Source organism: Oryctolagus cuniculus, chromosome 14 (genome assembly GCF_964237555.1).
Source record: "Oryctolagus cuniculus chromosome 14, mOryCun1.1, whole genome shotgun sequence".
Classification (NCBI taxonomy): domain Eukaryota; kingdom Metazoa; phylum Chordata; class Mammalia; order Lagomorpha; family Leporidae; genus Oryctolagus; species Oryctolagus cuniculus.
The window spans coordinates 87173368-87317546 of record NC_091445.1 but is presented as its reverse complement, the minus strand read 5'-3'; positions in this window follow the sequence as shown (position 1 = coordinate 87317546).

The window sequence follows — 144179 nt, the reverse complement described above, 5'->3', positions numbered from 1 at the left end:
GAATGTTTAGGAATTCTAGTAGCACAGCCACACATAAAGCCATATTTCTAGAACTGATCCTTCAATGTGCAGACAATGGTGTGCGCCAACAAGCATCAGGAACGTCCAGGGAAACACGACCTCACCTAAGGAGCAAAGAGCGAGCCAGGAACCAACCACCTAGGAACTGAAATTCCCAAATGCTTGGACGAAGACTTCCTGTTTTAAGGATACTCAAAAATGTCAAGAGAACACAGAGAAGTGATTTAATATTCCAACAGAGAGATGGAAGGGATTAAGCTAAATCAAGCAGAAATCCTTCCAATGAAAAGTACACTAGGGGCCGGCGCTGTGGTGCAGTGGGTTAATGCCCTGGCCTGAAGCACCGGCATCCCATATGGGCGCCGGTTGGAGACCTGGCTGCTCCACTTCCTGTCTAGCTCTCTGCTATGGCTTGGGAAAGCAGTAGAAGATGGCCCAAGTCCTTGGGCCCCTGCACCCACATGGAAGACCGAGAAGAAGCTCCTGGCTCCTGGCTTTGGATTGGCACAGCTCCAGCCGTTGCGGCCATCTGGGGAGTGAACCAGTGGATGGAAGACCTCTCTCTCTGTCTCTACCTCTCTCTGCCTCTCCTCTCTCTGTGTAACTCTGACTTTCAAATAAATAAATAAATTTTTTTTAAAAAGTACACTAAATGAAATTTAAAATGTGATAAGAGGGCATGGATTACATAACAGATAAAACAGAAGAAAGAATCAATGAACTTGGGGCCACACCATGGCAAAGTAGGTTGAGCCCTGTCTATAATGCCAGAATCCCAGATGGGTTCTGGTTTGAGCCCCTGCCACTCCACTTCTGATCCAGCTCTCTGCTAGTGTGCCTAGGAAAGCATCAGAAGGTGGCCCAAGGGCTTGGGTCACTTGCACCCATATGGGAGACCCGGATGCTGTCCCAGGCTCCTGGCTTTGGCCTGGCCCAGCCCCAGCTACTGTTGCCATTTGGAGAGTAAACAAGCAGATGGAAGCGCTTTCTCTCTCTCTCTCTCTCTCTCTCTCACTCCTCCTTTCAAATAAACAAAGTAGAAAATTTAAAAAGAATCAGTGAGCTTGAAGATTTTTTTAATTAATATACAGCTGGAAGAAAAGAAAAAAATGAAGAATGAAGAAAACTTTATAGGAAATATGGGCAGCATGAAAAGAGTAAATATTTAAGTTATTGAGATTCTAGAGGGACTTGGGGATAGAAGGCATATTCAGAAATAATAACAGAAAACTTCCCAAACCTAGGGAAAGATATAGCTATCCAGGTAGAGGAAGGTCAAAGGTCACCAGTCAGATTCAACCAAAGCAAGTCTGCCCTAAGAGATATTACAGTCAAGCTCTTCAATATTAAAGAGATGTCTCGGCCAGCGCCACGGCTCACTAGGCTAATCCTCCGCCTTGTGGTGCCAGCATACCGGGTTCTAGTCCCGGTCGGGGCGCCGGATTCTGTCCCGGTTGCCCCTCTTCCAGGCCAGCTCTCTGCTGTGGCCAGGGAGTGCAGTGGAGGATGGCCCAGGTGCTTGGGCCCTGCACCCCATAGGAGACCAGGATAAGTACCTGGCTCCTGCCATCGGATCAGCACGGTGCGCCAGCCGCAGTGGCCATTGGAGGGTGAACCAACAGAAAAGGAAGACCTTTCTCTCTCTCTCTCTTTCTCACTGTCCACTCTGCCTGTCAAAAAAAAAAAAAAAAAAAAAAAAAGATGTCTCAAAGTCGCAAGAGGAAGGAAGTAAATAACACAAGAAGGCATCTCAATTTTCCTGACTGCGGACTTCTCAGCAGAAACCGCAAAAGCCAGGCAGGACTGGGACAAGACTTCTACAGGACTGATGGGGAAAAATTGCTATGGAAAAAGATTGTATCGAGCAAAGCTTCCTTCAGATATAAGGGAGGGATAAGGACATTCCCAGACAAACAAAAGCTGAGAGCATTTATCACCACCTATCCTGTCTTCAAGAAATGCTGAAGAGTTCCTCAAACTGAAAAAGATATTAACAAATAAGAAGAAAATGTCAGAAAGTAGAAAACTCGCTAATAAAGTGACTTTACAAACTCAGAATGCTTTGATGTTGTACACATGGTGTGTAAACCATTTATATCTTTATTGTGAAGACTAAAAAAATTAAAACCACTACACATAATATTGACACAGGTCAACTGTAACAACAAAAACTCAAAATATATGAAGGAATGGAGAATACATAGAGTTCTTTATTAGGATTTCTTACCTCTTTGGTTTTTTGTTTCTCTTTCTCCATCTTTATGATCAACATTAAGTTATTATCATTTCAAGATAACATGATATAGGCCAAAGAATCTTAGGTAAGCCTCACGGTAACCACAAAGCAAGAATCTGTAACTGACTTACCCAAAAATAATAAGCACGGAATCATAGTAAACCGCTATAGAGGAAATCACTTACACACAAATGAAGATTATAAGAGAGGGAGAAAGAAAAAAGAAACTACAATAAAAATAACAAGTGTCAAAATGGCAGTAATAAGACTTTACCTGTCAATAATTACCTTAAATGTCAATGCAGTATATTCTCCCATTAAAAAACATAGATTGACCAAATGGATTGAAAAACAGTACCAACTATGTAATATTTACAAGAAACTTACTTTACCTCTCATGGCATACTTAGAATGAAAGGATGAAACAAGATATTCTGTGCAAATGGAGTAAAAAAAGGAAGCAGAAGTAGCTATATTTCCATCAGATAAAATAAATTTTAAATCAAAAGCAGTGCAGAGACCAGGAAGGTCATTCTATAAAAACAAAGGGCTCAATCCATCAAGAGAAAATAAAATATAAATATATATGCACCCAATATTGGAGCACCCAAATAAGTAAAGCAAATATTAATAGACCCACAGGGAGAGATAGACTCCAATACAATAACAGTAGGGGACTTTAACACCCTACTTTCATAAATGGGCAGATCACCTAGACAGAAAATAAACAAGGAAACAGCAGAGGTAAATTACACCCTAGATCAACTGGACCTAACACACATCTACAAAACTTTCCATCCAACAGCTAAGGAATACACATTCTTCTCCATAGCACATGTAACATTTGCCAGGATAGATCATATGGTAGATGAGGAAAGAAGTCAACAAATTTTAAAAAGCAGAAAGCACATTGAGTACTTTCTCTGATCACAATGCCATGAAACTAGTAATCGATACCAAGAACAATTCTGTAAGCTACACAAATACAAGGAAATTAACTTGCTCCTGAAAAATAAATGGACCAAGGAAGAAATCAAGGAGAAAATTTTAAAATTGCTTGAAAGGAATGAAAATAGAAACACAGCATACCACAACCTAGGATACAGCAAAAGAAGTACTAACAGGGCAGTCTAATCAAAGGCTGCATAAAAAAGGAAGGAAGGAAGGAAGGAAGGAAGGAAGGAAGGAAGGAAGGAAGGAAGGAAGGAAGGAAGGAAGGAAGATTTCACTTATCACTCACTTCAAGGAACTAGAAAAACAAAGACAAATGGACACCAGAATTTGTAGAAGGAAAGAAAAAAATAATAGAGCACAAATAAATGACACAAAAACTAAAAAATTATAGAACATTAATGAAAGAACTGGTTCTGTGAAAAGATAATCAGGGGCTGGAGTTGTGTCACAGTGGGTTAAGCTGCCACTTGCAATACCAGCATCCTAAATGAGAGTGCCTGCTCAAGTCTGGGCTGCTCTGATTCTGATCCAGTTTCTTTAATGCATCTGGCAAGGCAGTGGAGGATGACCTCTAGTACTTGGAACCCTGGGACCCATGGGGACACCAGGACAGAGTTCCTGGCTCCTGGCTTCAGCCTGGACCAGATTGAGCTGTTGCAAACATTTGAGAAGTGGACCAGCAGATGGAAGATCTGTGTGTGTGTGTGTGTGTGTGTGTCTTTGACATTTTGCCTTTCAAATAAATATTTTTAATGATAAACAACACTGATAAAATGTTAGCTAGACTAACAGAAAACAAAAAGAGAGGACCCAAATTCACAGAATTGGACAAAAATGGAGACATTATGACTGACACAAAGGACTGTTAGAGACCACGGTGAGTAAGTACATAACAAGAAATTCTATAACCTAGGAGAAATGGGCGAATTCTTAGACACACATAAACCTTATCAAGATTGAATCATGAGGAAATAGAATACTTAAGCACCCCAATAATGAGTAGCAAGAAGGCATCATTCATAAAAATTTCCCATAGAAGAAAAGTCCAGGACAAGATGGCTTCACTGCTGATTTTTTTTTTTTTTTTTTTTTGGACAGGCAGAGTGGACAGTGAGAGAGAGAGACAGAGAGAAAGGTCTTCCTTTTTCATTGGTTCACCCCCAATGGCCTCCGCAGCCGGCGTGCTGCGGCCTGCGCACCACGCTGATCCGAAGGAAGGAGCCAGGTACTTATCCTGGTCTCCCATGGGGTGCAGGGCCCAAGCACTTGGGCCATCCTCCACTGCACTCCCAGACCACAGCAGAGAGCTGGCCTGGAAGAGGGGCAACTGGGACAGAATCCGGTGCCCCGACCAGGAATAGAACCCGGTGTGCCAGCACCATAGGCGGAGGATTAGCCTATTGAGCCGCGGCGTCGGCCTTCACTGCTGAATTTTATTAAATTTTTAAAGAAGAATTAATACCAATCCTTCTTAAATTGCTTCAAAAAATAGGAGGGAATTCTTCTAAGTTCATTCTATAAGGCCAGCACTATCTTGATGCCAAAACCAGGTAAGGACACAACAATAAAATAAAGCTACAGGCCAATATCCTTGATGAAAACAGATGCAAAAATCCTCAACAAAATACTAACAAATTGAACCCAAAGAAGGATAGTTTAGCATATGCAAATCAATAAATAGGATATACATTTCTCACAGAATGAAGAACAACAAACCTATGCTCATCTCAATAGTCACAGAAAAGAGATTTGATAAAATTCAGTATCTTCATGGTTAAAAACACTGACCAAATAATAGGAACATAGCTCCACATAATAAAGGCTATGTATAACAAACCAACAGTTAACATTATATTGAATGGAGAAAGGGCTTTCTCTCTAAGATCTGGAACAGAGAGACAAGGATGCCCACTTTTGACACTTTTATTTAGCATAATACTGGAAATTCTAGCTAGAACAATTAAACAAGAAAAATAAACACAAATTGGAAAGGAGGGAGTCAAATTGTCACTGTTTGCAGATGACAGAATCTTATATACAGAAAATCCCAAGGACTCCACCAAAAAGCTGCTAGAATTAATAAAAAAAAGTAGTAAATTTACAGGATACAAAGTGAATATACAAAAATTAATAGTGTTATTATACACAAGAGGGAATCATCGGAAAAAGGAATCAAGAAAGCAATTCCATTTCCATAACTACCAAAAACAAAGCTGGAATAAATTTAACCAAAAAGGTAAAAGACCTCTATAGTGAAAACTAAATCATTGATGGTATAAATTGAAGTGGACAAAAAGAAATGAAAAGACATTCCATGTTCATGGATTGGAAGAATCAATATCTTTCATATGTACATACTACCTAAAGGGATTTATAGAGTCAGTGCAATCCCTATCAAAATCCGAATGAAATTTTTCATAGAACTATAAAAAAACTATTAAAATTTATATGGATCCACAAAAAACCATGAATAGCCAAAGTCATCTTGAGCAAAAAGAAGGCGTTATACTACATGACTTCAAACTATGTTACAAAGCTATAATAATTAAAACAGCATGGTATTCATAAAAACAAATCCATAAACCAGTGGAACAGAATAGAGACTCTAGAAGTAGAGCCACATTTCTGTAGCCAACTGATGTTTGACATAGGTGCTAAGAACATGCATTGGAGAAAGGATATTCTTTCTATTTATTTTTTAAAGATTTATTTATTTATTTGAAAGAGTTACACAGGGAGAGAGGAGAGGCAAAGAGAGAGAGAGAGAGAGAGGTCTTCCACCCGATGGTTCACTCCCCAATTGGTTGCAACAGCTGGAACTGCGTTGATCTGAAGTCAGGAGCCAGGAGCTTCTTCCAGGTCTCCCACATGGGTACAGGGGCCCAAGGACTTGGGCCATCTTCTACTGCTTTCCCAGGCCATAGCAGAGAGCTGGATCAGAAGAGGAGCAGCCAGGACTAGAACTGGCGTCAATATGGGATGCCGGTGCTTCAGGCCAGGGCGTTAACCCGCTGCACCACAGCGCTGGCCCCAAAGGATATTCTTTTTAATAAATAGTCCCAGGAAAATTGGATATCTACATGCAGAAGAATGAAACTAGACCCCTATCTCTTACCATGTAAAAATTCAAGTCAAGGCCGGCGCCGCAGCTCACTAGGCTAATCCTCTGCCTTGCGGCGCCGGCACACAGGGTTCTAGTCCCGGTCGGGGAGCCGGATTCTGTCCCGGTTGCCCCTCTTCCAGGCCAGCTCTCTGCTGTGGCCCGGGAGTGCAGTGGAGGAAGGCCCAAGTGCTTGGGCCCTGCACCCCATGGGAGACCAGGAGAAGCACCTGGCTCCTGCCTTCCGATCAGCATGGTGCGCCGGTCGCAGCGCACCGGCCGTGGCGGCCATTGGAGGGTGAACCAACGGCAAAGGAAGACCTTTCTCTCTGTCTCTCTCTCTCACTGTCTACTCTGCCTGTCAAAAAAAAAATTTTTTTTTCAAGTCAAAATGGATTAAAGGCCTAAATGTGAGACCTAGAAATTTGAAACTATTAAAAGAAAACATAGAGAAAACAGCTCAAGACATTGGAATGTGAAAAGACTTTCTAGATCAGATCCCAAAAGCACAGAAAATAAAAGCAGAACTAGACAAATAGGATTTCATCAAACTGAAGTTTTTTCACAGCATAGGAAACCACAGAGTAAAAATACAAGCTATAGGAGCCAATACTTTGGTGTAGGGGGAAAAGCCACCGCCTGCAGTGCCAGCATCCCATATGGGCGCCAGTTCAAGTCCCAGCTGCTCCAGTTCTCATCCAGCTCTCCGCTATGGCCTGGGAAAGCAGTGGAAGATGGTCCAAGTCCTTCAGCCCTTGCACCCATGTGGGAGACCTGGAGGAAGCTTCTCACTCCTGGCTTCGGATTGGCCTACCTCTGGCCGTTGCAGCCACTTGGAGAGTGACCCATCGGATGGAAGACCTCTCTCTCTCTCTCCCTCTGCCTCTCTGTAACTGTGCCTTTCAAATAAATAAAATAGATCTTTGAAAAAAAGAAAATATTTGCAAAATGCACTATGACAAGGAGTTAATATCCAGAATATATAAGCAACTCAAATAACTCAATAGCAAAACAAACAAACAAAAAATCTAGTATTAAAAAGGGCTTTAATTCCAAACAGACATTTCTCAAAGAAAGACATACAGATAGCCAACAGGTGCACAGAAGAGTGCTCAACATCACTAATCATCAAGGAGATGCAAATCAAAACTGGAATGAGATGTCACTTCACTCCAGTAAGAGTGACTAATTGGCAGGGATGTGGAGAAAGGGGAACTCTGGCATGCTACTGGTAAGAATGCAAATTAGCACAGCCATTCTGGAACACAGCATGGGGTTCTCTCAAAACACTAACAACAGAATGACCATATGATCCAACAATCCCATTCCTGAAGGAAATGAAATCCATCTGTCGGACAGACATCTTTACTTGCCTGGTTATTGCAGCACTGTTCACAATAGCCAACCAATGGAAGCAACCTAAGGGGCCATCCACCAGCAAACAAAGAAAATGTGGTATAAATACCCAACGGAATATTACTCAGCCACAAAAGGATGAAATCTTGTCATTTACAAGAACGTCTGTGGAACTGGAGCTTACGATGTGAAGTGAAATAAACCAAGCACAGAAAAAATGAATATCAGATGATCTTACTCATATGTGGTGTCTAAAAAAAAAATTAGGTGATCTCACAGAAGTTAAAACTATGTTGGTAGCCCGGCGCCGTGGCTCACTAGGCTAATCCTCCGTCTTGCGGCGCCGGCACACCAGGTTCTAGTCCCGGCTGGGGCGCCGGATTCTGTCCCGGTTGCCCCTCTTCCAGGCCAGCTCTCTGCTGTGGCCAGGGAGTACAGTGGAGGATGGCCCAAGTGCTTGGACCCTGCACCCTATGGGAGACCAGGAGGAAGCACCCGGCTCCTGCCATCGGATCAGCGCGGTGCGCCGGCCGCGGCGGCCATTGAAGGGTGAACCAACAGCAAAAAGGAAGACCTTTCTCTCTGTCTCTCTCTCACACTGTCCACTCTGCCTGTCAAAAATAAAAATAAATAAATAAATAAATAAATAAATAAATAAATAAAAATAAATAAAAAATCACTAGAAGATAGGGTTTGGGATGCTTTCACTATTAAAACATATTAAGTGCTTAAAAGGATAAATATATTTACCTGATTCAATATTACACAATATATACATTGAGGCCTGTGTTGTGGCAGTGAGTTAAGCCACCAACTTCAACTTTAGCATCCTGTACGAGTGCTGGTTCGAGTCCCAGCTTCTCTACCTCTGATCCAGCTTCCTGCTAATGTGCCTGGGAAAGTAGCAGAAGATGGCCCAAGTGCTTGGGCCCCTGCACCCATATGGGAGACCTGGATGGAATGCCTGCCTTCTGGCTTTGGCCTGGCCCAGCCCCAACTGTTGTACCATTTGGAAACTGAACCAGCAACTGGACGATCAATCTCTCTCCCTCTCTCTCCATCTCTCCCTCTCTGCCTTTCAAATAAAAATCTTTTTAAAAAATAAATATGTCTTTGTGAGTTAAAAATATATGTAGATATATGTAACAAAACATCACATAGTACCCCCTAAATATGCATGACTTTTATGTCTGTTAAAAATTTTTAAATAAAAATTAAAATCACATCTTTCAATGATTTCTTTGTATTTGATGAGTTAGTAAATGATCATTTCCATAATGCTTTACGTAAGTTAGTGCATGTTAACCTCACAATGATCCCATGGGGTATGCACAATCGTTTTGGCTTTTGCAGATGGCAATGTAAAGCTCAAAGTCAAACAGTCATTACAAGGTGGAGCCAGCTGTCACCAAAACCCACACTGCCATGAAGCAGCCAGCGGTTGAGAAGAGTGTGCCAGACAGAGTCAGGTCCTGGCCTGCCATCCAGGGTGGCCCATCCCGAACTTAGGAACAAACGAATTCTCCCTGGGTCCTTACATGTCTTGCTCCTTGGGGAGGGCACTGGTCAATTTAGGCAGAGCCAAAACCCAACCTGGTGCCGGGGATACTCATGTCCTTAAAAGGGACTTGGTTTCCATAGCATCAGGAGGCATATTTACATATTTGGAGCACGAGGAGGCTTCAAACCTACCAAGAGAGTCAGGGGTCGATTCAGACTTTTAAAGATGTTTCACTGGGAACTGGAAAGGAGAGGGAAATCGGGGTGGGCGTGCTGGCATTCCATTGTGGATTACCTCTCGATTTCTTCGGTCAGATTTGCTGGAGGAAAATAACTTAGAAATCAGTCTTAAATGAGGTGCCAAGGGAAACAAGATGCTGTTGCAGAAATAATAAGGATTGGAAGAAGAAAAAGAGAGGACAAGTGAGAGGGAGGCGGAAGAGAGGGCACGTGGAGATGTAGGTGCAGGATGGGGACGACAAACCGGAGGAGGTGGCCGCAGCCACCAGACGCGGAAGTCTTAGCGGGTGCCTGAGTGCACAGTGACTGATGACCCTGAGGGCGTCTGCAGAACCCGCGAGCCTCCTACCCGGTTCATCACGTTCCCAGAAAAGGAAAGATAATCAGCTCCGCAGGAAGCCAACAATGCAAACCTCTATATCTCCTAGTGCATTTGGATTTGTGCAGCCCTGCCCCGCCTGCTTAGAGATGATTGCCAAATCCACAGCCTTGCCACCAGCAGTGTGAACCCCTAACTCTGCAATGCCTGCGACAGGGGGGACAAATGAAAATCAAATGAGAAGAGGCAGGAGGACTCCATGCTGTACGACAGGAGACAGGGGAAGCCAAACCGTGACCCTGTAATGAAGTGGTAGAAAGATTGTTAAGACATCCCATGTACAAGATAAATCATCGCCTCAACAACATGATTGCCCGATTCCAGGCAGACGAAATTCCGGGTGAACATCTCCTTTTCGGAGTAAAGCAATTGTGCTCTGAGACAAGAACAATTTCCCCTCACGCTGCAGAGGAAGTGAGAAGTGGCACTCTGGATAAGGGATTGAATGCGCCTGTCGCACGCATGTTCTCACAGCCTGCCCTCCCTCGCGGGCTGCGGACACCAGCCAGGACAATTCTTTCTTGCTATTCCAAGTAATCCAGCTCCCAAACTGGCAGTGGGCAAGGGAACCTGCCTGGAACTCAGCAAACAACCGGCTGTTCTCAGGGAAACAAAGCAGTGTGGGTTCGTCTGCCGCCCGTCTGCACGCGTCACGGCCAGGTCCTTCCTGCTTCTGCACACAAACAGGCAAGCACTGTGATGGCTTGTGCTGGCGACGGGCATTCTCTCTCTAGAGTGCAGTGTCTTGGCATCCAAGTGGAGTTTGACGGATGGTGAAATGGAGTGTCAATTCCAAGCAGGCCACTTCCTTGGTCTACTTCAGGGAAACACTGTAACGAAGAGAGGGTTTTAATAGCCAAAGTGAAGGAGAACCGGCCAGTAAGCCCAATGAACTGCCGAATGCCAGAGAAGGCATTCACAGACTTTGGCAATAATTATATTATTATTTGTACATTTCCGTGATAAGAGCTTATTTCCAGGGGAGCTCAAATTTGTTTTTATAAATGCAAGTTCCTTAATCCTAAGAGTGTCCCAAGGCTACAGATTGGGGATTTTGCTTTATTAGCTCTATGTAGAGATAAAGAACGGAAAGATCTAGAAAGGTTAAGCTTCTTCCTTCCGGTCACTGAGCAAATGAAGATGTAAATTAGAGATTGGAACCTCCAATCCAGGGCTGTTGTATTACAGCGGCACACATGAGAGATGTGAAAAAAAAAAAAAGTCTTCTACATTTGTGCAGTTGGAAGTATCAGTTGGAAGTATCAGGCCAGGACTCTGTGGGGGTGGGGGCTGGGAGTGTGACATCCACAGCTTTAAGAATGGCAGCCTGGAGGTTCTTGCTGCTTGCAGCCCACCGGGAAGGCGATGGGTACAGCAGGCTGTGGGTACAAAGAGCTTCTCTGGGCACAAGTGTCACCGTGGCCATCCTGGACCTCCCTTGTCCTGTCTCCTTCCTGAGTCAACAGACAGGAGGAGCAGCCAGGGCAGGCGGGAACCATGGGAAGCAGACTGTGTGGAGACTGGGCCTTGGCCCGATCATTTAACTCCTACCTGTAGGTGGGCAGAAGCTCAGAGCAGCCCAGCGGCACTAGTAGCACCTGGGAGCCTGTTAAAAATGCAGAATCCCAGGCCTCATGTCAGACCTAAGTGCCTGCTACTGACAAGATGTTGGGGTGATTCCGGTGCGTGTTGAAGTCTGAGATTCGTTCTTCACAGTGGGTAGGTGTAGAGACTGGATTAGAGCCCCTAGTTCTCCTCTTAGACCACCTGCGTGACCCTAGGCCCATTTAACCTTGTTCACTCATCTATTAAACTGGGGACATGAAAAGTGTTTCCATATGAAGATCACACAGGACAGTCCATCACGCCAAGGACTTGGCGAGAACGCACATGTATGTTATAAATGATGCCCAGCACAGGGCAGGTGTTCTATTCGTGTAACCATTAGGTCCCGGTCCCTCTCTGTAATTTATTCTAATGAATTTTACATGGTAAAATACTTGGGAAGTAACACACCAATCTTCTCTGGGAACCCCATTTCTTTAAGAGTGCCCCCCTTTTCATGACCCACAAGTGGTCACTGATCTTTTCTCCCAAAGCACCTTTCTCTTCCCCAGAATTCTGTTCGGGGGGGGGCAACTGTTATGTCAAGGGTACCTGTTGGGGGCACGAGACCTCCCAAGACCTTGAGTCGGTTCGGTTCCAGCCACATGGTTTAGCTGCAATCCCCCAGTTCCCACGGGAACGCTGGTGCTGTTTAGGATAATGACTGTCACTGGAAGAGTGGGGCAGCCCTGCCATGTGGAGCCACGCTCCAAGCCTTTTATTATCAGAAAGGTTTGGAGGCTACACTGGTTTGTAATGAAACAAGGAGACAATGAGATGAAACAGGCCACCTACTGCTCCACTGACCTTTATTTAGCACAAGGAGATTTTGTCTGAAGACATGCAGACCACAAGAATGAAATCTGCCCAACAGGTAGAGGCCAACCGATGTGGGTCTATTCATAAAAGATTTCCCTTGCTTTAACTACCAGAGAGAGGTTTATGGAGGGAGGCTGGCTTTCGTCCATAAACCCAGGCTTTACTTTATACAGGCTGTCAACAGGCATCCAAAATGCAATAAGACAAGGACAGTTCCCCACGTGGCCTCAGCCCCCCAGCTGGGAGGAGAGGAGAAAGGCGCAGGAGCCTCCCTCACTGCTTGCCAGTGGCCGGAAGCCACTGCTCAGACCTCCAGCATGGACTTGTCAAAGGAGGGCATGCATCCAGAACGCCAGGATCAGAATCCATAAACACTGAGATGACGATACCTGCACCCCCTTCCTTCCTTGAGACCACAGGGAGAGAAGCAGGGGCTTCAGGGTTTAAGACTGAGATCAGCTGCCTTCCACAGAGAAAGAACTGATGAAGCAGTTAACCTCCTGCTTACCAGAGCACCATCCAGATACTCTACACCATTTTCCAAGTCCAGGAGAGTAACAGCCGGCTCCCCATATCACAAGCCACAGCAGCAGGGGCGCGTCACCACAGGGCTGCGATGCAGTTCCTCCCCTTCTCCCACCCCAGGAGGGCGCCTCCCTTCCTGTGGGTGGGCAGGCGGCTGACTTGCCCTAGCCTCTCTAAACAACCTGGTAAACAGTGAGTGGACGCCATCAAGCCCGCCGGAGCACGGTTCCTTCTGGGTTTATAATTCAGACCTCCCTGGTCCCGGGACTCCTCTCGTGGCTTCCCGGGGCGGGCTCTGCAGATGTTGCCTGCCATGTGCAGGTGCACACAGCTATATCAGGGGTAGGATGTAACAGGAAGAAGCAGATTTCCCGCTGTGCCCCTGACATTTATTCAGCTGGAGTGGGGTACGTGTTTATATCAATGTAAAACAGCTGTCACGTCAGCGCAGCTCACCTAGCGGGGAAGGGAGTGGGAACATGACTAAGATGGAAATATTTACTAGGTGGACAGCAGCACGCACAGAGGCAGAGGAGTTCGTATTTTGGTTATGAGACACAGAATCTGGTGCAGTTCTAGTGATAAAAGATATGAAGCAGATAAATGATTGGGCTTTGGCTTTCTCCAGGAAAACCGGAGTTGGCTAAAGTGCTGCGTTGACAGCTTGGTAGGTAGAAATATGCAAAAGCAGCTGGTCTGGGGGTCTCGGCACAGTCACTACAAGCCCAATCACTGTTTGTGGTTCATCATGGGCGTGCTGACAACTCCATTTCTGTGGATGAAAAATCTGGGCGCCATGTAAACCTGAGCAGGGCCACAGGGAGCCACACACAGAGCATCTGACAGCATTCTCTGCTTAGACTGCTCTGCGTTCCAGGCAGTCCCAGACGAACCCTGCAGATTCTTGATGCAGGGTGCTGGGATCACTGTTGGCATTTGTGAGCACTCCTGTTTGGGGAGGGGGCAGTACTTGAGGGGTCAAGGTTGCATAGCAAACCAGCCTTGAAACCCAAGTCACCCTCCTCGCTCCTGAAGGTCATCGGGCAGAACTCAGATGCTAGCATGCACCCGTGTCTCTAGGAGGGCTTGTTCAGACACAGATGGCCAAGAACTCCCCCGGAGCGTGTGACTCAATGCCTCTGGGGTTGGTGTTGAAAATTTGCATGTCTAACAAGTTCTCAAGTGATGTTGTTGCTGGCCAAGGGGTTGCATTTTAAGAACTGCTATATTAGGTAAACTCGTGGGCTGGGAAGTTCCATGAAAATCCCATCATGGTGTCAGTATTTGCGCCTGCGCTGCCTCTACAGAGCAGGGGGAACTCTACAGAGCTTGGGAGGTTGACCGCAAAGCAACACCATCAGGCCTGGATCTGACAGGAGGAGGCCTATTTCTCAAACGGGAAAGCAGAAACGTCTTGGACGCTGTGCCTGGTCTTGGGATTCTGTCTGGAATATCACCAACCTGCAACAAGTAAGGTGGAGCCAAGTGTCTCCCACGGGCAGCATAAACCTGCAGGGAAGCCCCATGTGGAAGAATAAGATTCGCTTAGGGATTCTTTCTCCTTCCTCCCAGCCAGCGTTGCCCACATTATTTAGAGCAAGAGGCCCAGGGAGACCACAGAATACAGTTGAACGGGTACGGGACTTGAACATCTTCTCAGGCACTGTGGAACATTCTTTGGAAGAAGTCACATCACCACTCAATTTAACACGGCACCCTCACTTACCCAACTTCACATGTCTGACAAGAACCATCACTTTCTTAGTCTTCCCCACCTTCTTGCTCTCTCCCATAAGCACTAACTGCTTTTCATAGGACAAAACTACAAGGCATCCCGAGAATCACTGTGTAGTCCACCAGCACAGACCTTGAAAGTCTGTGTGAGAGGTGGTTATGTGCTTGCTGTTCTGAAACTCACTCCCACTGGCCTTGTAGCACGTGCTTCATCAAACTGACAACATATCATGACGCTCTGGAGTTGAAAAAGCCAAAGTTAAAGTCCTTGCATACCAAGGGCTGACCAGCCTGGGCCGCCTTGCCTTCTGGGTTCTGAGCCAGGCCCTGCATTAGCTGGCCCCGAGCCCTTGCAGGGGTATTTAATCACTCTGGGCCTCATCTCCCTTATCTGTGCTTTGGCAGTTCCCCTGACCTGCTGAAAGATGGCTGTTTTGTGAAGCAGTGGATTCCATTGTTGGCCAGCGCACAAAGTCAAAAGACTCTTCTGTAATTTATGCCCACGTCTGACTCCTCTTATCGTCTACTCTCGCTTTCCCTAATTGTGCCCTCTGGAAAAACACAGATAAGCCTCCCTCTCCTTCACATACTTGGAAACAGCTGTCATGTCTCCTTTAAGCCTTCTCTTCTGGTGATACATCTGAAGTCCCCTCAGCATTTTGTCATGGCGGATCACCCCAAACTGTACCAGCTGAAGCTCTCAGCACATAGATGTTCAACAAATGTAAGTTCAGTCTGTGACCACGGGAATGGATGGATGATGCAGAGGTCAGGCACAAGCACTGACCTTGCCAGCTTAGTCCATTATTCTTGTTCCACGAGATGCCCAGATGCTAGAATGCGTGCAGTTGACTTTTGACAATCACCAAGCTAACATTTACAGTTCCAAGTATTTGTGAGTGACTCTTGAGGCCTATCCAACGCAGTCATTTATGGTTATGGAAAGGCAAAGCAGTATAGAACTGATACCACCAGGATTATGCGACAGTTAAGTCACTGAAATCACTTGGCGAGCTGAGTGAGCCCAACTGACCCTCCAACATTCAAACCTCAACTTGACCTTTATTATGTATGTGTGTTATGGTGCAAATAGTATCTACCATGCTATCAAGAATTCCAGAGTTGGCAAGCTCTTAGAGTATGTTCCTCTAAAAGTATAAAGGAGATTTTCAACAGGAAATAACAAAGAGCCCAGCATCAGAGGGCTTTACGTTCTCCCATGCTTGTAAACACGTGGGACCTGAGCTTCCATCAGCCTTAGTAGTTGGGTTGCATCATCAGGTCATATGGGGATTTTTTCATGCTCTGCCTTTTATTAAGCTTCTTGCATTCTATAAAAAAGGAGAATAAAATGTCCAAGATAGAGATTGGATGATTCCTCCAACAGACCTCAGAGGGAGATAGGATTTAAGTAGATTCTGCTCATCAGTTTTATATATCAAGAAAGTCCGTCACATAGGATTAATCATTTCTGTTCAGGCTCTTGGGTATGACTCACATAAACCAAAGTCCTACACAATTAATGTGTAAACTACTTATGCCATTTTAAACTTTCTAGTGAAGTCTATATTTTTATAGTAGCTACAATACTTGCATCTAATATGAAGGGGCTCTCTTGTAGAAACCTGGGAAAGCTCAATCAGTAATCAGAAGTTTGCTTTATTGAGCACAGAATCTAAACAAAGGGAACTGAATGTTCTTAAGAAATATAAATTACACCTCCTAGTACCACAGTACTCACATCTGCTAAATACTGCCTTTCTCGCTTGGTCTGGAGAAATACCGACAAATCCTGACCATCCAATTTCCCCTTGTTTGAGCTCTAAGCAGACCATCCACCTCCTGCAGACCTGTTCTTTCCCTTGGCAGAGGAAATGCAATGCCGTAGGTCCTAACTTTCTCAAGTTGCAGTCCTCGTCTGAAGGTGAATAGGGGTAGAAGACATTGCAGTTTTATCTCAGCAACACACTGAGAAGTACTTCTTACCTTAGGTGACCTTTCACCTAATTATTATTTGGAATAGGTAACATATGTGCATTGTGAAGGAATTTTTCTTCAAAAGTATCCAAAAAAAGTATCTGTTGAGGAGTTTTCTCGCACTGCTATCAGTCATTTATGTATCCATCCAAAGATAATCTATATATATTATGTTATTTTGCTTTGTTCTTTGTTGATTAAAATACATTATACTTGGGGCTGGCACTGTGGCATAGTGGGTAAAGCCACCACCTGCAGTGCCGGCATCCTATACGGGCACCAGTTCAAGTCCCAGCTGCTCCACTTCCAATGCGGCTCTCTGCTACGCCTGGGAAAGCAGTAGAAGGCAGCCCAAGTCCTTAGGCCCCTGCACCCGTGTGGGAGATCCAGAAGAAACTCCTGTTTCTTGGCTTTGGATTGGCCCAGCTCTGGATGTTGCAGCCATTTGGGGAGCAAACCAGCAGATGGAAGACTCTCTCTCTCTCTCTCTCTCTCTCTCTCTCTGCCTCTGCTTCTCTGGAACTTTGCTTTTCAAATAAATAAATGGCTCTTTACAAAATGCCCATTACACTCTTAAGTGGCTGCATATAATTCCACTGTATGGGTGTACCATACTTGTTTAGTCCTAGTAAAAATAAGTATTTAGATTGTTTTCTCTTTTGACATTACAAACACTGCTGAAATAAAGAGCATTGTTTAACATTTTATATCTGTGCAAGAATACCTTTGGCTATATTTCTATATGAGGAATCATATTTATATTGTAATAGATATTGCCTAATACGTCTTCATCACACTGATCCAATTAATATTCCTACCAGAAATTTATGAGGGTAGGACTAAGCACCCTACAAGGTTTATTAGTTACTACTGCCATTGTCCTTAAGAGTTTAGAGCAACATGTATTATCTCACAGAGTCCATGGACTAAGACTCTAAAAGGAGCTTTCCTGGATGGCTCTGCCTCACTGCATCTCACGAATGAATTTGGTCCATGCTGTAGTCCTCTGAAGGCTTAACTTGGGCAGCAGGACCTCCTTCCAGAATGTTCCACTCGCATAACTATTGGCAGGAAGATTCAGTTCCACGGGGCTGACGGAACAACTGGCCTTCCCCAGGGCAAGTGGTTTAAGAGAGAAAGCAGATGGGAAACAGCAGTGCCTTCCGAGACCTAGTGTCAGAAGTCACCACCCACGGGGTCAGCTGTAATAGGTCACTAGAGTGAGTCAGGAAGGCCAGCCCACATTCAGGGGAAGCAAACTTGAGCTCCACCTCGTGAAGGAGAAAAGCATCAAACAATCTGTGGCTGCACCTTAAAACAACCACAGTGAGTTACTAACAAAAAAAAACCACCTTGACACCTAGTAGGTAGAAAGGGTATCCACCGTGGTGTGTGTGTGTGTGTGTAGGGGAGAGAGAGAGAGATCTGCTGGTTCCTTCCCCGAAATGCCCACAATAGCCAGGATTGTACCAGATTGAAGCCAAGAGCTGGGAGCTCAGATCAGGTCTGTCTTGTGGGTGGCAGGAATCCAACCACTGGCGCCATCACGGCTACCTCTCAGGACCCAACCACTGGCGCCATCACGGCTACCTCTCAGGACCCAACCACTGGCGCCATCACGGCTACCTCTCAGGACCCAACCACTGGCGCCATCACGGCTACCTCTCAGGACCCAACCACTGGCACCATCACAGCTATCTTCCAAGGTGCCCATGAGCAGGAAGCTGAACTTGGGAGCAAAGCCAGAACTCAAACCCAAGCATTCTAACGTGGAATGCAGGCATCTTGAACCACCAGGCCAACTGGACACCCCTCCACCAGGATTTTAATAATTTTCTTATTATGAGGAAGATAGAGTATTTTAACAGCTTTGTTGAAGTATAATTAATATACAAAGAATGTAACACATTTAATGTGATGAGTATCACATCTGTGATACATATCATCACCATAGTCAAGGTAGCAGACACATCTGGCACTTCCCAACATAAACAAAACTGACAAAGCTTTAGCCTGATTAACTAAGAAAATGAGAGAGTGCGGCCGGTGCTTTGGCGTAACTGGTAAAGCCGCTGCCTGTGACACAGGTATCTGATACGGGTGCTGATTCAAGTCCTGACAGCTCCGCTTCTGATCCAGCTCTCTGCTATGACCTGGAACAACAGCAGAAGATGGCCCAAGTGCTTGGGGCCCTGCATCCACTTGAGAGACCTGGAAGAAGCTCCTGGCTCTTGGCTTCAGTTTGGCCTATTTGAGGAGTGAACCACCGGATGGAAGATATTTCTCTCTGTCTTTCCCTCTCTCTCTCCCTCCCTCCCTCTTTCTGTCTCTACCCCTCTCTCTGTAACTCTGTCTTTTAAATAACTAAATAAATCTAAAGAAGCAAGGGGAGGGGGCCCGTGAAGCTGCTGCACGCTGGACTAGAAGCCTCCATCTGTGCTCACTGCTGAGCCACCTTTAGCACGGGCATTGCTGATTTGGGGACATCAGGGCACACACTGAACAGGAACCCAGGAACCTGCATTTCAATGACGCCGCAGAAACCTTCAATACCGTCACGAATGCTGTGCAGCCCAAGTTGCCTGCTGTTGATGCGACTGTTACTGCCAGATGATGTGGCAGGAAAATGGCCCCTTCTTGTCTTTTTTTTTTTTTTTTTTAATTCATTTACTTGAGAGGCAGAACTACAAGAGAGAGAGAGGAAGGGACAGAGAGGTCTTCCATCCACTGGTTCACGCCCCAAATGGCCACAGTGCCCGGAGCTGGGCCCATCTGAAGCCAGGAGCCAAGAGCCTCCTCTGGGTCCCCCACATGGGTGCAGGGGCCTAAGGACTTGGGCCACCTCCTACTGCTTTCCCAGGCCACAGCAGAGAGCTGGATCGGAAGTGGAGCAGCCGGGACGTGAGCCGGTGCTCCTCCCATACGCCGGCACTGCAGCGGGAGGCTCAGCCCTCTACACCGCGGTACAGGCCCCTCCTCGTCTCTTATCCCTCACCCCAAGCCATGAGCACCTGTCAGCTGCAGCGCCCAGCTAAAGGCAGCCCCCCGGGAAGTCTGCGAAGCAGCGCACCCGCCCCCCAGCACCCTTACCGTAGACAGAGAGGGGTGGGAGTGGACTAAGTGCCGGCAAATCAACCTCCCCATCCCTTGATTCCCAAAGCCGTGTTTCTCATACAATAAATTCCTCCATGCCTGGGTCTCTATTTCAAAATTTTCTACTTTTTTCTTTTTTAAAATTAGTCTGTTTAACGTATGGTGTCACATTGTTTTGAGTATTACAATTTTATATCCAGGACAGGCAATCTCCTCATTATTTTCCTCTTCAAAAATTTCCTCATTTTCCTGGATTATTTTTCTACATACATTTTTTTAAACTTTTATTTAATGAATATAAATTTCCAAAGTACAGCTTATGGACTACAATGGCTTCCCCCCCATAACATCCCTCCCACCCGCAACCCTCCCCTTTCCCACTCCCTCTCCCCTTCCATTCACATCAAGATTCATTTTTGTTTCTCTTTATATACAGAATATCAGTTTAGCATACATTAAGTAAATATTTCAACAGTTTGCTCCCACACAGAAACACAAAGTGAAAAATACTGTTTGAGTACTAGTTATAGCATTAAATCTCAATGTACAGCACACTAAGGACAAAGATCCTACATGAGGAGTAAGTGCACAGTGACTCCTGTTGTTGACTTAACAAACTGACACTCTTGTTTATGGCATCAGTAATCAACCTAGGCTCTTGTCATGAGCTGCCAAGGCTATGGAATCCCCCTGAGTTCACTGACTCTGATAATTTTTAGACAAGGCCATGGTCAAAGTGGAAGTTCTCTCCTCCCTTCAGAGAAAGGTACCTCCTTCTTTGATGACCTGTTGTTTTCAGTGGGATCTCACTCGCGGAGATCTTTCATTTAGGTTTTTTTTTTTTTTCCCCCCAGAGTGTCTTGGCTTTCCATGCCTGAAATACTCCCATGGGCTTTTCACCCGGATTCGCATGCCTTAAGGGCTGATTCTGAGGCCAGAGTGCTGTTTAGGACATCTGCCATTCTATGGGTCTGCTGTGTATCTCACTTCCCATGTTGGATCGTTCTCTTCCTTTTTTATTCTATCAGCTAGTATTTGCAGACACTATTCTTGTTTATGTGATCCTTTTGGTTCTTAGCCCTATCATTATGATCAATTGTGAACAGAAATTGATCACCAGGACTAGTGAGATGGCATTGGTACATGCCACCTTGATGGGGTTGAATTGGAATCCCCTGGTATGTTTCCAACTCTACCATTTGAGGTAAGTCAGCTTGAGCGTGTCCCGAATTGCACATCTCTTCACTCTCTTATTCCCACTCTTATATTTAACAGTGATCACTTTTCAGTTAAGTTTCAGCACTTAAGAAGAATTGTGTATTGATTACAGTATTCAACCAAAAGTATTAAGTAGAACAAACAAAAAAAAATACTAAGAGGGATAACATATCAAGTTGCTCATCAACAGTCAGGGTGAGGGCTGATCAAGTCACCATTTCTCATAGTGTTCATATACATTTTAAAATTAACTTGTGTAGTTCCAAAAAGTCTTGTCTTATTTTTTTTTGAAAGTCTATTATTAATTCAGTTTACTTTACACAGAGTTAAAACCCTTGTGATGATGGGGGTATCTATTAACTGAATGTGTAAGTCTCTTATGACCCTCACTAGTACGTCGCGATTTCTTCATATAGAGCTAGCACATGTATTGTGAGGTTTTTTCCTAAGTGTGTCATGTGCTTTGTATTTCTCTTTAGGGTCTCTGCTTCCTGACTGCACTTTGCATATACGAAGGCTACTGATTTCCATCCATGATCTGCGTTAGGCGTCCAGGCTGATTTCCCTGTTAGGATATTTCAGCTGATTACTTCTTCAAATTTTGAGGCAAATAGTCACGTTATCTGCTAACAATCATAATTTTCATGTCTTCTACCCCAGCTTTAAAGCCACTCATATTTCTCTTCTCTAATTGTGCTGACAAACACCACCCAACCATGATAAGTGACACCACTGAAAATGTGCTCTCTCCTCATTCCTGGTTTCAATGGAAATTCTTCCACTCTTTCCCTATTAGGTATGCTGCTTCCCTGTTAGGCATACTGCTGGGTTTTACATAGTAAGGTGATACCTATTGATTCCCATTTTATGACAACTTTTTTTTTAGAAAAAAAAAATCACTAAATTTTCTCAAACTACTCATGGAAATGATCATTTATTTTTTCTATCTGAATTCATTAATGTGAAATATATTAATAAATATACAAATATTGAAACATCCTCAAAGCATGGAAAAGATTCCTTTGGTCATGTAATATTAATTTTTTAATATGCTCTCTGTTTGCGCATGTTTTTTTAGGGTGTTACAGGCACTGTCGTGCGTGAGTTTAGTCTGCAGGTTTGTGTGTATGTGTGGCACGTCCCTGCTCTTGGTACTCAGCCTTTTTAAGCTGTTTTCCATTCTCAAGTTTCCTTACAGTGGATTCCCGTGTGCGGATTGAAATGAAAATCGCCTTTTAAATATAAACATTAAACTCGCTATTGCTGATAATTTCATGTAATGGTTTATTTTGCTACAGCAGTTAACTAGCACTCTTTTGAGTCCTGACTTCTCTCAACAGAGCCTATTCTGTGAGTTGAAGAACAGCCTGTAGCTGGGTTAAAAGCTGGAGGAAGGCTGGCCTCTAGCCTCTCCCTTACCTTGTGAGAAAATACAGAAAAATCCGAGTCAGATAATGACTCCCACCCCATGAAACAGGGTGGGGACATGCAGCCCTCACACCACACAAGGCCCACAAAATGATGTGGTCTGGCCCTGCCGAGCCAACCTCAGGCAGGGCTCAAAAGTCAATAAATCTACAGCAGGTTCATTCTTAAGCAGATAATTCACATGACCAGAGAATGCTGTTTTAAATATCCTAATGGCTCTTGGCAGAAAAAAAAAAAGGTTCCACTCAAGAAATGCTTTCTAGAAGCAAGCCCAGCTCAGACCGCCCCTCCACCAAGCCCTCCTGCAGCCAACAAGGAGGGGCCAGGGTAGCTCAGGGCACCTGGCCATGCTCACTGGCTCACCTAGCGTCCCCATTTTGTCTGAGCTGGTCCATTGAATTTTTTTATTTTAGATGTGTATTTTCCAGTTTTAAAATTTCTATTTTGCCCATTTTTTTTTTCATTTTTCCCTGTATGTGGTTTCTATTTATCTTCTGAAGATGTCTGTTTTTCCATTAATTTCAACTATATCTGATTTCCCTTCATTAGAACATACTCTAAAGTCTGGTCATTCAAACATCTGGCTTACGTGGGTTTCATTTATTCATTGTTTTCCCCCTTGAGAACTGGTCGCATTTCCTGGTTCCTTACATATGGAGTAATTTGGGATTGAATCCTGACAATGTGTTGTTACAGTGTGTGGACTTTGAGACCCGTTAAAATCCTTGGTGGAATGTTGATTTTGTTGTTGCTGCTGCTGCTTTTAGCTTGCAATCAATCTGGTTAGCTTTAGACTCAAAACACCAGCTCACTCTCCGTGGGCGGTAATCTAATCTTAGTTCACTTTCATTTGTTACTTTATGTCTGTGCTACACAAGCACAGTTCAAGGACTAACCTGAGGCACGGGCAGTGGTTTTGATCTTAGTTCAGCATCCAAAGCCCTCTCCAGCCTGCCTTGGGTCTGGGCCACATTTTCGCAGCTCGGGGATGAACCCAGAATCTCTGCACAGAGCTCACACCGCTCTCCTCTCTCCAGGATTCCATTCTCCAGCAGTCAAGGGTTCCTTTTCCCAGCTCCTTTGGCCAGGAAGACGATGATTCTCTGCATTTTACCCGCAGAATGCACTGCTGCCTCGTGGCTCCGTGACCAAGGCTAGCCCCCTCAAGGCAAGCCAGTGAAAAATACAGGAAAAACTGAGAAGCTCCGATCTGTGCCATTTTGACAAGTTTGGCTCCTTTTCATAATATACCTGCTTCTGTTTACTTTCCATAGTCTTGAAGAGGTTGCTTTTTGTATTCATCCAGAATTCTCAGTTGTAATCAATAAGAGAAATAAGCTGTGGTAGGATGACTCTGCTGCGGCCAGAACCAGCATGCATACCCAAATAAAAAGGCCTTATTGAGCCTTTAAAATTAAATTAAATTAAATTAAATTAAAAAAAAAAGAAAATCTGCCAGTTTTCCAGAGTTATTGTGCCATTTTGCATTCCCACATGCAAAGACTGAGTAATTCACTTTCTCCACACCCCTGCCAGCATATGATGTCATGACTATTTTTTAATGTTATCTATTTTGATCATCATGATATCTCATTTTGGTTTTAATTTGCATTTTCTCTAATAGCCAAGGATGCCGAACAACTTTTCAAGTGCTTATTTGTGATCTGTTGTCTCCTGCAGTAAAAATGTTTGTTCATGTCTTTTGCCCATTTTCTTATTGAGTTGTTTTTTACTGTTGACTTCTAAGAGTTCTTTACATATTCTACATACTAGTCCTTTGTTAGATATGTGATTTGCAAATAATCTATTCTGTCCTTATTTTCTTTCTTGACAAGATCTTTCACAGAATAAAATTCTGTGTTCATTTTTTAAATTTTCATCTGCTAGAAAGGCAGAGATCAATCTTCCATCTACTGGTTCATTCCCTAAATGCCCGAAAAAGCCTGAAACTCTGTCCAGGTCTCTCACATGGGTGGCAGGGACCTGGGTTATTGAGCCATAACCTGCCATCTCCCACAATGTATCAGCAAGAAGCTAGACTGAAAGCAGAGCAGAAAGAACTTAAACTGACACCTTGATATGGGATATAGGCATTGCAAATGGCAGCTTAACCCACTGCACCACAATGCCTACCCTGGAACAAACATTTTTTTTAAATGTTCTGAGATCAATTTATCAATTTCTCCTTTGATAAAACTCTTGCTTTGGTGTCAAATGTACAATGTTTTTTTTTCTAGCTTTGAGTTTTAAATGCTATTTCCAGAATCCCTTTTCAGCTTTGTATGTAAGTGTGAGACTTAGGCCGTGGCTCTTTTCCCTGTGAATGCCTAACTGCTTCTGTGGCGTGTGTCACAAAGGCTGTGTATTTCATTCTTTAAATTCCTTGCAAGAACTATCTGATGGCTATATTTACATGAGTCTATTTCTGAATTCTCTATCCTTTCATTGATCATGTGATTTTTGCTCTTTAGCCCGTTACTATGGTTAGTAGATTGCATTGGTTGAGCTTTAAATATTGAACCAGGGCCAGTGCCGTGGCTCACTTGGTTAATCCTCCACCTGTGGCACCAGCATCCCATATGGGCACCGGGTTCTAGTCCCAGCTGCTTCTCTTCCAGGCCAGCTCTCTGCTGTGGCCCGGGAGGGCAGTGGAGGATGGCCCAGGTACTTGGGCCCTGCACCCCATGGGAGACCAGGAGAAGCACTTGGCTCCTGGCTTCGGATCGGTGCAGTACGTTGGCCGTAGCTACCATTTGGGGGGTGAACCAACGGAAAAAGGAAGACTTTTCTCTCTGTCTCTCTCTCTCTCACCATCTAACTCTATCTGTCAAATAAATAAAAAAGAAAGGAGGGGGGAGCAGCCAAGGCCAAGGGAGCTTAAAGATGCGGGTCCCTTGCTCTGTGGCTCCCTTGTAAGAAAACAAACAAACAAAAATATTGAACCAGGCTTGCATTCTTGGAATAAATTCCACTTGGTCATGATATAGAATATCTTATATATTCCTGAATTTTATTGGTTAATACTTTGTTAAAGATTTTTGCTTCTATATTCAGCGGGATGGTGGTCTGTAATGTTCTTTCTGCGCGTCTTTATGATACACACAGTATCAGTGTATACTAAAGTCATTGATTGAATTGAGAATTGTTCCTCCTCTTCTGTTTTCTGGAAGGGATTGAGTAGGATTTAGTACTTTTTCTTTAAATGTTTGGTAGAATTCTCCAGTGGAACCAACGCAGCCTGGGGAACTATTTGGGGGAAGTTTAAAAATTATGAATCACATTTTCTTAACACTTACAGGGAAATTCAAATTTGCATTTTCTCTAATAGCCAAGGATGCCGAACAACTTTTCAAGTGCTAATTTGTGATCTGTTGTCTCCTGCAGTAAAAATGTTTGTTCATGTCTTTTATATTGAATGAGTTGTGGTGGTTTTGTCATGTTTTTTGAAGAATTGATCCATTTCATGTGTTGTCAAATTTATGTGTGTTTTTTTTTTTTTTCTGTGGTACTGTTCCTTCAGTAACTATTTTATATCTTCAGGGTTCCTGTTTTGTTCATAACATTGATGTTTGTGTTGTCTCTATTTCTTTGCCACTCTTGCTAGTTATCCATTAATTTTATTGATCTTTTCAAAGATGTAGCTCTTTGTTTTATTGACTATTTTTGTTATTTTCAGTGTCACTGATTTCTACTTTTACATGAGTATTTGTTACTTCCTTTGTATTGATTTTGGTTTGATTTTGATCTTCTTTGAGGTAGGAGTTAAGGCTTTTTAAATTTTTATTTATTTATTTATTTACAAGACAGAGACACAGAAAGAGAGAGTTCCCACCCTCTAGCTCACTCCTGCAAATGTCAAAAAATGGCAGGGGGCCAAAACTGGGAGCCAGGAACCCAATCCAAGTCTCCCATGTGGTTAGCAGGGGTCCAATGACTTGGGACACTGACTCTCAAGGTCTGCGCTAGCAGGAAGCTGGAGTTAGGAGCTAGAGCTGCATACCAAACCCAGGTACTCAGGCATCCTACCTGTGAGGTTAAATGCCTTCCCCAGGAGTTTAGATCATTGATATGAGACCTTCCCTCTTTTCTAATGTATTCACTCAGGGCTACAAATTTTTCTTTCAACATTATGTTAGCCATGTCCCCCAAATATGATACACTGTATTTTTACTTTTGCTTAGCTAATTTTATTTTTTCCCTTTGGAACTTCTTCTTTAATCCATGGATTATTTAGAAGTCTGTTGCTTATTTTCTAAGTGTCTGGAGATTCTTCTGATGTATTGCTGGTTTCAATTCCACGGTGTCAGAGAGCACACTCTGATGAGTTCACCATTTACGATTTCTGAGGTTTATTCTATGGCCCAGGATGTGATCCAGCTTGGTACGTATTTTGTGGGTAGTTGAAGACACCCTGCTGTTGTTGAGTAGAATATTCTATAGATGTTGATCTGCCCCATTAGTTGATAGTGTTCCTGAGTCTTGCTATATCCTGTTTATCTTTTGTCTGGTTGTTAATTAGCTGTTGTGAGAGGATTTTGAAGTTTTCAACTACAATTGTGGATTTATCTATTCCTCTCTATGTCTACTCTTAGCAGTATTTGCTGCACATATTATGCAGTTTTATTGTTTGGTGCATATTTAAGATCTTGATATTTCCTTGATGGGTTGACACTGCTATATAATTTTTAGTCTCTGGTAATCTGCTCTGAAGTCTACCCTATATACCCTATAGCCATTCCTGTTTTGCACATATTTTTCTGTTCTTCTCATTTCTACCTTATCTTTACTATTCCATATGAAGTGAGATTCTTATATAACATAAACTTGCATCACATTTTTTAATCCCTTCAGTCAACCCCTGTCTTTCAATTGGTATATTGAGACCATTTACATTTAATGGAATTATTGAAACGTTAGGGCATAAGTCTACCATTTTATTTTTGCTTTCTCTATTTTTATTTCTTTGCTTTCTTCTTCCTGGGTTCCTCTGAGTTATTTGGACACTTTTTAGAATTCCATTTTGATACATCTAGCATGCTTTTGAGTATATCTCCTTATATTGCATTTTCAGTAGTATATATATATATACATAACACTTATCACAGATTAATGGTTTCATTTTATCAGTTTGAATAAAGTGTAAAAATATTACTTCCTGGGGCCAGTGTTGTGTGGCACAGCTGGTTAAACTGCCACTTGCAATGCTGGTGTCTCAGACTGGAGTGTGGGTTCAAGTCCCTGCTGTTCCACTTCCAATCAGTCCCCTGCATCAGGGGAAGGCTGAGGTTTGAGCCCCTGCCACCGCGTGACAGACCCAGATGGAGTTCCTGGCTCCTGGTTTCAGCCCAGCCCTGGTCATTGCAGCCATTTGGAGGAGTGAGCCAGCAGATGGAAGGTCTCTCTGTCTCTCTGCTTTCAAATAAGTAAGTCTTCTTTATTAAAAAAAAAAAAAAAGTACTTCCTTTTACATTCTGTTACCATCCTGTCTGTATATAATTGCCCCAAGCATCTTCTCTGTGTGCCTGTAGAACCACATCAGACAATGTCGTAATTTATGCTTTCACCATCAAACATAATTTAGAAAATTCAAAAGGAAAGTCTATTGCATCTACATATACTTGTATTTTTGCTTGACATGTTCTTCCTGATGTTTCAAAATTCCTTCTTTCATCTTTTCTGTTTAGAAAACTTCTTTTGGGACAGGCACTGTGGCATAGTTGGTAAAGCCACTGCCTGCAGTGCTGGCATCCCACACGGGCATTGGTTCAAGTCCCAGCTGCTCCACTTCTGATCCAAATCTCTGCTATGGCCTGGGAAAGCAGTAGAAGATGGTCCAAGTGCTTGGGCCCCTGCACCCATGTGGGAGACCCAGAAGAAGCTCCTGGCTCCTGGCTTCGCATCAGCCCAGTCCCAGCCTTCGTGGCCAATTGGAGAGTGCACCAGCAGATGGAAGACCTCTCTCTCTGTCTCTACCTCTCTCTGTAACTCTTTCAAATAAATAAAATAAATCTTAAAAAAAAAAAAGAAAGAAAACTCCTTATAGCCATTCTTTTAAAATAGGTCTGCTAGAGACAAATTTGTTTGCTTTTCCTTCATCTAAGAATTGCATGAGCTCCCCTTGGTTCTTGAAGAATATTTTCACTAAGAATGGGATTTTGTGTTGACAGCCTTCTTCTTGCAGCACTTGGGAAATCTTGTGCCACCTCTTTCTGGCCACTATTACTTCTAATAAGAAATTACCGTCATCTGAATTGGTTTCCCATATATGTAAAGTATTGTTTCCTCTCACAGCTGTCAAGATTTCTCCCTTCATCTTAACTTTCAGAAGTATTTTTCCATGATATGTCTTGGTAAAGACTCATATCAGCTTATCTTGTTTAGAGTGCACTCAGTTTCTTGAATCTGCAGCTTTAAATCTCTTGCCAACTTGGGGCAGTTTGCAGATACTATCTCTGTAAGGATTGTCCCAGTTCTGCCTCCTCTCTCCCCTCTACGGAGCACAGATGATAGAAACACTAGAATCTTAGTTGCTGGCCCATGAGTATCTGTTCACTTCTTTTCAGTCTATTTTCTCTCTTTTATTCAAGCTCAGTTTTCATATAATTGTATATTCCAATGCACAGATTCTTGACTCCAGTCTCTCTATCCTGCTACTAATCCATCCACTGAGCTTTTAATTTCGGTTATTGAATTTTTCAGTTCTACAGTTTCCACTTGATTCTTCTTTATAGACATTCTGCCTTTACTGAGACTGCATTTCTTTTTTTTTTAAGATTTTATTTATTTATTTGACAGGCAGTGTGGTGACTCTTCCTCGTCACCACTGGAAAATTAGGCAGGCTGCCTGCAGCTTGCCTTGGCTGAGGAGGGGAAGTGCGCCACCCGCCACTCAGACTCCCGAACCCCCACGGAACAATCAGGCGCAGTGGGGAGTCCAGTCAAAGCAGGATCTCACTTTATTGTAAGAGGGAAGTGTTTATATAGCTGCGGTACAGAGCGGGCAAGGGGTGGGGTGATGTGATGCAAAAGGGTTTTAGCCAATCCTATTATACCACCTCAGTAACTGCTAGGATTTCGAAACTTAGAGACAGGTCTTTAAACTTGAGGCAGGCTTCAGGAAGTTACTCTGGGCCTCTCTGGATCCAGCCTCCCCCACAAGGCAGAGTTACAGACAATGAGAGAAAGAGAAAGAGAGAGAGAGAGAGAGAGAGAGAGAGAGAGAAAGGTCTTCCCTCAGTTGGTTCACTCCCCAAGTGGCCAGAGCTGTGCCAATCTGAAACCAGGAGCCAGGTGCTTCCTCCTGGTCTCCCATGCAGGTTCAGGGGCCCAAGCACTTGGGCCATCCTCCACTGCACTCCTGGGCCACCGCAGAGAGCTGGACTGGAAGAGGAGCAACCAGGACTAGAACTGGTGCCCATATGGGATACTGGCGCTGCAGGCAGAGGATTAACCCAGTGTGCCACAGCACTGGCCCCAAGACTACATTTCTTTGATGAGATTTTTTTTTTCATTTGTTTCAAATACATTCATCATTGTTAGCTGAAGTATTTTTATGGTATCTCCTTTAAAATATTTTTAAATTTGTCATGTTGGTGATTCTTTTCGATCTTACTGAGTTTAATTAGTTCTTGTTATAATCCGTTATTTTAACTAAAACATGGACATTTGGGTAATATGCTATGTGACTTGGGTTCTTGTTTAACCCTTGTTTTAGTTGCCTTCTCTGATACCAGTCTGCTCTGTGAGTTGGAATCTTATTTAAGATGGGCTTGCTCTGACATCATTCTGGCAGGGGACTAGAAGGATGACACTTCATTATTTCAAGGTGGAAGTTCAAGTCTTTGTTTCCCACACAGCTTTCACCTGCACTAAGGTGGGGAGGGAGCTCTAACTCCCCTCCAAGCCTCCACCAATACCTCCCCAGGGGAGGGAGAGTGTGTACCTTCTTACTGACCTGTAGGTATGAAAGTTCAGGCTTCCCAGGTCATCCCATTAATACCAGGGAGGGAAAAGTATTTGTTACCACCAAGCAAGGATGGGATTCGTAGAGCAATCCTCAGCGTTCTCTGACACTGCCCCATCTGAGATGGGCTGGGGTGCAGTGCCCTTTACAGCTGAGGCTCTGTGCTCATCCCTTGCTAGCGTGGGTGGGGAAAGAACCATGTTTCTTCCTCTGGTATCTGGATAGAGCAGAACAGGTCTTGTCCTTCTCAGTTGTACCTCCCCTATCCTTTGCCTCTGGATGCAGCTCTTTTGGCCTGTGCCAATGAGTGTTGACAGAACACTGGCTTCTTCATCCTCAGTTCTGGGGTATGTGAAACAAAAACAAAACCCAGGACCTCACCACCACGTTGTTCCATGAGTACTGCACTCCCTTGGTGGTTTTCTCTTCTGCACTCCACAGATCAGAATCTTACGCTTATTTTGTATATCTGAGGTTGCTTCAAAAAGTGTATGGAAATGCAATTATAGTGTGCTTATTTTGTGCAAAAATTGTTTTTAATTCATGCATACAAGGAATCTTTAAAGAGTTCAAGGTAGGTGCATATTATGGAAAATTAAGCAGGGTGGTCATTGGCACACCAAGTCACTGCTTGAAATGCCTGTAATGTATATCAGAGGGCCTTGTTCAAGTCCAGGTTCCTCTGCTTTCAACACAGCTTTCTACTAATGAGCACCCTAGGAGGCAGCTGGTGATGGATCAAGTAGGTGGATCCCCACCGTTTATGTAGGAAACCCAAACTGAGTTCTGGTTTTTGGCTTTGGCCTAGCCTGGCTGGGCTGTTGTGTCCATTCTGGGGAAATGAAACCTTGGATAGAAGATCTCTCTCCATCTGTGTGTGCATGTGTGTGTGTGTGTGTGCACACGTGCACACATGTGCACACGTGCATGTCTGCCTTTGAAATAAAAAACTTAAATTTTTTAAAATCAAACCATGTAAAGCTTTGTTTTAAATTTTAAAGTATCCTTGAATTATTGAGGGATTCTTACTGCACTTACCGGGGCAGGAAAGGAAAACATCTACTCCATCTTTCTGGAAATAGAAGTCCCTGCTTTAGTGTGTGCGGACTGGGTTTGCTTTGGTTTGGTTCCTGATTTGTGCTATGATCTGCGTGTTTTGCCACCGGCATAGGAAGCCCTCCTGGAACTTTCTGGTGATGATTTCTGTAAGCCAGCAGGAGCTTGTCTGGAAATACTAAAGCCAAAAGACAGCCTTTTCCACATTCACTCCATTCATGCATCACACAATGAGATCACATTCACACATTACCCAGATGCTTACTGAATGCTGCCTATATGCCAGCCGCTGTCCTTGGTCAACAATGAATAAGATGTTGCCCATGCCCTTACGAATACTGGTCGCGTAGGCCAGAGAAGCAAAGTGACATTTTAATATATTGTAGTAACTGCTGTGAAAAGGATAAACTCATAGAAGAGGCCTTTAATGCAGTCTGGGGGATGACAGATGACACTGTAGAGGAAAAGCCTACAGAAGCCAGCTCTTTCTAACTTAAATTTAAAGGAATATACCAGGGCAGGCGCTGTGGCTCAATAGGCTAATCCTCCGCCTTGCGGCACCGGCACGCCGGGTTCTAGTCCCGGTCGGGGCGCCGGATTCTGTCCAGGTTGCCCCTCTTCCAGGCCAGCTCTCTGCTGTGGCCAGGGAGTGCAGTGGAGGGTGGCCCAAGTGCTTGGGCCCTGCACCCCATGGGAGACCAGGAAAAGCACCTGGCTCTTGGCTTCAGATCAGCGCGCTGCACCGGCCACAGCTCACTGGCCATGGCAGCCATTGGAGAGTTAACCAACAGTAAAGGAAGACCTTTCTCTCTGTCTCTCTCACTGTCCACCCTGCCTGTCAAAAAAATAAAAATAACAATAAAAATAAAATAAAGGAATATACCAGAATGTTACTGGCTATAAACAGAACAGTTGGAGAAGCTGGCTTACAAAAGAGCAAAAATCAAGCAGCTTGGAAGAGTTGGGAAGTAGGAACCCAAGCAAGGGCTTTCGGTCAGCACCCTCTGGTTGGGGCTGCCACTGTGGCACAGCGGGTTAAGTCACCACCTGCCGTGTCAGCATCCCATATGTGCACCAGTTGGAGTCCTGACTGCTCTGCCTCCAATCCAGCCATGGCCTGGGAAAGCAGTAGAAGATGGCCCAAGTCCTTGGGCCCCTGCACCCATGTGGGAGACCCGGAGGAAGCTCCTGGCTCCTGGCTCCTGGCTTCGAATCTGCGCAGCTCCAGCCACTGCAGCCAGTTGGGGAGTGAACCAGTGGATGGAATACCTCTCTATGTGTAACTATGACTTTCATCTAAATAAATAAATCTTTTAAAAAAGAAGAAAGAAAAAAGAAAAAAAGGCCATTGGGAAGTAAACCAGCAGATGGAAGAGCTCTCTCTCTCTCTGTCACTCTACCTTTCAAATTAATAAAATAAAAATGTAAACAAACAAACAAAAAACACCACTCTGGTCAGAGTCCTACACCTGCAATGGACAAATTTCAACTTCTTTCATCCTTTCATTATGTATGAGATACAAAGTCCCGGAAGGAAGCCTCTGATTGACCAGCTTATGTCAGAGCTCACCTGCCTGCTCTCTTCAGCTTCTAGGATAGGGATCAGACTATTGGATTTATATCTAACCAAGGAGATGCAAAGGAACAAAGGGTTAATCCTACCGAAGGAAATCAAGATGCTGAAGAAAGAGTTAAGAGATGCTAAGTAGCCAAAAAAAAAAAAAAAAAAAAAAAAAAAAAAGACAAAAATCCCTGACAACAGCTAAACTGAGACCAAAGCATGGAGAAGAGCCAGGTAGTTCCAGAGTGAGCAAAGAGCAAGTTCAGGAAGAGACTAGCATGTGCAGTCTGGGAACATAACACGGTGAATTTAGACAATGAAAGTAGTTTGTAACACCTGGGGCATAGAGTTTGGAGGAGGGGTGATCTGAGCAAAAGGGGGCTAAGACTGAGAGGAGATGGCACTGACAGAAACACAGGAACAAGGTGACACTGAGCCTTAGAGACAAGTGAAAAGCTTGGAGCTTATTCCTAAGGATAAGGGAGATGTGAAAATGTTTTATGTGCGATTATGACATTTTTATTTCTGAGTGATGCCTTTGGCTCTTGCCATAATTCAGGTAGAGACAAAGGTAGTCTGAACCAAGATGGTACTGAGTGGATGGAGAGAGTGATTAATTGGAGTGCAGGGGGGAGGAGGTGTGGGGGAAGAGGAAACAGGATGTTCCCAGGGGTCTGGCTTAAAATACTGCATGGATCATAATCCCATAGGTCAGGGAAGGGAATGTGGTGGAGGAAATGAGTTCATCACGGGAATACTGAGTTAAAAGCAGATTGTTGAATTCAAACTTTGAAAGTCAGGAAAGAGATCTGAACTAAAGATTTAGTCAGGCATCCATCATTATAAATAAGCCAAAGGGAGAGAGGAAGCATCAAAGGACAAGTGTGTAGAGTGAGAAGAGGTGAGACCTAGGATGGAATCTTTACAGCACTGACACTTGAGGACTGGGCAACGTGTCCACTGGACTTGTCTGCAAGGAGGTGCCTGAGGTGTAAGAAGAGTCTCAGAGATGTGGTGGAGTGAGCAGGCAGATGGCAGTGGGCTGAGGGGTGCAGAGGTGTAAGGAGATAGAGACAGGAAGTGCAGTGCAGCCCGGCAGTGCTTCGCTCTGCTGCACAGGAGAATCGCCTGCAGAGCCCTGAACACCGTTGATGGCTGGGCTCCTCCTCTCACAATCTGGAGTAAATTGGCATGACATGCCAGTTCCCCATGGCAGACATAGCAAATCAACACAAACTCGGTGCTTAAAGCCACAGGAATTTATTGCCTTCCGATTCCATTGGTCAGAAGTCCAACAGGAGCCCACTGAGCCACATGGAATGTGTCCGCAGGGCTGCAGACCTCTCCAGAAACTCGAGGGAAGAATCCCCCTCTGCCTTATCGTCACGGTGTCTCTCGGCCTGTCTTCCATGGCTGCCTCTCCCTCTGCTTCCCTTTTGCTTCCTTTTTCCACTCTTGAGGACCCTTGTGATGACACGTAGGGCCCGCCTACCGCAGGAGGCTCTCCTCAGCTTAGTCACAAGGAAGGAAGCGATCCTAGAAGTTAGGATGTGGACGCCTTTGGGAGGTCACAGCTCTGCCTCTCGCACATGAGTCAATTTGCAAACACCTCAGTTACTCTTCTGAGCAGCTGGGACTGAGCAACACTAAAAAGGAGGAGGAGTGATAACGGGGTTGATAGATTTGGGTTTTTTTCTGCTTTATACGATGGGCCGGCATTGCATCACAACAGGTTGGGCTGCCACTTGGGACACTGGTATCCCATTCTGGAGGGCCAGTTCCAGACCCAGCTGCTCTACTTTTGATCCAGTCCCCTGCTAATATGCCTGGGAAAGCAACAGAAAGGGTTTGGGCCCTATCCATGGGGCCTGGCTCCTGGTTTCCGCCTGACCCAGCCCTGGCTGCTGTGGCCATCTGGGCAGTGAGCCAGCAGATGGACAGTATCTCTCTCTCTGTCACTCTGCCTTTCAAAGAAAAATAAATGTTAAAAGACTAAAAGATGGTATGTTCAGCTGCAGAAAGAAAGCACACCATCATTCCTGTCCCTAGCTGCTTTTTCACCAGTGGAGTCTTAAGAGTGAAATTACAGTAAAGAAAAAACGATTTTGATTTGACACTTCCTAAAGTCAGCCCAGAGCTAACACTTTCCCATTCTTCCCTTCCTCAAAACATTACATATTATAGAAGCCTCCAGACCCACAGTTATAATTAAAAAGCGAGCAAAAGATATGCAGCCTCATGTTCAAGGTGAGCCCGAAGATACCCAAGCCGAGATTTATAGAAAATGAGCTTCTTGGAGGCTGAGACTGAAGAGGCTAATCCGAAATGAAACTCAATTTTCTCCACCACGGCGGCCCGAGGTTACTTGAGACTGGTCTTTTGTCAGCACAGGGGCCTCTGAAATGAAGGAGAACAGGGATGATCAAATGCCAAGATTGCCATATTGCGCAGCAAAGGCGAGCATGTGTTTTGGTTGGAAGGGGAAAGAGTGTTCAATTAATCCTGAAATGTTTGCAAAAACAAATGATGGGCAGAAAGAAAACTCGACTTGAAAGGGGTGGGATTCTTTATGAAACAACCATCTCCACCAGTCTGGCAGCTACAAAATAAACACATCAGCCAGCCAGAGCGGAGCACGGGTAATGAGGAGTGAGCAGTGGCACTTGGGCCGTGTTCATTAAAGCCGAGGCAGCGCGGCAGATGGGCAGGCCTCGGCGGCTCACCACCGCGGCCTTGGAGGAGGCATGGCCGGGCCTCCCCTGGTCTTCCTGGAAGTGGCCCAGGGCCCAGCCACTTCCCCTTCACATGGGAGCCAGGACAGAAAGGCCACATTGGAACTGTGCAGGTGTCTGAGCATACTGTAGTCTCTGGCCAGCAACAGGAGCGGGCGTGCCTAGGCCCCTGGGGAATCCCACAGGCCTCTCAAAGTGAGGGGCTTCCTCCCTGCTCTTCCGTAGGACTGCAAACTATTCAAGGGTTGCCTTGCCCTGGACCCCTTACACACAGAGGCGAAAGAGCCAACCCAAATAGGAGTGTTCTGTTCAAGCCACGGCCTCACTGTGGCAGATTTGAAATGGGTAGTAACACTATTCAATGAAGGTAGAGAACTGATCCTTGCAGAACCAAGTCTGGGAACTATGAGGGTGCTGCTCCCCTGTCCCTGTGACCCAGTCTGGGCCCTGAAATAACCTTGCCTTGGCAGCTGGACTTGTGCCTGCTTGACAAGAAAGCGCCAGTTCCAGGAAATGATGCAGCCAATTCCCCAGGCGGGCTGGTCTACGGCCGTTCATCAGCTCAATAGAATATTTGATTTGTGTGGCTCTGAGAGGCACTGTCAGCTGCCAGATGGAGGCAAACATTCTGGAACTGACATGGTCAAATATAAGAGCCCAGACCTTCTGGGGCTTCCACACGCACCGCCCTCACCTCCTCCTTCTCCCATGGGAAGAGCACCGATGGGCAACAATGTGGCTCCTCCCCCACCACTCACACCTCCCGTACAGCACTCACTGTTACCCCAACACCACTTGGCACGCTCAGGAGACCTCCTCCGCTGCTGGTGGCTTTGCCAGCACTGTTGTTCTACTCTCTTCCTCCTTGGGCAGAGCTGGGTCAGAGCGGACAGGGAGGCAGGACCCAAATGCCTGGTGATCCCTGCCTGCAGGGAGCCTGTCTCAGCACTGGGCATTCCAGTGAGTCACTCTCTTCCAAGCTGTGAGTTATTCCAGAAGTCTCTGGGCCTTCATGAGAGATACGGTCTAGACTTGGGTTGACCCAAAGCTTTAAGTGAACTCAACTGAAAACTATGGCAGGCCACCAAACCAACGGTAACTGGGCATCTGGTGGGCAGTAGGGTCAGCAATTGATTTAGAACAGTTAAGGCAAGAAAAGGATGTTGGTTTTGCAAAGCAAGAGTTGGAGACGCCTGCGGGACCAGGGGAGATGTGCACGAGTCATCTTGGAACACTCAAGAGAGGTCAATGACAAAACCTGAGATCTGAGAATCATCTGCGTTTGCCTTAAATTCAAGTTGTGACTCTCAGCTCACTTTGGAGTAGGTTATATCTAATACACCATTTTGTACTGCTTGTCAGCTTTTGTTTTAAGGGCAGCTCTTGGGCACAGCATATAACTTGTCTTTGTTCCTAAAATCCAATCCAATAATCTAAACTTTAATAGGTGAATTTGTTCCTTTTGTATTTATTCTGGTCACTGATGTAGCTGGAGTTATTTTTGCTATTTTTTTTTTTTTGCATTTTTGCTTATTATCCTTTACCATGCTTTCAAATCTCCTTTATTGCTTTCTGATGGAGAAATAAAAGGGAGAGAATGATCCTGCGGGGAAAACAGGACACACAGCAGACTCATAGAATGGCAGCACTCCTGCCTCAGAATCAACCCTTGGGACATTCGGATCTGGCTAAAAGGTCCATGAGAGTCTCACAGGCATGGAAAGCCATGACACGGTGGCAAAAAACAATCTAAATGGAAGATCCTAGTGAACAAGACCCCAGCAGAAGGAACAGGCCATCAAGGAGAGAGGCGCCTTTCTCTGAAGGGAGGAAGGAACCTCCACTGTGATACGGCCTTGACTAAACAAGTTCAGAGTCGGTGAAAAGGGGCTTCCATAGCCTAGACAGCTCTTAGCAAGAGTCTCGGGTGATTGCTGACGTCAGAAATAATCAACAACGGGAGTCACTGGGTACATGCTCCCCACGTAGGATCTCTGTCCTTAATGTGTTTTACTATGAAACTTAAAAACAACACTACTAGTCGAACAATACCCTATACCTTGTGTGGTTGTGTGAGTGCAGCCTGTTGAAATCCTTGCTTAGTATATACTAAGTTGATCTTCAGTATATGAAGGTAATTGAAAATGAAACTCGATGAAGGGCAGGATGGGAGAGGGAGTGGGAGAGGGGAGGGCCACGGGAGGGAGGGAGGTTTGGTGGCCACAACAATACACAAGTTGCACTTTGTAAATTCACATTTATTAAATAAAAAAATAACTATATAAGAAACAAAAAAAAAAAAACACTTTTTAAAAATATATTTGTCTCCTGCCTACCTCTGCTGTCTTGCAGTCCATACATTGTGTTTATCTTGTTTCAGTGGTTACCTGTAAATATTTGACATAAACATTTAACCATCCATTTTCTCACAAAGTCTATATTTGTTCATTATTTCCATTCATTGTCTCTCTTAAATGTGCTTTAACTCTCTCTGCTAGACCCAGGTGAACTCCTCAATAGCATATTCATTTTTAACTTTTATTTAATAAATATAAATTTCCAAAGTACAACTTTTGGATTATAGCAGCTTTCCCCCCCCCAAAACCTCCCTCCCACCAGCAACCATCCCATCTCCCATTCCCTCTCCCATCCCATTCTTCATCAAGATTCATTTTCAATTATCTTTATATACAAAAGATCAATTTAGCATATACTAAGTAAAGATTTTAACAGTTTGCACCCACACAGAAACACAAAGTATAAAGTACTGTTTGAGTACTAGTTATACCGTTAATTCACAATGTACAACACATTAAGGACAGAGATCCTACAGGGGAGTAAGTGCACAGTGACTCCTGTTGTTGATTTAACAATTGACACTATTATTTATGGCGTCAGTAATCACCCGAGGCTCTTGTCATGAGCTGCCAAGGCTATGGAAGCCTCTGGAGTTCACCAACTCTGATCTTATTTAGACAAGGCCATAATCAAAGTGGAAGTTCTCTCCTCCCTTCAGAGAAAGGTGCCTCCTTCTTTGGTGGCCCTTTCTATCCGCTGGGATCTCACTCACAGAGATCTCTCATTTAGGTTTTGTTTTTTTTTGTTTTTGTTTTTTTGTTTTTTGTTTTTGTTGTTGTTGTTTGTTTGTTTGTTTGTTTTGGCCAGAGTGTCTTGGCTTTCCATGCCTGAAATACTCTCATGGGCTTTTTAGCCAGATCTGAATGCCTTAAGGGCTCATTCTGAGGCCAGAGTGCTGTTTAGGACATCTGCCATTCTCAATAGCATATTCTAATTCACTAATTCCCTCTTTGATTGTGATCCATCTGATACTTAAAATTTTTAAATTATGAGGCTTTAAAATTTTCAATTATATTTTCATTTCTAAGATTCTAATCTGAACTTCTCATATTTACCTCATTGTTTTGTTTCTCCTTGTTGGTTATGGCTGTTAAGCAATTTCATGCCTTATATTGGATATTTTTCATATGATCCTTTGAATATCCTAAATGTTATTACAAAGACTTTATAAGACTATTTTATAAAACTAACTTTTTGGGGCAGCACTGTGGTGTAGTGGGTAAAGCCACTGCCTGCAGTGCCAGCATCCCATATGGGTGCCAGTTTGAGTCCCAGCTGCTCTACTTCTGATCCAGCTCTCTGCTATGGCCTGGGAGAGCAGTAGGAGATGGCCCAAGTCCTTGGGCCCCTGCACCCACGCAGGAGACCCAGAAGAAGCTCCTGGCTCCTGGCTTCGAATTGGCACAGCTCCAGCTGTTGTGACAACTTGGGAGGTGACCTAGCAGTTGGAAGATCTTCCCCTCTCTCTCTGCCTCTGCCTCTCTGTAACTCTGCCTTTCAAATAAATAAATAAATAAATCTTTTAAAAAGATGAATTTTATTCAAAGTGAATTTTTCTCCAATTGCTCATTGCATTGGCAATCTTTTTAGCATTTGAATTCTTCTTTATGCGTTTTGGGTTTTTGTTTGCATTTATTTGTCCTTTTTAATTGTGTTTTCTCTTTTTCCCATCTATCTCATGATTATCTCCTCCTAAACCCCTGGTCCTCAAGTCCAAAATCAGTCTTCCCGTGTGGTTTTAGCCTCTGTCTCCAGGTGATAGAGCCAATCTAGGGATCAGTAGGCTGTCCCTAGGCCCAGAATTTCCCAAAAAAAGTCATAGCCCCTCAGCAGCTGCCAATAGCAGAGGATTTTTTATGGCTTCCCTTTACGAGAGGAAACCTGTTCCACTCCATGACGTCAAACTGTGAGTCTGATCTGGTGTCTTTTTTTTTTTTTTTTTTTTTTTTTTTTTTTTTTTGACAGGCAGAGTGGACAGTGAGAGAGAGAGACAGAGAGAAAGGTCTTCCTTCGCCTTTGGTTCACCCTCCAATGGCCGTCGTGGCTGGCGCACTGCGGCCGGCACAGCGAGCTGATCTGAAGGCAGGAGCCGGATGCTTATCCTGGTCTCCCATGCGGATGTAGGGCCCAAGCACTTGGGCCATCCTCCACTGCACTCCCAGGCCACAGCAGAGAGCTGGCCTGGAAGAGGGGCAACCGGGACAGAATCCGGCGCCCAAACCAAGACTAGAACCTGGTGTGCCGGCGCTGCAGGCGGAGGATTAGCCTAGTGAGCTGCGGCGCTGGCTGGTGTCCCATTTTGTATCAAGCACATTTACCCCAGGAGAATGAAACATGCGGTCAGCTGAGCCTGACTCTGGTCTCAGTCTGGCTTGTGACAATGCTGGTCCATGTCTCATTTACGGGAATGTTTGTCTTGGTTTGAAGTCTGCCCATGCCTTTTTAATGGTATTGTTTTATATTTTATCTCTGTTCGCAAGTGGCTGAAACAGATTTGGTAGATCAAAAGCTAAATTTACAAAGCCATTATGACTCAGGGAGTAGATGAGAACTGTGGTGCAGGAGGTGGACGTGGGCCCCTCTACCCCAGGAAGCAGAGCTCTGTGAGGTTCAGAGACTTGAAATCGGGCTGAAGTCTGATCTCACCAAACCCTGTAGAAAAGTCTATAAAAGAACCAAGACAGGGGACAGCTCTGTGGCGTAGAGGGTAAGGCTGCCACCTGCAGTGCCGGCATCCCATATGGGCACCTCTTCTAGTCCCAGCTGCTCCACTTCCGATCCAGCTCTCTGCTGTGCCTGGGAAAGCAGAAGATGGCCCAAGTTTTTGGGGCCCTGCACCTGTGTGGGAGATGTGCATGAGTCATCCTGGAACACTCAAGAGAGGTCAATGACAAAACCTGAGATCTGAGAATCATCTGCGTTTGCCTTAGATTCAAGTTGTTGTGAATCTCAGCTCAGGAAGCTGCTGGCTTCTGGCTTTGGATTGCCCAGCTCTGGCCCTTGCAGCCATTTGGGGAGTGAACCAGCGGATGGGAGCTCTCTCTCTCTCTCTCTCTCTCTCTCTCTCTCTGCAACTCTGCCTTTCAAATAAATAAATAAATCTTTAAAAGAAAAAAGAAGAGGATTCTTTGAAAAGTAAAGTGACGTGATATAACATGATGTCATCCAAGAACTCAAGTTGGGAAGAGACTGGCATCCTTCTAGTGGAATAAAGCAAAGATTTCAAGGCTAGCTGGATTTTATCACTCAATGGATGAGGTTTTGATGTTTCTTTAAGAAGCTGTCACACCATCGCTGTGATGTCCTCTTAGCAATTCCCACCGTGATCACAACTAGCCTGCACATCAGGACCCAAAGCGTTTGAATCCCCATCTCAGACAGTTGTCCAAGGCAGAGTGGAGAGTGACAGTCGGTCAGTGCCAGGGGCTATGCCACAAGAAATGGCAGGAAATTTGGGATGAGAGGTAGGGAGAGTTTGGAGGAGAAAATAAAGAGTAAGGACTGTGGCAAGGGGAATGAGTGAATGCATTGGAAAGCGTACACTCTTCCTTCCAAATGGTGACTGGGGACACCTGAGAAACAAGCATGCGCCAGAGACCTCCCGGCTCACAGGCGCAGCCCACAACTCCCTAACCCCTTGGACTTGATATGCAATTTGATTACATCACTTAAACCTACGGAACAGTGTATTAGTTAGCTCAGGCTGACATAACAAAACATCATTGACTGGGCACCTTAAATAGAAAATTCCTTATAGTTCTGGAATCTAGAAGTCCAAGATCATGGTGCTGTCAGGATTGATTGCTGCTCTGAGCTCACTTCCTGGCTTTAGATAGATGATCCCTTCTCTGTGTACACACAGGGTGGGGGTGAGGGGAGCTGTGGGATGTGGAGAGAGATCTTGTGTCTCTTCCTCTTCTTCCAAGGACACCAGCACTATCATATTAAGGCCGCATCCTTTTTCTTTAATTTATTTTTAAGTTTTTAGGTATTTATTTGAAAGACAAAGAGAGCTGCCATCTGCTTGTTCACTAGTGGAATGCTCACAACAGCTGGGGCTGGGCCAGGCCAAAGTGAGGAGTCTCCCACATGAGTAGTAGGAACCCAGCTACTTGAGTCATCAACGCTGTCTCCCCAGGTACACATTAGCAGGAAGCTGGAATCAGAAGACAGAGCCAGGAGTTGAACCCAGGCACTCTAAAGTGGCAAGAGAGTGTCCTAACCAGCATGTTAACTGCTATGCTAAACGCCTACCCAAGGTCCCACCCTTAAGAGGAACTTAATCTTTATTACTTCTTTATAGGTCCTATCTCCAAATAAAGTCACATTGTAGACCAGCACTTCAACAGACAGACAGGTGGGACACAATTCAGTTCACAATAAACAGATTACAGATTAGATTAAGCCTTCTTTGGAAGTATGTGCGTGTGTTGGCTTTGTGAATGGAAGGTCCAGGACAGTTTTCTCTCCACTTTACTGCTGTTATCACCAGCAAGTACCTGGATTTTTCCATTGTACAGGTGGAAAGTGAAGCAGGTCACACATGGGGCCAACTGACTTAGCACAGTCATTTGTGTAACTATCCTCCCTCTCTCTTCCAAAACAATGGGCAAAGTTCCCGGAACTTCAGCTCAGCAGGTGCAGCCTCTAAAGGGCCCAAGAGGCGCTAGAGAGAGAGGCGTCCATGGGGGATGAGCAGAGGCAGAAGCGTGGTCTCTTGCTGGCCCTCTCAGGTTGAGCTGCTCTATGTCCTGCATAGGAAAAGGGGACAGCTGTTGACACGGTGCAGCTTCTTCCCTTGGGAGACAAGCAAGGCTGTTTTAACCTTTAGGCACCATAGGCATAGTGGTGGGATTTTTAAGGACTTCTGAAAATGTCTGATACTTTGGTGGTGAGAGGGAACAACTCCCATTTTTTTGAAAGAGGAAAATCTGACATTATTAATTGACTATTTCTTTAATTGTATATAGAACCTCATATTTAGAATAACTAGTCAACAATTCAATTCAATTCTTCCATAACTGTGTAGTTGCATATGATGATTCCTTTGTAGGGAATGTATTTCTCCTCTTTTCAGCCTGGAAACTTCTAACTCATGCTTAAACATCCAGTGATGCGGACCGGCGCCGCAGCTCACTAGGCTAATCCTCTGCCTAGCGGCACCGACATACCGGGTTCTAGTCCCGGTCGGGGCGCCAGATTCTGTCCCGGTTGCCCCTCTTCCAGGCCAGCTCTCTGCTGTGGCCAGGGAGTGCAGTGGAGGATGGCCCAAGTGCTTGGGCCCTGCACCCCATGGGAGACCAGGAAAAGCACCTGGCTCCTGGCTCCTGCCATCGGATCAGCGCGGTGCGCCGGCCGCACCGCGCTGGCCGCGGCGGCCATTGGAGGGTGAACCAACGGCAAAAGGAAGACCTTTCTCTCTGTCTCTCTCTCTCACTGTCCACTCTGCCTGTCAAAAAAAAAAAAAAAAATCCAGTGATGCATACATTGTCTGACTCCCCACCCCCAAGATAACACAGCTCTCTTCCCTGGGATCTTTCAAGGCAGCCTCACCTGTTTGTATGTGTTATAGTTCCCTTAACTCCCTCTATTCTTTCCCTCAATCCCCAACCCCAAGGATAAGGTGCTTGAGAGTTGAGACTATACATTGTCCTCTTAGAGCCCAATAATATACTATTATTGGAATATTTATTATTTTTAATAGTAGGTTATTGCTGGAGACTTTTTCTGTGCCTTTATTTTTTTAAACTTTTATTTAATAAATATAAATTTCCAAAGTACACTTTATGGATTACAATGGCTTTTTCCCGCCCATAACTTCCCTCCCACCCGCAACCCTCCCATCTCCCGCTCCCTCTCCCATTCCATTCTTCATCAAGATTCATTTTCAATTATCTTTATGTACAGAAGATCAATTTAGTATATATTAAGCAAAGATTTCAACAGTTTGCACTCACACAGAAACACAAAGTGTAAAATACTGTTTGAGTACTAGTTGTAGCATTAATTCACATAGTACAACACATTAAGGACAGAGATCCTACATGAGGAGTAGCGCACAGTGACTCCTGTTGTTGACTTAACAAATTGACACTCTTGTTTATGGTGTCAGTAATCACCCGAGGCTTTTCTCATGAGTTGCCAAGGCTATGGAAGCCTTTTGAGTTAGCCGACTCCAAACTTTTTTAGACAAGGTCATAGTCAAAGCGGAAGTTCTCTCCTCCCTTCAGAGAAAGGTATCTCCTTCTTTGATGGCCCATTCTTTCCACTGGGATCTCACTCACTCACAGAGATCTTTCATTTAGGTTTTTTGTTTGTTTGTTTGTTTGTTTTGCCAGAGTGTCTTGGCTTTCCATGCCTGAAATACTCTCATGGGCTTTTTAGCCAAATCTGAATGCCTTAAGGGCTGATTCTGAGGCCAGAGTGCTGTTTAGGACATCTGCCCTTCTATGAGTCTGCTGTGTGTCCCACTTCCCATGTTGGATCGTTCTCTCCCTTTTTGATTCTATCAGTTAGAATTAGCAGACACTACTCTTGTTTATGTGATCCCTTTGACTCTTAGACCTATCATTATGATCAATTGTGAACTGAAATTGATCACTTGGACTAGTGAGATGGCATTGATACATGCAACCTTGATGGGATTGTATTGGAATCCCCTGGCTCTATGCCTTTGTTTGTCCTAAAAAGACACAGTTGTAGAGGTCATAGCCTGTTGGTCCTTCCCCTACTCCTGTATCTAAGGGCTACTTGGTCAGCTCTGCCAGTGGGGGCACTGACAGATTGGAGGGTAGGAGACAGAAGAGATGTCTTCTCCCTGTGCCTCTGCCATGGCTTCAGAATCCATGTGACAGGTCCACCAGGCTTCCAATCACTGACCATAACCCAGATTCTGAAGGCTCAGCCACACTGTCTTCTCACTCTGCCCCTCCAACAGAAGGATGAGAGCAGCTTCCCTCTGTTGTTAATCTCTTGGGGGGGGGTCTGCTATTTGCTTCTTCACTCTTGCATCTCTGAAACCAATTCTCTGTACTAGAGGCACTCAAGTTTTCTTTATTGTAGTGAAAAAAAACAACCACATAACTTAAAATTTACCATCCTAACCATTTCTAAGAAGATAGTGCAGTAGTATTAAGTGTATTTGCCTTGATACTGATGTGTTCTGTTTTAAATATGAAAGAAGTTTCTATTTTGCTGGTTGATACAGTTCTTGCAGTGGTTTTAAAAAACAAATTCTCAAGATAAAATCTATTTGGGGGAGCCAGTGCTATAGCATAGTAGGCTAAGCCTCCACCCAAGGCGCCAGCATCCCATATGGATACTTATTCAAGTCCCAGCTGCTCCTCTTCTGATTCAGCTCTCTGCTGATGGCCTGGGAAAGCAGTGGAGGATGGCCCAAGTGCTTGGGCCCCTGTACCTGCATGGGAGACCTGGAAGACGCTCCTGGCTCCTGGCTTCAGAACAGCTCAGCTCTAGCAGTTGTGGCATTTGGGGAGTGAACCAGAGGATGGAAGACTTTTCTCTCTGTCTCTCCCTCTCTCTGTAACTCTGCTTCTCAAATAAACAAATACAATCTTTTAAAAAAATCTATTTGGGTTGCTCACCTGTTACTGGTGATAACCTCCTTGCAAGTGGAAGTAACATGTGGCAGGCAGTGGGGATGTATTTTCTTATTATCACCTAAAGGTTGTTTGTGATAATGTGCCAGTTAAGATAAGGCTTATATAACTCATTCACTCGAGAGTATGAGCTGTTCAGTGGCCTCTGCTTCTAAAAGTGCTGAGAGCTCACAGAAAGGAAGCTACCAGTTCACGCACAGGTACAGACCTGTGGGCTGCTTTTGTATCTTCAAAACATTCTCTTACTTCTAGTAGCCACTAGGTATACCTAGCTGAAGATTTGGCCTCAAGTCTAACAGCGCATGTTGCGAAATTACAGTGTGAACTGAACCCAAAACCTAGCCATATCTTCTATGTGGGTATTAGGGTGTTAGTCGGGAAGATGTAAGACACTGAGTCTTGACAGGTAGACATCTGGATAGTTTTCAGTGCTTAGAAGCTTCAATTGGCAAATCCTTTTGAGTTCCCCTTTGTTACGGAGCTGGTCTCCCCGGCCCTGCCTGTGGAAGCTGGGCGCCACCTTGTTTAAAGCTTCTGTAATGTAAAGATCTCACCTTGACAGCTTCTTGCAGTAGGATACTATTCTTCGCAATACCTCTTCCTACAAGTTTTCATTGTTCTAGACCCATAACTGTAAGGGATGAGCTTGCTAATGCATGTGAACAGCAACCTGCAGAACAGCTGTACGAGTAGAGACTAAGGGTGATATCTCAAGAACAGAAAATAATAGGAGATGAGGCTGAATTTACCAGTAAGGGTATACTTACTCAAGATTCCAGACCTAATGTTCTAGCTCATACAGCTGGAAACAGTTCCAACAGTTTCCGTGATTGGTTGACTGCACTTTGGATTCAATTGCCTACATTCAATTGCATCAAGATGCCAAAACTTCCCTGGTATAATGAGCTCTGCATACCTCTGACAGAAGCGCTATTTGTGGCTTTAGGGATTGCCTCATCTATCATGATATCTCACACAACATTCTAAACAAAAAACACAGTTTATAGAGAAGGGAGAGCAGCAGTGACTTCACACGTAGAAATTCATTGGTCTTAACCATATACCTCAACCGCCCAAAGGAAGCTGGCCTCCTAGAATGCCAGTGAGTTTGGGTTCTATACTATAGTTTGCAAGATATGTTTTAAGCTGAAATAAATCGTTACTCCTCTTTCTCCTGTAGCCAGAACAGATGTCTCTGAACTAAAGAATGGGGATCTGCCCCACTCATTATTATACTCAAAGGCTGGTCTCCTGTCCCTGCACTCTTGGAGTTGTCCACAAGAGAGGACTGCTTCCCAGGCACTGGAAAGGGAAACTTCCATCCACCTATTTGGATTTTAGTATGTCACTGATCCAACAGAGAATGGGCTTGATTTCAATTATCAAGGAAATACTGGGTTGCTATGACACAGCAGAGGCAAAGGGCCATCACTGGAGCCCAGGGATAAGCTGAGGTCTCTCTTAGTACTTCAAAGGAAGACTACTCCAACAACCCAGTAAAGATGGCCATTGAAGACTCAGGCCCTCTAGGAATGCAATTTTACTAACTACTCTTGGTTAAGAACCCCAACCTTATAGAGAGCTGACTAAAGGCACAGGGACAGGGAATCCGTGGAAGAAAGAGTTAAGTGATAAACATCAACTGTGACTTCATGATCAATTGCAGGCATGAAGACTGCATAGCTATGAATATTTCTCTTCTATTATTCAATTTTCTTTTTGTTTCCTTTCCCCTTATATTTTATAATCAGTATTAGTGGTGTTTAACCTATCATTAAGCTGATAGACCATCAGACTGTGAGAAGCCACACACATCCAGACCTTTGGGGAGGGGTCCTATCAACTGGAAACTGTGTGTTTCAAGTAGATATGACAACTGATGGGACCCTGGGTCTCCCCTTGTTGGAGAGAACATTTTGTCTTATATGGCACATGGATCAAGCAAATGAGAGTAGATGATAGGTTGCAAAAGGGGTCAACTCTGTAGGCCAACTGCCACTGGCTTTGAGATCCATTATCTGTTTCTTTTTTGTACTCTTCTGGGAACTATGTCGGTTCTCAGACTCTCTTTCCCTCAATGGGAAGTATTGAGGGAAGACTGGAGGATGGGAGAAAGAGAAAAACCAGAAGTATTTTTTCCCCTTTCCCTACTCCCAGTGGTAACTGAAATTCTTCCACAGATTCCACTCTCATTGGAAGACCCTCCACAGTTCCTGCTCACGGTAAATGATTCCAGCCCCTGAGCTCAGATAATAGTTATTGTGGCTCAGCTTCTCTTTACCATATAGGTGTGCTTTTGCCTCCTAATCAATTCCCTGTATTAAATTTCCTCTGATATGAATACTGGGGCGGGGGGGGGGGGGACTGGAGCTGTGGCATAGTAGGCTAATTCTCCATTTGCAGCACCGGCATCCCATACAGGCGCCACTTCATGTCACAGCTGCTCTTCTTCCAATCCAGCTCTCTGCTGTGGCCTTGGAAAGCAGTGGAAGATGGCCCAAGTGCTTGGGCCCCTGCACCGGTATGGGAGACCTGGAAGAGGCTCTTGGCTCCTGGCTTCAGAATGGCTCAGCTTCAGCCACTGTGGCCATTTGGGGAGTGAATCAACAGATGGAAGACCTCTCTCTCTGTCTCTCCCTCTCTCTCTGTCTCTCTCTCTGTAATTCTACCTCTCAAATAAATAAATAAATCTTTATATAAAATTTAAAAAGTATTTAAAGGGCTATTTTTTCAATGAGATATTGACTACTGTTTTATTATGCTAGTTTAAAAAGCTATATATATTGTTCTACAATTTGTTTTTTAACCCTACAGTATATCAAAGATATCATTCTACTTAGACAAACAGATCTAACTCATCTTTTTTTTTTTTTTTTAAAGATTTGCTTATTTATTTTAAAGAGTTACAGAGAGAGAGGGAAAGACACAGACAGAGTTTACTTCCCAAGTGGCTGCAAGAGCCAGGGCTGGGCCTAGCACTTGGACCATTTTCCACTGCTTTTCTCCGGCCATTAGCCAGGAGCTAAATCAGAAGCAGAGCATTCAGGACACGAACCAGTGCCCTAATGGGATACTAGCATTGCAGGCAGTGGCTTTAACCGCTATGCCACAATCCCAGCCCCTAATGCATTCCTTTTTATTGGCATGGAATTCACATACCACAAAATTCACTCTTTGAAGGTGCAAAATCAACAGTTTTAAGCATATTATTCAGAAATTGTGCAACCCTCAACATAATCTATTTCCAGAATATTTTCATCACTGCCAAAAGAAACCTCCTAACAAAGCCACTTCTTCCCAGTTCCTGGAAAACGCCTATCTACCTTTTATCTTTATGGATTTGCCTCTTCTGGCTATTTCACATAATTGAAATTGTACAAAATGTGGCCTTCTGCATCTGACTTATTTTCCTTAGCACAATGTTTTCAAGGTTCATTCACACTGTGGCATATGTCAGTACTTCATTGCCTTTTAGGGTAGAATAATATTCCAGTGTATGGATATACCAACTTTTGCCCATTTACCAACAGTTGATGGATATGGGAATTGTTTCTTCTATTTTACTATTATGAATAGTGGTGCTATAGCCACTTGTCCCTAAGTTTTCATATGATATATATTTTCAACATTTTGGGGTATTTTCTTTTGGGTCATATGGTGACTCTCTGTTAGCTTTCTAAGGAATTGCCAATGTTTTCCAAAGCAGCTATAGCATTTTACATTTCTAACTCAATCTTTTTAATAGCAACATAAAATTCTACAGTAGAGTAATATGGATGTTCTATAATTGATTTAACTCTTCCACTATTTAAATATGTTTAAATTTTCTCCAGTATTTCATGAGTATAATTAATCATACAACTGTATGTACCTCCATAGGAACAGGGATTCTTGAATGGGAAATTGCTATGTCAAAGAAGATTTAAATTTTTGCCTTGAAATACGTCAAAGTGCCCCTGCATGTTGTAACTCATCCACGCTCCTACGACAGCATATAAGAGGGCACATTTTCCTACCCCCTTACTAACACTGGATAGATTTGTGTTTTTGCAAATCGAATGGGGAAAACGTCACGTTCTTGTTTCAGTTGCATTGCTCTCCTCACTAGTGGGATGAATTTTGTTTCAAGAATTCCTCTATGTATTGCTCAAACATAAATAGCTAGATTAGCTGATTTCTAAAATTCTTCCCAGTTATAAAACTTGACTTGTGTGGCTTATGCTCTGGCAGGAAGTGATGATTACGGCACGCTGGCTGAAGCCACAACCGGCTGTATGGAGCATACGGTTCTTTACCTGTGTTCCGTGGGTGCTGACCCAGGCCCTCATGTTCACCAATATCCTCCCACCTCATGCCCCTAACTGGAGCAGCCCCTCATTAAGTTTAGCCCTAAAAAAAAAAGGAAAAAGACCAGTGCTCCTTCCTTGGAGAGACACAAGTTAGCACCACCAGGAGAAGAAGAGCTGATTTTGATTAAAATTAGAGAACTGGACTTTGAGAGAGCAAAGTGTCATGGAAAAGAGAACTAGGAGGGGCTAGCACTGTGGCTCACCTGGCTAATCCTCCACCTGTGGCGCCAGCACCCTGGGTTCTAGGCCCAGTTGGGGCGCTGGATTCTGTCCCGGTTGCTCCTCTTCCAGTCCAGCTCTCTGCTGTGGCCCGAGAGGGCAGTGGAGGATGGCCCAAGTGCTTGGGCCCTGTACCTGCATGGGAGACCAGAAGAACCTGGCTCCTGGCTTTGGATCAGCGCAGCATGCCAGCCGTGGGGGGCATTTAGAGGATGAACCAATGGCAAAGGAAGACCTTTCTCTCTATCTCTCTCTCTCACTAACTCTGTCAAAAATAAAAAATAAAGAGAGAGAACCAGGAAGACTGAAGGACAGCATCAACCTACTTCTCATTTTCACCTCAAGGCAACCATTTCCCAGAACACAGGCCGCATGGCAATGAAATGGACCTGGAATATAGAGTCAGGAGATGTAGGGTCCAGTCCTGATTCAGACACTCATGGGAGATTTTTGAGTCATTTCCAGTCTCACTCTTTTAGTCTATTAATTGATAAAATTCCCTATTACACCAAATATTATAAAGTCCACTTAATAGAACAGGTGTAACCAGGAGGAAAAAATAATGGTGTTCTATCTAAGAGCCAGACCTATGGGTCTTTCTTTCCCCTATCCAATAATTGCAACCACAAACACTGCATAACCTGGCCGTCGTCTGGGTGGAAGTGCCTGACCAATTCCCTCAGCCCTTGGCCAGATTCAGAAGAGCCGCACTCTATCCATGCTGCCCCCACTCCAAATCGCAGCATCCCTGGGCCCCAGTACCTCTGCCATGCCTTTCTTCATCCCCTAAAAGAACTAAGAAAGTAATTTAAGGACCCAAAAGGGCTTTGTTTATATTTCAGTTTTTTCCTTGGGTCAGCTTATTCCGTTGTATTTGTCTCTGCTTTTCCAATTATTTCCCAAACTTCACATTTCCTTATAAATCGAATGAAGAGATGGCTAATTGTGGAAGACAGCCGGTGGACTGGCCCCAGCTGGGTGACCCAGGTGGTTAGCCATCCACCCCGAATGCATGCTCTCCAATCCACAATTAATTACTGTGATGAGGATGTGCAGCTGGCATGGTGGCTCAGATGGTTGTGATGCCAGCATCCCATATAAGCACCAAGTCCCAGCTGCTCCACTTCGGAACCAGCGCCATCCAAGTACCATCTTCCAAGTGGACCTCTGCCTCCTGGGTGGGAGACCCACATGGAGTTCAAGGTTCCTGGCTTCAGCCTGGCCAGGACCTGGATATTGTGGCCATTGGGGAGAACCAGAGGATGAAAGACTCTCTCTCTCTCTCTTTCTCTCTCTCTCTCTCTCTCTCTCTCTCTGTGTGTGTGTGTGTGCATGTGTGTGTGTCCTACCCACCCCCCGTAACTCTCTCAAATGAATTAATCTTTTAAAAAATAAAAAATAACTGTGATGAGAAGCTCCAAGGAATTACCTCCCTGAGCCCTGTGTCTCCACTGGGACATCTATAGGTCACCTGTGACCATGTGACCAGTTTTCACCCATGGATTGCAAGGCGGACTCAAGGGCATCATTTCTTGCCCAGAGCTTTTTAGAAGTGGGGGTACCGATTCGGGGGCGGAGCCAAGATGGCGGAATAGTGAGGGTGCGCACCGATAGTCCGGGAAAATTTAGTTTAATAAAAGGGGAGTTACGGTAGCCTCAGAAAAAAGAACCAGGAAAATATTGCAGAGGAAACTCTTCTGGATCCAGTGGCCGTGAATCGGAGGACCTACTGGGAGAACAAGGTCGCCCACCGCGCGGAAGCCGAGCCGCGGGACCCAGCCGCGGGACCCAGCCGCGGGACCGAGCCGCGGAAGCCAAGCCGCAGGACCGAGCTGCGCAAGCTGCAGGCTCTGCGCGCCAGTGCTCGAAGGGGAGTGCGTGCCACACAGACAACAGCGGGGAGACTTGGGACGTCCAGGGCTCCGAGTCCACACATCGGCACTGGAAGGGGAGCAGACCTGCGTGGAGAGTGTGGGAGCCCACAGTTCGGGACACCAGCAGCAGACTCAACACACCAGCGCTGGAACGCGAGGTGAGCCGAACATCAATAGCCCGAGACACCGGCAGGCAAGCGGAGTGAGGAGACTAGAGGGAACGACCCCCGGGGGGAGAAAGTTCACCAGGCTAACTGGAAGAGAGAGAGAGGAAAAAAAAAGGTGACTGGTACGGACACGGGTTTCTCTCCGCTCACCTCTCAAGGGCGAGCAAGACAAAGAGCAGGCGCCATCTTGGACATACGTCATAAGCAGAGCGACCTCAGGTCTGCACCGGCCTTGAGCCTAGCAGAAAAACCTGACTCTGGGCGGGGCGAATTAACAGGAGATTAGGACCTAGTAAATTTGTGGTGCTACTGAACTGAGACTGTGAAAAAAGAGACGGTGGGGGAGAGAACTCACGGAATTCACGTGAGCACTCTCCAGAGACGCTACAATTCCGTAACTTTGGCAACCCAGTGGGAGACTGAAGGAGAATTTGAGCCCACTCTGAGGGCCGAACAGATTCCCTGTGTGGTCCTTGGGAAAGAGCTTCCGATCTCTGGCTCCTGCGGGTATATCATTTGCCTGCTAACTACCTCTAACTTCGTTCAGCTGTGCAGAATAACTTCCCTTTTGAATCAAAAAAAAAGAGAGAGAGAGAGAGGTTTACCACGCCTAACCTGGGAGTGTCACCTTTGGCACACCAAACAGAGCTCTCAGGCCACACCCATCTCAAGCCCTAAGGCTCCATCAAAAACAGATAGTCCACTTAATCTAGAGTCATAGTATAACAAGAAAAAGCACCACAATGAAGAAACCAAATATCTCCAATATGCCAAATAACAAACGCAAAAACCGAGGTAATAAAAACAAGGAAGTCACCATGAAGCCCTCAAATGAAATGAAAAAGAAGTGGGGGTACCTTCACCACATTTCTCTTTTACCTTCTGACAGTTGCATGCAGATGGCAGCAAGGCCATGACTGAGCCACAGGGTAGATGGAGTCCTGGTCCTTGGATGACCACATTAAAGGTCTACCGTCTGAATGCAAGTGAAAATTAAATTCGGCTATTTAATTTGTCTCATCAGCTACCATTATTTTGCCACCCTACCTGAAAACATTCCACCAACAAGACCATTTTGATAAACTAGGTGATATCAAGCCTCATGACTTTCCAAAGGGCCATCTCCATGAAATCCCAGAAGATTCTTCAAACAGAAAGCTCAATAAACTGCCCTCATGTCATAGGTACTGCTCAGCTCTGCTGTGTTCAGAAATTCTTGGCTGATTCTTGTATAGTTCTGAAGCCTGAGAAACAGCTGTTTGACAACAAAAAGGAACATAAATATGTTGGTTGTGTTTCTGAAAATTAGCAGGAAGAAAGATCGGAGTAAATTAAAGATTAAAAAATTGCATGAGTAAGAAACAATCTTGCTCAGGAACTTACAATTTAAGTGGAAAGGCAAGATGTTAACACAAAAATCTCTACTTCAAGGCTGCGTTGTTGAGTGGTACCAGCAATAGGTGTTGTGAGACTTTTAAAGAAGGTAAGATAGGGGCCAGCGCTGTGGCATAGCAGGTGAAGCTGCTGCCTGAAGTGCCAGCATCCCATATGCACACTGGTTCGAGTCCCGGCTGCTCCACTTCCAATCCAGCTCTCTGCTATGGCCTGGGAGAGCAGTACAAGATGGCCCAAGTCCTTGGGCCCCTGCACTGGTGTGGAAGACCCAGAAGAGACTCCTGGGTCCTGGCTTTGGATTGGTGCAACTCTGGCTGTTGCAGCCATGGGGAGTGAACCAGTGGATAGAAGACCTCTGTCTCTCTCTCTGCCTCTGCATACCCCTGCCTTTCAAATAAATAAATAAATCTTTAAAAAAATAAATAAGATCATTTTTACCTGAGGGTTGTATTATTCAGTTTCCTAGAGAGACAGAACCAATAGTACATAAATAGAGATGGGAAGAGATTTTTTAGGGGCTGTGGCTCATGAAATTATAAAGGTTCCACAAAAGGCCATTTGTAAGCTGGAGGCCCTGGCATGCTAGTAGCATGGCTCAGGCCAAGTCTGAGGGCCTCAGGACCAGCCATGCTGAAAGTCCTAGAGGCCAGAGGTCAGCCAGCCTGGAGCTCTGATCCAAGGCCAGAAGAATGTATCCTGGCTCCAGGAAAGAGAGTGACCAATTTACCTTTCCTCTTTTTTTTAATTTTTTTAAAATTTTTTTGACAGGCAGAGTAGACAGTGAGAGAGAGAGAGAAAGGTCTTCCTTTTCCGTTGGTTCACCCCCAAAATGGCCACTACGGCCGGTGCACCACACTGATCCAAAGCCAGGAGCCAGGTGCTTCTCCTGGTCTCCCATGTGGGTGCAGGGCCCAAGCACTTGGGCCATCCTCCACTGTACTCCCGGGCCACAGCAGAGGGCTGGCCTGGAAGAGGGGCAACCGGGACAGAATCCAGCGCCCCAACCGGGCTAGAACCCGGTGTGCCGGCGCCGCAGGTGGAGGAATAGCCTACTGAGCCTCAGCACCGGCCCCTCTGTCTTTATTCTCTCCTGGCCCCAGCCAGCACTGAAGGTGCATCATGCGCTCCTAATCCACTGAGACTCACATGGCCATCTCCTCTGGAAACAACCCCCAGACACACCCACAACAGTGCTTTGCCAGGGCTCTGGAAATGCCTGCGTCCAGTCGACTTAACCCTCGCCAGAGCAGCACGGCAAGGCTTCACGGAGGAAGCGGGATGTGAGCTGCGCCTTCGACGCGGGTTGGATTCAGCGACAGAATCATGTACGGAGACTGCTAGAGATCAAACCAGCAAGTTGAATGCCTGCTCGAGTCTAACATCCAGAAGACCTTGAACGCCAGGTGAAGCAGGTGAGACACGCTTACGAAGGCAACAAGGAGCTAGTAATTATAGGTCCCCTTTAAGCCATAGATTTTTAGAGGTAAATACGTGACTCACCCACAGTCAAAGCCACAGTAGCTGTCTATTGCTGTCAGAGATATATCCTAAGTCTCCTTTATTTCCCCCGGCCTACTTCCATCACTCTCATGCACATTTTCATTCCATACCTATATATTTCTTGCTTATTTTTATATAATATTGTTCTTTACATCTACTTCTAATTGACCCCCAAGCAAAAAAAAAATCTATGAAATTGCAAAGTAAACATATATCCTGGAATAAAATTTCTTCTAATACATGGTCAAACAAATGCACACCCATTAAAAATGTTACAGTGTTTTCTGTTTGCTACCTATATAGGCCCAGTTCTCACTAGTGGTTTGCAGGTCCCACCTGGAGAAACAGGTCCTACCCTGAACCCTCTCCTGGGTCCCTAACGCCCTTGAACCACATCCACTCTCCCAGCTTGTCTTGTCCACTCTTTAGACTCGGTACCTGAAGAGTAAGCAACATTGCCACAGACAATCCGAAAGCCTGAGTGGTCCATCAAGACTAAAGTGTGTTTCTTGCTTGCGGCACAAATGGAACAGCCCCCATCCCCATCTTGGAGCGAACTGATCCAGAACACAGGGCTCCCCAAGGAAGGAAAGCAAAAGGAACTGGGAATTCTGTGGGATTACTGGAGGAGCAGCCCTGGAAGTAGCCTATGGCATTTTACCCCAACTGAACTGCCAGGAAGGCTGAGAGACACAGACAGCCAGTGGCGAGGACCAATGGTCTCAGCCATTGTGATTGGGCTACTGTTGACTTCCAGGCTGGCTGACCTCTGGCCTCTAGGACTTTCAGCAGTGGCTCCCTGGAGTCTCTGGACTTTGGCTTTGAGTTGAGAGTTGCATCATCATCTTTGCTGGTCCTGAGGCCCTCAGACTTGGCCTGAGCCATGCTACTAGCATGCCAGGGCCTCCAGCTTACAAATGGCTGCTCCACTTCTTATCCAGTTCTCTGCTACAGTGCCTGGGAAAGCAGTGGAAGATGGCCCGAGTCCTGGGGCCCCTGCACCCAATGAGAGACCCAGATGGAGTTCCAGGCTCTTGACCTTGCCCAGTCTCAGATGTTGCAGCCATTTGAGGAGTGAACTAGTGGATGGAAGATCTCTGTGTGTCTGCATGTGGGTGACTCTGTCTCTCAAATAAATAAGTCTTAAAATAAAACTCATAGAAACTAAATCATCTTTCTGTTGCTACTCTAACAAACTGCCACAAATGCAGTGGCTCCAATGACACAAACATGTCATCTTTCAGCTCTGTGTCTGGCAAGTCCAAAGAAGGTCTCCCCAGGCTAAGCTGGGGTGTCGGCAGAACTGCTTTCCCCTGCTCAGGTGCTGGGGAAGGATCTGTTTCCTTGCCCTCTGTAACTTCCAGAGGCCTCCTGTACCCCATGGCTCATGGTCCTCTCCCATCTGCAAAGCCTGCATCCCTCACCCAGTTGATCACTCTGACTCCGCCTCCCTCAGTCACTTTAAAGTACCTCGGTGATGGCATTGGACCCCTCTGTGAAATCCAAGGTGCACTCTCTCGGGCTCAAGGTCAGCCGATCAGCAACTCAGCTCCATCTGTAACCTTGATTCTCCTTTGCCATGGGAACATGACCTGTCCGCAGGTCCTGGAACCAGAACATAAACCTCTTTGGGGGAAACCAGTACTTACTCCAGGAACCCACATGACAAACCCAGTCCGCAAGCATGCTTGTCTAGTCAACCTAGTGCTTTTTTCTTCTTTCCTTTTTCCTTTAATATTTTCAAATTTTTAATTGGATTATGTGTGTGTGTGTGTGTGTGTGTGTGTGTATTTAAATAGCCATATCTAGCTTCTCTTGAAACCTCGGGAACCTGGACCTCTCACCAAAATAACCGGCGGGTGCTGAGCAGTGTCCGCCCCTTTCACTGGGACATTGTGCCCTCCCGGTAGCCATGACCGCCAGCACCTCCTGCTACCAAGTATTCGTGGCGCACTGCGGGTGAAGTGGCCTGCCTGGCCCCTTTACATATTTCTCAGCTCTGTACCGGGGATTCTCTGAGCACATCCCAGACTGTATCACGTTCCTGTCACTGGACTGCTGTCCCTGGCTGATGGCAGCAAGTCTTCCTGCTCAGAATTCTACAGTTGGCACAGCAACGTCCCAAGATCTTCTGATCCAGAAAGCCGCTGTGTCTGTGCGGCTGGGACTGATGACCCCAGGCCTTCCCAGACCCTCTCTGGCCCCCGGGTCATGCATCTCCTCCAGAAGCAGGGGTCTGGGCGCATGCCGGAGCCAGGGGACAACGTTTTAATTTGCTATCGCTGATCAACAGCCACCCCCGCTTTCCCTCCCCCCTCGCTCCCTGCAGGCCTTCCTAGGAGAGCTCCTTTAATGAACGTCTTTACTCTGACGAGCCGCTCGATGCTGGCTCGCGTCCAGGCCGCACCACGCTAGCTTGCATCGTCCTCGTGGGCTCGAGTGAAGGGCAGAGCGCTTTGTTTCACTTGCAGATGCTCACGGAGCTGACGCCGGCGTGAATAACACGCGGGCCCGCCGCTCTGTCTTCATCAGCGGCTGCACGGTCCGCGGGCACCTGGATAATGAGCTGCTCCTGCTGCCGGGAGACGAACCCCTCAGTGCCCGGGCTGGGCAGAGGGGCCTCCTCTCCCGACCTGAAAGCCACAGCAGCCGGGCCAAACGTCTCCTGTCACAATTTAACACTGGCGGTGGGGGGACAGGAGACCTCAGAGGTCTAAGCTACGCTGAAGCTCTTACGCAGGCCCGGGCACAGAGAGCCAGATAAGAGCCCCGTCACTGAATCCGATGGCTCCCCAGCCCCGCACCTGCTGCGGCCTCTCTGACGGCGCCACGCCCCAGCATCCTTGTCATTTGTGTGTCGTACTTTTACTTAAGCCAACTGCATGCTGATTCACTTTCACTTAGCGCTCTCTTCGCCATTAACAGCCCTGAAAGGAGAGCTTAGGCGTGCGAGGTATACTTTTTTCTAATACACATTAAAATTATTACATCGATTGGTTTGAATTAGGATATTTGAGACTAAGATAAGAAACATTGAACTGCTATCCACTACAGTTTTATACTATTCCACATTGTGGACAACAGGTCTAATCTATCTGGTCATCACAGACCACAAGCACACCCAAACTATGCAGATGGCTCTGGTGTCATGCTTTTTTTTTAATTAATTATTTATTTGAGAAAGACAGAGCGAGAGCACATACTACTTCCCATCCTTCGGTTCATTCCCGAAATGCCCATGACAGCCAGGGCCAGGCTAGGGCCAAACTGGGAGCTGAAAATCTATCCAGGTCACCCATGTGGGTGGCAGGAACCAATTACTTGAGCTAACGGCAGTGCCTCCCCAGGTCCACACTAGCAGAGAGCTGGAGTCAGGAGCTGGCCCCAGGAACAAATCCAGGTACTAGGACGTGGGACATGGGCAGCCTAACCGTGCGCTCACCACTAAGCCAAATGCCTACCCGTTCTGTGCCATTCTTGAGACTCTGGGTCCAGTTTCCAGATATTCAACCAGGCATTCTTCCCATTCACTCCAGGCATCTCTTGATGCCTGTGAGTCCCACTAGCATCAAGACATTGTCTCTCACCTCTCACCTAAATCCCTCCCACTGCTCTGCTCCTGCGTCTTTTGATCTATAGTTGATAGCAGCAGACGCAGGAATTGTAGACCTCCCAGGAAATAGTTCTAGAAACATCCCACCTTCTCTAATGCAGTGCTTCCCGGGGTGGCTTGGCAGCAACCAGCCTTGTGCTCAAAGCCCCGAGGTCAAGGGTGGGAAAAGACACCATATCAGAGACTCAAACAAAGAAGCAAGTCAACAGCAAAAGCAAGCACGCATGGGCTTGTTTCCACTCAGGCGGTCCCTGAAGAAGGTCTGGGGGTGGGTGGGCAGAACCCTTCCATCCTGAAGCCACACTTCTGTGCTAACCTGTGTGCCCACGTGGACCCTCTGCAGCTCCTGGCACTCCTGCTCCGTCAGACTTCACTGCCCTTTTCAAGGATGGCCGGCTCCTTGAAAGGTTGGGAAGGGAGGACGGACACACCAGCTGTGCACAACTTCCGGTCAGGGTGACAATGCCCTTCAGAAGTGGCAGGGGCTGGTGGCCCAGAGGAGGGACTTCTGCCATGGGAGGAACACAGGGTATGTGAGGGAGGAGTGGGGAGGCCTCCAGCACCCCTGGACAGAGATGTAGAGGAATGCAGGAGTTTGTAGTTTCTAAGGTCTTGGGTCTGCCTACTGCAGGCTCTGAGGTCACTGCAGAACAGAGGACACCATGAAAACAGAGCCTCTCCCCCTTCCTTTGAAATCAGCCTCATCCCACCCCCAGCCCCCCACTCACGGGCCCAACCACCACGTCAAAACAACGTGGGACCCACTGCACCTGTGGGATCCAAAGAACCAGCTTCAACTTCAACCGCGTGGAGGAGCAGCTATGTAACCTGGAAGGAGCTTTGCAGTCTGGAACTCAGGACCCAAGCACACAGAGGGAGGAGTCGGGCCTCTGTGTCCCTTGTAGTTCTGGCGTGCGGATCCCAGGCCTCCAATGTCAGCTTCCCTGGGTGTTGCTTATCACTTCCACTTCCATGGGTGACTTGTGTGCCAGCATTTACACTTAAGGACATCACTGTCTAAGCAAAATTGGAAAGGAAGGAGATTCAGGAATGGGTCCGTCTGAGTGCATGGCTTCCTCTAAGGTTTCCCAAAACTGTTCCTCTTTGTGAAGACCTTGGCAGAATGGGCAGAGTCCCTGATGTGCAGAGATCGGGTAAGGAAGAAAGGGTCCCATAGTGACTTCGGGATGGAGGAGACCAGGGAGCTGGACAGGAGCATGGTGGGAAAGTCTGTTGGGATTCAGAGAGAGTTTATGGAATTAGACGCTGGACAGTGTGGGATGTAGAGCTCCTTCCTGGGAAGAGATTAGCAGCATTCCAGGTGCTATTACCAAAGGCCCCTCTTCATGCTCATACGAGAATGTTCTCAACAGCCCATCTGTGTCGCTCCCCCTCTTCGTGGAGGAACGACACTAAACCCTGCCTAGGTTTCCTATCCGAGTCACGGCACCATTATGTCGTTCCTCCACGAAGAGGGGGAGCGACACATCTGTCCCTCACTTTTGCAAACATCTCATTACACTCCCAACCGACTCACGTGGAAACATAACAGACAGCCATTTGCCTACCATGAGTCTGGCCCACCGAGTGGTGGCACAGAAGGACGGCAGGAGTGTAGAGAACCACATCCCGCTGGTGAAGCCCCCCAGCCTGCTCGCCCCCTGCCCTTCCGTTCACTATCTCCTGGTGTGGGTGATGGGGCAGGCAAACACAGACCCCATCCCACAAGGGCCAGCATTTTGCTCTTTCCCAGCACTTTTTTGCTTTGTTTTAAACCCAGTGTTCTAGAAACAAGAGGAATTTTTTCCTGAGGAAAGGAGGAACTACTCAGAAACCTAACTTCTAATTAACTTTGCTCCTGGACGCTGCGTAGCTGTGGGTGAGCCACTGTTCTTTGGGGAAGGGGCTAATTGGAAGGGGAAAGATTGATGAAGGGCAAGGTGGCCAGCGATGTGGAATTATGGCTGGAGGCTGGGTCAGCTGAAGTCAGGCCTTTCCGAATGGGACCTCATCCTAGGACTCCAGATTACTTCTCCCCCCCGGTGACCCCCTCTGTTTTATGCTGTTTGTGTAACAGGAGCTCAGAGAGCATAGGAGTTGCATAAGGCAACATGAGAACTGATCTATGGACAGTCGATGAGGACAGTGGTTCAGTGAGGCTGCCAGGAGTTGCCAAGGGTTCCGGAGGGAAACAAGGACATGTGTTCCATCTTCCCAAGTGTGCCCTGGCCTCAGACTCCACCAGGTTACCAAGCATTTCCCAGAGGGGAACAAGAAATCCCCAGAGATCTGGAGCCATGAGCAAGCAGATCATTTCAACTTAGAGAACATTTGAATGAATGAATTTGTTAAAAAAAAAAAAAAAGCCTAAAAGCGTAGTTCAGTTATTTTCAAGTATGTGTCACTTAATGAAGGCGATGCATTCTGAGAAATGCATCAGTAGTTGATTTTGTCACAGCACAAGCATCATGGAGTGAATTTACACAAAGCTGGATGGTTTTGCCTTCCACACACCTGGGCTGTATGCTGGCATGTGGCTCCTAGGTTACAGACCTGTACCAGTGTCTATTATTCATGCTAGTGTCTATTGATTAGTAGCTGACATACAATGACATACAATGTTACTGACCTGGGTCCTGTGGCATCTATAACACACTGGTGAATGTGTGTGTATCGACACATAGATGAGGCACACTGGGCAGTAGGGCTTTTCTAGCTCCTATAGTCGGGGACCACTGTGGCATATGTGGCCTGTCACTGACTGTAATTGTGCTACATGCTGCATGACTGTACAGCACTTAGAGATCCAACCGAGGTGTCAACAGGTCCCTCAAGGGGCCTTAGAGACTGTTATCTCTTAGGCCCATCCCAGGGCCAGAATTTTTCAGATCCAGCAACCAGGGGGAATTTCTAGATTGGGGCATATAAGCAGGGATGCCGAGGCAGCAGCGGAGAGCCAGGGGTTGGCTGGACAAGAGAGTGGCATTATGGGGTACAGCAGCACGCTGAGAATAAGGTTCTCTGAGTGGTCTTAGGGCTAACCGGTCTGCATATCATCTGGTTTCCCATATGAAGAAGCAGGTTAGTGGCAGTCACACAGATCTGGAAGGATTTGTGATGATTTGACTTCTCACATGAGGGCTGTGTGCACGGCGGGAGAAGACTGATGGCAATACCTGGGACTCATTGGCTACAGGGAGCAGAACAGGGCAGCAACGTGAATGGAACTGGAACCAATGCCAGGGATGGGTCAGAGAATGGATGTGGGAACTGTCAGATGAAGGCTTTGGTTTCCCCATTTATGTCAGTATCTAGTTAGTAGCTACAGTATCTAGTTAGTATCTGTTAGTAGCTGACATACAATGAACACATTTATGCATCATCTCATGTAAAGCACACATCAAGCAGGTAAATATCATTACGTTATCACCATTTTATAGATTAGAACATTAAGGAACAAGAGTGGTTAAGAAATTTGGGGCCTGCATAGTGGCACAGGTTAAGCTGCCACTTGCAATGCCAGCATCCCTACCAGAGCAATGGTTTAAATCCCAGCTGCTCCTCTTCCAATCTAGCTCCCTGCTAATGTGCAGAAAGTCAGCAGCACATGGTTCAGGTGCTCGGGTCCCTGCCCCCATGTGGGAGACGCACAGGGAGTTCCTGGCTCCTGGCTTTGGCTGCCTTGACCCTGGCAATTGCAGCCACTATGGACTGAACCAACAGGTAGAAGGTCCCTTTCTCTTTCTCTATTTCTCCCTCCCACTCTGTCACTCTGCCCTTCACATAAATAAATAAATCTTTAAATATATATCTATCTTAAGTTACAGATTGTATAAATGGTCAAGTTAGGATTTAAACTCAGGGAGTGTGACTTCAGAGACCCATACTGTTGCAAGAATGTCATAATAACAATATTTGTTATGCAAAACACCCAGCAACAAAATTTATGTCAGAGAACTGAGCCTGTTGGCATTCACTGAAGAGCACTGTATTTGCATACATTTCTGGAAGCCAACTTTTAGCTAATTATAGAATTTTCAGTTCCACTCAGAGGTGTCCTCCAATAAATGAGTTTGTTTTTCCTGTATTTTTAAATAATTATCTCTGATTTGTGTCTTGCCTACTTTTGCATTTTTCAATGTCACTGTTCAGGAAAAGCGGTTCAGAACAAGCAAAGAACAGTGCACTCCCTTGAAGTGGCAGCCTCTGAGAGCCTGGATCACCGGGGCCTGCGTAGAAACCAGGGGCCCCGTGACCAAATGGAAGCTAAGGGAGCTTTAGACTCATATCTTCACTCGTGGGCTTTGCACACTACATGCGAGGAGCTGTCATTTTCTCCAGGAAATTTTAACTGGATTGCCAGGAGTAAAAAATAGCCTAGGCCATTTTGTGTTCATATTTCACAGCTCATTTTCAGAATTAATATTTCATAAGAAAATTATTTTGATTCAAAACGTGACTTTTAAAAGGTTTATGGTCTTCCTAAGTGTAACTTTTATTTCGCCTTGGGGCAGCAGTTTTTCTGATGGACTGAACCGTAGTCATTGATGTATTGTACCCCTTGTGAGTTTCCCTTCGTGTTCTGAGCCTCCAACATGAGAAGTTATTTTCTGGATATAATTCACTCCCTTCTCCACCTCTACCCCTTTCTCATTTTTCCCAGCTGCTCTTAGTTTTCTTTTACTGAAAAATAAACAACCTCCATTATCAGTGGATGATTTTTTTTAAAAAATAAAATAACAACAGGTTGTGTTCTCACCAAGCTCAAGGTTAATTAAAGAGTGACCAGCTACTCACGGAGGCCAGGGCCACAGTCTCAGTTCTACCCCAGCCTGAGGCCCGGCCCCTCTGAACACCATTTTTCTTCTGCCCTCCCTGGGCTATGTGGAAATGATTGCTCTACTTTCCACGTGATGGGGAGAGAGAGAGAGAGATTTGCAGCCGCAGTAACCGCTTACTGCACTTTTAGAGGGTGTAGAACACTGAAGTCCCCACACTGAAATCAGCCATGTTCCAGGATACAGGACAATTACCTGGTGTTGCACAATACTTTCCAAACGTGGCGGCCTCCATCAGAAATGATGGATTGTCCTCCGCCTTGCGGCGCCGGCACCCCGGGTTCTAGTCCCGGTCGGGGCGCCGGATTCTGTCCCGGTTGCCCCTCTTCCAGGCCAGCTCTCTGCTGTGGCCCGGGAGTGCAGTGGAGGATGGCCCAAGTGCTTGGGCCCTGCACCCCATGGGAAACCAAGAGAAGCACCTGGCTCCTGCCATCGGATCAGTGCAGTGCGCCGGCCGCAGTGCACTGGCCACGGTGGCCATTGGAGGGTGAACCAATGGCAAAAGGAAGACCTTTCTCTCTGTCTCTCTCTCTCACTGTCCACTCTGCCTGTCCAAAAAATAAATAAATAAATAAATAAAAATAATAAAAAAAGAAATGATGGATTGTTTCACAGTCTCTGGACCAGGGAGGGTGCTCCCGTGCACCTGGGGCAGCTGCTGGGCTGCTCTGGGTGGCCTTGTCTGGGACAACTCTGCTGCTGCCCTCCACATGCCTCTCACTCCCCTGTTTCAGTCTGGCTCCCGGGGACCAAGAGACAAAGAGGCGACGCGCCTGCACGTACTCTGACGCGCCGGCACGTACTCTCCCAGCTGCTGCTTGCGCCAGGCCCACCATCCCAGGGCCCACGTCTGAAATTCAAGTGGGCGGGGCCAAGAGCTGCAGGGCCGAGAACCCATGTTGGAATCCCAACGTGAAGGTCCTCCAGCAACCAACCTGGACAAATAGGAGGCATTTGTAAAGCAAAGCACACTTGACCCTCATTATTTTGGAATACCAAGTTTGCTAATCCGCCTGCTTGCTGAAACTGTCGCCTTAAAATCAATGCCCAGGCGCTTTCCCAGTCTTTTGTAGACATGTGCAGCGCATTGGAAAAATTAGAGCTGCTCCACACACGTGTTCCCGGCTGGGGCCGAGCAAGGCGATGCCCTGCCTTCTTGTTTCCGCTCTCACGTGGAAAGCAACTGCTTTTTTGTGGTATGGTTTGTGTCACTTTTTTTTTCTTGCATTTTTTGCATTTCATTGGAATGGTCCCTAGGTGTGGTGCTGAATGTCTGTTTCCCCTGAATTCAGCAGGGGGGAGTGCTTGTGTTAAGTACACGTGTTCGTCAGTTAGTGCTGCTGGCCACGAGCTTGCTGTTAATGAACCACGTACATACTAAATATCGTTAAGTAGACACACACCTGAAACGAGGTCGTATATTGATCCATGGACGCAAATGCTGGGGCCAGAAGCTCGCGGGAAGTGCAGCCTGTGTCTCCCAGGGGATACGTGATGTCCTCTAATTCAGTGTCCGCAGAGACTTTCTAGGGTACGAGTGCGAGGAGTAATGAGAATCAGCTGAACTTCCTTCTATTTTGAGCACCATCTTCTAAAAAAAGATATTAAAATAACAAAAGTTGGGGCCGGCGCTGTGGCACAGTGGGTTAAAGCCCTGGCCTGAAGTGCCGGCATCCCATATGGGCGCTAGTTCCAGTCTCGGCTGCTCCTTTTCCAATCCAGCTCTCTGCTGTGGCCTGGGAAAGCAGTGGAGGATGGCCCAAGTGCTTGGGCCCCTGCACCCACATGGGAGACCCGGAGAAGCTCCTGGCTCCTGGCTTCAGATCAGCGCAGCCCCAGCCATTGCAGCCATCTGGGGAGTGACCCAGCAGATGGAAGACTTCTCTCTCTGTCTCTACCTCTCTCTGTAACTCTTTCAAATAAATAAAATAAATCTTTTAAAAAATAACAAAATTCATATTGTTGTCTCCAAGTATATTTGCACACTTCAAAAAATCAAATAAAAACAACCGTCTCATGTAAATACCTATTCCGTCGTACATAAAACAATCTTTCGTTCTAAACAACACATTGCAGGAACGCAGTAACTACCTGGTGAAGGGATGCAGGTGGTGAGACTCCTGCTGACACCCAACAGAGGGTTCCTGTGGCAGGCATTTGGACTGGAACAGTTCAGCCATCACTGGGACACCCGCATCCAGCGTCAGAACACCCAGCCCCAATGCTTCCGGTTCCAGCTCCCTGCTGGCGCACACCCTGGGAGGCAGCAGACAGTCGCCTTGGGTCCCTGCTACCCACACAGGGGACCCAAACAGTTCCTGGCTCCTGGCTTAGGCCTGGCCCAGTCCTAGCTGTCACAGATGTTTGGGGAGTGAATCAGTGGATGGAAAATCTGGGGGGGGGGGGGGGTTGTGCATGTATCTACCTTTCAAATAAAATGAAAATTAAGGAATAAAAAGCTACAAACACAAAAAGCCAAAACAAACAGGTCCTGAGCTCCTCCTACGAGCAATTCTCACTAAGGCTCCATTTGGTAGTAAATGGACAAAAACACTGAGAGAATAAGACGGGCTCTAGAGAGTAAAGCAGCACACATATGTGTTTATGTGTCTTTGAGTGAAAATATTGAGCAAAAGAGAAAAGCACAATTGTGAAATTATTCATACAATGAAGCCAAGGAAAAACAGGATTCAACACACGTATGCTTTGCACGAATGCATCTGTTACATAAGAAAATTCCAATGCGTTTTGTCCTGTTAGGGTACAAGGTGTCCCCAGAGAGCTTTGAGCCCCACGGAGGTGATCCTCTGTGACGGGAAGAGACCAGACAGCACTGCATTGCTATCAACCAGAGTCCCACTGGGCCTGGCTGCACTTTAGTGGCTGGGTCACATGGCCAAAAAACACCCTTTTGTGGGCCCCAATTTGTTCATTTATACTAAGAGTATTAACGTGACTATAACTGGACATTTTATAAATGTTGACTAGGAGCCGGGCACCCTGCTAGGAGCTTCTTTCTTTTTAAGACTTATTTATTTATTTATTTAAAAGTCAGAGTTACAGAGAGAGGAGGAGAGACAGAGAGAAAGAATGAGTATCTTACATCTACTGGTTCACTCCCCAGCTGGACACAGTGGCCAGGACTGGGCCAGGCTGAAGCCAGGAACCAGGAGCTTCTTCCAGGTCTCCCACATGGGTGCAGGGGACCAAGCACTTGGGTCATCTTCCGTTGCCATTCCCAGGCCATCAGCAGGGAGCCAGATCAGAAGCTTAGCAACAGGGACTCAAACTGGTGCCCATATGGGCCGGGTGTGGGCCCTGCAAGTGGCAGCAGCCCTACCCATTATCCCAAAGCGCTGGCCCCAGGAGCTTCATTCAACAAAGACTTCATTTAAGGTTCAGGACTGTCCTATGTGATGGGTGCTGTCACTACCCCATCCCATCCATGAGAAAACAGAGACAGAGAAGTTGAACTCTTGATAAGAGCTGGGGTTATCAGAGTCAGGATTTGATCCCAGGCGTCTGACTCCATTACCTCATCGTGTTGTTTGTGAAAGTTAAATGAGACAACGCCTACAGAATGCTTAGCACAGTGCCAGGAATATAATCAGCGCGTGTCAGACATTTTCTAAAAGGTTCTTATAATCAACAGGGCCGCACCCATCCCCTGCTGACACTACAACCAACACACCTGCAGCAGCTGTGGGTGGCGACGCTGGGGGTATGTGTGGGGACTTGATGCTGAATTCCACTCCCGTGGAAATAGTGCAGGAAAGTCTCCCCTCACAAGGAAGGGCATTCCAAACTACCCCCTGGAGGAATTTCTCTCAGCCCTTCCTAAATCTGTCTGTTGAACCCCTAGGATACGGTTGACTTGGTCTTTGTCCCAGTCGCAGACGTAACTACATGTTATGCACGGAGTGAAGCCAGCTGTGCGAGCCAAGCTTCTGCGACGCTAAAGCAAAACCCACGCTGGTATCTTCGGGGTTTTCATCCCCTGCTGTGGCCGGGGGGGGGGGGGGGGGGGGGTCTCTAGAGCACCTAGGTACCGACATGAACTTTTCAGGTACTTGATCGTCAAATTATTACAGTCAGGCTGCCCCGGCTCTGGCATCTGGGGGCTGGACAGACAAGCGGCCGAGCAGGGCTTGTGACTGCTGGCTCCGGTCCCTGGCCCTTACTAGGTCTTCAGGGCTCCTGGCAACTTTCGTATCCCATGAGGTGGGGGAGTAGTGGGAAAAAAAAAAAAGGAAAAAAATATTCCCTCCTCATCACTCAGAAACTATGTGCTGGCTGGGAACTTCTGAACGGGAGTGTAAAAGCAGCACTCTGCAGTGACCAGCAGCACGCGTGGCTAAGGGAGGAGGCCCACGCGTGTCTCCACCGGACTGCCATGTGAGTAACAGCGTGGGTGCGTGATCACGTTCCTGCTCATAAAAGCCGTCACCTCGGCGGTTGGGTTTAAGCCTGGGAGTGGACCTGTCCTGCAGCCTACGACGTGTTGTTCTGTTTGAATCTTTCTGACAAAGAATATTGAAGCAGTCAGTTGTGAGTGGGAGGTGGCACTAGGAGCCACCCCCTATCTGGGCACCTGCTCTCCACTAACGGGGAAAGCAGAGGACCAAGGAGGGATGTGCCTTTCCCCCTTTCAGGCAGAGAAAGAGAAATCTGAAAGAGTTTTAAAAAAAAAAAGACATTCCTCCGAGTGCCATTCGGGGCTTCCCCCAGGGACTGTCCTCTCGCAGAGAGACTTGGCCCCTCCACACCTTAGCACGAAGCACGCCTGCTGGAAGCCAGAGAAACAGCGCCTAAAAGGTGAGGACCAAACCTCCCAACAATAAGAGGAATTTTTCAAAAGTAACTCAGAAAAAGAATCATTTCACGAAGAGAAGAAAATTCCAGGTGCTTACCTCTAGTTTCAGAGAAAGACAACTTAAGACTGTTAGGAAAGAGGCACAAGAAAACAACCCAGAGAATCGATGATTGGTGTTTAACACAATGAGAGGAAATAAAATCTGAACTGAAGTAACATGGGAGGAATTTAAGATAACAATAAACACATAAGAACAAAAAACTGCATTAGAGGCAGCAGGGAGACTAGACAACACTAAAACACAGTCAGGCCTTGGAGTACAGCTTCTGAAATTCATACGGGTGAAATAAGGCGAGAACAAAAAATAAACGAGATTACAGAGAAGATAATCCTGTTAGAGGCAGCGGGAAGACAGATAATACTGAAAACACAGCCGGAGCGAGGAGATGCTTCATGTAGATATTTGATTTTCCTCAAGTGGAGGACAGACCAAATATTTAAAGATATGAAAAAGAAAACTTTTGTGCAATGAAGATGTGAAGCCACTGTTAAAAACTGCAGAACACGGAATTTTTGTTCAAGGAAAAAGCCAATCTCAAATAGGAGTCGTGTCTTAGTGGGGTCCCTGAAGTTCAAGAGTAAAGAAAAAAAACCCTACAGGCTCTCAGGAATCAAAACTACATTTCCCAAGAGGAGACAACGGATGCTCTCAACCTCTGCCCAGCAGCACGCGGGCCTGGAAGCGGGTGGGATGCTAGCCACAGCATTCTCAGGAGGAACGCGTGGGACCTAGGAAATAGATGCTCTGTGTAAAGGTAGCAGAAAAGCAGTTTGAATAATGCAGCGATTCTGACAATATAGCTCTTATAAGTCTTTTGAAGAAAGATGCTTGACAACAAAATCCAGCTGACCCAAAGATAATAAAAAGTTTTTAAAGCCATGTTCTGGATGAAAGTACTCCTGGTGAGCACTGAGTGTGTAATTATGTTTCCGGATCTCTGGTCTGTGTAAGGCATAAATCTCGGTAATATCAAAAATAGTAAAAAGTGAGACGAGGGAAGGAGCCAGAGGGAAGTGTGAATATGAATTTTTCTCCTCTCTTATGATGTGATATAAAAACTGTCCAAGATTGATAACACAAAAAAGAGACTTAAACTATATCTAAGTTTTGAATATTATTATTATTAGAAGACAAGGCAAAGGAAAGAAAGTGTATAAGAAAAAATTCTAAGGAAACAGTATAGAAAGACTACACACAGGCACTGTTGCTGTGGTTTGCTAGCTAAAGCCGCCACCTGCAGTGCCAGCATCCCATACAGGCACCGGTTCATGTCCCAGCTGCTCCACTTCCAATCCAGCTTCCTGCTAATGGCCTGGGAAAAAATCAGTGCAAGATGGACCAAGAGTCTGGGCCCCTGCACCCACATGGAAGACCTGGATGAAGTTCCTGGCTCCTGGCTTTGGCTGTTACGGCCATCTGGGAAGTGAGCCAGTGGATGGACGGTCTCTCTCTGTCTCTCCCTCTCTCTCTGTAGCTTCTACTTTCAAACAAATACATAAATCTTTACAAAAAAGACTAAAAATAACTCAGATAAACAGTACAACAAAATTAAGTTGAACAGGGGTGGGCGTCTGGCACAGTGATTAAGGTGGCATTGGGACACCCACATCCCGTATTGGGTACCTGGGTTCCAGTCCCGGCTCCACTTCCAGTCCCAGCTTTTCTGCACCGGGGAAGGCAGCAGGTGACAGCTCAGGAACTTGGGTTCTTGCCACCCATGTAGGAGACTCACATGGAGTTCCCAGTTCTTGGCTTCAGCACGGCCTGTCCCTTGCTATTGTAGGCATTTGGGGAGTAAATCAGTGGATGGAAGATCTGTCTGTCTAGCTAGCTCTTTTTCTTTTTGTCTCTCCGCTTTTCAAATAACCAAACATAAGCTTTTAAAAAAATAAGCTTATAATTAAAATTAATGAGATAATTACTATTAAATTATATTTATAGCTATATGTTACAAAAAATAAGTGCAAACGAGGTAAACCTACCTAATAAAAGAAAAGTATTATCAGTATGGATTAGTGAAACTCATCTTTCATGCTAATAGTAGAACAAGTTGAAAAAAAATAGCTTGGATAAAAAAGATTTATAGTACTTTCAACACAGAATATCTGACAGTCATTAAGAAAGAACTGGACATTAAGAAATAATGTAGAGGCTGGCGCCGCGGCTCGCTAGGCTAATCCTCCGCCTTGCGGTGCCGGCACACCGGGTTCTAGTCCCGGTCGGGGCGCCGGATTCTGTCCCGGTTGCCCCTCTTCCAGGCCAGCTCTCTGCTGTGGCCCGGGAGTGCAGTAGAGGATGGCCCAAGTGCTTGGGCCCTGCACCCCATGGGAGACCAGGAGAAGTACCTGGCTCCTGGCTTCGGTTCAGCGTGATGTGCCGGCTGCAGCGCGCCGGCCGCGGCGGCCATTGGAGGGTGAACCAACGGCAAAAGGAAGACCTTTCTGTCTGTCTCTCTCTCTCTCTCTCACTGTCCACTCTGCCTGTCAAGAAAGAAAGAAAGAAAGAAAGAAAGAAAGAAAGAAAGAAAGAAAGAAAGAAAGAAAGAAAGAAAGAAAGAGAGAGAGAGAGAGAGAAAGAAAAGAAAAGAAAAGAAAAGATGTAGAAAGAAATTCAATATCGACAAGATGCTACAAGAAGAACACGTTTTATTGTTTGTGTTTTACAAAGGTTGCACGTTGTCCACCGTTTTTAGATGTTTGCCTGTTTCCCCATGTGGCTGCCTTTGTGTAAACACCGTACGGCCGTGTGGGAGGAGAGTGGGTGAGAGAGGCCACCCCATGCAGAGGAGTATTTTATCCCCGGTATTATTTAGCATTGCTAGTGCTCAGTGCTAAGGAAAAGCAGAACAACTTTTAGAAGGTTTTATCATTCTTTTATGATTCTTTCCTACCAGTGCACAACCTTATTGCCTGCACATGGGGTGGGCCACTCCAGTTACCTCGCCCTTGGTCTGCCTGCGTGTATAGAGTGTCTAGAATGAGATACACATGTGCGTGAGAGTGTGTGTGTGTGTGTGTACATGTGTCTCATCAGTGGCTCCAACATAACACACAGTTAACAGCGGTCACAGCAAGAAGTAGAACTGAAGAGTATGTCAACAGAGAGCTTGGGCCAGTGCTGTGGCCTGGAAGTTTATGCCTCCACCTGCGATGCCGGCATCCCATGTGGATGCTGGTTTGTGTCCTGGCTTCTCCTCTTTCCATCTGGCTGCCTGCTAATGGCCTGGGAAAAGCAGTGAAAGATGGCCCAAGTCCTTGGGCCCTTGCACCCATTTGGGAGACACAGATGAAGCTCCTGGCTCCTTGCTTCTTCAGCCTGGCCCAACCTCAGCCATTGCAGTCATTTAGAGAGTGAACCTGATGATAGATTCTCTCATTCTCAGCCTCATTCTCTCTCTCTCTCTCTCTCTCTCTCTCTCTCTCCTGCCCTGCCCTGTATTTCTGCTGTTCAAATAAATAATTTTTTAAAAAGGCAAGGGCAAACAGAGAGCTTATGAACTTTTTGATACTGTATGAAAATTTTAAAAGGAGACTATCTCATTACAATTTAGTTTGAGTCAATAATGAAAAAACAACAGTATCAAATAGATGGGCCTAGAAAGAGAGAGATGTATTTGAATACTTAGTTTGGTTTTCCTGCCAGGTACAACAAAATTAAATACAGCCTGGGTTACACAGTTACACAGTACTTATGCAAAACAAGAGAACATATTTGTCCATATTCCAATATCTAGCCCAGTACCTGGCACAAGAAAGACATTCCCCAAAGGCTTACTGGGAGAATTAATAAATTAATATGGTCAAGATGCTTTTTCCTGGCAATGCATTTCAGGAAATGTCACACGAATTGTATAATAAGTGACACTTTCACATAGACACAGAAAAGATGCAACACACTTGCAAAATGACCCTTTGCTAAATCAACCCTGGGGATTTTCAATACCACCATACTCAATCTTAAGTGCTGCTCGGTCTTTCTTTGGGAAACTCAAAGTATTTATGTGCTGCCTCCTGAAAGCCTGAATTAATATACAAACAGTGCTTACAGGATATGGTGAAAGTAATGTGGAACATGTCCCTTAGATGGTCTCTCTCAGATGACAGATGGCCCAAGTGGCCTTTAGCAATCACTAGGTTGCAGACAGCTTCCATTTGGGTCTCTCACGAGTAGATGAAGTGCGACACTTATTGTTGTCTAAAGGGTCATCCATTCCCTTTAGACATCTGGTGAGCTGGTGGCAGAGCAGACACGACATTCATCTGCTTAAGGACTAATTTACTCATTCCTTTGGAAGAAATAAAGTGGGATCTTTTCTTCCACTCTAAGAGCTGGACTCCCTGAGTGACCAAAGGCCAAGATGGCTTTTGTTCCACCTGCTGTTCCCCCAGACCCAGCAGGTAGGGAAGGGAAGCCATGAAGTTGACTCAGGGTTATAATTTCTCACTCTTCTAGGCAGAATCACGCTCATACTAATGGCAGAAAGGGCAGGTGATGTCATTTTGCCATTTTACAGGTTCCCAGCAGGTGGAAGAGCAGAGACAGTGTGGTTGCTCTCAGCTTAGACTTTTCCCAAGAGCCATGAGGCCTCTGCCCCTGCGTGTGGTCCTGATCTTGCCGAATGACTTCTAACACAGGCTTACAAAACATACGTATAGCAGGAAGACAATCCTGCAGTGATATGAGAATCCTGGCTTGACACTGACATGCAAGCTGCTTTATTCTGTTCGCCGTGCATCAACCAGGCTCACAGCTAAGGCTCTGTTCTTTTGGTGACCAAAGACAGAAGGTCTCATCACACAGGGGCATTTTCTTGGAGGGACCCAGGCCATAGGGAAGATTGTTCTGGGGTTCTCTACCGTAATACTTTTCCATTGTAATCATTTACAAATTTCATTTACATTTGGATACAGAATGCAAAGAGGCCAGCCAAAGAGGTAATGCAAGACAGAAAACCAATATTTCTGTCTCCAAAAGGAACATTAAAGCTCCTCCTCCATTTGGAAATATCATCAGACCTCGAGGGTCTGCCTCCAGGCCACTTTCTCCTTGAGGCTTCTCCATTGTCCCTCCTTCCTGCTCCCCTACAGGAATCACTCCGTGCTCCGCTCAGGAGATTCCGGGATGTGTCTAGACGTAGGTTTACTACAGGATGAGGCCAGGTGTGTCCAAAGTGCCCTCATGTGAATGCTTTCTCTGCACGTGGCAGATATAAATGGACACGAGTAGGTCTGGCTCTCTGTCCATCTCTTGCTCACTCTCTGTCCTCAGGGTGGCTGAGGGGTGGTCAGAAGGCTTGGGTTTCAGGAGAAGGAGAAGTTCCTTTAGACTCTGGCCTAAGCCACAGACCCCGAGGGGAGTCGGGCCCAACACTTGGCACTCACTCTAGGTGGAACCTTTTGCTCCTTTGCCATCACCTTCTGCCAACATGAAGGTACTTCAAAATATCTGCAGAAAGTTGAATTAGAAAATAAGTTTTTTTAGTATAAAAATTTTTTTTTGAAAACCACACATAGGGGCCAGTGCTGTGGCACAACGGGTTAAAGCCCTGGCCTGCAGCAGCACTATCCCATATGGGTACCAGTGTGAATCCCGGCTCCTCTGCTTCTGATACAGCTCCCTGCTAATGGCCTAAGACAGCAGCAGCAGATGGCCCAAGTGCTTGGACCCCTGTACCCACATGGGAGACCTGGAAGAACCTCCTGGATCCTGGCTTCAGATGGGCTCAGCTCTGGACATTGCGGCCATCTGGGGAGTGAACAGACAGATAGAAGACCTCTCTACCTCTCTCTGTAACTCTTTCAAATAAATAAAATAAATCTTTAAAAAAAAAAAAAGAAAAGAAAACCACACATGTGAGGGATCTTCAAAAAGTTCACAGAAAATTCATGCTATGAAAAAACTTTACATGGATTTCAAACATTACTTGTGCCAAAATAAATTTTTCTTTTAATTCCATTTTTATAAACCTTTTTAAATGAGTACTTATTTTCCTTTTTATTTATTCACTTCACTTATTGGAAAAGGAGACAGAGGCCGGCAGAGATCTTTCATCTGTTGCTTCACTCCTCAGAGGTCTGCAGTAGCTGGGCTTGGGCCAGGTTCAAGCCAGGAGGCAAGAATTCAGTCCAGGTCTCCTCTGCCGGCACAAGGACCCAACTACTTGAGCCACAACCTGCTGCCTCCCAACATGCACATTAGCAAGAAATTGGAATTGCTAGGGGAGCTGGGATAGCAATATGGGATGAAGGCACCCCAAGCAACATCTTAACAACTACCTCAAATGCTTGCCACTCAATGACCATTTTTAAAGGTTTATTCATTTATTTGAAAGACAGAATGACAAAGAAAGAGGTCTTCCATCTGCTGGTTCCCTGCCTCAAATGCTCACAAGAGCCAAGGCTAAGTCAGCCTTCAGTCAGGAGTCAGGAACTCCATCTGGGTCTCCCACGTTGGGGCCAGAAGCCAAAATACTTGGACTATCATCTACTGCCCTCTGCAAGTAGTAACAGGAAGATGGGTCAGGAGCGTGGAATGGCTGGGACTCAAACCAAGCGTTCCAATAGGGATGCCGGCCTCCCAAGCAGTGGCTTCACCAGCTGCACCACAATCCCCTTCTCCCGCAACAAACTTTGTGAAGTGCCCTTGATAACTTCACAGGAGAAGGAAGCTGATTAAGGATGGGGCCAGGAGCACCCCACCTTTATCACTTTGCAATGCACCATGCGTATAGTAAGCACACAAATATCTGTTGAGATGAGGGAGTCTGAGATTTACAAAGAACTAAAGTTCCTCTAAAAAGTGATCTTGGTGGCCAGCGACGCAGCTCACTAGGCTAATCCTCTGCCTGTGGCGCCGGCACCCCAGGTTCTAGTCCTGTTTGGGGAGCTGGTTCTGTCCCGGTTGCTCCTCTTCCAGTCCAGCTCTCTGCTATGGCCCGGGAAGGCAGTGAAGGATGGTCCAGGTGCTTGGGCCCTGCACCCGCATGGGAGACCAGGAGGAAGCACCTGGCTCCTGGCTTTGGATCGGCATAGTACGCCGGCCATGGCGGCCATTTTGGGGGTGAACCAACGGAAGGAAGACCTTTCTCTCTGTCTCTCTCTCTCTCACTGTCTAACTCTGCCTGTCAAAAAAAAAAAAAAAAAAAGTGATCTTGGTTTCCACAATGATGAAGTATTAGGAACAGCTGCATCACACAGAATCTTCTGGAAGTCCTACCTTGAGGTGAAACAGTTAACTAGAATAGTCCGGGACGTAAAATGCAGTCTAGTCGCAAAAAAACTTCCCAGTGGATGTGTTTTACAAAGCTGTGGTGTGTGTCCTCCTATAGGTATGTAAGAGGATTTGATGTACAAACAGTCAAATATTTTATCATATTATTCTGAATTTAATATGAATTGAGAAAAATGACTTCACAGACACTACTGAGTAGGACAAGGTTAAATATCCATGCTATAACTGTTTGAATTAATGTAAACATAAAATTATATAATAATAATAATATAATAATAATAATAGTCTAGGTGATAAAAAATCAAAATGAGAAATTGAAAGACCTGCCTCCCTGGGAGGTCAATACGGACCCAGCAGTGTCCAGTGCTGTACAGAGCCACCCTGCAGGCTGGACTTAGTGCCCCCTGGACAATCCTCTGCTAGCTCTGCAGAGCTGCAAACGTGAGTGTTATTCGGGGTGGGAGGGACTGTGGCTTTCCCCAGGGGACTAGAAGGCTCTCCAGGAATAGGACAGGAGATCACGGGGCGGACCAGGGCCTCTGTAGAGCCGACCTGGCTTGTTTGTGCATAGGCTACCTCCTGGGCGGGATCCCTGACCTGGGGCTTCCTGTTTTCCCATTTTAAAAGATGAAGATTGCAATGGGCATTTATCATAGTGGTTAAGTTGCTTGGGCTGCCTGCATCCCATGTGGGAGTGCCTGGGTTTGATTCCCAGCTCCTCATTCCAGTTTCCTTCTCATGTACACCTTGGGAGGTTATGGCTCAAGTGCTTGAGTCCCTGACTCCCATGTGGGAGACTCGGGTCAAGTTCTATGCTCCTGGCTTTGACCTCGGCCAATCCCAGCTGCTGCAGGCATCTGGGGAGAGTGAACCAGAAGACGGGAGATCTTGCTCTCTGACTTGCAGTCTCTCTCTCTCTCTCTCTCTCTCTTTCAAATAAATAATACATGTTTTAAAAAGATGAAAATCAGTGACAGGAAGCATAAGAAATTTTTAAAGGAATATCCTCTGAAACTGTCACAAATAGAGAAACGGGGGTAACATGAACTCTGCCGAAGCAAAAGAAGGCGCTGCATGACCAGTAAGCACCCTGAGCACCTGTGCCCTGGAGGCTGAGGCACGGCCTGGAGGCTGTGAGCCTTTGAGACAGCTGTACTCAATCCCCAAGCTCATAGTCCATCCTAAGGCGGACAGTGCTGCTTGAAAAGGCAAAATACTAACGGCAGTGAGCTGTGACAGGTGAGACAGGATGACATCAAGACTCGGATTGCTGGGGCCAGCGTTGTGGCAGGGTGGGTACAGCCGCCACCTGCAGCACTGGCATCCCATGTGGGTGCTGGCTGGAGTCCCAGCTGCTCCACTTCCAATCCAGCTCTCTGCTAATGTGCCTGGGAAAGCAGCAGAAAATGGCCCAAGTGCTTAGGTTTCTGCAACCATATGGGAGACCCAGAAGTAGCTCCTGGCTCTTGGCTTTGGTATAGCATAGCCCCTGCTGTTATTGCTGTTTGGGGAGTGAACCAGTGGGTGGAAGATCTCTCCTAAGATTTCTCTCTTTCTCTCTCTCTCTCTCTCTCTTTCTCCCCTGCCAATTCTGCCTTTCAAATAAAATAATAAAGGACTGGGATTGCATCTGTCTCTCCCTCCCTCTCTCTCTCTGTAACTTTGCCTTTCAAATAAATAAATAAATCTTAAAAAAAAAAAAAAAAAGACTGGGATCACAGGGTAAAGAATCTTGCAGGAATGCAAGCTGGTCCCTGGGAGCCAAGATCAACCAAGACTTAGCCTCACATGTCCGAGACAAGTGCATGGCCAGGATGGAAACTTTTCCAGAAGCTGACAGTTGGTGGACACCTATGCTCCTGCTGTGCCTCAGGCCCCCTTCTGGGCAGAGTGAACGCTGTGTGGCTCCTGGCACATACATCGTCACAGCTTGGTCAAGAAAAGCTGCCATCGGGAAATGCCAGCTAGACTCAGAATTAGGGGGAGAAATATTTTGAGGAGGCACAAACATAAGAGGATGGGAAAGAAGGGGCAGCACTTGAGCCAGGAGCCAGACCTCCATGACAAGGATGCCACGCTGCTCGCTGCAGAACCGGGGTCCAGAGCTCCAGCATTGGCTGACGCCTTGCTTCTCGTGACCTTCACAATGCATCCCCTTCAGGGGTCATGGCTTTGACCCTCCACTCTGGGAGAGCATAATTATTACTCCAGAGGCCAAAGGGAGCAAGGCTGTGGATCAAAGCAGGTAGCTATGGTCCGCTGTCACCCGGGCATACCAGGGTCACCGGGCATCACTGCTGGGGTGAGGAGGTAGATAGAGGAGCCATGACACTGCCCATACCGATGGTGAGCAAGCGGGAGAGTGCAGCAGGGAGTTGGAAGTTACCAAGTAGGAGACTCGCAGGGACAGAACGAAATAAGCAGAAGCTCAGACTCCAGGCATCAGCTGCAAGAAAGACCACCAGCCAGCAGGCGATTCACTGCCGTCGCTCCTCTCGTAAAGCTCATCACAGACATCACGGCCTCTCAGAAAGCCTGCAGGGGCCTCCCTCTGGGTTAGTGACATGACCGTCCCCCTCCCATTCTACTCTTCCCCCTTCCACAGCATGGATCCCACCCACGGTACTGCTACTGTCCTCTCTCCCTGTAAGGACAAATAATACCTGTCACTCCTCTGAGTAATTCTAACACCCAGTACAAAGTGGAGAGCAGAAAGGAATGGGAACAAGGAAAGATCTTAAGTGAACTTGAACTGAACTGGCAAAGGACCAGCACAGCCAACTCACTTGGGGATCCCAAGGAGTATGTGATCACAGGGATTCTACAACGGTTCAAAAATCTGCCTCATGCTCGCTGATGCTACAGGGTAGCTGATGGTGTAAGAGGGTGCCTTTGTCCAATTCGATGTCACCCCTCGCCATCCCAGCAGGACGCTGCTCTCTCTTGCTATGAAGCTCCGCTCTCCCTCTGCTTTACAGCCAATGTCTGCTTGACATGAAAAATGTCCTCTAGATGTTGGAATCACTAACTACATCACCTAAAAAAAAAACACCAGCTCTTGAGTGCGGAATGATTAACCGTAGAAAATCCATTTTTTCAATAATGTTTTTCTAGTCCATTGTCTTCAGCTGAAGTTGGTTTTCTGTCTGGGCAGTGGGTCTCCCTGGCATTCATTCCAGCTTTGACCCATTGCAAGTTCCCAGGAGAACTCCTCTAGCAAGTTGGCGTTCTGTGTTCGGCAAAGTCTTGGCTCCACATCACCTAACTGAACCGCTCTCTTTGGTTTCTCTTCCGCAACTTCTTTCAAAAGCCTTTCACTTTAGATGCACGTGTTTTCTCCTAAACCCTCTGAGCTCTAGATTGACCTCCCACTCTGCCCTCTGGTCTCTGCCTCCTGAATTTCTACCCAGTGAATCGCAGGCTATGCTCATGCGCAGGTGAGTCACTGGCCACGGTCCTGTGCCTCTGGTCCTGTGCCTCTGGTCTTGTGCCGTGCAGGTGGCGCTTTGTGCTGCTAAGGTGGAGAGGAGCATGACAGGAAGAAGTGAGGGTGTAGGAGTGCAGCTCCCCACCCCGTGTTTTCTCTCTCTCCCTCTCCTTCTCTCTCTCCTTCTCTCCCTCTCTCCCTCTCCTTCTCTCGGAGAGCCTTCTCCAGGCTCACTCTCTCTCCATCCCACAGGCAGGTCTGAAGCCCCACTGGGGGCCCCTGGCCTGTGCTAAGGCTGAGCTAAAGGCACAAAACCAGTAAGGTTGGCTATGAGGCCTCTGACTGTCCGCCTGGCTTATGCTCTTCCACCCATGTCCCAGGTCAAATGTCACCTCTTCAGGGAAGGCCCTCTTGACTTGTACCCCTTCCTCTTTGACCTCACAGGTGTCCGTTCCCATTTCTGGCATCGTGCTGACCCGTGATGGGATTTAGAGGGAAAAATAAATCACATCCCTCTCCTGTGATGTTGGAATCAACTGAAAAATAGACGTAAGTCTAAGAGATGGAATCCACAGTGTCAGCTTTGTGACGTAACAGATGAAGCTGACTAGGAGACAGCAACGCATCTACAGCTAAATGAACCTCCCAATGTGCCACCCTACACACACTCACACAGACACACGTGCACACACTCGCACACTCACACCCTCACACACGCTCACACACAACTGGCCTGGCTTATCTTCCTGGCCACAGTGAGCAGCTGGACAACTTCAGGCAGCCCTGAAAGAGCAGAACGCAGCTCACACAGACAATGCACTCGCACACCTGCCTACAGCAGGCTGCTTTAAAAGGGAAAGCTCAGAGGGCGGGTGGGCCTTTGGGGCATGAGGACCTTAAATTAACTCATCATTCTCACCAAAATGAAGTAGTGGGTGTCAGTTTCTCCTCATCCCGAAAACAACAAAATCACTCCGCTCCATGGAGGGGGGAGGGACAGGTGATCTAGGCAGGGGCAGACCCTCACTTCCAACATTCCAGAGAAGGCTAGGGCAGAGGCATGAGAAAAGAACACAGTCCACACACACACACACACACACACCCTGGGGACTACAATTTTCAGCATACCACTGCATCACCCGCACTGGACTGAGCTTCAAGGGCAAGCACTAGCTCATTAATCTTTGTATAGCAAGAAAAAGCAACTCCCTAGCTGCCAAAAAGGCTTTATTCGATAGATGTTGACTGAATAAATAGATGTGCAACCCAAGTGTGGAAGGGCCCTTCTCTTCTGTTCTTATGGGTTATTTGCCCTCCCATGAGAGTGCACCAGTAGGGACCCAGCCTTAATGACGTCTCACGGGAAGAGAAATCATGGCCACATCTGGTCTACTAACCCCACCATTCCTGCTGGCACCCGTGGTGACCAGGATCCCTCCAACTCTGTCTTGATGTGGTCCCATGAGGTAGCTGGGAAGCTGCCACCATCTCCCCAACCCCTAATCCCCCAGGATTTTCCTGACTCTCTGGGGGACCAGACACACAGCCAGCTATGTAGGAATCTTATTACTGTGCCATGCAGGATGAACAGCAGTTATGACCCAGCCCTGCGTCCACTCCCAGACCCTAGACAGCAAGTTCCATCTCACCATCTCCTCAGAATGCCACAACTCCTGGGGCAGGCGTTTGGCCTAGCAGTTGAGGCACCATTTAAGAGACACACATCTCACATCAGAGTGCCTGGACTCAATGCCTGGCCCTGGCTCTGCAGACCAACTTCCTGCTAATGCACACTCTATGAGGCAGCCATCATGACTCAAGTGACTGGCTTCCTGCCACCCCTGTGGGAGACCTCAGCTGAGTTCTTGGCTGCTAGCTTTGTCCTATCCTCAGCCATTGTGGGCATGTGGGGAGTGAACCCGTGGATGGGATTCTCTCTCTCTCTCTCTCTCTCTCTCTCTCCTTCCCTCTCTCCCTTTTAAATTAATTAATTTTTTCAAATATGCACAATCTTCAAATGCCATAGCTCCCTCTTGGAAGCTCCCGGAATTCAGGGCCAACTTTTGTCTCAGGAAACACTGACCTGCCCAGGTGAGAACACCCCAGACCCCCACCCACCCGTCCCTCCCTTCTGATGAGTAGGGAACCCCAGTACCTGAGACTTTGAGGACCCCAAAGTGGCGTCTAGGAGGGAAACACGGCCCCATCTGCTGTCAGCAGGAATGCCCCGCCCCCGGCCTCCGAGGACACACACCTACACAAAGGCAGGCTGCCCCGTAGGGCCTTGAAGTTCACTCCAGGACTTTGTTCTTTGTGAATCCTTTTGTTTCTATCCTTGACCCTCATATCCCTGCATTTAAATAGCTCGCAGGAAACAGCAGAGTGGAAAACTGAAGTGGCCTACAAGTATTTCCGGATTTTGCTTTAAAAGTCTAAGCCTGTAGAGAAAGGGTACTCGGTACGTATAGCCAGGATTTCTGGGAGAAACATGGAGGCTGTGGGATTTTCTCCACTTTAGAAGATAGTTCAAGTTTGGGGTGAGGAGTGGAAATAAGAGAAAGAAGGGAAGATGGAGGCAGGAAGGCAAAAAAGGGGAAAATAAAGGATAGAGATAGACTATCCTGTGGGTTCTAAAAGCATGAGAGAGCGAGAGAGAGAAAGAGAGAGAGAGAGAGGAAGGGAGAGCGCTGAATCCAGGAAGCCACAGTAAAAAGGAGGAAAACGGCAGAGAAAAGTGACTGCCACTGCATGTGGCACAGCGGGCTAGAATGAGTTCCCCCAAAGACGCCCACGTGTCAGTCACAGCACGGAGGCAGCAAAGAATCACCACCCAGAAGAGCCGCAAGAACCAAGATGGTAGAGGTGACGTCAAGCCCAGGCTGCCAAGTGAGCTCCCGCCGGTGCCCAGCCTCCCAGAGTCAAACAGGCCCAACAGTCGAGCGCCAGATAATTCCCTAGATTTGAAGCATATCTTCCAGGGAAGCAAGCCTGGGAAGGACAAGGTTTCAGCTGAAACAATGAGTAGTTTCAGAAACAGAAATTAAGTTCTGTAATAATATTTAAAGTTATTTTTCTTAAGCAGCTCGATGTAAATGTAGAGAGTATATTAGCCAGCTTTTCATTACTACAGCTAAAATACTGAGATTGGCTACTTATCATGGCAGAAGGTCTATTTCTGCTCATGGCTTTGTGGGTTCACAGTCCAGGACTGAGTGGTTGCATTAGTCTGGCACTGGATGAGGGTAGTGGATGCAGAACATGTACATAGGGAGGATCACACAGCTAACCAGGAAGCGGGGAGAAAAAGAGACAGACAGACAGACAGACAGACATAGGGAGCATACTCGTTTATCTATATATGTGGTCTCTTCTTATAAGGCCATGATTTGAATAAAGGGGCTCTGCTCTAACAACCCAATCCAATCACTTTCCTGAAACACCATGATTAGATCAAGCCTCCACCATTAACCCATCAGCCTATGACTCAAAGTTTAAACATTCACATGAGTTGGGAGCCAAATCCTGTTCTAAGCATGGCAGAGAGATTTGTGTCTGCTGACTAAGGACTAATTTTCCACCAGATATGGCCTTGTCTAATTTCCATATGAAGAAAACTTGTCCTTCTACTAGCATCAGCTTGACCTTCTCCTTGTGGAAATACTAACCTTGGTCCTACTGTGCAAAGGAGCTCTGGGCTTCTCTTGGTGTCTCTGTCTTAGCGGCTAATGATGCTATCTAATAATAGTTCCCATAAGGGGTTTTTCTGAACACAAAACTGCTGGCCAGTGCCGCGGCTCACTAGGCTAATCCTCCACCTAGCGGCGCCAGCACACACTGGGTTCTAGTCCCGGTCGGGGCACCGGATTCTCTCTTGGTTGCCCCTCTTCCAGGCCAGCTCTCTGCTGTGGCCAGGGAGTGCAGTGGAGGATGGCCCAAGTGCTTGGGTCCCTGCATTCCATGGGAGACCAGGAGAAGTACCTGACTCCTGCCTTCGAATCAGCGCGGTGCGCCAGCTGTGGCGGCCATTGGAGGGTGAACCAACGGCAAAGGAAGACCTTTCTCTCTGTCTCTCTGTCTCTCTCTCTCACTGTCCACTCTGCCTGTCAAAAAAAAAAAAAAAACTGCTGCCCCCAGTGAGAGACTGGGGGTGGGGGTGGGGTGGGGATGGGTCTTGGGTCATCCTACAGAAGGACTGAATGACAGGCTCAGCCTGAGGTTGAGTTGGATACAACCAGCACTGACCATCACTGCTTGTTCCAGCGGGCCAGCGAACTGTTGAGAGAGACCAGGACCTGTGACTCTGGGGAAGATGGCAGCAGAGGAGCTGATACCCAGAACCCAGGAGGACAACCTCAAACTAAGCCCCAGCACCTTTGAAGGTCTTTGTAACTGAAGTCAGTATTAAAAGGCATGGCTATAAATTTGAAGGATCATGAGTTTTGGAGCAACAGATATGAATTCAAACCTCAATCTTGCGACTTCTTAGCTATGTGGCATTCGGCAAGTCATTTAACCTCTCAAAGGAGCCAGACCGCTTAAGTTAAAATCTGCACTCCATCTTGGTTCTGTGACTCTGGACCAGTGACTTAACCTCTCTGTCTTAGTTATACAATCAGAGAAATGGGTCGATATTCATACCAGTCCCCATGGCTGGCAGGAGATGGAAGTGCTTGGTGATGTGGGTAAAGCACTTGAATAGTCTCAGTGCACAGGACACCAAGTTAGGCTGACTAGGTTAGAGTGTCAATGTCACTGTTATACATTCTCTTTAATTTTTTAAAGATTTATTTTTTATTTATTTGAAAGAGTTACAGAGAGAGGTAGAGAGAGAGAGAGAGGTCTTCCATGCACTGGTTCTCTCCCCAGATGGCTGCAAGGGCTGGAGTTGAGCCAATCCGAAGTCAGGAGCCAGGAGCTTCTTCTGGGTCTCCCACATGGGTGCAGGGGCCCCAGCGCTTGGGCCATTTTCCACTGCTTCCCAGGCCACAGCAGAGAGCTGGATAGGAAGAGGAGCTACCGGGACTAGAACTGGTGCCCATTTGGGATGCCGGCGTTTCAGGCCAAGGCTTTAACCCACTGCGCCACAGCGTGTGCCCTATACATTCTCTTTAAGACTGGAAGAAAAGGAGACGTTGGTGAAAAGACTCCCTAAGTGACTCATATTAGATCTACATCCTTGCGCAGCGAAGCTTCCTTTTACAAGATAACCCACTTCTTTTTCCCGCACTACTTCATCCCCTTCCTAACAGATGCATGACCTCACACTACTCACCAGCAGCTTTTGAAAGTCCTTATTACGAAGGCCAGATGAAATGTGATTAGGGCCAGGCTGACCCAGGTCAGACCATCTGTGTCTGAGTCTCAGCCCTGCACTTTGTGCCTGTGCAAACTGGAGCGAGTGATTTAACTTCCCTTCACTTTAATTTCCCCCACCTATAAAAGAGAAATAAGAAAAGCTACCTGCAAGGGGTGCTGTGGACAGCACCTGGCACATCACGCTGAAAACAATGCCAACGATTCTTGCTATTAGGAGCTCTGTTAATGAACAGAGACTTAATTGGGGTTGTTATTCTTGCCCCTGATTTACGACAAGAAAACCCAGGCAGCAGATTGTTGCGGGAGTCTGAAGTTCAGCCTCTCGTTTTACTGCTTATTCCATTAAACTCCGCTCAGAACGTGAGATTGATTTTTGGTGTGTGGGTACTCTCTGAGTGGGATTTTAGTTTCCCCCAGCGCATTTTGGAAACAAGGAGGTCAGTATTCCTTGCCAGCTCCCCGACCACTTTCAGGCTTGCGAGACTCCTTTCAGTTTCCTCCATAAAAATAACCGTGCACCGCCCAGAACAGAACGGCACATAGGGAAAGTTCCCCAAGCAACTGAGGACGAATTGTGGAAACAGCAGCCGGCCTTCACCTTGGCATCTGCTCTACCTGAGACAGAAAAAGCAGTGGTGTCAGCACTTCCCCAGCCTGCCCTGACTTCTCACACATCCAACTGGTGAAGGAAAGAACAGAGGGGAGGAGAGGGGAGGGGAGGAGAGGAGAGGGGAAGGGAGGGGAGGGGAGGGGAGGAGAGGGGAGGGGAGGGGAGGGGAGGGGAGGGGAGGAGAGAGGAGGGTAGGAGAGGGAGGGGGGGGAGGAGGGGAGGGGAGGGGAGGAGAGGGGAGGGGAGTTGAGGAGAGGGGAGGGGAGGGGAGGGGAGGGGAGGAGAGGAGAGGAGAGGAGAGGAGAGGAGAGGGGAGGGGAGGAGAGGGAGGGAAAGGGAGGGGAGGGGGTGAAGAGGGGAGGTGAGGAGATGAGAGGAGGGGAGAGGAGAGGAGGGGAGAGGGGTGAAGAGGGAGGTGAGGAGATGAGAGGAGGGAGAGGAGAGGAGGGGAGAAGAGGGAGGGGAGGAGAGGAGAGGAGAGGAGAGAGGAGGGGAGGGGAGAGGGGAGAAGAGGGAAGGGGAGGAGAGGGGAGGAGAGGGGAGAGGAGGAGAGGGGAAGAGGGGAGGAGGGGAGGGGAGGGGAGGGGAAGGGAGAAGAGGGGAGGGGAGGGGAGGAGAGGAGAGAGGAGGGTAGGAGAGGGGAGGAGGGGAGGAGGGGAGGGGAGGGGAGGAGAGGGGAGGGGAGTGAGGAGAGGGGAGGGGAGGAGGGGAGGGAGGGAGGGGAGGAGAGGAGAGGAGAGGAGAGGAGAGGGGAGGGGAGGGGAGGAGAGGGGAGGGGAGGGAGGAGAGGAGAGGAGAGGGAGGAGAGGGGGAGGAGAGGGGAGGGGAGGGGAGGGGAGGGGCAGAGGAGGAGAGAAGGAAGGGAAGGGAGGGAGAGGAGGAGAGGAGAGGAGAGGAGAAGGGAGGGAGAGGGGAGAGGAGGAGAGGAGAGGGGAGGGGAGGGGAGGGGAGGGGAGGAGAGGAGAGGAGAGGAGAGGAGAGGAGAGGAGAGGAGAGGAGAGGAGAGGAGAGGAGAGAAGGGAGGGAGCTTCAGAGCTCACAGTAATCATTTTATCCGCAAGCTCTGGGGGCTTCCCAGAAGCTAAAGAACGCACCAGAATAATAAAAGCTGCCTTGTACAGCTCACTTACTTAAGCAGCAGGAGGCATGCTAAGCGCATTGTATACATTATCTAATTCACACCCAATCTCAGCCTGTAAAGTAATTTCCCAGCTATGTCGAGAACAGCAAGACTTGCAGGGCTGAAACCACTTGTCCTGAGAGGCACAGCTAGCAAGCGGCAGGGCTGGCACTGGATGAGGGTCTGCTCTGCCCCAGAGCCTGTGACGGATCCACTACATTGCAACTCCTGAGACACGGCACCCACGTTCTCTCACAGACATAGCTGCGGAGTCACGCATCCCATAGATCTTTTCCTGTGCCTCTATAGGGTGGCAGCCACTGTGTGAGGACGGGGGATGGAGAGGAGACCAGCAAACTCTGCCTAGGCAGACCGAGAAATGAGAATCAATAAACAATGCGGTCTGAGAAAACAGACACCTGAGACCTCAACTATGTTTTGGAAAATCCGGAATAAAAAAGGCTGGCACTGACCAGCTGGCTGGAGCCTCCAGGTCACTATCAAACCCAGAGATAGCCCCACAGAGGGCCCCTCGCTAATCCCATGGTGAACATGATGATAAGACACAGTTGTGCATTGCAGTGTGGTCTCCAGACCTGAGCCAGGCTGCTCCAGTAAATGCCATGGAGGGCGAGGGGCGGGGCTTCTCCACTGTAGAGCATGGCTGCCAGCCCCAGATGACCATGAACTCAGGTGCCTCCCCAGGCCTTCCCAATGGGCAGAACAGTCTTGCCCTGCCAAAGCAGGGTAGGAAGGGAGAGAACTTAAACCCAGGAAGACCGAGAAATGACCAACTTCGATGGCATTGACCTGGACACGACAAGATTGAGTTCCCAGCGTGTGGTGACTGGAGATAAAAACCCCATCAAGCTAAGGAAAACCATTACAGCATCATGCCTGCACACAAGAAGCAGGAAGCCAACTCACAGGCCACGGCAGCTGTTTGAGTGAGTGCTGGGGGCAGGCTGCTTAGTGCAGCCAAGGAGCTGGAGAGAAGGCAGTGGCTTTAGGTCTTATGTCAGGCGCGGTATTTATGGGACACCCTCACGATGAGTGCTACAGGTCAGGTCATGCCTCTCCCGCCAGGTTCAGACGCTATGCTCTAACCCAAGTTCCTGAGAACGTGACTTCCCTTGCTACAGGGTCGTGGCAATGAACTAGGCTGGACGGAGGGCACCTGAGCAGAATGGGTCCCTATGACAATACGTGCAGTGTCCTCACAAGGAGGCTTCATAAAGCCCAAGACAAAGGGAGAGTGCATGGTACAGGCGGGTGGAAGTCAGGGTGATATGTCAACAAGCCAACAAGCCTGTGGGTAGACCATGCTTGTCCTGACCTTCTTTGCCTAGTGTTTAGTCCAAGACCTCAGCGCATACATTTTCTTCTCTCTCTTTTCTTTTAATATTTATTTATTTATTTATTTGAAAGTCAGAGTTACAAAGAGAGAGGAAGAAATGGAGAGAATGAGAGATTTTCCATCCATTGGCTTACTCCCTAGATGGACACAGTGGCCAGGGTTGGGCCAAGTCGAAGCCAGGAGCCAGGAGCTTCATCTGGGTCTCCCATGTGGTTAGAAGGGGCCCAAACACTTGGACCATCTTCTGCTTTCTCAGATCATTAGCAGAGAGCTAGACAGGAAGTAGAGCTGCCAGGACATGAACCAGAGCCCATGTGGGATGCCAGTGCTGCAGATGGTGGCTTTACCTGCTACGCCACACCTTGGCTCCACTCATACATTTTCAAAACAGCTTTTTCTCTCAAGATATTATTATTGTCTTGATAGTCCAGATTTCATTTTGATACTCCCGAGAAGAACAAAGGAGTATCTTTCTCTTCACACTCCTGGTATAACACCCTGACCTTCCCTGATCCGATGGAAGCTTCCAGGGACCATTTCCATGAAAAGAACATAGCCACAAAAAGAATACACTCACTACTGTCAGCCCCAACTCCCTGTTGCCATAAAATAAGATGGGGATGCAGGGAGCAGGGAGGTTGACTGGGGGAGGGCGTGAGAAGATATTCAAAGCCATACTGGGGTGGGGGAGGCAGAAGGTGACCATTTGCGATTATTAGCTCACATTCATTCTTCACAGCCATCCCTGACCTTTCTTCCCCTCCTGTGCCCAAACAGTCAGGAGCAACCAGCCAGTGCTCTGACTGCTACGTATTTGCACTTAACTCAGTGGAGTCAGAAGACAGACTTCAACTGAGTTTCTATATAGATTGGTTTTTATTAATTCATGGCAGAATCTCAATAGCCAAAGAATTTTTGATTTGCAAGGAGCTAGCAAGAACAAGAAATACTAATTAAACAGGAAGTGTTCATCTCAGAGAGGCCAGCTGGTACAGAGGCTGATGATGCCATGGAACTGAACCCAGGTCCCTAGGGCACCAAGGACATAGAAATAAGCCACAGTTAGAAGTCAGACCAGCCCAGGGAAAAGAGAAGGCGAGGAGAATGAGGTGAGGCAGGGGGATCCTAAAATGATCAAGAAAACCCGAGAGTGGGTGTGTTTGTCTTGAACTGTCTAGAAACTAGGCAGCCTAGACTCTGAGGAAGTCTCCACCACCCAGAGGAATGGATAAGCTAAATCATTCCAGAACAGATTTCATTCTATTCCTGCACCATATTCACTTTGTGCCTTCCTCCCATTACACCTACTCGTAGTCACCCACCTCCAATTCCTGGGTTGCCACCTATTCATTATTCACAGCATGCAAGGGGTCTTCAAAAAGCTACAGAAATGTGTATTATGAAAGAACTATGCACAGATTTCAAAATTTGTTTTTGCAACAAAATAAGCTTATCTTTTAATTCTATTTTTCCATGAACATTTTGAAGAATTCTCATATTCCTGACACAGGGTCCCTCTACCACCCTTCAATGATCTCTTATCAGGCTCAAAAACATCAATTCCTTAGCACGAGTTCATTAGGTGAGCCAAGGTGTGGTCTCTTAGCTTCCTGCGTGGATGGTTTCTACCTTCCTCTCCAGTTGCCTGCCACCACCCAGCCACACCAGCCCTCCTCCAGATCTCCAGCTTGCCAAGCCCCCATCTTGTGCTTACCTGCACTCTGTCCTGTGGCCCACATGGGTCTTTCCCATAAGGCTTCTTAACCTGCAGACAGGGCTGAAGTGTGACTTCTTCAGAGACGCTGTGCCCGAGGGTCCATGCCCACTCGCGCCCCACAGTTCCCTAGCTCGCCGAAGAGTGCTTGCTTTGTGGGCTCAGTCTCTCTGTAATTGCTTCGTTCATCGTGTGTTGCTGTCATCTCTCATTCCAGTTAGTGTGCAATGGCCATGCAGGCAAAGGCCCTATCACTCTTGTTTAATCTTTCATTCCCAGGGACTAACCCAGTGCCTGGCTCTCAATGCATTTTTGCTCAATGAAGGAACAAATGAACCCGGGTTTACTGCCAGTGTAGCGTCTTTGATGGAGCAAGGAGGAGGAGGAAGTTTTCTCTATGGATGTGGGTAATGCCTCCACAACATCTGTTTATAGGACCACAGGGAGCGTTTTGCTTTAACAAGCCCAAGAATTTACATTTCCAAGAAACACATGTGGTTGCTAATGACATTAAACCAGTGGTGAGCAACCTTTCCTGGTGGAGAGCCAACTCAGAGAAACACAAATGTTTATGATCAGCATTTTAAAATTTAATGTGAAAGCAGCTTTGCTGAATTCTACGAGGTGGGAGGATGGGTATGCATTTTCACCATTAAGACAATATACTTTATTATCAAATCTCACTGAGTAAATGGGCATTACTTTTTGTCACTAAAATGCTAGCACGAGTAGCAATCCATGGACACCTAGGAAATCATAAGAAACGTATATTGGGTTATTGTCTCCAGTTTCTGACTCAGAGCTCCTAAAACAGTTTCCAGAGCAAGGGCAGGAGGGTGATAGGAGACTCTTTCAATATTGCTAACAAACTCCTTTCAACCGTGCTGATCAGTGAGTCCTTTCTCAGCTTCAGAAAGGGGCTGGTGGCCAGAGAAGCCAACCACGAGATCAGAGGGTCAAAACTTTCAGCCTGCCCTGCAAGCCCTGGGGAAGGGAAGAGGTTAGAGACTGAGTTCAGTCACCCATGGTCAGTGATTTTACTAATCACTCTCCACAATGAAAACCTCCAAACAAAGTGGTTCAAGAGCTTCTGAGCTGGTGAACAAGGGAAGTGCTGGAGGGTGACTGGGAAGTGGCGTGGGGAGTCCATACCTCTGCTCCAAACTTTGCTCTATGCATCTCTTCTGCTTGGCTGCTCCCAAATTGTATCCTGTATGATAAAGCTGGCATACCAAGAACAGTGCTGTCCCATGTTCTGTGAGTCCTTCTAGCCAAGTATTACCCCTGAGGAGAGTGCTGTGGGAACCCCTTCAGGCAGAGTACCTGTGACAATGCTAGGACTTGCCACTGGCACTGAAGTGGGGCAGCCCTGTGCGACTGAGCCCTGAATTTGTGGAATTTGATGCTAACTCTCTGCAGATAATGTCAGAATCCAATTGAATTGTAGGACACCCAGCTGGTGCCTGGGAGCTGCAGAGTCATTGGAAAACATAGCACGCATTTAGAAGCAGAAGTGCTCCATGTAAAAACAGCCCAGCCTTTATCTCTTTCCCCTTCTGTGTGTGTCAGGTTGAACAGTCATGATCTCCAAAGTAAGATAAACACAACCCAGGGGGACACAAAGTTATTCATTGGGTTACAGGACAAATAGTGCATTAGAACTTGTATTTATTTTTGCCGCCCCTTTTAAAATGTGTAAATATTTGATAGAACACATGATGGGACATGTGTGTCCTTTTAAAATAAATATATGTGCATTTGGAAACACATTTAAAACTCCTACTGATAGGAGGATATGCAGAAAAAATATTGGAGGTTATTGATGTCACATCCCAAGGGCGCTGAATCATTTCATCCTTGAAACAACACTAAGAGAATCACGGTGAGGCAGGTGTAACAGACGGGGGTTGAGGGTTAGCAGTGAGTTGATTAGTCCAATGTCACACAAGGTGTTAGGGACACAGCCTGTGTTAGAACGTGCTCACGCCATTTCACCAACACCTGCTAATGACCGGTTTAGGTCAGGTTCTATTGTAGGTGTTAGAGATAAGAACACCAATAAGATATGCACCCCCCCCCCCACTTGACACACAACCCTCTCCTCACTTGGGCCACCCACTCTCACTGGAATGGAATCTCCAATCAGGCCAGTGTGTAGGACTTCAGTAAGACCATGGCCACCACCAGTTTCCTGGGACTTTCCTCTCTGCTACCCTCCTGCCTCCCTGGGCCCTCTCTCTACAGCCCATGCCCCGCCCCCATGCCCCGTCCCCCATGCCCCGCCCCCCAGTCCATCCCAGAAAACAGGAATCTGGGGCTCTGTGGTTCTGAGGACATGCTGCGTGGTGGCTGGGTCCTCTGGCTCAGCGGTGTGTGATGACAGGCACTTGCCTCTGGGGCAGCCAGACCAAGTCCACAGCCTCAGAGATACCCAACTCTGGAAGGTCCCTGAAGGAGGGAGGAACAAGGAGGTGGCTGTGGCAGGGAGGCTGGGCCCAGGCCACCGGGAGAAGTCCACGGGCTGCAGGCTGGAGGCAGAGCTGCAGCAGGAGCGAGGGGTGAGGGGGGCAAGGAGGCAGTCGGGAGGACCAGGGCGCATCAGAGGGCTCCTGTCCCCTGGGAGCTGGCGCAGAAACTGAGCAGGGATCTCTGTGCTGGCTCTGAGCAAGAGGCAGAAGCATGTTAACAAGAACTCAGCTACGAGGGCTGAAACATGTGCCCACCACGTGCCCGCCAGCAATGCTGGCTTCTTAAATCAGCAGCCGCCCCTTCCGGGGGGCTCCCAATCCCCTCACCCCAGAACAGCACTCTTTGGAGGGGATGGCTGAGGCAGAAACTAGAGATAGAGACCTGTGACTGCATCCTCTGTAGTCATTGATTTCATTCAACAAATGTTTACCGAGGGCCTGCGTATGTTCATGCAGGCCGGCCCTACCCCGCAGAGCGCTCTGTGGTGAGAGGCACAGGAACAAGTCAGAGCCATGACAAGATACGAGGATATTGTGAGGGGAGGGGGAAGCGACCGAAGGGCTTGGCTGCCTCTTTGTTCAAGGTGAACCAGCAAGGACGGAAGCTTGCACAGCAATGGAAAGGAGCCTGGAAGAGGCCAAGGTAGAACACCCAGGGGAGAAAGGGGTACCTAATGGATGGAGGACCTCAGAGATCCAGGAAGGAGCAAGATCTAGAACCTTCTTTCTGTGATACCTGTGTGCCAGTAGGAATTACAGATGTCTTAAGAATGATAGGGTTTGGCCGACGCCGCGGCTCATTAGGCTAATCCTCCACCCGCGGTGCCGGCACACCAGGTTCTAGTCCCTATCGGGGCACTGGATTCTGTCCCGGTTGCCCCTCTTCCAGGCCAGCTCTCTGCTGTGGCCAGGGAGTGCAGTGGAGGATGGCCCAAGTGCTTGGGCCCTGCACCCGCATGGGAGACCAGGAGAAGTACCTGGCTCCTGGCTTCAGATCGGCACAGCGTGCCAGCCTTAGCGGCCATTTTGGGGGTGAACCAATGGAAAAAGGAAGACTTTCTCTCTCTCTCACTGTCTAACTCTGCCTGTCAGAAAAAAAAGAAAAAAAAAAAAAAAAGAATGATAGGCTCAGGGTCAGCGTTGTGGCACAGAGAGCTAAGCTCCCACCTGTGATGCCGGCACCCCATGTCACAGTACCAAGTCCAGTCCCAGCTGCTCTGCTTCCAATCCAGCTCCCTGCTAACACACCTGGGAAAGCTGTGGCTGATGTTCCAAGTGCTTGGACCCTGACGCCCACATGGGAGACCCAGATGGCATTCCAGGCTCCTGGCTTTAGCCTGGTCCAGTTCCAGCAATTTGTGGCCATTTGCAGAGTGAGTCAGTGGATGGAAGACCTCCCGTCCCTTCCCCTCCCCACCCCTCCCCTCCCCTCCCCTCCCCTCCCCTCCTCTCCTCTCCTCTCTCTCTCTTTCTCTCTCTCTCATCATTCTGCCTTTCACCTAAATATATAAACTTTTAAATAAAAAAATGACAGGTTCTAGAAAGGTTGTGGGTTGCCTGGGCTGCACTGTCAGATGGAAAATCATGGCTCAGAGTTGGATGAACTGGTTTTGAGGCTATCAGGCTCTCCCACCTGCCCAGCCAGTGAGCTTGGGCAGACCACTGCACTTTCTAATCTTGGGTTGGTCAGTGTTCCACACTGGAACCTCAGATGGGCAGGATTCGGTTCATGGAGATCCTTGGCTCCCAGCGCACCCTCCATCAGCGTGGCACAGATCCAGCCAAACCACTGCCTGTAAGTATCTTTCTAAGCTGCTGTGTAATTCTCATTATGTGGGCACACAGATGGATCACTCACATGTAAGTCAGAGTTGGCAAGGCAGAGTGGGGAGAGGAGCGATTGTTCATTAGACAGAGCTGAAAACGAAATCACTGTCCATGTGGAAGAAGATAAAAGGGAATCCCCTAAATGATCCCGTCTGTAAAAATCAACTCCAGAGGAATCAAAGTCTTACACTTCAAGACAGAAATTAAAACTTCCAGAGGAAAATTTAGGTGAAAAAAAAGTAGGGAAAGACTGCTTAAAGAAGACACGTGCAGCATTAATTATAAGCAAAATGATGAATACATTTGAATGTACTAAAGAATTTTTCTTTCAAGGATATCCTCAATTTCCTCATTTTTACAAAAATGTAAAAGAAGTCTAGTAAGATGAGTATCTACAGAAGATACTCAGCACAGGTACTAGTACCTGGAAAACAATAAATGGTAACTACTAATATTATTTTTCTTCAATGATGCTCTTATTTATCAAATAATACTGAATAATATCTCAAGACATATGAGAGCACCTTGAAAAATTCATAGCAAATTAAATAAACATTTTTCCTGTAGAAAAAAAATTTGAAATGTATGCATATGTGGAGTCTGCAAAAAGTTCTTGAAAAGTGTATTATGAAAAAATGTGTAGGGATTTCAATTTCTTGCCCCAAAATAAACATCTTTTAACTCCATTTTTCCATGAGCTTTTTGAAGTAGCCTCGTATTTAAACCAGGCAAGGCATATGTATTGATGGTTTCAAGAGAAAGATGATAATGCATTCTACAAGTATCAAGGGCCAACAGTCTGACAGTTGATAAAAATTCACTGAGAATCCATGCTGGGCATCATGCTAGCGATGGGGTGATCTCCATCAACCTCCAGGTCCTTTTCACCACTATCTAACGTACATACAACCTTCATGCACTCATCTGTGACCCGAGCAGAGAAAGGACTTCTGCAGACAGTCATCCACGGTGTGCATGGAGGGACTGCTTCAGACACCCCTCAGACACCAAAATACGCAGACGCCTGAGTCTCTTCTATGCAAGGGCTCAGTATGTGTGTATAATCCACACAGCTCTAGCTTGCAGCACTTCTGCAAGGTTCTCTCCCCTCCTTGGCCTGCTGCCCCTGGGCATAGAAGTCCACAGCTGCTCTGTGGCACATAGAGTCTTGCAGAAGGCGAGGAGGCAGGAGACGCTGGAAGGTGGCTCAGCATCTGCCCCGCCTCTCCGCTTTCTAGGATTACGTCACTTCACAGGTCACCTCTTCCTCTTGGGGTCTCCTCTGACCATCTGACGTCAACATACACTTCGAACAATCATGAATTGTGTCAAAACAGACTTTATCATAGAACTCGACTCATTATGTGCGTTCAGTAAACATTGACTGAACTCTGTATGTCAACAATTACTCAGCTCTCAGAAGTAAACCGGCTTAGAAATCCACTCCCAGATAGGACAATGAGCTTCACAAAACACGAATTCACGTCTAACGAGGCTGGACAACCTCAGCTTCCTCTGGAGTACAGCTCTCCGGAAAATCACCTCAACATGATTTACTGAGGCTGAAAGACTTGGCCACTGGGCTTCAGGAGATGGAGGATCTCTCTCTCTCTCTCTCTCCCTCTCCCTCTCCCTCTCCCTCTCCCTCCCTCCCTCTCTCTGCAGCTCTGCCTAGCAAATAATTCAATAAATCTTTTTCTAAAAATAAAAAAATAGAAAACACAAGCCAAAAGTAAAGGTTGGAGGTGCCTGCTGGTTGCCATGTGACATCTCACATGGAAAGAAGGATGGAGGCGCGAAAGAGAAAAAGTCGCCACCCCAGGAGACTATCTGAGCACTGAGGCCCTGAAAATGCCAGACTCTCTCTGACCTCTGTTCTACACCGAGCTAGGAAGATCAGCCAGGCCGAGCTGAGAACAGACTAACAAAGGTCAACAGGTTTAGAAGAGTTTCCAACATGAGTCCTCTCCCCAGCCTCTCTCCACCCAGGTTCGTATTCCTCCTCCTGGGAGACCATCTTCCCCAGTGCACCTCGTGGTTGGTAAACTTGGGAAGAATCAGGGGGCTTGATCCGGCTCAGCTCCTCCCCTTCCTCCTCCTGGGAGTCAGTTCTGCAAGGGAGCAGTCAAGCAACTGGGGAGAAGGGGCAGAGATGTGACTAAGGAGAGAAAATGGAAAACGGAGCAAGACGGCGGCGAGGAGAGCCAATGAAAACGAAGATGTTCCAACAACAAGATGTCTTGCAATCAGTTTCTACTGACTGTTGTGAGGGTCCTTGCTTATGCGACACAGCAATGTAACTAGCACTAGTGCCCATGGTCCTTCAGTAAAGTCAGCCACAAATCATGGCTGTGTGTGTGTGGTCGCTCGTGAGGACCAGGAGGTATATAAAAAGGCTATGTGTCCAGAAAGAAAACCAAGAAGAAGAGATTAGAAGGAACTCACCAGAAGCAGCAACTTGGAACTACAGAACACAGGGCTGTCCACAGTTCTTGGCTAACTGGGGAAACACTGGGGCTCCCAAGGGAGTTGGACGTTCAAATCATTCTACTGCACTACCAACAGAAAGGTGCCCCCCAAAAAGCGGAGAAGTTGGAGGTACTCAGGTAGCTGCCATCTGGGTTACAAGCGTGTTATCCCAGCGCTAGCCTAAGTGCAGGGAGGAGACTGAAGAAGGCAGAAGAGAATAGTAAGGAGGCAAAGAGAGAGAAGAGATCTTTTATTATCTTCTACATCAGGCGTCAGATGTGAAGCCGAGAGCTGGCTATTTCCACCCCCTGCAAAGCAAGACCGTGCAGCCCCTCTCCCATTCATAAGCCAACTGTCAAACCATTTTTCCTTGAGATTAAGGCAGAGGAGGAAGGAACTTCCCAGACATTTGGGTTTTCAAACACATCACCTTGGCCTAGGTTAGACGATGACTGCCCCACTTTGAGGTCGCACCCGTGGATTCATGGACAGCACAATTCCCCAAATCCAAGCTCCTTCACTAATGGGAGTCAGGGAACGCGAGACGTTTACAGCATTTTTTAAATTTTGCATTACAAATATCTCAGTGGCTTGAGATGATTAAACAGAAACTGAGCTGGCATTGCTTTCCGCAGTCCCGTGATGCCTGCTTTTTAGCATGGATGTGCCTGGGGCACCCTACCAGGTGCAGGAGTGAAAAGTGATCGTGGCAGCTCTGCCCGGAGGGGTTCGCAGTCCAGCGGAGGGGATCACGAGGGGAGTCAGGCGCTGCCTGGTGCAGCCCAGACGCACAGAGGACTCCGAGGAGGGAGGGGAAACGCTGCTCCAGGCCCACGTCTCAGACAAGCCCTTCCCCTTCGACCAGTTATGGAGACTGCACCCCTACCCCCTCCGCCTGGGAAGGCAGCTGGTTAGGATCTGCCGAGTTGGAAGCACCTGCAAGCCACTATCCCCCGCCCCACGTGTAAAAGATGTCTAGTAAGACCCACTGGAAATTTATGGGAGTATCATAAAACTCCCAGGTGGCTTTCTACCTGCAGAGGGAGCCCCTCCGACTTCATCAAAGAGGCCGACAACTGGGGGGCGCTCTCTCTTCCACCAGAAACCACAAATGCTCTGCTTCCCCTCCCCCATCCTTTCCTTCCTTTGGGCCCACTGCCCACTCCAGTGTGTGTGTGTGTGTGTGTGTGTGTGTGAGTATGTGTGTGTGTTTGCTTTCTCATCTCTTGAATAAAATTCACTTTATATATGTCAGCACCAAGACTTTTTATCTTTGTGTATGACTAGGACCTGGAATAAAAATTGATATCCCACTCTCTCACACACCCCACGTCCCCCAAGCCTCAGTGTAGACAGGCTAGGGAACACACACTTCTCCTCTCACCTAGGTTACCCAAGATGATTTTTTTTTAGCCCGTCTCCTCTTCGCCTGGTTTTGTTCAATTTTCTGCAAGCTTTGCCGTCTGGCTCACGTATCTCCTGTTTATCCCACAGAACCATCTCCAGTAATTCCACTGACTGGCAGGGACATTTTTCGATCAGAGAGCAGGGCTGGGCTGCAGCCCCTCCCCTCAACAGCCCCTCTGACCACACTAAACCCACTGCCTGGCTTTTCAGGTCACTGGGGACATGCCAGAAGGTATCTCTTTTTCTCTTCGTTTTTTAATTTCTCGCTCCTGGGCTTGCTTTTCTTAATTACGTTTGGAGCTGAGTTTCACACAACAAAAGCCAACCCAGTTTTTCAGGTGAGTTAGGATTCTAGAGGGGAATTCCATCATTTCCATTCCCTCACAAAAGCGAGCTGAGTTTAACCCGCAGTAAACAGGAGAATGAAAAGGAAAGCTGAGAGTGGTGGTGGGCAGGAGCGGAGCTAGACCTCAGGGGTCCCAGGTCCTGGCCCCACAACTTGCTCTGCTGTGGGCCTGAGGCAAGTCGCCTAACCTCTCTGTCTCCAGATTATGCTCAGATGTGGTTGGCAGGATCACACATGCATCGCTAAAAACATGCTCTCTGAACTGCAAAGCACTGCTCAGTTGACTAAAAGCCCACGTCAACCTTAGGGCCACTCGGGGGCTGTGTGCACTACAAACACACAAGCTCCATGAGGGTGAGGACTGGGTCAGCTCCTGCCATCTGCCCCAGTGCTTGGCACATTAAGTGAATGGAGAGAAGGAGAGAAGGGAAGGAAAGGAAGAGAATTATGTACCCAGGTGCTTCCACATACTTAGGAAGCCCATCACCTGCTGGTCTTTCCAAAATTTGCATCTGTGAATCGCATCTCATTTGTATAAGAAAAAGCTAAATTAGCCGAGGCATATTGCTGCTTAGAGGCCAACAGCCGTCCTGGGTGGCCTCACCTGTGTGTGCTCACCTGGGCAAGTCAATGTCACAGTAGGAGCATCTTTTTACTTTTATAGTGCTTTTCAGTTTATCGAGCACTTTTGAGTACTTGACCTGGCACGTCAGGCAGATGATTCCCATTTTCTAGATGAGGCAATTCATACAGCCTTTCATTAATACTACAGCTCAGGGGAGTACAGTGAGGGCTTGATTATGGTTTGCTTAGGGTTTGGTGAATATGTCCCCCAAAGGTCCATGTGCTTGGTTCTCAGTGTGGCCATACTGAGATGGCAGAATCTTCAAGAGGTGAGGCTAGGGCAGACGTTTGGTGCAATGGTTAAGATGATGCTTGGGAGGCCGGCGCTGTGGAGTAGCGGGTAAAGCTGCTGCCTGCAGTGCCAGCATCCCATATGGGCACCGGTTCGAGTCCCGGCTGCTCCACTTCGATCCAGCTCTCTGCTATGGCCTGGAAAAGCAGCAGAGGATGGCCCAAGTCTTTGGGCCCCTGTACCCATGTGGGAGACCTGGAGGAAGCTCCTGGCTCCTGGCTTTGGATCAGTGCATCTCCAACAGTTGCAGCCAGCTGGGGAGTGAACCAGCGAATGGAAGACCTCTCTGTCTCTCTCTTTCTCTCTCTTTGTAACTCTGATATTCAAGTAAATAAATAAATCTTTTAAAAAAATGATGCTTGGGACACCCACATCCCATATTGGAACGCCTGGTTCCAGTCTCAGCTTCGCTTCTGATGCCAGCTTCCTTCTAATCATACCCTGGGAGGTAGCAGGCAATGGCTCAAGGGCATGAATCTCTGCCACTCATATGGGAAACAGTCTGAGTTCTAGGCTGCAGGCCAGGGCATGACCCTGCCCAGCCCTGACCACTGAGGGTGTGAGAGGCCAGAGCCATGCCATGAGAAGCCTGTCATGGCGTGGCTCTGGCCTCTCACAAGACAAAACTGCCTAGGCCCGGGATGCGCCTGGTGTGAGAAGATGAAACCTGACACCGGGCAGTCCTTGGTCCTGTTCGCAGGACCAGGTGGAGGCAACCAATAAGGTGGGCCGTCCTTGGTCCTGCAGGGCCAGGGGAAGGAAGGAATGTGGACATAATACTTGTTTGCCTGGGAACTATAAAAACCCCCGAGAACAAAGAGAAGGGGGTCTTGGTCTCCCAGCACTACACCGAACGGGAGGTCAGGCCCCAGCATGCTGGACCCACAAATAAAGTCCCTTTGTTCTCTGCATTATGGTGAGTCTCGCTGGTTCTTTCTATCTGGGCAATCTGGAACACAACAAGGGCATTTGAGGGTAAGACAGTGAGTGGGAATATTCATATTCCCCCTGTCTCTGCCTTCCCACCATACACCTTTCAAATACAATTAAAAAAAAATTTTTAAGTGAGTTCTGGGACCAGACTGTGGCATAGAAGGTAAAGCCGCCACCTGCAGTGCTGGCAGCCCATGTGGGTGCCGGTTCAAGTCCTGGCTGCTCCACTTCCGATCCAGCTCTCTGCTATGGCCTGGGAAAGCAGTAGAAGATGGCTCAAGTCCTTGGGCCCCTGCACCTGCATGGGAAGACCCAGAGGAAGCTCCTGGCTCCTGGCTTCAGATCAGCACAGCTCCAGCTGTTGCAGCCATCTGGGGAGTGAACCAGAAGATGGAGGACCTCTTTCTCTCTCTCTGCCTCTCTGTTTAACACTGACTTTCAAATAAATAAATAAACCTTTAAAAAAATTAAAGTGAGTTCTGCACATGATGAGGTCTGATGGTAACGTCAGGAGGGCAGCACCCTCAGAAGGAATTAATGCTGGTGTCATGGAGTGGGTAATTCTCACAAGAAGGGGCTATTACAAAGCAACCTGGTTGTTACAGCTCTGTCTTGCTTGCTGTCTTGTCATGCGCTCTATCCCTCTTGTACATACTCCCAGCACAACACCATCTACCATGCTGCCACACAGTCAGAAGGCCCTCACAAGAGCCAAGCAGATGAGCTAACCAGGCTCTTGGACTTCCAAAATTGGGAGCTAACTAAACCTCACCTCCTTACATGTTACACAGCCTTACGTATTTCATTCTAACAAACAGCAGAAAAGATACCAATATAGCCTGCAAGTGGCAGAGCTGGGATTTGGACACGGTTCTCTTAACTCTTAGGCTTTCCAGACAAGAAGACAAGACAGGAAGACAAGAAGACAAGAAGGAAGGTGCTCCCATTGTTAAGCCATCAGCCTCTGTAGCCACCAAAATCAACATAATTTCCTCCTTATCCTGGTATAATCACTGTTATCCTGAATCCCTGGAAGGCACAGTAGATCCTCTCATAAAATAAAGACAAAAATTTTCTCAAGTATAATGCACAATTGATAAATTAACAGTTTTAAATATTTGACTTCATTAATAATCAATCAGTTGCAAACAACAATGATGTGACATTTCTCCCATCAAGTTGGAAACAAAAAATTAAAGTTGATATGGATGTAATAAAGCTGGAGTTTATGTGCAATACCGGTGGCCTCACATATGGCAACAAGCTTTTAGAACCTGTTTGGCCAGACACATCAAAAGCCATGAAATTGTTCACACTCTCTGAACCAGTGAACTTACATCTGGGAATCTATCCTAAGGAAATAATATGAAACAGAGAAAGAGAAAGAAATTACCTTTCTGAGGCCTGGTTGTTCTCCCTTGGCAAGCAATGAGATATCACAGTATCTTTTTAATAAATTTCTTTTTTGTTTAAGCTAGTTTGAATTGGTTTCTGCTATCTGGTGCCAGAACTGCTATTATAAAAACACTCAGGCATAAAGACAGCTAATATAAACACCAACTCCTGATTTTCTCTCCTCCCTTCAAAACTGACCTATGGGGACAGGCTTTTGGTGCAGTGGTTAAGTCACACTGGGGATGTCCCCATCCTATATTGGAGTACCTGGGTTCTCCTCCCAGCTCTGATCTCCTGGCAGTTCCTGCTAACGTGCACCCAGGGAGAGCGCAGATGACAGCTCAAGTAGTTGGGTCCTAGGCACCCACAAGAGAGACCTGGATTGAATTCCTGGTTCCCGGCTCCAGCTGAGCCCAGCCTGTTGCACATGACCTCCCTCTGACAAGGTTCCTGGTCCTTTAAGTCTCAGCACCTCTTTAGGTACCTGTCCCCTTAGCTTCTCTGGGGCCATGACAGTACACACCATAGGATGAAAGTTAGTGGTACGCCCAACCCAGCACAGGGCTTGGCACGCAGTAGCCGCTTGCCCACGTGAGACTGAATTATTCCTCGCTGCCTCCCTCTGCAGGAAGTGATGGCTGACTCTTATTCCCACAGGACCCATTAGCATATTGAATAGCTATTTTTTAAAAAACAACGATTAGCCATGATAGCAAAAGAAGAAACACGAGCAGAGCTTATTAGTTTGCCAGGCCAGTAAATATCATCTTGCTTTGCTCTCTAAATTCCCTAATGAAGACAGCAGCTCTCAGGCAAATAAATAAAACATTAGGTTGACAGCACACAGCACATCACAAGCACAGTCCACTAATTTGCTCATTGCTGAAGGACATTAGCAGCCTTTGGGGTAATCTCCATAAATACACTGTCCAGTCTCCCTCTTCCCAGAAATAAATTGCATCAAACCAAAGTTTTCACATTTTTTTCAATATCACATATATATTTTTTTATTTCAATAACTTGTTTTTAAAAGCAAGATACCCATCTTAATCAACTGAAAGCCATTTTCCAGTAATTGTCCTAAAAGCCAATTCCTTTTCTGGAAAAACATCTTTTTGAATCACAAGTGGCTGGGCTAAACAGTGTTCTCAGAATATTAATGTGCACATAGGCTATTAAAATGTCACGGTTAACCTTTTTAAAACCTAATTAAATTAAAATAATAATATGTAGAACCATTTTGCTGAAAGGAAAGGCCTTTTCCACAGAACAGGTTCCAGGTCTCAGAGCTAACACCTTGAAGCCATGATGGGAAGGGGTTTTGCATGCAGACAAAGAGAGTCTGGCTCTGCACCTGCTGTGATTTAACTTTTAGTTGTTGGTATTAGAGTTAATTATCGTAGCAGGCTGGAGGGCAGGGACAATTTACTTGCCTGATCACATCTAATAAGATGTATTTGCAGATGCAGCATCTTCTAGACTTAATCAACAAACTATCAAGACAATCAGTGCTGCTGGGCCCCAAGTCTTGTGGGTTTTTTTTTTCCAAATGTAAAAGATAAAAATCCAAGGGCAGAATGCTACGGATGTAGGTGAGCTGCTCAGAGGCCTCCCTGGGTGGCTAGAGCCAGTGCGCAGGAGAGCTGATGCACCCAAGGCCTGAGTCTATGGAGAGCAAAGTTCAAGTCAGCCGGATGTGAGGAAATTCACTGCTGAGAATTCTCAGGACAGGAGCTCTGGAAGGCCTCACCTGGGGCCTTGTCTACTCCATCTCGTGTGGGAAAAGGACATCACCCCCAAGGCACCGTACGCACCTCTCACTAGAAGTGCCTTTATTTTATAATCTACACTTAAATCCAGGGAATAAACTTTTGAAAAAACAACAACAAAAAAGTGGCTATGCTATAAAACATAAAATAGCATACCTTGATTTCAATGCTTTTCTTTATAGCTCCAACACACCATGAGCAGACAGGGAGCTGCTATGGTCAATATAGGGCTTTCATGCAGGTAATTGAGAGGTGGCTGGTGACAGCAGTAACTGTCTTAGATTCATAAATCACCCATCCTGAATAATGAAAGTGACCACCATTCAGCATGAACACCTAGCGCTCTATATAATCCAGCCACTTACTCAATTGTTCATCTACCCAACACATACAAATTAGCCAAACACCCGTTTCATGCCAGGGACTGTACTGAACTGTACTGAACTGGTTTCACTAATTGTGAGCTGTGCAGCATTGAGCTCTTGGTAGTTTTGCCCCGGCTTCCAAAAGATAGCAACACTCCAGAAGTGACAGCAAGCACTTCCACTCACATTCCCTCAGTGAGAACCGGTCGTGTGACCACGGCTGTCTGCAAGGGAGGCTGGGAAATGCATTCTATGGCCAGCTAAACTTCATGAGTTGTTACCATGTGAAAGAAGAAAATCAGTATTAAGTGTTGATGCTATGGATTATAACAAAAGATGTATTATCTTAACCAACCTAATGAGTATTTTGGGTATCTCTACAGACCAGAGAGATGGAGGGACAGCTAGGAGCCAAGAACTGTGCAGGCAGATTTCTCAACCAGGCTATAAGCCTAACTCAAGTCCATGGCTTCAGTGTCAGATGTGAGTCTCCGGTCCCTAAAGGACTGAAAGTGCATCATGTCAGCATCACCATTCATGAAAACTTCAGGAAAAAAAAAATAGTGGCCGGCGCCGCGGCTCAGTAAGCTAATCCTCTGCCTAGCAGCGCCGGCACACCAGGTTCTAGTCCCGGTCGGACACTGGATTCTGTCCTGGTTGCCCCTCTTCCAGGCCAGCTCTCTGCTGTGGCCAGGGAGTACAGTGGAGGATGGCCCAAGTCCTTGGGCCCTGCACCCCATGGGAGACCAGGAGAAGCACCTGGCTCCTGGCTTCAGATTAGTGCAGCACACCGGCCGCAGTGGCCATTGGAGGGTAAACCAACGGCAAAGGAAGACCTTTCTCTCTGTCTCTCTGTCTCTCTCTCTCACTGTCCACTCTGCCTGTCAAAAAAAAAAAATAAATAAATAAATAATAAAAAAATAAAAATAAAAAAATAGTGGTCCTCTTCCCTATTTTATGGGCCTTTTTAAAAGCTTGAAAATAAGGTATGTGCTGCAGAATTATCCATAATTCATGTTTGTCTGAAGGAGCATGTCTTGGGATCAAGGAGGAAAACCTTTCCTCTATTGCCTTAGGTTCAATGTTTAGGAGTCTATGAATTAAACTGAAAAAGACAGATTAGCAAAAGAGGACACAAAGTGTGTTCATGCACAGAGCCAGGAGCTTACAAAGTGGCTCAAGGAAGCAGGTAAATGTTGATGCGTCTATACCATCTTAACAGGGAAAAGGGTTAGTGACTGAGAAATATACTTGCAAAACCAACGAGAAGTAGGTGTAATGGCTAATTGTTTGTGTCAACTTGACTGGGTAACGGGATGCCCAGATAGTTAGCTGAACATACTTCTGGGTGTGTCTGGGAGGGTGAGGAGATTAGCATTTGAGCTGGTGGACTAAGTAAAGTAGATCACCTTTCCCAATGGGAGTGGGCTCCCCACACACCACTGAGGGTCTACATAGACTAAACAGGGGGAGGACTGGAGAATTCACTCTCTCTGCCTGGTCGAGCTGAACATTCATCTCCTGCCCTCAGACTGGGACATGGCCCTGGGTTCTCCCAGTTCCTGTACATTCAGACTTGAACTACAACTTACCCCACCAGCTCTGCTGGTGCCCAGGCCTGAAGACTTGGCCTGGAACCAGACCACCAGCTCTTCAGGGACCCCAGCTTGCAGACAGCAGGTCATGGTACTCTGGAGCCTCCGTAAACACAGGAATCACGTACGCATTTTAGTAATCCAGTGTGAACGTCCGTCACCCTTTCCCCGGGCGCAGGAAGCTGCTCTTAAATGGGGAGTCCGTGACAACAGAACTCTCAGAAGACTCTGCTCTTGGGCAGAGAAGGTCCTTCCTGCATCTGCTGACTCCTAGATATCTTCAACTCAAAATAATCTATAACCCACAGGGTTGTATTCTGACCCCACCACTGGTCATACCCAAATTTTATGGATTCAGTTATTGGAAGGAAGGAAGGAAGGAAGGAAGGAAGGAAGGAAGGAAGGAAGGAAGGAAGGAAGGAAAGGAGGGAGAGAGGGAGGAGGGAAGGAATGGAATTGACAAAATATTTTTCAGGTGACGTATGAATTTTAGAAAGAAAAACCTTCGCATTTACATCCCCCAAAGTCAATGAATATATTATTTTAATGAAATAATGTGTGAGGAAGCCGACGTTGTGGCACATCGGGTTAAACCACCACCTACCATTTTGGCATCCCATATACACTCCACTTTGAGTCCTGGTTACTCTGCTTCTAATGTGCTTGGGAAGGCAGAAGACAGCTCAAGTAGTTGGGCCCTCGCACCCACATTGGAGACCCAGATGGAGTTCCAGGCTGAAGCCATTTAGGTAGAAAACCTGTGGATGGAAGATCTCTCTGTCCCTCTCTCTCTTTCCCTCTCCCTCCTCATTTTTTCTCTCTCTTTCTCTCTCTCTCCCTCTCCAACTCTGCCTCTCAAATAAATAATCTTTTAAAAAATTTTAAAATGTGCGGGAAAAGCCTCAAGTTACATTCTAAATTCAACTGGTAGGATTTCTTTTCTTTTCTTTTTTTTTTTTTTTTTTTTTTTGGACAGGCAGAGTGGATAGAGAGAGAAAGACAGAGAGAAAGGTCTTCCTTTTTGCCGTTGGTTCACCCTCCAATGGCCGCCATGGCCAGCGCGCTGCAGCCAGCGCACCGCGCGCTGATCCGAAACCAGGAGCCAGTACTTATCCTGGTCTCCCATGAGGTGCAGGGCTCAAGCACTTGGGCCATCCTCCACTGCACTCCCTGGCCACAGCAGAGAGCTGGTCTGGAAGAGGGGCAACCAGGACAGAATCCGGCGCCCCAACTGGGACTAGAACCCGGTGTGCCGGCGCCGCAGGTGGAGGATTAGCCTAGTGAGCTGCGGCGCCGGCCCAACTGGTAGGATTTCATGTTCCACACGAGCCCTTCTCTCCTGTGTGCCCTTGCCCTGAATGTAGTTCCACAGCCTTGGATTCTTTGCCCAATTTTCACTTAGAATTATGCAAGTTCTTCAAAACTGAGGAATTATTGAAGAAAAACCAAGATAACAAAGCCAAGCCCGAGAGAAAAGCCAGGACACTGGCTAAGAGGAGTGTGCTGCACCAGGGGGCAGTTGCACGTCAATGGCTACATTCAGGGGCTGGCGCTGTGCTATAGCAGGTGAAGCTGCTGCCTGTAGTGCCAGCATCCCATATGCACACTGGTTTGAGTCCCAGCTGCTCCATATCCGATCCAGCTCTCTGCTGTGGCCTGGGAAAGCAGTAGAGGATGGCCCAAGTCCTTGGGCCCCGCACCCATGTGGGAGACCAGAAGAAGCTCCTAGCTCCCAGTCGACACAGCTCAGGCCATTGCCGCCATCTGGGGAGTGAACCAATGGATGAAAGACCTCTCTCTCTCCCTCTGCCTCTCTGTAACTCTTTAAAATGAATAAATAAATCATTTTTTTAAATGCCTACATTCAGGTTTGCAATTGGGAAGAGAGGTTTAAGCCTTCTACATCCTGACGCCAGACTCTCCTGGGTACACATAGGCATAGACTAAGTTTCAGTTAGGAAACTGCCTAGGGACTTAGGGTTGAAATGTATCCCAGCATAATTTTTCCCACTCAAAATAATAGGACACAGGACAGCATTTGGCCCAGTGATTAAGGTCCCTGGTCCACACGGGAGTGCTCCCTCAATGCCTCCAACTTCCCACTAATGCAGACACTGGGAGACAGCAGTAACAGCTCTAGTAGTTGGGTTCTGGCCACCCACATGGGAGATCTGGATTGAATTCCTGGTATAGGCTTCCTCCCCAGCCAGGGGCCTTTATGGGCATTTAAGGAGTGAGCCAAGAGATGGAACCCCTCTCTCTGTCTTTCTGACACTCAGATAGACTTGAAAATTAAAAATAAAATAGGGGCCAGCGCTGTGATGCAGTAGATTAAGCTGCAATCTTAGCACCAGCATCGCATGTGGGTGCCGGTTCGAGTCCAGCTGCTCCACTTCCCATCCAACTCCGTGCTAACATGCCTGGGAAAGCAGCAGAGGATGGCCCGAGTCCCTGGGCCTCTGCACCCATATGGGAGATCCAGAAGAAACTCCTGGCTTCTGGTTTTGGCCTGGTCCAGCCCTAGTCATTGGGGCCATTTAGGGAATGAACCAGCAGATGGAAGATATCTCTCTCTGTCTCACCTCTCTAACTCTGTCTTTCAAATAAATATTTTAAAAATAATAAAAATAATAATAGGAGGGAACAAGTATTTAGTCTAGCAGTTAAGCATCTGCATCCCGTATCAGAGTGCCTGGGTTTGATTCACAGCTCTGCTCCTAACTCCAGCCTCCTGCGAATGTAGATCCTGGCAGGCAGTGGTGAGGTATCAAGTAACCTGGTCCCTGCCACCCACATAGGAGACCTCGACTGAGATCTGGCCAGATCTGGCCCCACAATATGGACATTTGGGGAGTGAACCAGTGAATGAAAAATCTCTTGCTCCCTGTCTCCCTCCCTCTCAAAACATGAAGAAACAATAGGAGGGGGCCCAGGCTGTGGCATAGAGGTTAAAGCTGCCGCCTGCAGTGCCAGGATCCTATATGGGTGCCAGTTTGAAACTGGCTGCTCCATTTCTGACCCAGCTCTCTGCTATGGCCTGGGAAAGCAGTAGAGGACGGCCAAAGTCTTTAGGCCCCTGCTCCTACATGGGAGACCTGGAGGAAGCTGCTGGCTCCTGGCTTCGGATTAGCCCAGCTCCAGCCATTGCGGCCATCTGGAAGCAAGCCAGCAGATGGAAGACCTCTCTCTCTTTCTCTGTTTCTGTCTCTGCCTCTCTGTAACTCCGCCTTTCAAATAAATAAATCTATCTTTTAAAAAAAAATAGGAAATAGACTCCAGCTGGCATTTCCAGGCAGACATCTGATTTTTAGGGGGTAGATTACTGATGTTAAGAGGGAGGTATCTGTATTTGAGAAACCAGACAACAAATAATATAGTATACTCTTCCCTCACTCCAACACATCATGACAGTCACCTACATCTTTTTTTAAGGTTGGTTGATTGATTTGATCGATTGATTGGAAAGGCTGAATGACCAAAAGGGAAAGTCAAAGAGAGAAATCGATCTTCCATCTGCTGGTTCACTCTCCAAACGGCTGCATCAGCCAGGGCTAGGTCATGTCAACACCAGGAGCCTGGAAGCCCTTCCCATGTGGGTGCAGGGGCCCAAGCTGACTCAGGCCACTTTCTGCTGCTTTCCCAGACACATTAGCAAAGAGCAATCAGAATCAGAGCATCCGGGACTTGGAGCCAGCTCCACAATGCAGCCCCAGGCACCTGCACCTTAAGGTACTACAGGGACGAAACTGAGAACAAGCACCAAGACTTCACTTCCTGATCTACGAACTGGACAGTAAACTTCCATCTTACTGTTAATATATACCAAGTGCTTTTAGTTAGTGCCGGTTCATTCTCAGAGCTGCGGGTTAGCTACTATCATTGCTAGCCAAGCGCCCTGGGGTCACAGTGAAGCCAGAGGGCCCCTGGGGTCAGGCCCAGGCTACCAAGACCCAGGTTTGCTGCCTCACTCTCTGATTCTCCTTGCATGGAAGGCAAGTGGCTATTTTTAGGGGCACCCAGTGATCCAGCTTCATCCAGTTCAGCCAGTTCCAGCGTCCCCAGCAGGCTGGAGGAGATGAGCAAAGGACTTAAACCCTGCCCGTCCAAGCCACCGTTCTATCAGACCGCTCAGCCTGCCCTGAGTGAGGGAGGAGAGCGTGCCAGGCACCCCTGACCAGCGGTGCGGCCACGCGCGTCCCCAGGGCTAAGCAGCCGGAAGCTCACAGCAGCAGGCAAAGTCCCCGATTGGCAAGGCTCATTCTGATGGCCTGCAGTTTTCCCTCTCCGTGCCGACTTCAGAACCCAGCCCTTGCTTAAAAGGAGACAGCCCTGCACCTGGGGGTTAGGACCTCATCACTTTTTTTTTTCATCTCTTTAGAAATCGCGAAGGCTTCCTGAAAGCCGGTCTCGTCTCTGAGCAGTTTCACTCCTGAGCGGAGCCGGAGGAGTAGGATTCAAACCTCCCAGACGTGGAAAAGCATGAAAGAGGGGGCTGGGCTTCATTACCTGAGCCCTGGCCCTCGCCCTCCCATCGCCCTGCCAAGGTGAAAGCGGCTCCCTTTCTGCCCACAGTAGGGCTACAGGGAGAGACCCCACTCCAAGGCTTGTCGCAGGGAAGCTGCAGCGAGGCAGGCGCCAGCCCCAGAGCTGGAAAAACAGACGCTTGCAGCTCGCAAGCCCGCTGCCTCCTGCCCAGCTCGGGCAGGTACCTTCGCCCCACTGGGTTTAATTTCAAAATCCAGCGCAGTCACTGAAAAACGAGAGCGATTTGCTTTCAGCTATGCACAGTTCTCATCAGCAGTCTCCAGTGGCCGCAGACTCGGGCAGTCTGTTACCAGCTCTTCCTCCTCCTCCCCGTACAGGCGCACGTTCCAGGGAAATGGCTTTTTCTAAAAGCCTGCAGCTCGGCCTGTGTCTGGGGGCATCGTCTGAGCAGCACCAGGTCCGGCAGACAGAATCCTCTTTCCCCAGTCCAACGTGGAAAGAGAGCCGCGATCTCCCATTTCGGCTGGCTTCTGCCTCCCTCCTTCCTCCTGAAACCTGATCGCCTCCTCTGTCTCTCAGCCAAAAGTAGACATGGAAAGCTAACCGCCAGGATACAACAGCCTGGGCGGCCCGGTTCTCTGTGCTGTGCGTGGTGAACAGAGGGCAGGATTACAACAGAAAGGCAGCGCCTTGGGAAGAACACAGCAGCCCAAGGTGGGCAACACTCTTCACAAATGCTCTTTATTTTTAGCACGGTGCTCACACCTCACTTTCCACGACACGCGGACAAAGCACACACACAAAAATTCATACATGCATAGAGGGGGGGGCTTGGAGACCCTCAGTCTTTGATTTGTTCTATTAGCCTCGACAGTCCAATAAACATCAGAAGACAGAGGCTTATTCCCACCCCCACCCCCTCTGCTGCTACTAAATACAGGAACAGAGACGAGCGAAACAGCGTGAAACCTGAACCAGCTCACGCAGGAGGACCCAAGAGAACGGGGGCTTCCAAATGGAAGCTCCACCCAGAGCCGTGTGCTCCGCATCTCGCCGCTTCACTCTTGATTCCAAAGGAGCACTCGCTCCTGGCCCAGCAGGCACACCCCTGCTGGCACGTTACATACGTAAAAACCCGTCCGGCCGAATACTCTGGATGGCAAAGTGACAGCTTCAAAATGAGATTTGCCAACAGACCTCCTTGTCCCCAGGTAGGATCAGCAGGATGTCCCTACTGCTTCTCTCAATTTCTTCTTCATCAGAAGCCAGTGGGAAAGGAACTCAGCTGAGCGAGGGCCCCGGCTGCACAGAGGCACTGAGGGAGTCCCCTCCCAGGCAGCAGGAGAGGACGACACTTACATTACTGGGCAAACTCGGAGACTCAAGGACCTATGGTGGGCGAGGCGACCCTGAGACCCAAGGAGGAGAGCGGGGGTGGTGGTGGCGGGCAGGGTGGGGGGCGCTGATGAAGGGCCCCAGGGTGTGGGCCTGGGGGCAGCAGTGATCTCCCCAGGCAAAGGCCTTTGAGCCTCATGCCCTGGCTGTGGTGCAGTCTGTGTGCAGGACGCAAGTCTGCCTTAAGCAGGAGGGCAGTGCAGCTGTATTTCGCCCAAGCTCCAGTGTGTTGGCCAACCTGCCCTTAAGATCCCCGGGGCAGGCTCCGGGGAGGGGCTGTGGTTCAACGCAGGATGAGGCATCAGCCGCACACAATGACCTTGCCTAGACACCTGCTCACCCCACTGCTCCTCTGATGTGGTAGAAATAGGCAGCAAGTTATTTTAGCTCTGCTGAGCTGGAAGTCGCAAGCCCCCATGTAATTCTACCTTCCTTCTTGTCGATCAAAACACCTCCTTTCCTGGGATGTATCAGCTTCATCCAGGACATAAAGGAGGCTGGATATTTGAAAATAGATCTTAGTAAAAAATAAGAGTGGGAATAGGAGAGGGAGGAGGAAGAGGGGTGGGAGGGCGGGTATGGTGGAGAGAATCACCATGTTCCTAAAGCTGTAATTATGAAATGTATGAAGTGTATATTCCTTAAATAAAAGGTTTCCCAGGAAAAAAAAAAGTAGAAAATGTGGGTACTAAGCTTCACATGAAACATGGGGAGGGGCCCTATAATTCCCAGGTGGCACCAACACCTGCATGTTGGCCCTAACAGAGGACAACAACTGGAGGAGCTCTCTCTCTTCCACCGAAAACCACACTTGCAGGTGTTGCACAGGTGCCCCGTCTGTTTCCCCCACCCCAACCCTCTTCCCTTTGGAGAGTCCTCCGGCCCACTGCCCACTCACAATGGGTAGTTCTCCATGTGGGGCTGACATGAGACCCCATCAGAGAGGTAAGAGTAGACTCCTGAGCTGGAGGCCACACACCCCCTGCCTCCTTCGTGAGCGCACCTGTATCCACCCACCTGTCAATCAGACTACATAACCACTCCCCTTTTGGAAGTGAATAAGAGGTCTGGAGGGTGCTGAGCCCGCCCGTTTTTGCCGCCACTCCTGGCCCTTCTGCCTGTGTGGCTTCCCCGCGTGCCTCTGGCCTGCAGACTCCCGCACGTGGCCTGCCCTGGAGATTTCGGTGTGGAGTTTCCCATTCAATCTTTCTGACCCACTCTCCCTTAATAAAGCCTTCATATTCCTGTGCATTTCTCTCTCTCTCTAAGTAAATCTCAAACCTTACCATGTTGTCTGCTTCGTTTGAGCCGGTATTTAGAATTCTGATCTAAATAAATAGCAAGGACCCCAAAATATTAATTTTGAGTTAGGCTCCCCTATTACAGGGCAACCCACCCTCACATGTGCATGTGTGTGCACTTTCTCACCTTTTGAATAAAATGTGTTACCACTTTTGCACCTTCCACGTGTCTGCACTTAGAATGCCTGTCTTTGTGCAAGACAAGAGCGTGAGTGAAATGAACACAGCCCAGCCCACATCACTCCAGTGCAAGAGCGGGGAGGGCACTCATTGGCGTCATTAAAAAGCCACCTCCTCCCTCTTGTGGCCCTGTGCTCTTTCCCAGGGAGAGGACAGCAACTGGTTCACCTTCTGTTTGGAAGGGGGCTCCTGGGACACTGAATGGGGGGTGGGGTGGAGGAGAGAAGCAAAGAGCTGGCTGAAGGCCTGTCTGGGGCAGACCAGCCAGTGCTCAGGTTGCTACATTATCAGCCCTGCTCCCCGAGGCGAGAGACGAGATAAGGTTTAGACCGAGGACCCACCTGGGAGGAGGCCAGCGGCTGCAGTGAGCTCAGAGCCTGTGAGAGGCAGACAGCCATGCAATCAAGCTTGAGCCAGGGGCCCCCTAGCACGAGCTGAACTCCAAATCCAGGCAACCCTTAGCTTGCACTCTTTGTTTCAGGATGCTCAGAAATGGACAGAACAGCACCGCGGTTGGGTTAGCACAGAGTGCCAACCTGGAGCCGAGACCCTTAATTCTCCTCCAAGATTCATTCTAAATGCTTTTCCTATAACAAATCTGGCACTTAAAAAAAAAAAAGAAGAAGAAGAAGAAGAACCTGCTAGGTATAGCACCCTGCAGATGGCACAAAGATTAGCAAGGGGGGCCGGCGCTGTGGTGCAGTAGGGTAATCCTCTGCCTGCGGCACCGGCATCCCATATGGGCACCAGTTCTAGTCCTGGTTGCTCCTCTTCCAATCCAGCTCTCTGCTGTGGCCTAAGAAAGCCACAGAAGATGCTGCACCCACATGGGAAACCGGGAAGAAGCTTCTGGCTCCTGGCTTTGGATCAGCGCAGCTCTGGCCGTTGCAGCCATCTGGGGAGTGAACCAGCGGATGGAAGACCTCTCTCTCTGTGTCTCCCTCTCACTGTCTGTAACTCTACCTCTCAAATAAATAAATAAAATCTTTAAAAAAAAAAAAAAAAGATTAACAAGGTCAACTGTGCCCTCGAAGACCATAGGGGAAGGCAAAGAGTATGGGTTTTTCAAGCCCCCTGATCTTGGCTCTGGCTGTGGCCTTGGACACAATCTGCGCGCGTCTCTGACCTCACGTCTTCTAACCTGCGGCGTGGGGTGAAGAGACTCAGTAGCAAGTGTTTCTGGAAGGACGAGCGATCGAGTGGATGAAGCACCTCCGGCCCGGCCAGGTGGCCCTTGGTCAATGGCATCTCAGCCTTCCTAGCGTGGAGAGTCCCACATGCGTGAGCAGCCAGCAGAAGAGTGAGGGACTGACACCCAGCAAACACAGTGAGGCTGGAACCAGTGCCAGGTGGGCTTTGTGCACACCGGCCAAGGAGGGAGCAAGAGGGGAATGCAGGAGGTGGAAAAGGGGGCGACTCCCACCCTGTGTGACCTCAGGGCTGTGTGGCCGGTGCTCGAAGGACTTTGGCTCTAGTCTAGTGATCTTCATTCATCACCTTGAGATGCTTCGTACTTTTCAAACGATGAGCCCAGAATCGCATTTTCATCTGGGCCGTCCACCCCGATTGTGTGTTTCATGATGTGCCGCCTCTGAGCCAGCCCGTCCCCATCTCTGAGGCCTCCTGAGCTGGTCAGACCAAGATGCTCCTGACACCCTTGGAGTTTTTGGGTTGTTTTAAGGTATATTTATTTATTTGAAAGGCAGAGTTACAGAGAGAGAGACAGACAGATGGACAGACAGATGGAGACAGAGATCTTTATCTACTTGTTCACTCCTCCAAATGATGGCTGCAACAGCCCAGGACGGGCCAGACCAAAGCCAGGAGCTTGGAACTCCATCTGGGTCTCCCACATGGGTGCAGGAGCCCAAGCACTTAGGCCATCCTTTGCTGCTTTTCCAAGCACATTAGCAAGGAGCTGGATCAGAAGTGGGATAGCCAGGAATCGAACCAGCACCCATATGGGATGCGGACGTCAACGGCAGCGGCTTAACCCAGCGCGACATGACCTTGGCCCGACGGCCACTAGTGGATACACTAAGCATGCCAGTTGTCCTCCTCAGCCCCGTCACTTCCTGATGCACATGACCCAGGAGGCAGCTGAGTGGGTAGCAGAATCAGCCCATCACTCCCAATATAAGAGGCAAAGTTTCCCCCAGCAAAACCCAATGCAAGAATTCCACCTGGCAAAGATTGCTCCTTCTGTCAATCTGCTACACCTTGGATTCAACTAACATTTACTAAGCACCTACTATGCACCCAGAACTCAGCCGGACTGAACTGCGACCACAGGCAAAGTCCACCTGAACTGAGAGTGACAGGTGTTTGGATAAAGGAAACAAAGCTAAAGCAACAGAGAGGCGTAGTCTGCAGGAGGTCTGACCTGGGAGAGGGGATGAGGGCTTGGGAACAGGACTGTGTTCACTGTGGCTCAGGCAGTGGAGTAGGACACTGTACAAGCTGCCATAGTTCCCCTCCCACAATGCCTGCTTCACTACGGCACCCACTCTGCCTCCCCGGGCACCATCCTCCAGCGTACCAGCCTCGGGGTACCTGGGGTGGCGGGGCACCTGCCACCTCTGGCCTGCACTGTTTCCCTGAAGGAAAGGATTTGCGGTGGCCCAAGCAGCCTGGGCACTTGCAGGCACAGGAGCAGAAAAGATCTGGAGACGTCCAGGAGGAAGCAGCCCGCAGAGGGGTCGGGCCGCGGGTGGAGGGCACAGCGGAGGCAGCATGGCGGCTTCCTCTGACCACTCCGCTCTCCCTCAGCGCCGCGGCTCTCCGAGCAGAGACTCACAGTCGAGAAGGTTCCAGAAGTTGATCTATAGGCTATGCCAAGAAAAGACTCCTCATTCTTCAGAACCAGTGAACTGTAAGCCACAAGCAGTGAGAATAAAAATAGCTACATCCATCTCAGGAGGAAGAGAAAACAGAACTAGTATGGGAAAGGCTCAACCCTTCCAATAACCTCGGAGCCGGGGGTCTTGGCATTTTTAAAAGCCCACGGCCACTTGTAAAATTTTGAGAGGCTCTCAGTCTCATAGAGCTGGGTGCATTCTAAGTCAAGTCAGTGGACTTCAACTCAACTAAAGTCACAAGGGTGAGCTAAGCATGTGCCTTGGGAAGTAAGCTTGCTGCTCCCCCATCTCCCCAGTTTCCTAAACCCCTTCCCAGCCCACTGAGATTCTAATATTCCCTTCAATACACGCTGCCTTTCTAGCCCTCACTGAAAACCTTAGCATAGACTCACTTTAGGTGTAATCCTGAGGCTCTGTCTTAATCTTTCTGGATCTTCTTAGATCTTTTTTGGGTCTCTGGCTACTCACAGAGGGGTGAAACTCAGGAAGAGGAGAGATTAGATGGGCAGAGCCCGTCTTTTACATGTCCTATCACATGTCTGCTACACAGCGCGTGGCACTCACGACGTGGCTTCTCTGGATGGTTGATGATATGACTGGTTGTGTGAATGGCTGGCTAGGAGGGTGGGTGGGTAGAGGGAGGGAGGGAGGGAGGGAGGGAGGGAGAGAGAGAGGGAGGGAGGGATGCCAAATCATTACCTACTCTTCTTTAGGGTCAAAGTTAATTTACTGCTCTGACCTTGGGCCTTAAGGAGCCATAGGCTGGGAGCAAATGAAAAGAATGAACCATTCTGGGGAATTCATCCGACCCCCAAATATGATAACCAAGTCCTTTCCAAACTCATTCTCGTATATTTCTTGAGAATAACCGGTTTCCCAAGCCACAGAATTCCCACCCGGGCAAAGCTCCCACCTTTGGTTGGTAGAAGCAGAGTAGACCGGACTGTGCCAGAAACTCATTCAGGAAGGCTCAGAAAACTCTTGCCCACCACAAGCAGAAAAGCCCAGCGTTGTAACAACCGTAGACCGCGCAAGGAGACGGCAGCAAGACCATGATGCACAAGACAGGCCAGACAGCATCCAGAGGAGCAGGGAACACTCTAGGGCTGTGTTCTACGACCCTGCGGGATGAACCGAGGCTCTGCAGCCTGAAAAAGAATGAACTTGGTGGGAGGAGAAGTAGAGGCGGGAAGGGAGTAACACGCTCACCTGGCCGAGCTCTGTGCGGTAGCAGGGAGGCAGGGTTACGTGACTCGAGGTCTTTCTTTTTTTCCCATGATTCACTTTCCAGGCAAGGCACCCATGCTCTTTCCAGCCCTCACCCCACCCGCTCCCTCCAAGACTGAAATCAAGCTTTCAGTTACAGGTTGAACTACCTGTCTGATCCCACACTCGGAACGTATGGCTCTTCAAATGCCTTGGCTCACTAAGGGAAAGTCCTGTGGTCTCTCCCAGGGATGTGCAACCTGACTGGGAACTGCCCCCTTTCTCCTGCTGCCCCAGGGATGGGAAATCTCTCCCAAAGGGGGCTGCAGCTGGGTTTCCTGTTTTCCTCTCCTCTTTCTGCCCTCCCACATGACTCCCAGCAAGGGCTCTGGAAGGGCTCGCTTGGATCTCTGTTCTGTAACTCCACCCTGATAGGACAGCTGTGCCTTCGGCTCAGCTCTGGGAGACAGTCCACACGAGTGCCCCAGCCTACTGGACTACTGGAGCTGCTGCCAAGCTCTTTGAAGGAAGCGCTCACAGCCCTTTAGTGAGTTCCCTGAGGACATACGGTGAGGGATACCCACCTGTCACCAACCGGTGCCCTGCTCCTTCCTCCCCTCCATCCCACCACGCTGTGCTCGGAGCAGGGCCTGGCCCAGTGCCAAGCGTCCAAGGGCGCCCATGTCCCCTCTACCAAAACCCAACAGAGCATCGCACTATTGAACCTCCACCTCGCAGGAGTCTCCGTTTTGTGCTGCAGGAACAAATTACTTGCGACTGGGCAGTTTTTAAGAACGGACATCTACTTCTTACAGTTATGGAGGCCAGCTGCTGAGGACCTGGTCTCTAATTCCAAGCTGGCACCTCACTGCTGTGTCCTCCAGAGGGGAGGAATGCCATGTTCACATGCGAAGGTGGGAGGACAACAGAGCCACATGCTATGTGCAGCCCCTGTCATAAGAACCTTAATACCACTCACATGGAGGGGGAGGGGCCTGGTGGCCCAATCACATCTAAAAGGCCCCACTGCTTCTTGATCCTACCATATTGGTCACTGAGTTTCAACACCCACATTTTGGAAGTGACACATTCCAACCGTATCTCCAGCTAGGTAAGGACCTTGGCAACAACCTAAAAACTTTTCAATTTCTCTTTATGCACCCACTCCACTCACACTGGACACAATGGGTGCCTGCAAATTAGATGCCAGGAACCATCCAGAGGACACCCAAGTCCACATTCCCACATGGATCCGGATCCTTGTGTAGACACCAACTGTTCACAATGCTTCCTTCTCCCACCACAGCCCCAAATCGCAGCTCTAAGTGCTGCCCCAAACAGAATGAGCTCCCTAGGAAGTCTCGGCCTGGGACTATGTTCAGATCTAAGGCAAAAGCACAGAGAACCACTGATTTCTGAATTCCATGTTCCTCTAATCCCCTTTTCACCCTGAGGTATGTGTGTGTGGAGTCCTATTAAAGGTTTGGCAAGTCTTGTGTTCATTCACAAGTCTCATAGAACTCTTAGGAATAATTATTGTCTCCCATCACGGGCTAATACCCCTCAGCCACAGGAGAGTTGAGCACCTTTTATCCTAACAGTGTGAAGTCAATAAAGAAAAAAGAATTTAAGGCCAAAAACCACATGTCCAGCATTTAATTTAATATGCAAGGTTTCCTAAGTGAACATAATTCATGGCCAGTTGACAGCTGTCACGTGACAAACTTCTGGCGCACGTTCACTTTTAAGGGCAGAAAAGGGAGATGCTGACGGTGAGCACAGTCCCGCTGGAAGAGCTGCATTGTGAAAGTTTTAATTCAGGGGAGGATCCTTTCTTTTGCAGAGTTGTTTATGCCACGAACTTTTGATGATCTAATTCATCTTCAGTTTTTCCATGACCCAAGCCAAGACTGAAAATACTATAATCATGTGCAGCTAACATTTTCTAGATACAAAGAATGTGGCAAACAGCCTGCCTGTTGTTCTTAATTAATGACTTACAAATTGCTCAACGTGAAGAATACCATGTACGACGTCCAAATCTCTGCCTAGGTGTTGACGAGTACCTCGTCAGGCTGATGTAAGCGACTGCATGGGTCCCCATTCCAGGACCTTGGCTGCTGAAATGGCTCCCCGGTTCAGCAAGTCACAGACTTTGTGCACACATCCTAGCCCATGCTGATAGAATCACTCCACAGGGCTCAGCCCTGGAAGGCTTCCACATCCTATAGCCAGGAAGCACTGCAATCTGATTGGCTAAGACAGCCTTAGTTTGTGTCAGTTACACAGTGAGCTAAGTAGGAACACTGCTCTTGCTTGCAGTATTATCACTCATTTTCTCATCAGCTTTGTCTGTTAGGGAAACAGACATGAGACAACGCACAAGGAAAGAACCCAGGCCTATCAGAGCAGGGAAGGACCTCAGGGATACTCCAGCTGGCCTCCTACTTCGCAGAGAAGTAAACTGAGTCCCTGCTGCAGTTCACGGTCCCTGAAAGCAAAGCCTGAGGCAGGGACTCACTGAGTTTATTAGTTTTTCATCGGTGGAACTGAATATCTGAGACAGGCTACTCGGGAAGGCAGGGGGTTCACAGTGCAAGACCGGGGGCCCCACAGATCCAGCCACCTGGTGAGGCCGGGGGACGACAAGGGCTGACTGTGTGAAGAAATGATCAGCCAGGACGCAGAGGGAGTGAGCTGCTAGGCCTAAAGACCTCTCTTGAGGCCCCCCTCCTAAATACTGCATTCAGGTGAGGTCTCCTCCATGACTCCATTCATTGTTAATCCTTTAATCATCAACACCAGACTTTGAGCAGCAAGGCTCTAACACATGGGCTTTTGGGGGACACCGCAGCACTGAGGGGGTGCCCTGCAGGAAGCCCCCCGAGCGAGCAGTGGAACAGCACAGGGGCGAGGGAAGCACTGCAGGGTACGACGTCTAAGGAGAGGGGGCCCAGCCGCCAGGCAGGGGGCTGCTGTGTGCCCGTCACAGTCCATGCTCATGGCAGCTGGGGGAGGGCCCACCAGCCAAAGTGGGTATCCAGGAAGCGCTGATAGACATTTCCCTTATTTTAAAATTACTAATTTTTCTAGGATTAATACCTCGAGGATCCTTGCCGTCTATCCAGATAAGAATTGTGGATATTGGCTAAAATAGAGCAGGCGACATGGCAAGGTTTAGCATTTATTTAGTGAGAGAAAGACGCAGGAAAGTGAGGGTTTTATTTAGGGAGGAAGGAGTCTAGAAGCATGAGCTGAGGAGTCCATACCTGGCAGACGGCAGGCCAGGAGCCACGAGTGAGAAGTCCACGGGCCAGAACAGCATGGAGCAAAGCGTGCGGTCAGGAGTAACCACAGGTAGTGTAGCACACAGGCAGGAAAGCAGGGCGAGAGGCAGCCAGAAGGCCACCTGCCCAGGGGCAGGCCAAGGGAGGGGCCCAGCAGGCCCCACACCTTTTATTCCGCTTCTAAAAAGGGGGTGGTTACGTAGTCTGATTAGCAGGTGGGTACACACAGGTAACGGTGTGAGATTGCAAAAGGGAGCAAGGGGCATGGTTTTCCAGCTTATGAATCTAATTAATTTAATCCTATTTGCCTGCCCATATCAGGGCCCAGTGACTATCACAGGGCAACACAGATCGCTACAACCCAAGTTTTCAGCCCTGTTCAATACCCCTTCCTCCACACAAAGCTGCCTCTCCAGGTTGCTTGTTCATTGGAGCTTTCTTATTTTGTTTTTGAGAATGTCCTAATCTAATTTTATCCCCTGAGGATTGGATCACTTGGCGCACTGTGCTAACCTGGAAGGACCTGACACCTCTTTTGAGTCCACCTGAAACAGCTAAGGTCCTTTTGATTATTTACCAACGTGAGCATCCAGGAGTAAATAAGATACAATGAATACCAGACATGCCATGGGGCCCTCCTGCCCCTAAGTCCTGCCCAGGAGACTGTCCCACAACCACAGCCCCTTCCACAAGTGGACAACCTTTAGTCAAACTGACAGGAGTAGGATGGGCACCTGACAGGATAAGCAATTAATATGCTAATTCTCTCCCTGTGTTCGTTACATATACAATAATTCTCAGAATTATTAAAAGTAGCTGAACTGTAAACATAAATATAGGAAAAAAAACAGGAGGAGAAAAAGAGATAAACACGGAGAAATAGACAGGGAGAGAGAGGCCAAGATGGCCCAAACAGAAGCTGAAGTTAGAAAGGAGCACAGGATATGAGTAATGGAGACTTTAGGTACAGAAAAAGTATTGCGTGGATGATGAACAGTCTAACTCACCAGAGAGTGGGAGCAAAATCACAGAGACATTATCTCTGGTGTGCTAATGGTCAAGTTCAAGGGAGATCCATGAGTTCTTCCTACTGAGGTAGAGTTTCATAAGCTAGACCAGCACTTGGAAACCAGGGGGAGGTACCTGTCTATCAGAGTAGGACAGACAATGAGATGGGAACACAGCTGTAGGCAGGAGAGGGACACCCAGCCAGGCAGAAAGCACCAAGCAGGTGCAGGCATTTAGCTTCAAGGTGAAGACGTCCACCTGCCACGTCAGAGTACCCGGGTTCCATTCCAGCATCAGTTCCCAGTTCCAGCTTCCTGTTAAAGCAGGAGACAGTGGGGAAGGCTGGCTCAAGTGATTGGGTTCCTGACACTCACGTGGGAGACCTGAATCCAGTTGCTGGTTACTAGCTTCCATCCCAGTCCAGCAGCAATGGATGGGAGAGCTAGCTTGCTCTCTCACTCGCTCTGTCTCTCTCTCATAAACAAATACAAATTTCCTAAAAGGAAAACAGTGTTCGGAGAAGCTCAGGGCTGACCCAAGGTGCTGAGCACAGGAATTCCAGCCCAGGGCAATGGGTGAAGATCCACTGGGACAGCCTTAGGGGAAGTCAAAGGCAAGACACGGCATAGGGGACAATTCCAGTCCAAAGGGAGACTTGGCAGGTGCACAGCCCCGGCCTGCTGGGGGAGCATGATAGCAGGAGGAAGGGGGAGCCTGGCAGAGCACCGGGTCCCAGCAGGACTCGCAGCAAGATGAACTGCATGTGGTTCTCTGCTGGGCGAGGGTTTCTTTGACCTCTTCTCCTTGTCCCAGAATGACAAGCAGCCTGAAAGTGCAGGCGGCTGGCTGGGTGAGGGGTTGGCTAATGAAGCCCTGAGGGCAGAGGCAAGCTCTGAGCACTGGTCTGGGACAAGAGAGCTTTTTCGGCAACCAAGCTTTGCCGATGTCGGAAGACTGGATGGAAGTTTGTACTTGGAGCCGGGGGCGGGGGGGGGGGGGGGGGACAAGAAACTTCCTCTTGTTATCTGAGCCTGTGCCTGCTGAATATGCAAACCTTCCACAAATATGCATCTTTAAAAATCACGGAAGAGAGCAAAGGTCCCATGGGAAAACACACTATTAATCTTGGAAGTTCCATTCCATTTTTTTCACAGCTGCTCTTGCCCAATAAAACATGACATTGTGCTTTTGTTTATTTTAGCATATTACAGTTTTGATAAAGCCCCCAAATCCTTACATCAAATATCTTCTTCAATGTCAAAAGGGCATGAAAGAAATGTTTCCTAATGAAAGATTTATCTTTTATCTGACAGCGGTGATTTAGCTTCTGCTGATCTCTTCATCCGCTTTTCCATTAAAAATAAAAAAGTTGAACAAAATTACCTTTCTTGGAATAACAAACCCTTCAAAAAAAAAAAAAAAAAAAACCTGACTGCTTTGTCATTACCTGGGTAATCTCCCTTGGAGATCATGGGCTATTCATGTTCTCCCTGACTCCAATTTGCCTTTTGATATTTTCCTTTGGTCTGTTCAAACAGTCCCCGCATTGCCCAGCTCCTCGGAGGCAGCCCTGACGCCAGCGCAAGCCCACGGCCACGGCTCACCACCCCGTGCTCCGCCAGCAGCACGCAGCCTTCCACGCACCTTGCATGAGCTTTGAAACAGTCTAAGCTCTTCTCGTTAAAGCTTTCTCCAGCTCCTATCTGCATGACGTCTTTTATCTACACATCATGTCACAGACCACAGCTTCATGGACTTCAAAAAAAAAAGGGCGGGGGGGGGGGCTAGGCACTAAGCCTTTAAAAAGTGGAAAATCAGAGAAATGCAAGGCCTGGAAATAGGAGAGAATTACAGGTGGACACTAAGGCTCCATGGAGAGCTGGGTGGGGGGTTCCCTGTGCAAGGGAGCCTGCAATTCAGCCCACAGGGCTACGTGCACCCAGAGCAGGTGCCCCGCCCACCTGCCCCAATCCCCACCAAGGCGCTCCTGGGTCCTTAGTGGGCTGCCCCTTCTGGACGTGGAGTCCAGCTCCTACTGGACACGCCAGTCTCGTTGCTGCTTTTTCAGATCTACGGATCCGTCACTGATGCCTCCTCTGGTTGTTTGCTCTTTCATTCCATCAGCCAGATTTCATCTCTGATGGCCTCAGTGGAAGCTGACGGAGCCTGTGGCATAGCGGTGGGTCAGAGCAAGCACTGCACAAACGGGAAACGCCACACACCTGTCTGCCTCGCCGCCGCCGCCGCCCCCGCCCCCGCCCCCGCCCCCGCCCACGGGAAGAAGCATTTCTCTGTGTCGAGGTGGTGGGAAGGATCCGAGGGCACTTCCTTAGTCCTTACTGGATTCCGGATGTACTCCCACAGCCCCTCGCATTAGCAACACGAAGCTGAGCTGTGAGCATGGCTCACACTCGGGGAAAGAGGTCTGGGTAGAGCAGGTTTGGGGAGCCACACCCCTGCAGAGCTGCTTAATTCCTTTAAGCTTTCTTGATCTCAGGAAGAACCAAAGGTCTGCTGGAAAAGTGTGGGAATCAGCTCCACACACTAATTTATGTGTTGCGTACGGACTTAACGAAGCCAACACTCAGATCCACAGAGAAAATGAATGAGTGCCACAGAATGGCCACAGGACCCAACTCGGACATTCAGAGAGGCTCGCCCGGGAACTGTGGACTCTCATGGGGAGAGCAGGACATGGGAAGCCACGTGGGATTTGCAATCGGACAGCTGGATTTGAGCACCACCTTCACCAGGAACCCTAGAGCAAGTTGCTTTGCCTGTCTCGGCCTTGGTTTTCTCATCTCTAAAATGGACAGAAATATCTATTCACTGGATGATCAGGAAAAGCTGCACATGAATGTCAGAGGGGTCACCAATGCCTGCTACAGGCCTCCTGTGCCAGGAGAGGGCCCACGTCCAGCTCACAGGCTTCTCACCACAGAGGGTCACCCTTCTGGCTGGCTCTCCCACTCCCATGTGGATTCCAACAAGACAAAATGCAAAGACCAGCTGCACTAATTCAGGGTACCGCTCACACACTCTCTCCCTCTCCCCTTAAAAGAAAAGTGGCTTGGGGCCGACGCTGTGGCACAGCAGGTTAAAGCCCCAGCCTGAAGCATCAGCATCCCATATGGGTGCCAGTTCGAGTCCTGGCTGTTCCACTTCCAATCCAGCTCTCTGCTATGGCCTGGGAAAGCAGTAGAAGATGGCCCAAGTCCTTGGGCCCCTGCACCCACGTGGGAGACTCAGAAGAAACTCCTGGCTCCTGGTTTTGGATCAGCGCACTTCCGGCCATTGCAGCCATTTGGGGAGTGCACCAGCAGATGGAAGACCTCTCTCTGTGTGTCTCTACCTCTCTCTGTAACTCAGTCTTTCAAAGAAATAAAAATAAATCTTTAAAAAAAAAAAAAAAAAGTGGTTCAATCCCTGACCTTCCAGAAAGCAATAAACCCGCCATTTCCCCAAGAGTCCCAGCCCCAAGGGCCACTGTGCAGTGTGCCTTCCCACTTGGCAGGCTCCTGTCCTGCTCTCTGGTTGCCAGCAAGGCTGCTGGAATCTGATCGTCTGCAGCTGAGATGGCCTGTCCACCCCATACCGTCCAGTACCCTGGCCCCTTGGAAGCACCACGGTCAACTTCAACACCCAGCTTGGCAAGGGATGCCCAGCCCGGCAGGGTTTCAGGCTGACAACTCTTAGCTAATGTCCTTTCTCTGCCTCCCCTGTCACACCACACACCCCACCACCACCACCAGCTGTCATAGCTCTCTCAGAACCAGCTCAGGGAGCAAGAACCCGCTGGCCCTTTCCGCTCCCAGGGATCTACACCCGTCCCCCGGAGAGCAAGCACGTTCTTATCTTCAGCCTTGGAATCCCAGCGGAATCATCCTCACCTGCTGACGTCCCAAAGGATGGCTGTCCGGGCCACCTTCTAGAACCGATCCTCCCCAGCCCTCCACCCCCACCAGTCTACCACTCCCCGGTGCCAGCCCCATCTCCGCTTCCCATCCCACCCCACCCCAACAGGACAAAACCTCAAAACCACAGGGATGGCTCCTGTCATGTGAAACACGAGTCTTCAGTGAAACGTTTTATACAAATAGAACCGGTGTGGAAAGGGCGTGACACCCCTGTGCTCCATAGTCTGCACCCCTTTTCTCAACCAGTTCTCACAAGCACCAGGTACAGGGGTCACAATGTTCACATTCCAGAAGAGACACTGAGACTCCAACGGGCTAACCGACCCACCTAGGGCCACACGGCTCGCAGGCAGCAGGGCACGAGTCTGAGCCCTGAGCTCTCGCTTGCACCACTGCTTAGTGCGCCCTCTCCCCTCCCGTTCCTGCTTAGTGCGCCCTCTCCCCTTCCGTCCCCTTCCACGACCTTGTTCTGTGTATTTGATAGGCGCTTACTATGCCAGAAATCTGGCAGCTCTCAGCACTTAAAAAACAGCTCAGTTCAATCCCACAAATACACAAGGGAGGGAGGGAGGGAATGTCCCATTTCACAGGTGCAGAAACTAAGACACAGTGAGATTAAGTATGTAGTCCTGGTGAGTGACGGGACAGGGCTGCAACCCCAGCCAATCAGAGACCCTGGATAACTCTCATGCAGCTGAGCTCCTCCCATACAGCAGGGGCCAGTGAGATGGAGAAAGGGGCTTCCGGAGGAGCCCGTCCATCCATGGTCTTGGAGGCTGTGGCACAGACCGGAGAAGGAATACAGCCAGGACCACCAGCTGTGTGTGACCTTTCTGAGGCACAGAGTCCTCCCCAAACCCTACGCTGTCCCAGGGCACAACTGCACACTAATGATTCACAGTTTTAAACCATGAACTGCTTTGCATTCATGGTCTGAGAGGTACCTATTAAAATATAGACAGGGATGGGCATTTGGTGCTACTTGGAGCACCTGCCTCCCCCACCCCAGCCTAGGTTAGAGTCCCAGCCCCACTCCCGCCTGCAGGGTGCTACTGCACACCCCGGAAACAGGAGATGACTCCAGTGATTGGATGCCTGCCACCCACAGGGAAGACCTGGATTGGGTTCTCCGTTCCCAGGCACTTAGGGAGTGAAGCAGCAGATGGGAACACTCTCTCTTGCTCTCTCTCACTCTGTCACTCAACCTCTCAAATAAAATAGGTAAAAAAAAAAATTTTTTTAACTGCAGCTGCCTCTGGGAGTTGAATCCTGTCAAACGCCTTCATCAGAAATGAGCAGGTGTAGGAGCCAGCACCGTGGTGCAGCAGGTTAAAGGCCCAGCCTGCAGCGCTGGCATCCCATATGGGTGCTGGTTTGAGCCCTGGCTGCTCCTCTTCCGATCCAGCTCTCTGCTACAGCCTGGGAAAGCAGTGGGAGATGGCCCAAGTCCTTGGGCCCCTGCACCCACATGGGAAACCTGGAGGAAGTTCCTGGCTCCTGGCTTCAGATCAGCTCAGCTCTGGCCGTTGCTCTCATTTGGGGAGTGAACCAGCGGAATGGAAGACTTCTCTCTCTCTCTCTCTCTCTCTCTCTGGCTCTACTTCTGTCTGTAACTCCTCTTTCAAATAAATAAAATAATTCTTTAAAAAAAACTTTAAGAAATGAGCAGGTGTCAGAGGCACATGGCCCCCAGGGCTGGTGCCGGGCAGCCTGAGCCCAGGAGCAGAGCTGGGTGCCCTGGCCGGATCTCAGGACAGAGGGTGCAGAGGGCGCAGGGCTCTGAGCCGAGGCTGACACACTCAGGTCAGGAATGGGCAAACACGGGGAGACAGGCAGGGAAGGCCCAGACCTCAGTCCTCCTCCCTGGGGGCCCTCACACTGGCTTTTCCCCCAACACACTCAATACTGCTTCCTGGGAGCCCCTGTGGCTGTCGGCTGAGGAGGGCTCTCCTGACCCTGGGAGCACACATGGCCGACACAGTAGAAGCTGGAAGATCCGAGGTGGCACCCTCAGAAGCAGCCAGAAGCGGTGGTGAATGGATCCGGGTGAGCCAATCCCTTGGTCGTGATATCCCAGGGCAAGTCTAAGACTGCCTCCCACAGCTCTCCCCCTAGGCCGAGCTCTGTGCCTTCAGCGGGGCCTTGTTCATGGCTTCTTTCCCTGTGGCTGTCCTTGGAGAAAGCTCCAGAAAAACGTGTGCACGCACGTCCTTATTTGGGGGTCTGCCTCCAAGGACATAACTCTGACTATGTGCTTTTCCTCCGAATGTTCCCTCTGTACTGCTTCTGCTTTCTTGGCTGGTGTAGACCTCTTTTGCCACCATTCATTCTTTCAAACGTCACCCAGTATTTATTCGGTGTGGACACACAATTCCATGATCCACAGACTGCTCAAGAGTGCACTACGGATGCACAGGAGGGAGAGATGTGGACAGATGAAACCTAAGCTCTTACCAAAGACACACAGTGATGAGCACCTGTCAAAGAAGTTCAACCTCAATCATTTCTATCAACTTCTATTCTAGCTCTCAGCAATGACTCAATGAACATCACTGGGCACCAGTATGTGTAGAATATTCTGCCAGACACTAGGAATAAGGCAAAGCATAAGACAGTTCTGGCCAGCGCTGCGGCTCACTAGGCTAATCCTCCGCCTGCGGCACCGGCACTCCGGGATCTAGTCCTGGTTGGGGCGCCAGTTCTGTCCCGGTTGCTCTTCTTCCAGTCCAGCTCTCTGCTGTGGCCCTGGAGGGCAGTGGAGGATGGGCCAAGACACAATTCCTCCCAACATGGGAAGCAGTCCACACAGCAGACTCCTAGAATGACATTCACTGTAAATAACACTCTGACCTCAGAATCAGCCCATAAGGCTTCCTGGTTGGGCTGAAAGGCCTGCAAGAGCATCTCAGGCACGGAAAGACAAAACTCTGTGGGGGGTGGGGGGTAGGAACCTACATGGAGGATCTCTGCGAGACCTCAGAGGAAAGGAAGAGTCATCAAAGGAGACACTCTTCTCTGAAGGGAGAAGAGAACATCCACATTGCTTATGGCCGTGTCCAAATACCGATGGAGTCTGTGGTCACAAAAGGCCTCCATAGCCTTGGCAGCCCATAGCAAGATCCTTGGATGATCACTAATGTCATAAAAAAAAGGAGTATTAATTGTTAAAGGAACAGTAGTCACTTGCACCTGCTCCCCAGGTAGGACCTCTGTCCCTGTTGAGTTGTAATAGGAGAATCAACTGCAAATTCTCTCCCAAACTGTACTCTGTATGTTGTGTGAAGCATGGGGACAAACTGTTGAACTCTATGATTAGCATAGAGTTGGTCTTCTGAATATAAAGTTCTACTAAAAATGATCCATAATGAAGAAGGAGATGGGAGAGGGAATGGGAGGTGGGATGGGAGCGGGGTGGGGGACATGGGGGAAAAGAGCCACTGTAGTCCTGAAGTTGTATCTATGTAAAAATGCATACATTAAATAAAAAAAATTTTAAAGGCACAGTTCCTCCCTTAGAAGTCTGTAAGTGAACAAAATCTGTACACCGAACAACACTCTGTGAAGCAAGGTGGCAGCAATATGCTGCATGACATCACATCTTGAGGGCGAGCAGAGTAAGTTTAATGGCTGGATACCCCTTCAAAGACTGCTGAAGGAATCTCACTCCTTTGCTACCTGTGAAGCAAACAGCTCTGTCACAGGAGGCCCTGGTCAGTTCTGCTCTGCCCGGGGAAGCAGGAACTCCAGAGCTGCAGTCCCAGATGGACACACGACTTTCCCAAACAGCACTCTCAGAGGCACTGGAAAACACCTCGCCAACCCGGCGTGGCATCTGACCTCAGAACGCCTACCAATGGCGTTACTTCTGTGCGTGAAGCATTTATTAGATGCTTAGAGAGCCCCTATGAAAACATGGCTTCTGGGGTTTAATCTGATTCTAGGGCTTAGCACAACTGAGCTCAGATTCCCTGAACCTCGGAGCTAGAAGGGGCCATATCTTCACCACGTCTCCTTAGGTCACCATCCAGTGTCCCCACTTCCAAGAGCCCGATTTTCATTCCTTTGACCCCCTTGTTCACTTGGGGGCCTCTCTAGTGGTGAAATATTCTTCCTCCAGGAGTGAAGCTTCTCTGGATCTCAGAGAAATGATGGTGACCCTTCTGGAAAGAGACAAAGGCTGCCACGGAGGCAGGCAGGGAGCCCACCCCAGGAAGGTGAAGGAAACAGTGCATTCTCCCCACAGATCAGGAATGTCTCCCTGAAGTGTTCCCGGAAGCCGTCCAGTATTCTTCACTAGAGGGGCGAATAAGGTCCCGTGGGCCCAGAGGACTGAAGACACCTGAAAGACGGCCATTCTCAGATCCCCTGGAAGAGCTATAACCACATCAGGGTGAACTGGGGCAAAGACCTGGGGAGGAGCGAATCAAGACCGATGTATGGAAGCGGAGAATCACAGGAGCAGTCTTGTATCTTCAGAGAAAGATGGCTGCTTGCAGGGCTTGGGTTTCCCCGGGCAGAAAGCAGGTGAGTGTTCCGATTCCAGGCAGCCCTCGCAAGCGCTGAGCACCTGTGTGCAGCCCGGTACAACAACCTTGCCCTTAAGGTGCCCCGTCTGCGTGCCTTTCCCACAAGCCTTTGATCACCTCCAGGCTGTTGCACTTCAACTGATCCAAAGTTGTAGCATGTGCTTTCTTGTTTGATGATGTTCTTCTTTAAAACAATGCAAAAAATTTGCACAGAATAGTATTTTAGAATTCCATAATCTCTGGCCCACGCCGCGGCTCACTAGGCTAATCCTCCTCCTGTGGCGCTGGCACCCCAGGTTCTAGTCCAGGTCGGGGCGCCGGATTCTGTCCCGGTTGCCCCTCTTCCAGGCCAGCTCTCTGCTGTGGCCCGGGAGTGCAGTGGAGGATGGCCCAAGTGCTTGGGCCCTGCACCCCATGGGAGACCAGGAGGAAGCACCTTGCTCCTGGCTTCGGATCAGTGCGATGTGCCGGCCGCAGCGGCCATTGGAGGGTAAACCAACGGCAAAAGGAAGACCTTTCTCTCTCTCTCTCATTATCCACTCTGCCTGTCAAAAAAAAAAAAAAAAAAAAAAAGAATTCCATAGTCCCACCATGCAGAACTAACGGTTTCATTTGCTACCTCTTTTGATGGACTTCTTCCCCCATCTTCACTCTTGCTCCACGACTTTCACCCTCAAAAAATCATGACCAAGGATACAGTGTAGGTCTTTCAATCATCTTTACTACAGTCTTACATTCACAATCCAGTGTTTTCTACTCACTCTCTGGGGCTGGTGTTGTGGCACAACAGGTTAAGTCACCACCTTCGACTCTAGCACCCCATATAAGCGTGAGTTCAAGGCCCAGCTGCCCACTTCTGATCCACCTCCCTACTAATGGACCTAGAAAAGCAGCAGAACATGGCCCATATGCTTGGGCCCCTGCACCAATGTGAGAGACCCAGATGAAGCTCCTGGCTTCAGCCTGGCATAGCCCTGGCTGTTGTGGCTATTTGAGTAGTGAGCCAGTGGATAGAAGATCTCTGCCTCTCTCTGTACTCTGCCTTTCAAATAAATACTTTTAAAAAAAGTTTCACTCTACTCTTTTAGTGTCATTGTTTAGATTTTTTTTTTTTTTTTTTTTTTTTGGACAGGCAAAGTTAGACAGTGAGAGAGAGATACAGAGAGAAAGGTCTTCCTTCTGTTGGTTCACCCCCCAAATGGGGGCTACAGCCTGCGCGCTGTGCCGATCCAAAGCCAGGAGGCAGGTGCTTCCTCCTGGTCTCCCATACGGGTGCAGGGCCCAAGGACTTGGGCCATCCTCCACTGCCTTCCCAGGCCACAGCAGAGAGCTGGACTGGAAGAGGAGCGACTGGGACAGAAGCTGGCACCCCGACCAGTACTAGAACCCAGGGTGTCGATGCCGCAGGTGGAGGATTAGCCTAGTGAGCCACGGCGCCGGCCCCATTGTTTAGATATTAAAGTGGATAGGTAACACTAGAGTTTGGATGCTGACTGTCCCTCCGAGGCCCACGTATTAAAGGCTTGTCCCCAGAGTCTGATGTCAACGCACCAAGAGGGTAAAAACCCATTTGGGGTATTTAGAGGCGGGGCCTTTGGGAAGTGATTGGATTGGATTAGGTTGTCGGGCAGGGCCCTGTGATGACTGGCAGAGGGTTTATGAGGAGGGACTCAGATGCATACACTCCCTCTTGCCATGTGATGCTCAGGGCCCCTTGGTGCTGGGCCAGCAAGTTCATCATCACCAGATGCTGAACCAGCAGGGCTGCTCAGTCTTGGACTGTGAACCTCCAGAACCGTGAGCCACAATTAACCTGCTTCCTTCATAAGGACTTTGTTTCCGATATTTCACTGGAGTGACAGAAACAGTTTTATATTTGCAACCAAGGCTAAAGTTGTTTAGTATCTATCTACCTTCCAAACCTCAGCTTGCTTCAACTTCCCTAACAAATTAACCCAGCCCCAAACTTAATGCTATTTTTAAGATCAGAATTTTATTTAAACAGGCTGAATATCCCTTATCAAAAATATTTGAGACTAGAAATATTTCAAAATTTTTATTATTTGCACATATATAATGAGATCTAGGGAATGGGACCCAAGTCTAAATAGGAAATTCACTTATGTTTTATGTATACCTTATTACATAACAATTTTATATTGTATTTTTTTTTTAGTGAGACAGACAGAATTCCCATCCACTGACTCACTCTCCAAACATGCACAATGGCTAGGGCTGGGCCAAGGCCAAAGCCAGAATGGGAACTTAATCCAGGTCTTTCCTCCCTGTGTGGCAGCAGCCTGATGACTTTTCTTGTTGTTAAATATTTATTTCTTTATTTGAAAGTCAGATTTAGAGAGGGAGAGAGAGAATCTTCCACCTGCTGGTTCACTTCCTAAGTAGCTGCAGTGGTCACAGCTGGGACTGGCCGAAGCCAGGAGCCAAAGCCTCAACCAGGCTTCCCACAGGGGTGCAGGGACCCGAATACTTCAGCCACCTCCTGCTGCTTGCCCAGGTGCATTAGCAGGGAGACAGATCACAAGGGGAGCAGCCGGGACTCAAACCAGCTAAACCACATGGGATGCTGGCATCACAGGCGGCAACTTTACCCGCTACATCTCAACGCCGGCCCCAGGAACTCAGTTACCTGAGACATCATCACTGCCTCCCAGGGTCTGCATTAACAGGAAGCTGGAGTCAGGAGTCAGAGGTAAGAATCGAACTTGGGTACCCTAATGCGAGATAAAGTCACCTTAACTCTGGGTTAAATGTCTGCTCTCAACTTTATATGTTGCTTAATGACCTTATATATGACAACAAAGTTTCATGGTGTGGAATTTTCCATTTTAAAGCATTATGTCAGTACTCAAAAAGTTTCAAATTTGGGAACATTTTGGATTTGGGGATTAGGGATACTCAACCCATATTTTACTTTTTTTTTTAAGATTTATTTATTTACTTGACAGTCAGAGCTACACAAAGAGAGGAGAGGCAGAGAAACAGAAAGAGAGGTCTTCCTTCTGCTGGTTCACTCCCCAGTTGGCCGCAATGGCCAGAACTGTGCTGATCCGAAGCCAGGAGCCAGGAGCTTCCTCCAGGTCTCCCATGCGGGTGCAGGGGTCCAAGCACTTGGGCCATCCTCTACTGCTTTCCCAGGCCATAGCAGAGAGCTGGATTGGAAGTGGAGCAGCCAGAACTCAACAAGCACCCATAAGAGATGCTGCCACTGCAGGCGATGGCTTAACCTGCTGTACCACAGCATCGCCCCTTAATGAGAAATTTTTGTTTGCTTCTTGCATACTATTCCTCCTTTCCAGGTCTGTTGGTATTCCTGCTTTGGGATATCTTTTATTATTCTCTCCTATGTGCGTGGGAAACTCTCCAAGCTCTTTCAGCTATTGATGTCCTATTGTCCCCGGACTTTTACCATATCATCTGGCTGAAGTTACATGGTTTATAATTTGCTTTAAAATGCTTCAGTGCAGGGATGTCAGCATCGCAGACAGAGGCTTCACCTGCTACGCCACAGCGCTGGGCCCTGTAGATGGCAGAAGTATGAGAAAGGCACCCAGGATTGTTAGGAGGGCCAGAACCAGAAGAGGGACAATAGGTAGACAGGAATCTGGAAACTTCCTGTCCTGGAGAAGCCGCTTTACAAGGGCACCGTGCCCTCTGCTAATGGGGTTTTCTGTAATCTCCTCCGGTGAGTTTGGCTGTAGAACTGCAGACTCTGAAGAGGAAATTGTGCCCAAAAGCAGAGGTGTTTGATCCTGTGAGAGATGTTATTATGGACTATGTGATGCAAATCAACCAGCGGGACACCTGATTGCAGGTGAGCCAGGGGGAGACCCAGGGGCAGCTGCGGGGGGAGCTGCTAATTGGAAGTGGGTTCTGAAGCAGGCCAGGGCCACACATCACTCTGCTCCTTCCTTTTCCTTTGTGTGCTTTGTAAAACGGAATCGAAGGAAGATGCCGGGAACACCTTCGTTGATCAGGAATGGCAGAAAGGCTCAATAGCCACAGCCTGTGTAGAAAAAAGCACATGGCAGAGATTTCAATTTAGCAATAAGCAATGTGATTCTTTTTTTCTTTTAAATAAAACAATGACCGATTTGTGGATGCTTGCACTTGGTCCTCGGATAAAAGTTTCATCCACTGAAACCAACAAAACTAGAATGGAAAACAAATGCATCTGGGGTGCTGGGTCCCCCACACCTGCACGAGCTCCCCAAGTCACCAACAGAGTGGCTCTCCATCCTGACCGCCCATCTAGTCGTCCGGATGCTTAAGAAAAATACCAGTGCCAAACCAACAGCATCCAAACATCCAGGGCTGGAGCCCAGAGAGCCGCAGTTTTTAAAAGCGTGTCGAATTGTTCTCAGGGGCAGCCAAGGTCAAGAACCACTGACTCTAATGAGAGCTGGAGGGCCAGTCTTGCAAAACTGATCTTGCAAAGGGAAAGCAAATGTTATTCCCTGTTTCTCAGGTGGCACTCAGCCTGGACTGGAGACGTAATTAGACCCCTGGTAAAAAGATCAGTATTTCGGACGACACCCGAAAAGCAAGCTGCTTTAGAATTCACAGACACATACTTTGTCGGTAAGACCCCTTTCAGAAAGAACACTAGACAGATGCCTTCAGTTCCAACAGCCCTGGCAGGGTATTGGGAAATTTCAGCTCCGTTCTCAGTCAAATATTGGCTGCGGTTGGAAATTAGCTCAGTCGTCATCATTGATTAAGCAGTATTTTTCAAAGTCTCTATTCATCAAGGAAGGAATCCCTCTCAACAGATGAACAGATTATTTTAGTGATTAGCTAGTGGTTTTCATCAGGTTAGTAAAATGCTTTATAGATGTAGCTCAGTCAAGCGATACCTCCCAGTATTGATAAAAGACAAGTCTCCACACCTCTCCCCGACCCACGCCTGCTCCTCGTGGTCTGATAGGCAGCAGACGCAGCCCGCAGCCTCTGGTTCTCATTGTTCTCATTGCCTCCGTCTCCTCCATCCTTCCCACCTCCTCTTGTCCTCCATGGAGAGGATAAATCTCAGGTTTTGACTTGACTTGACCACAACATTCAAATTCTCTTCCGTTTCTTCTTTCTTTTCTCAAGGAAACATGTCCCTTATCTTGAGCAACCTTTTTCTTCCCCAAGTATGCCCGCAGTCTTGGAGGTATTCCTATAGGCTTCCTGTGTGTGCTGTGCCTTTCTCCCACCTCTTAAATAACAGCTGCAGGAAGCCATGCCAACCACGCCATCACACAGATGATGGTGTGCCTGGGACGGAAGCTTTGAGAGCGTGGGCGGCTGACAGCAGAAGGACAGAAGGACGGGGACTCCTCTGCTCTCGCCCTGAATTCTGCAGCACCAGGTCTCAGATCCTCTGTCAGTGTGTGGAAGCAGCCTTGCGAGACGTCCATTGCTTGAGGCCCTTAACAATTCCACTGCGGGAAGCAGCTTGGTATCATGGGGGCCCAGGAAGCCAGAGGTGCTACAGAGTGGTACTGCATTGCCTCTTAGAGTCGGGAAACCTTGAACGAACCATTCAAGCATCCCTGAGCTCCCGTGAAACAGAAATAAAAATACCCATCCTGCTCTTCCTTTAATAGATTGTCGTGAGGATCAAATAAGGTGGTGGATGTGGAGGGTTCTGTAAATCTAAAGCCTAATAGAACTCCAAAGTTTTATCATTAGGCTGTGTGGTCCACGCACTTCCGAATCCCCATTCTTCACAATAAAGACAGCCGTCGACAGCAAATGCACCACTGAAGGGCCCCTGTGGGAGCACACGACACGTTCTCCTTCCCACTGTCTGAATTGCTGATGGGGAGAGATATTCCCAAGGCATAGAAAATTCTGCTGCCCTTGGTCCCTTGAGAGCTGTCATAGAAAATATGACAAGGAAGCCTAGAAAAAGACAAGGGGATTAAGGGCTTCAAAGAAAGGAGTTTTGTTTTAGCAAAGACCTTTTCCACAGAGGTCTTCAAGCCAGTACATGCTTTTCACTGAGCCCAGATGGTGTCCGTGGTGGCCCTGTCTGAAGGCCCCAGATGGCCGAAACAGGCTCCGTGAGCACATCACACGCTCCCAGGAGCCTCACTCACAGGCAAGGCAATCAAACTCCCACTTCATCAAGTTGCACGGGGTCAGCCAAAGCCCCTCAAGGGACAAGTATCTCACCGATGTGAAAAACAGAATCACGCACCTCCGTAGCAGGGCATTTTAATAGCAAATGAAATCTGAATTCGCTTGCCGTGGAGAGGAGGCCTGGAAAAGTTACCCTTATCCAAAGACTAAGCCGCTTATGATCCAATGGATGAAGCTGTGATCTGAGGAATGAATGTCACATTAAACACAAGAGAGTCAATGTGGCAAATACATACAGCACGAATACTTTTAAAATACTAACAAAATGAAGGGAGCAACACGCCCCCTCAATTGTTCCAAGAAGCTTGATGTTTAGTGACATCTAGTGGTATCAGATATGAAAACTTCACAGGCATTATTTTTAGGAGGGCAAAACAGTGAGTTCACCAGACTTGCCTATAGGTTTTCACATGCTTTGTCTTCACATGCTCAGAACTTGGGAAACTAAGTCCAAGGGCAGGATATGGAAGTAAAAGGGACAGACATCTTCAGGCCTGCAGTAGTTTTAATCTTTGCTTAGAATGGTGCTAACATAAGCCTGCTTCCTCAAGACACAGTGGATTACTGTTGAGGCAATCATCCAACACCCAGTTTAGGCCTCACTTAGCAGACAGTATATCGAAGAGATTCTGACATTAAACATTCATTCAAACCATGAATAGCATGTTCCATTTTGAAATAAATAAAAAGTTTTTATATAAAAATAGTAGGCATTCACCTTGTACCCAATGAACTTACTGTTCTTTAATATAGTACCATCCAAACTCAGCATAAACTCTCTCTGGTCTACATAGTCCATGACAAAGAGCAAGACAATACCTTTCCAATGGGTCTTAGAACAATCAAAGTGTTGCGACAGCCACAAACGTCTGCTGCTGAGATACCTGCTCCTATGAGGCGTTCATTATCACGAAGCCAGTGAAAGTCTCTGCAGTGACAGCAGCAGGGGTCAGGGAGGAGACAGAGAACAACATGGAACTTTCCTCAAATATGGGACACCAGCAGTTGCTTTACTTCTCATTCTCATCTCTTGTTGAAAATTCCCCTGGGATCTTGCAAAAGTATTCATTGGTTCAATCATTCTACAAACAGCTCAAGACCAAGATCAGTAAAGAAAAGCAGAGATATAAGACTTTTATGAGATGCTCTCGTCTTAGTCATTGAATTTGTTGAAGGATTTGGCTTCCGAGACCAAATTAAAAGTGCAACTTGAGCTTGATAAGCTGTGCAATGCTTCAATTCCTTGTATCACATTCCTATAAGGGCCGGCGCCGCGGCTCACTAGGCTAATCCTCCGCCTAGCTGCGCCGGCACACTGGGTTCTAGTCCCGGTCGGGATGCCGGATTCTGTCCCGGTTGCCCCTCTTCCAGGCCAGCTCTCTGCTATGGCCCGGGAGTGCAGTGGAGGATGGCCCAAGTCTTTGGGCCCTGCACCCCATGGGAGACCAGGATAAGTACCTGGCTCCTCCTGCCATCGAATCAGCGTGGTGCGCTGGCCGCAGCGTGCCAGCCGTGGCAGCCATTGGAGGGTGAACCAACGGCAAAGGAAGACCTTTCTCTCTGTCTCTCTCTCTCTCACTGTCCACTCTGCCTGTCAAAAAAGAAAGAAAGAAAGAAAGAAAGAAAGAAAGAAAGAAAGAAAGAAAGAAAGAAAGAAAGAAAGAAAGAAAGAAACCATCCTCAGAGGGTATCTTTCCCTAGCTCTAACCCAGGCTATTCCACATCTTAGGAGAGCCCCACTGTGGTCAGAAGCCATGTCTGCACCAAGTGGGGCTCCCTGTGGCTAAATATAGGCCACCACCAAGCCCCAAGGAAGACCTAGAATGCTCTCGTGCACCATCCAAGAACCAGGGGTGGGAAGAAAGTGAGGGCATAGCCTGGAAATCCTGCAGTCTCCAGCATACGTAACATCAAGGCCAGTGCCTTGGCAGAGTTCTCCTCGGGCTCACAGCACCTGCTCTGGAAGGAAGAGAAAGAGGGCAATGCCTTTACCAGGAGGTGGCCATCTTTCTCCCATCACAAGGCCCTGTGCCTCTATAGTTACTGGGGAAGCATCCTGGATAACCAGCCAGCTGCTTGTGGGAAGTGTTTGCATGGCTCACTCTGAACTCATTCAGGTGCAGGTTTGAGCGTCTCCTCCTCGTCCCGCTACCAGAGCCCTCTCCTGAGCTCTAGAGCATTCTCGTGGCCATTGGCATTGCCACCTGGATATGATGCAAGCATGTCAAAGCATGTCATCAACATGTCCAAAACTGAACTTGTCATCATCCCAACACCTGCTCCTCCTCCTCTGGGGCTCCCAGACTCAATTACTGACACCACCACCACCTGCACACTCAATCAGCTGCTTTGGGCTCATCGCTGGCCCCTCCTTCTCTCTCACCTCCCTTCCACTGCCCCCACCCACAAATCCAGGCAGCCGCCAGGACTGCTGCTTCTTCCTGCTAAATCTCTCTCTGGTTTGTGCCCTCTACTCCTATCCCTCCATCCCGGCCTCAGTTCAGGCTCTCATTGGCTTTTCTCTCTCAGTTGGCCACTGAAATAACCTCCCTGCCTTCAGGCTCACCTCCACCAATTCATTCTCCCCACCGAAGTCACCGCAGTGTTTCTACCCTATCCCGAGGGCCTCCTACCTACTCAATTTCTCCTTCCTTTCATGTACAGGATGAAATCTGAGTCCCTCCATAACCTAGATCCTAGGGTTCCTCTCCCACCACTCCCCGTGCTTACCATGCGTCACGCACGCAGAGTTCATCTTATCTTCTGGAACATTCCACGGTTTCCTGCCCCTGTACTGTTGCCCTGCACATTCTGCCCCCTCTGACTAGGATGCCACACACACACACACACACACACACACACTTTCTCAGACTCCTACTCTCCCCTTCCTCATAGAGTTGGTCACTCCTTTTCTGAGGGTTTTTTATTTATATTTATTTATTTCATCTATTTTAAAGGCAGAGAGAGAGAGAGATCAGAGCACCCATCTGCTGCTTCACTCTTCAAATGCCTACAATACCTGAAGTTGCACCAGACCAGAGCCATGGAAGCCAGAAACTCAATCCAGGTCTCCAACATGTGTGGTAGGAACACAAGTACTTGAGCCATCACTTTCTGGTCCCAGACTGCACAATAGCAGGAAGCTGGAATCAGAATCCAAGCCAGGCACTCTGATATAGGATGCAGGCGTCTCAAGTGGTTTTTTGTTTGTTTGTTTGTTTGTTTTGGACAGGCAGAGTTAGACAGTGAGAGAGAGAGACAAAGAGAAAGGTCTTCCTTCCATTGGTTCAGCCCCTAAATGGCCGCTATACCCGGTGTGCTGCACCAATCTGAAGCCAGGAGCCAGGTGCTTCCTCCTGGTCTCCCATGTGGGTGCAGGGGCCCAAGCACTTGGGCCATCCTCCACTGCCCTCCCGGGCCACAGCAGAGAGCTGGACTAGAAGAGGAGCAACCAGGACAGAACCAGCGCCCCAACCAGGACTAGAACCCGGGATGCCAGCGCCGGAGGCACAGGATTAGCCAAGTGAGCCGCGGCGCTGGCCTCAAGTGGTATGTTAACCACTATGCCAAATACCTGCCCCCTTCCTCTAGATTTTCATAAAAGTTTATCTCTTCTCAACAACTTTTTCATCATAATTTTGTTCACCTACATCTCTCCTCCACTAGGCTGTAAAATTCTCAAAGGTTAGTACAATAGTTTCATTATTCTTTATATTGGTGGCATTTGGCCTAGTACCAAACACAGATTTAACGGCTCAACAAATGTTTGTTGAAAGAATGAGAATTGCAAGCCATCGGGTACACCAACAAATGGAGAGCTTTTCCAAGTCAGAAATTACAGGGACATGTGAGCACACTTCGCTATTCCACTGTCCTAATTATTCAAGTACCCTTTGTCCTCTTCCTTCTCCCTAACTGAGCCCTGCGTTCCTTCAGGGAAATACCCTGCTACGTGCATGTGGAAATGCTGCTTCAAGTTCCAGAATGTTCTAAAGGCAACGCCATTCCTATCCCTTCCCAGAGCTTGGTTCCAGAAAGCAATAGGATTAAATGTGCACTTCTAGGCCGGCGCCGCTGCTCACTGGGCTAATCCTCCGCCTTGCGGCGCCGGCACACCAGGTTCTAGTCCCGGTCGGGGTGCCGGATTCTGTCCTGGTTGCCCCTCTTCCAGGCCAGCTCTCTGCTGTGGCCAGGGAGTGCAGTGGAGGATGGCCCAGGTGCTTGGGCCCTGCACCCCATGGGAGACCAGGAGAAGTACCTGGCTCCTGCCATCGGATCAGCGCAGTGCACCGGCCGCAGCACGTGGGCCGCGGCGGCCATTGGAGGGTGAACCAACGGCAAAGGAAGACCTTTCTCTCTGTATCTCTCTCTCACTGTCCACTCTGCCTGTCAAAAAAATAATAATAAAATAAAATTTTTTTAAATGTGCACCTCTGAGACACACACATACAAAAAAATTTCTGAGAGCTTCTTAAGCTCCCAGCAGCCACTGTTTCTCCGGACACTTCCAGATGCAGACACGGCTCAGCTACAAGCCCAGGAAGAAGCCAGAGGCCAACAGAGCCAAAGGCATCCCAGGAAAATGGGGCAGGAACCCCTGGGGTCAGCCAGCACTGAAGGCCACCCTATTTCTGGATCTCTGGTCATGCGTGAGCCAAATCAACACCTCTTTGCTGAAGTCCTTTTTGAGTTCTTTATGCTGTGGTTCTTGCTCATAATTAAAATCATCTCACCTGAAACACATCTTCAAAATAATAGCCACACCTGCACTTATACAGTAATCATTCATGCCCCCACTGGATTCTGTAAAAGAAACCAGATTCCTATCCTCCATCCCCTTTGTCTTTGAAATACAATACAGATTAAGGAGAATTTGTAGAGCAACAAATGTCAGCTCAAGTTCATTATACAAGGTTGACTGGCAGGTGCAGCCACATTTTGACAAAACTTGTCTAATAGGTAACATGCTGATGAGTGTAAGGACAGAGGCCTGTCAGAACCGAGTTCAAGTTCAAACTTCAATCACTGTTCACTGCCCTACTCTTTCTACCCTGGTTTAGCCACTGCAGTTTAGGGACATGTTCATCAGTCTCTGGATGGTTTGCCTTTGAAAAGAAAACTAACCTCGAAACAATTACATTAGCAGTTCTCCACCATCAAAGTGAAGCGCCACAGAGCTCCCAAACCAAATGAGAAAGCAGTAATAAAAGCCAGCGAGCCAGGCCCCCAGTTGGGATTGGTCTTGGACTTGGCCAAAGTCACTGGCTGGATCGGCGCTCCCACAGGAAAACAAATGCCCAGGGATGCTTTGAAGACAAAAGGCCTGGAGCAGGGAGCTGGTGACAGCTGTGGGGAACAGGCAAGGAGAATGCAAGAGAAAAGGCATGGTGTGGCCCTCTGCTGCCTTCCCAGGTGCATTGGCAGGGAGCTGGATCTGAAGTGAGGCAGCTCGGGCTCGACCTGGCACTCCAATATGGGATGCGAGTGTTGCCAGCAGTGGCTTAGCCAGCTGTGCCAAGATGCTGGCCCCATACATCTCATTTCTGAATGTGCTGTTTTGAGGCTTCCAGAAACTGCCGCCATGAAGAGTCTCACTTCTGCCCAACCTCACACTAAGGATGCGTCCCTGGTCAGCAACAGTTAAAGAACTTGAAGGACTCTCAGCTCCTGACTTCCGATGAAAGTTCAGGAACTGAAGCCAAAACTCTAGGCCAAGCTGTCCCAGGTTTGCCTCTAACATTGTGGACACTAAAGCCAACAAGGGGTGTTGGTGGACATGTCATCCAAACAAATCTCTCCCAGAGGCTAACAGCAAGGAGGCAATGTATCATGCACGTGTGACACCTTCCTCGCTCATTTGCCATCTGAGCACTAAGGAAAATAAAATCCTACCTAGCCAGCCTCCCACTCGCCCCCAGCCCCAGCATCCAGGCCCAGGCCACTCCATCAAAAGGGAGGACACAGAGACCATTGGGTGGGAACCGGCGGACATGTTGAGGGATGTCATGAACCAAGAGCTCAACTTAGGTGTCTCCCTCCCTGGGTGTGCTGGTGGAGACCTGGGCACATCCAGACTCCTGCTGCTGTCACACACACTGCTCCCTTCAAAGGGGCAGGAGAGGGGCAGAGCAATAGAGAACTGTGTTCAGGGCCACACGTGATTTCCTGGGATAGGAGCAGAGTAGGCCAGTACCTGTACACCTGTTCAGGGACATTGAAAACGCCATGGGACACCATCTGCTCTTGCAGTAACACTCTAGAGTACCTGAAATTCCCAGGATTCATAATACAGAAGGACCTCAGAATGTTTCCACTGGCCCAAGACATCATAGGAACCAAAAGAAACACACTTACGACACAACAGTGCCACCAGGCAAATGTCAGTGATGATAGGCGGGTGGCCTTCTCCAATAGGGATTAATTTGGCAAGCCCAGCATCTCTCATTCTTGCCTGATCAGGAGAACAAGGTCATCCCTTGAGCCCCTCGGGGTCTCCAAAGGAAGCTCTTGGTAGGAGCAAAATGCAGGCTAACTGAGTGGCTGAGAGCATGGGTGCTGTAGGCACACGGTGCTACTCTGATTCCTGACCATTCTAACCTAGTGCTGTGATGTCCCGGGCAGCTATTTCACCTTTCTGGCTTGTTCCTGCACCTGTAAGGCAGAGATGTCAATAGCGGAGCCGGAGCGGGTAGCATCCTAAGGTCTATTGTCCCCAGTGCACGTGCTCTGTGTAAGCCCCCCACGAGAGGGAACACGATGCATTTCATCCCCATAATCAGGTTGTGCTACAGGGCACTGCTGACTTGAAGAAAAGGAGACTCTCTGGGTGGGCCTGGGCTAATCAGGGAAGCTCTTTATAAAAGGGGTCACAGAGAAAGACATCAGAGCAGCGCACCCTGCTGGCCTGGAAGCAGCACAAACACCACACAGTGAGACACCAAGCGGCCAGGAGGTGGGAGGCCTCAAGGACTGAGCCAACCCCTGGAACCTCGAGGTACTGACTTGACAGACAGCCTGCGCAAACCTGGAAGCGGATTCTTCCCCAAAGCCTCCAGAATGAACACAGCTCAGCATCGTGACTTCAGCCCTGTGAGGCCCTGAGCGCCATGCCACGCCGACTCCTAAGCTACCGAAGTGTTTTAAGTCATTTAACTGGTAGGAATTCGTTATACAACAATAAGAAACCTATGTGAGTACCAGTTCTGTAATATTTTACTGAAGAGAAAAGTCCATATACATGGTTTGGTACAGTTCTTGGCACAGAGTAATTGCTCAATAAACCTCAGCAATTATCGCTACCGATGGTCAGCAACAGGACACTGAAAGAAGACAAAGCCTTAGGACCTCAAATCCCTGCCTTGGAGAAATTACACAGTTTTGGAGCTCAGCTTCCCGACCAGCAAAATGAAACAGTGGAGTCTGTTCTCAAACCCTGAGAAAGGCAGCTCGTTTAATGGCTCCAACTACTCCAAGAGGGAACACAAGTATCAGCCCTGTTTTGAGGACATGAGATTCAGAGAGGCCCAGTGGCCAAGGCCAAGTGAGAGGTGCTGAGGTCTCCACCTCAGGTTTTCTCTCAGTCTGTGCGCCGTCCAGCTACACCTTGACCCCTTCCAAGGACATGTGCAGCTCTGAGTGTGGATTCAACGGTGTTTGTAGCGGGCTGCTGCTCCAGGTGGCCTTTAGATTTATCAAACTAACCCCACCTCTGTTCTCGGCCATTCCTGAGCCACAGCCACTGCTCGGTGCAGTTCAAGCCTCCCACCCCCCACCCCCCACCCAGCCTTTCCTCATTTCTCCATCTGTCCTACGGGGTGTCTGTCTCACAGAGTGTGGATCCCAACATGGAGAAGCCAGAAACGTGGTCAGGGGTGAGAGCCCTGAAGGGAGACAGGCCTCGGGCCACTGACCAAGCCCAGTGCCACTCAGTCCCACTGACTGAGCTGCAAACTCCCGGGACCTCATGCTCCCTGCAGCTGGAGGTAAGTTCTGAGTAAGCCACAAAGTACAAAGAGCTCTCTGTTTGTTTCCAGCTCATTATCACTTCATATTCCCCACAGTGAGGAAGAAAGACAAGGACAGAGGAGGTGCGGTCAGTGAGCGCAGTCACAACCACGAGGGGTAACAACTGGCGTCCTAATGCATTTGGAAATAACACTGTCTTGAAAACGTACATCTTTGAAAGTTTTGCTTAATTCCGAATTCACCTCTCTCATGAAGCCCGTCAAGCAGGACCGCTGATTTAAATACTCACCTTTGTACAATGACAGCTGCCTGGCCCCTGCCCTACTGAGCTGGGTCTGCAACCAGGCAAGTGAAGAACCCCCACCGCGGAGCTCCTCCCAGCCCACGGCAAGCCCAGCTCAGGGCGAGAGCTGCCTGGGTCGGGAGAAGCTCACAGCCAGCCTCTTGCTCTTGAAAGTCTTCTAATTTAATGCCAAAACACTGTCACCAGGGCTGGTGCTGTGACACAGTAGGTTAATCTTCCGCCTGCAGTGTCGCATCCCATATGAGCGCCGGTTCAAGTCTTGGCTCTCCACTCCCGACCCAGCTCTCTGCTGTGGCCTGGGAAAGCAGTAGAAGATGGCCCAAGTCCTTGGGCCCCTGCATCCATGTGGGAGACCCGGAAGAAGCTCCTGGCTCCTGGCTTCGGATCGGCTTAGGTCCTGCCATTGTGGTCAATTGGGGAGTGAACCAGCAGATGGAAGACCTCCTTGTCTGTAACTCTACCTCTCAAAGAAATAAATAAAATCTTTAAAACACAATCCTAGGAGGGTGAATTTTCCATGATTTAGCTGAGCCACAGTGCCCACGTGTGTGGTTGAACCTTATTTGGATGTCTCCGGAGAGTGGGATGAGAGGCACAGTTAAGTCCGTTGACTTTGAGGAAAGCAGGCTGTCCTCCATGATGTGAACGGGCATTCTCCAAACAGCTGACGGCCAGGACAGAACACCAGCGGATCCCCCCGAGCCGGGGGCTTCCGTGCCAGCAGACAGCTGCAATGTTGGCTCCTCCCTGGCTCTCCAGCCTGCCGGCCCACCTGCACTTTAGGACTTGCTAACCTCTGTAATCATGTAAACAGCCAGGACCTTAAGCTAAGTCTGTGTGCATGTGTGTGTGTGTGTGTGTGTGTGTAGAACCCTAACACAGCACTCAAGGTGATACTGTTTTTCTTTTAATTTTTTAAAGATGTATTTATTCACTTGAAAGGCAGAATTAGAGAGAGAGGTCTTCCATCCATTGGTTCACTCCCCAAATGGCCACTATAGCCAGGGCTAGTCCAGGCTGAAGCCAGGAACAT